Source organism: Bactrocera dorsalis, unplaced genomic scaffold, assembly GCF_023373825.1.
Source record: "Bactrocera dorsalis isolate Fly_Bdor unplaced genomic scaffold, ASM2337382v1 BdCtg030, whole genome shotgun sequence".
In the NCBI taxonomy this organism is placed as follows: domain Eukaryota; kingdom Metazoa; phylum Arthropoda; class Insecta; order Diptera; family Tephritidae; genus Bactrocera; species Bactrocera dorsalis.
In genome coordinates this window covers 1-142581 of record NW_026038081.1, presented here as the reverse complement: position 1 = coordinate 142581, position 142581 = coordinate 1, and the positions used below count along the sequence as shown (strand labels likewise).

Sequence of the window (142581 nt, the reverse complement as noted above, 5' to 3'; positions counted from 1 at the left end):
TGTCGAAATTTGCAAGTCACACTACGTGCCTCACGGCGTTCGCTAAAGATACTCGTCGATATTGGTCGTGCACGACAGGCTTGTGGCACGCTACTCAAAGTGGCCACTATGGCGCTACGTACAGCACAGCGTGAGGCGCGACGCAACAACACTGAGATATCAGAGTTGTTCTTCTGCGATCTGACGCAAGTGGCATGCGAATTTCTAACTGCCTTCGAAACACAACCGGCGTGTGTCGGCGGTGCGTACTTTACATGTGTTTAACTAGAAATCATAAATATTCTCACAATTTTTTTACAGCACTCGTGGTGTGGTGCAATGCTGAGCTGCAGTATTTTGCCAGTCAGCTGATAAAGCATTATCTTACCAAAGGCACGCACTTGGATGCTGTAGCGAAATGCATTGAGGGCATACGCAAGCCATGCGCTAAGGTGAGTGCAGCAGATTTTTTATTTTAAATATATATTTTTTTAATTTGCCTATTTCCACTGCCAGCTGACTGAAATCGGTTTAGACCTTTCATACCACCTTGAAGGTCTTTTACGCAGCACACTAGAGTCGCTTATCGAGGAATCACGTGTGCGTTTGCTGGAAACTGTTGGACGTAGCGAAGACACTTGGCAACCATATAACTTGCAAACCAAAAGCAATCTCAAACGCTTGCTATTAGAATTGGATGCGCTTGGCATCGATATGCGCACACATACCACCGGCGACACGTGGATCAATCTCACACAGTCCACTGTGTTGTTCACACGCCACTATCTGCAGTTGACGGCACAATGCGCACACTTGGCCAAAAGTGAGGTGCTGTGGCCTAGTTTAGAGCTGCTTTTACGTGATATGATGATGGCACAGCAAGCTGTAAAGCCGGTCACAGGCCTCAGTGTGGATGTAAGTTCCTTTTTTTTATTTTTTAATTTTTACATTTTATATTTATTTTTATTGATCTCACGCAGCCCAACTTCGTGTTGAAGAATAAACTATACCTGCTGGAGGAATTGCTGCCAATTGCTATGGCCAATTTCCGTAGCATAAGTGGTAGTGAACGTAAATGTGAAATGCTTTTGGATTTGCAGCGGCATTTGCGCAAACAGTTGGCGCCTGTGCCCAAGCAGCGTAGTGTCTATCAAACTGATGTCTTTTAAAAAAAACACAGCAATTTGAAAAGCACAAAAAATAGCAAAACTATTTTTAGGTTATAAAAACAAACTCATCGATATGCTTATTTTCGCATTACTTTGATTACACATATATTTTTTTCATTTTATTATCATTATCGTTATAATAATAATTATTATTAATTTAAATTTATATTATATAATAATTATGTACATAAATAACCACATGAATAAATTTCAATCGATTATTTGCTGCGTCTTGTTCGCAAACCGAAATTGCATATTGTGTGCAGCGTACGATTTTCTAGTATTTTAGCTGGTTGTTGTTGTTTGCTAACAAAATTCATTTCCTTATATTTGCAATTTTTATATTTGTTTTTTGTTTTTGTTTTTTATTCGAATTGGCTAACAAAACAATTGCCAACAATGCACACAAACTAGCCCACAAATAAATATGTAAACGCAGTGTTGCCTTCTAACGGTTCTTATATATGTAGGTATATGCAGTTTTTCACCTTTTCCTTTAACTACATTACAGTTATGTGTATTTAAAGCAGTGTTGTTGGTTTGGAGTAAAACGTTTAAGCGTTGCACTCTCAGTTTTTGCGTTAATTTTTTGTTTGTTTTTATTTTATCTTTTTTTAGCTTACGAATGTAAAATTATTTTTATATTTAGTTAATAAAAGTACACAGTGTTTATATGTATGTATGTTTATAACCTATATATTTTTATATATATATATCTATATATGTATATACTTCAAATATAATCTACATATAAATTAAAAGTAAAAATTAATTTAGTTTTTTCACGTTTTCGTCACTTTGCATTTTTCGACTTTATCGTTGTGTGAGTGCGTTCTTATGCGCATGCGCACATACACGGGTGCCTCTACAGGTGTGGGATTGTGGGTTTAAGTAGCTGTTGCAGCGAAGCTTAAGGTTAAATAAAACTCAAAAAACTAAAATTGATAACGGTTAATTCACCACAATGTGCAAAAATAATGGTTTACTATTTACATTTTTTTCTTTTCAAATTATTATATATTTTTATATATGTTTTCCAAAATAACTGGTAAAAATGTACTTTAACATTTGCTTCCTAATAATTTAAGTGGCAATGAAATGAATTTTATTATTTACATACATAAAAGAAAAATTACTCGAAAAATACCTTTTAAAAAGCCATAACTGCATATAGCGTTTGCAGGGAATACGATTATTGAAAATGTGACTCAGAATTTGCAAAAAAAAAAATAACCCAGCAAAAGTGAATTGAGCTTCAACTAAAAATTTTAAGTTTCCTTTAGAGAACTGAGTTAATTCGTTGTTGTTTCGGCAAAAATATAGATACGGCAAACAGTTTTAGAAACATTTAATGACACAATTTGGCCATATGAAAATTTTAAGCATGTTGATCTTTTTTCAAATGTCAACCACCACGAAGTTTACAATTGTGGATTCACTGATTCTTTACACTAAAACTGTTATCCCAACAACAAATACGGCATGTTTTGACGTCAAGTGTTTTCACTAATTCCCTCTTCGTTGTTAAACAATTGAGTGAAACAGTCGAAACAAGAAATTTTTAAAATTATTTATGAATTAGCACAGTTTTAGGCGTATTTAATATCTTCTGAATCCAAACCAGTAAAAAGCGTGAAGTTTTAAATGTTTTCTTCAAAAATTTATAAAAAAAAAAATTGGCAATTGTGACAAACATATGTATGCCACTTAAAACTCGAGTTTTAGAGTAACCATAGCCGTTATCTGCGATGTCAAATTGCCTTTCTAACACGACTTGGTCTAGATCTTTTGAAACCCTTTGCACCTACTAACAACTAAAATATGAATATAACGGTTATTATGTGACTTTTTTCAGTTATTTATATACTTTTTATTTATTGTATATTCAATTAAATTTACGCTTCGCACTCGCTGCTTTACATGTTCATTTTCTTTTATCATTTCATTTCATTTTCATTCCAAATTTATTTTCGTTACTTAATTACATAATGCATGTTTTGTTTGAATTTAAATTTAATTACTATATATAAGTATTTATATTTATATATATATGCATATATATACATATATTTACTTTTATATTTCCATGTGTATGCGCGTGGGCGTGTGTGTATATGTATACTTCATTGTTACCATTGTATATGCAAGTTTTTAAAAGTGATTGAGAAATAGCAAAGTTCAGGAAGTCTACAAAAGAGATAAAAAAAAAAACCGTATGGACTGTGTGGGGGAAAAAAAAACAAGGGATTTTATGTATAAAGAGTGAATGGTAGTAAAAAACAAAAAAAAAAAAACAAAGGTAGAAAGTCAAGCAACCATAACTGTGGGGACGAGGCGGGTATGCAGCCGAAGTAATGCTTGAGCTCGTTGGGTTAGACTTGCGATAATTGGCACACAGCTGCGCGCTGATCACGTCGAAAAGCTAATTATACTGCCAAGTCTTGTGGTTTGAGTGAAATTTACAATATTTTGTGCAGCAACGACATGCTTCTATAGTTATAGTAGAGCAACACTGTGGCAATTATTGACTTGAAAGCACTAAATTTATGCTTTCTAATGAAGCATCTTCGCTTTGTTGATTCGTTTGTCGTTGTTTTCACTTCTTTGTTGTTGTTTTGGATTAATGCTCTGCAAAAGCGCGCATTAAACGCATGTATATACTTAAGTGTTATTTACTTTTCCATTTTATAATGACGTTCCTTTACTATAATTTAATTAATTTAAATTTAAAGTTTTTCTTTTATTCATTTTTCCATACAGAATTATCGTACGCACTTAAACTACACAGAAATATATATATAACTTTATATATATGTAAGACAATTATTATTAAAAAATAAAATAAAATATCAATGCGCTTAAAATGGACAAAAATAAAATAAAATAAAATAATAATAGATCATTAACACTAGGTATTTAAGCGTTTACATACATACATGAAGAAATGACATTTGATTTTTTTATTTAAAAATATACAAGTAAAATGTTGCAAAAAAAATGAAAAATAAGAGCAAGAAGAAAACTCGTATATAACCAACAACAGAAAGCGTGAGGCGTGAGGAAGCTATTACGCAAAGTAGCCAAAGAAAGCGGTAGTTTCGGCGGAAGAAACAATACATACACAGGTATGCTTAGAAATTAGTTACTAAATTAAACGCGTAGAAATTACGAAAAGAAGAAAAGAAATGTGGCGATGAATGCTTGTTTGGTCTAGGGATAAGGCGACTCGACGCAGCGCAACTGCTGACACAAGCGGCGCGACGCATGCACACTTTTTGCAAGCCAAGACCAGCCGGGCCATATAAGAAATGACAGGCGACAACTTATGCTCCCCCTAAGCATTTACGCGGAAGTTGCGTAATAAATGTTCGTTAACAGTTCAATAAAATCCCTGAACATACAAGTTTTAATTGTAATTTTTCGTTTTTGTTTTTACAAATTTTTCTGTTTACTACATTTCTTTAGTCACTTGTATAAATATATAATGCAGTAAAATATAAGCTAAGAAAAAATTGTTTGTTATTGGATTTTTTCGCCCTTTCCATGCAGCAGCGTTTTTCGAGTTATTGGAGCGTACATACATATTATTAACCTTGGAAGTGGCATGCATGCGTACTGTTAATAGTTTACGAGCTATATCAGTTGTCAACAAGCCAGAAAACAAACAAATTCTGTTTACCCCATCCACATGGTTCACACGTTCGAGTAGTCCAGCACACTTTTTGTCAATTAATAAGCAAACGTTTTCTTTTTACTGCTTTACTGTGCCGCACATGTTTTGCAGTTATATATTTATTTTTCGTTTGCTTAAGTTACGATGTTTTTGTTGTATAGATTTTTTTTGTGTTTTTTAGGTTTTATAATATTTTAATAAGTTCTTGCATTCTTGCACTCCTGCTGCTCGTTTTCTTAGTTTTTAATTAATTTTTTGTTTTGTGTTCTTCTTCTTGTCTCTTTAACTTTACTTAAAATTACTTAAAACCTACAATTTGTTTATGTTATTATTTATAATTATATATTTTCAATTTTAATTCTTATTTATCGTTTCTTCTTTACCTTTTTCGTGTTTCTGGTTACTTTTCTCATTAAACATGATTTTCCATGTACGTCCGCTTATAAGAATATTCATTGTCCCTCCTAACCCAAACTATCTGCACACTCTTGTTTCTGCATTTTTCTTAATTTCTTGTGTTGTGTTTTTTGTTTTGTTTTGCTTAGCTTTTCGTGAGTCCTATCAAAAGCCACTACTACAAAGCGAACTATTCATTTTTCATTGCCCTGTCGGCACGACATTCGCGTTTGCGCGCTCATACATTTTACACATTTTCGCTTATTATTTGCCATTTTTCCTCGCCATTGTATATGTGTATGTGTGGGTATGTATGATCGCTGCTGTGTGGTAATATAATTGTTTTGCACATAAGAAAACTTAGTATTTCTTCTTATAGGTTTATAGCAAAATTAAACAAATTAGAACTTATTAGTAAATAACTTCGTAAACCGTTGCTTTTTTGTCGCCGGAGCCCGTCACAATGTATTTGTCATCGGTTGATATGTCGCAGCTAAGTACGGATGAAGTTTCTTTCGACTGCAAATCAGAATTAATAAAAAAATTTATATAAATATAAATGAGTTTGTGAAATTGTAGCACAAAGCGGACATACCTGGAATATGCTTGCACCGTATGGTGTTCGCCAGGCATTCAAAAGATTATCCTTGCCAGTGGAGACGAACCATTTGCCACAGGTGGCGAAACGTAACGAGAGTACACAGCTTTCGTGTAGATGCAGTTGATATTTGTCTGGCTTGGATGCGTGCAATACTTCGACATGTGAGTTCTCCATACCCACAGCGAGCCATTCGCCTGATGGAAAGAAAGAATAAAATAATTTATTATTAAAAAAGAAAAAAAATAAGAATATATAAATAAAATTAGAAAAAAATAAAATAAAAAAGAAAACAAAGAGAAAGGAAAGTTTGCAAAGTTTCTAGCAGGGTTGCACACAACGCATTCAAAATTTAATTGAATTAAGGTTTAAATAATTATATTTTATTTTATAAAATCAAAAATCTATTTGAAATAATTTTCAAAATTTCTAAACCCAGATACCAGATTCATAAGAAATTTAATCCCAAATACCGGCCCTATATATACAAACAAAGAGATCAATCCCAAGTATAATATGAAATAAAAAATGTTTTTCAAGCTACATTCTATCGCGCTTGGGTACTTCGTATTTGCGGTCGGCAAATTTATTTTTTAAATTTTTAATCCTAATTTTAATTTGATATTAATTAATAAATCTTCAATTTTGAATTAATAGTTAAGTGTGTTGTTGTACGAAACTTACCTGTCGGACAATAGCCCAGGGAGAATATTTGAGAACTGAAATCATGCTGTTGCAATTGGCGGCCTTCGCGTAAATCCCACGAACGTACCGTATTGTCAAGACCACCGGTCCACAATCGTGAACCATCCGGACTGATGTCGATGCATGAGGCGCCGTCAGTGTGTCCTTGGAATTGGCGCACCAATATCTCATTGTGCAAATCCCACACCGCGATATTTCCATCGCTACAACACGAGAAGCACACCTTTGAATCAGGACTAATAGCGAGCGCATAACAAGCCGGCGCTGCGGATGTCAATTCGGCTTTAATGCGTGGCGTCGGACTGGCCAAATCCCATATGGAGAGATTTGACGCCTCACCGCCCACAATCAACGTACGACCGTCAGGCAGTAATTTCACGGAGCGTATGTAGTTGTCACGTTGCAGACAGTCCAATTGGCTGACTGGATTTTTATTATTCGGCTGTGAGATGTCCCAAACTTTAACGCAACCCTTGCCACCTGTGTACACATACTTCGTGGGATTCGAAATAGTAACAGCGCACACTACCTCGCCGTGTGATAGGGTATTTATTTGTCGGGCGTGTCGTGGTATGCCAACACCAACCAGTGCGTCGGATGGGAACGGCACCGGTTGTAAGCTGCCTTCGCCGTTCATGTGGAACGAATATGCGCTACAAGAGAGAGAATGATGAAAATTTTGTGAAAAGCCGAAAATAAAAAAAAAACATAATAAATAAAATGTTTTGTTATTGCAACTTACGGCTTTCCACCAGTTAACGCTTGAGGATGTGGAATGCCATTTGTTCGTACGTGCGCATGCGGATCGTAAGGTAGTGGTGGCGGTCGTCCATATGCCGGATCGGATGGTGGCCTCTGATAGGGGTCAGCAGGTCGCTGATACGCTGAGGCTGGATAACCGGCAGGCGGCGGACCGCCTTGTGGCATCAGCTGTTTAGGATTTACGCCTGGAGCTGGTGCGGCAGCATTTGGGGTGGGAGTGCGTGCCTTGGCGCCCGGTGTGCCTGGCTTGTCCATCTACAATGTAAATTATGTATGTTATAAGTGAAACAGTTAGAAATAATTTCAGCATTAATTAAAAATATGTATATTTTTATAAAGAAAATTTTATTTGACAATAAATCGCAAAGTTTATGTTTAAGGTCTTTTTTATTTGTAATATATATAAATGTAAAAATAGATGTATTTTATTTGACCAACACGTTATTAGCTTATTTTGTAGGGAAGAAATAGAGATATTAACAGTTGCTTGTTTTTTCGTCCACAATAGATGGTCGTTTGCAAAAACAAAGTTTTTAGTAATAACTACAAACATTATTTTGACAGATGAAATTGTAAGCAAACCAAAACTACAGACTTTGAAGATAGAAATTACGTTAAAATTAAGACAATTAAAAGTTTTGTTTTCAGTTTTTAATATTTTTAACCTCATATAAACAAAATCGATTCATTTGTAAGCATTGCTAATAATCCGTTCACAAATTTAAATATTCAAATTAATTTCCAGTAATGTCAGACATTTTGAAATAAATGAAAATCAGCCGACTGTTCTCGCTCGCATTGGCAACACAATTTGTACTTGAGCAAAATGCGAAATAAGCTAAGTGCGTTTTATTTGTCGCCGATTTATTTTTTGAAGGTCAAATGAAACACGCCTAATAAAAATTTAAAAATTAAAAAAAAAAATAAGATTAAAAATTAAAAAAAAAAAAATAAGATTAAAAATTAAAAAAAAAAAAATAATATTAAAAATTAAAAAAAAAAAAATAAGATTAAAAATTAAAAAAAAAAAAATAAGATTAAAAATTAAAAAAAAAAATAAGATTAAAAATTAAAAAAAAAAAAAATAAGATTAAAAATTTAAAAATATTTTAAACAAACATTTGTATAATAGAATTATTAAAAAATGGTATGGATATGTAAAATACTAAAATAAAAACTACAATATTTAAAATAACGAAAAGTTCAATCAATTGAAATCGTGGTAAACTAACCCTATTTACTTACATCTTTAGTTTTTAGGCTGGGAGTTGAGCGCGACGAGCTGGAGCCGGAACGTGATGGAGGTCGTTCATTAGGCGGTTTGACACCGCTGCTGCCCGGTTTATCAAGACGTTCACCGTTCAGACTTTCACGATCACGCGCTTCCATCGACATGTGTTCGCCGTTCGGACGTGGCGAGTGGGATTCCTGTGACGAAACAAAAAGAAACATTACTATAAAAAAATCTAATACCAAGTTTTATGCCATAAATAAGGTATTTGGAAAAAATAATTAAAATACTAAAAAAATAAAAAAATATATATAAAAAAAAAAATAAAAAAAAAATAAAAAAAAAATAAAAAAAAAATAAAAAAAAAAGAAAATAAAAATAATAATAAAAGGTGAATAATGAGACATTTGGGATGATGCAAATGGGGAAAACACTGTGTTCATGTCAATGTATTTATACTTTTTTCTTAATACTGCTTTCTGCTGTACTTTGGGTTTGACAAACTCAACTCACCATTTCATTTGCAACATCTACGACTAAATCTTGATCGCTTTTCTCTCCTTCATCGTCCTGCAAAAATTTTGAAAAATAAAAAAACATTATCAACGCACGAACTATTTGTTGTTGTTGTTGTAAACTTTTGTAATTCTTTTTAACTAAACCAAATTAAAAAGGAATACTAAAGAAATATTTGCTACGAAATCAAAAGAAAAAAACAACAAAAAAATTAAATAAAAAACTAAAAAATGGAAGCGTAAAAAGAAAAGAAAACTAGCAATAGTAACAAAGTAACCGAAAATTTACGAAACATGTTGACGCGTACCAAACATACAACGTGTAAATAAAATGCAAAATCTTTTACGGAACTGTAATTTAAACTCAAGCACGTGTAGCAGCTTTAACTGAGCGTATAACAAAAAATATTTGAAACTGCTAAATTACTATAAAAACCAATCAATTATAATTTGTAAGCAACTGACAGTTGTCAACAAATAAGTACTATGTCCCGAAAGGCAAACCAAGCAAAAAAATAAATATAAAAAAGAAAGAAGTTATTACAGAAAAATATGGTATATGCCAAAAAAAAATTATAGGAAAAAAATAAAAAATCACTTTCGAAAAAAAAAAAACATTTGCGGACAGTGTATAAGAGAAAGAGAGAGAGAGGATTATTATAAATATCTACAAAATAAAAGTCACTACTACAAACCAGCTAAAACTTATTTATGCAGGAAATTAAATTAAAGCTAAAGCTAAACTATATTCAGCTACATTTTTAATGGTTAACAAAACTAATTGAAATTTTAAAAAGGTACTAAATTAACTGACGTGCACGGTGCAGCGCCGTCCTGCTGTTACTCTCTTTTATTTTTAAAGTGAGTTGCTTTTCCAAACTGTTTTATTTTTTGTTTGTTTTATCGAAACAAAATATGGTGAGTTGAGTTTTACAATTTTCCCATAATAAGATTTGGCAACAAGTTTTTGAATATTTTTCGTTTTGTACAGCATTTATTTTGTAGATCTATATTCGACTACATTTATGTATATACTAAAAATCGTTTTTTTTTTAATACATGATTTTTAACAATATTATGGTACACAATGTAATTTTCCAATAAATGCCAACGTAAGAACAATATTTACACAAGTTTTTTTATCAAATTGCTATAGTAGAAGTATAGCTCATTTAACCAAAACCAAAGTAAAAGCTTTTTACCTATATATACTATCATTCAAATTTTAATTCAAACTTTGTCTGGGCGAGCAGGACAGTGTTGATGAAGATGTTGGTGATGGAGGTAGAGGTAGTATAAGTAAAATGCGTAAAGTGGAATTTTGATATATATTATTATTGTACTATATAATTATATAACTAGGTTTTTGATTAATTTAATTTATTCATACATAATAATACAAATAAAGTAGAATTACTACTATGATTCTTCTTCTAAAACACATCGTGCTTTCGTTCGGCATTGCGTTAGAAAAATACTCACTTGTAGTTTCTCGTCTTTTCGACGCTTCGAATCATTTTCAATATCCAATGGTGAACGTGTGCGATATTTCTCACGATCAGCTGGGGACACTGAATTCCGCTGCAATATAATAAATAAAAGCAATAGTTAAATATTATATTTTATTTTATTAATGAATTTCACACTTACTAGACGCTCTTCAGCGCCGGCCGGCCCATCGAGACCTGTTGGTTTGATATCGGGTCGATGATGATCTGTTGGTGCCTTAAGCAGGCCCTGTGGTGCATGTGGTAGACCCATTGACGCGCCCAGTGCGCCAAATGGGCCAGCTAGTGGCGCTAAACCGGCCATTGGCTGCGGTGGTCCACCGGGCACTTGCTGTGCGTGTATTTGCTGCTGCATATGCAAATGAAAGAGATACAAAGAAAGGATGGCATATGTTATTAGTTATTTAACAAAATTTTATTATTTTTATACGATATTTTTGAAACAATAGTTTATTTATTTAGGTTAAGCATAGAATAGTTGGAAATTGAAATAAATTCATTAAAATCTTTTAGCAAAACGCACATTCACAAAGTCAACAAACAGGAAAGCCAGGGTCTGAACAAGAGTGACGAACTAAATTATTTTCAAATTTTCATGATAATTTATTTTTAACAAAATTATTTCGTAGGGAAAGGGTAAGTGTTTGTCTTTCAAAGCAATAATGTTTATAAACTTAAAATTATTTGCAAAGCAATAACAAGCTCTAATTTACAATGAAACTAACCTAACCTCAGCAAATTTCCGCAGAAAATTTTTGAAACAAACGGATAAACAGCTGAACGAATTGTAGACAAGATATGAGAAAAAATATTCATTGATAAAAGTAAAAACAATAATTCAAAATATCGTAAAATAATTGTAATTTTAAAATAAATTGTAATGGTCGAAAAATTTAAATTTTTAAATATTATTAACATAATTGAAATATAAAAAAAATACTTTTACGATAATCCCATTTATTTTAAAATAAAATATGAGGAAATGTAAGTCTATTATTTCATCTACTGTATTATATTGTTTTATTATTATTTTTAAAATATATTTTGGATATTTTTTACAATTCTATTATATTAATAAAAATTTAAAAGCAAAAATTTTTAGTTTTTGAGGTTTTTTAGACTTCTATGAATTAAAAATTAAAAAAAAAAAACCGGTTTGAATGTTATAACAAATAATAAAATAAATTAATTAAATTGTATTTGAATTAATAAAATAAACTTATATTTATAATTAAAACTAAAATGTAACAATATAATTGTTGTATGCATGTAATTTTTGGCGCTTAATTAAAAACTATAAAATAAAATTTTATCAAAACAGCTGTTGTTAAAAAACTTTATAGCGAATTCTCTTCAAAATTAATATTTAAAGCGCAAATATATTTGCTTTCTTTAACTCTGGTACTAAAATAATTGATTTGACAGCTGAATATTTAAAGGGTATATACTAAAAAAAATTGTGAAGAACTATAAATAAATTAGAGCGCACATAATGAAGAATTGCAGATCAAATAGCTCACTTTACAGATTAAAAAATGCAACAAAGTGTAAAAATGTAGCAAAGCTCTGAAAAAATAATTAGAGATAAAATACTACATATTTAACAAGTAAAAATTAAATAGTAACAGTAGTTTAACTATTATTAGTTAAGTCCGTTGGTCAAATATGCTTGGCGGGTGCAAAAGAATGTTCATCGAAAAAAAAACTTTTAAAAAGTTCAAAATTTATATTTGTTTTACAGCAAGTAAGTGAAATTTGCTTATTTTCCGACTTCTATTAATAATGAAAAAAAAAGAAATTGTGGGCTTTAAGCACATATAAGTCTGTAAGGGTTCGTGTCTCATCTATTTTGTTGTACTTCAGTCCTTATAGCACTAGAATTAATCAAAACGCTCAAAAATACAACCTCGAAACTTGAGAAGTGAAATCGTAGCATAATTGCAATTAAATTATTTCACAAATTTGCCATTATAAAATGTAGATAAAGCAATCAAACCTATCATCTACAGTTATGCTTGTAAAAAAAATTATTTATACAGTTATTAATCGTATTAATCCAATTGTGAGCAACTTGCAACAATATGCTAGCGAACAGGCACACACACATTAAAAACAGGTAATTTATAAGAAACAAATATTTAAATGCATTTTAACAATAAGCAAACTATAATTAATTGAATTTCGCACCGAATATGGGCAAGTCTTTCTTTTATTTTATTTTATGTGTATATTATTTTATATATTAACAATTTCATTTTGCAATAAACGAAAGCCAACAGGCACAGAATGCACACAACTGACAAATTTTAACCGTTATGCATATGAAATATTATTGTTTTATAAAAATGCTCTCAACAAACAAGTATTCTTGCGCTTATGCTTGTATGTAGTATGTGTATGTATATTTAATTTATTGATAAACTTGTAATTGTTAGACAAAAAAAATTAGAATAAAGTAAGCGAAACAAGTACATAACTGAGCGTTAGAAGTATAAAACTAGTGGTAGAGAAATAGCAGTAATAAACGTATTGAGAAAGTGGAAAAGGAACTTACTAGAAGTTGTTGAATTCCCTGATGCTGATGCTGCGCGTTGCAACATCAAGAAATTTGATGTGTGTGTTAAGGGTATACATTTGTTTTATTAAACGATTTTTTGTTGCATTTTTTTTGGAATGAAAGTGAGCATAAAATAAAATGAAAAAAGAAATTAAAGTATTAGAATATGATTATTAATCAAAGTGTCAACACAAATAACTGAGAAATCGCAACAAATTTCTATCATATGCATAGGCAGAATTTTTTATATATCAATGCTGAATGAATCTAAACAATTACTTTGTTAAAGAATATAAAAAAAAATATGTATTTATAATACATTGTTTTATTTAGTTTTATTGGAAAAAACGAGCTATATTCAAAGGGCATGTAGAAGAAATTAAATCAATTCTATACGCTGCCTTTTAAAATATGTACATATATTCACATTTGCATATTTTAACTTACTGACGGCATATTAGAAAAAAGATAATATCAATAAAAATAAAAATTTAAAAAAGTTACAAAAGAATGTCATCAGCTGTCAAACCAATTATTTTTATTATTTTAACTCTTTGCAATCATATGTACATACATACATACAACAACAACAAATTATTTATACCAACAATAAAGATGAAAAAAGAAAGCTTGATATCTCAAAACTATTACCTAACAGAATTCTTTGACTGAGACATAGTAGCTTAAGTACAAATAATGTACGTCTGCTAGGCTATGATTAAAGGCATAAGATGATGCAAGGTAGCGATTTGAAAGCATTTTTATTACTATTTTACGCTGTTAAAAATATAATACAAAGGTTCTACACAAGCGGTACTCAACCGGTGTTTTGTGCGGCCAAAAACAGTAAACACGGCAGTATTTTCAAAATATAATTAGGGAATGTTTTATGCCAGATTTGTATGCCCAGAACTGGAAGAAGGAAACAGCGAATAACCTATAACATTATGTACATGGTTATAAATGATCAGCTTGACGAGCTGAGTCGGTTTAGACATGTCCGTCTGTTTATATGCATATACGAAACGAAAATTAGTCCCTCAATCGTTGAAGTATAGGTTTAAAATTTTGTACACGTTCTTTTTCACCTTTTCTCATTTGTCGGAATGAGCGATAGCAAACCACTACAGTCGATAGTTGTCAAACAAATTAAACGATCAAAGTCAGGATCTTGTATGAAAAACTATTTAATTTGACATTTGCAAGGCAAGATTGGAGCACTAGAGATGTCATGCGAACTGAACTATCAAAAATAAGTTATTGTAAATAAGATTAGATATCTTCATGAAATTTCGCATGAACTATTGCCCAAGCAGTGCTAAGATTTATCTTAATAATCTTTCGCAGTGCTGCTATATCGGATTAAATTTTACGAATCGAACCACCATGGCTTATAGCTGCCATAGACACTAAACGATTATAATTAAAATAAAGATCTGCTATTACACATCGTCTATTAGCATAACTGTGAGTGAATATGTGTGTATATTTATTCTAGCAAAAATTAAAAAAAAAAAACGAAAAGGAATTTATGCACATTATTGCAGAATACTTATTATTTGTTGTAGTAGTAACAGTCGAAACGAATAAGCGATGAAGATTTGTTTTATTGTACAATTGTAAAGGAAATTAGTATAAATAAAACTTACCCCGATGATCAGATTTAATTCCTGCATCGTAACTTGTTTCGCGCGCTCCACTGCATTTAAGACCTGCTGCTGATGATCGGCTTGTAGAAATGGTAGCAGCTGATTTATCAAGGTATTTAAACGTTTGGCGATTTCCGTCTGCACACGCAAGCATAAGAAAAGATGAAGAGCAGAGGATGGTTGCGCAAACACATCACGTTCGTTGATGAAGCAGTGTACGTTGCAGTTGATATATTTGTTTTTGTTTTATTTTTTTGTTCAAGCGGAAGCGCACAATGTAAAGAAAATAAATAGAAAAAGAATTAGAACAAACTGTCAGACGAAAAACGAACAAAATACATTGTAGGTGTGTTTATATGTCAAGCTGTGTGAGTAGATGCGTTTGCAGCTAAAAAAATGTGTGTAGTTGTGTGTTTAATTTCAAGCGCCGACAGGAGGCACTCGTGTTGCCTGATACAATCGACAACTTGTCCGCTATGCCGACTTTGGCAACTGTGTTTGTTAGTGGTGAGGGACATGTTTATTGAATGAGTTATGCGTATTTGTTGTTTTTGTAATCAATGTTTTATTTTTCATTCGTATTTGTATAAAAAGAAATTACCTGTTTGTGCATTTCAACATTAAGACCATATGACATTTCGTAGTACTGAAAGAAGAGTTGCAGAAAATATTAAAATTAATAAACAAAATGATAATAGTGAATTAGATATAGCTAGAAAATTACCATAACATAATGACGCTGCATTTCTGTTTTTTCATTGGCAAGTTTTTCGCACTCCAGTTTTAATCTGAAATTAAAGATACGTAAAAGCGAATTAGTATTCACGTCAGGAGTAATAAGTAGAAGGCAGTCAAATACATATCAAGCCGCATCTAAAAAAATCGTTCGAATTATAGAGCAAAAGATTAATTAAGGCAATTAATTACCGTCAAAGCAAGTGGTATAATTAAAGCGCCGAAGCATATTCAAAGAAGCAATACAAAAGACTCAAAGTAAGCTGGGGTTCAAACGTAAGGGAAAACTTCTATGAAAGGAAGAAGACGACCGAAAGGATAAAATCAAATAACCGAAGTAGCTTCGCAGCAAAAACATGCGCCAAAAAAGATTAAACTTAATAATATAACAAGAAAAAACTTTAACCCTTCAATAAAAATTTCCAAAGACTGAATTTTGATCGGCCAGATTGTGTATTGTGATTGTGTCCGGTCTAAACAATTTCCTTCACGATTGTAGTGTTTACTATTTAAAAAGCGTTAAAAAGTTAATATGATTATCAATTCCGCGGTCATGACCATGACCGCTTTTGATTACAAACAGTTCTTAGTGTGACAATAATTAACCGGCTAAAGAAAAGTGTCGTTTCGCTTTTTAATAACCTTTGTAATCAGTAAGCACCAGATTATTAAAATATTTACATATAAACTCCAAAAAAATGTATATCAAAACAAAAGACTAGTTCGAAGTTAGCTGGATACTGAAATCCTAAAGGTTAAGATAACACGAAATCATTTAATCCCTTTCAAATCAAAGAAGGTAGCTGGTACCTGAGTGGTAGGATCGATTTCAAAACAAAGACGATTTTTACATCACAGACACGGAACAACCTACACCATTCTAAAGCCTAATTACATGTTCCTCTCAGCTTGCACTTTTTTTGCATCCAACTGCTCAATATATTATTTTTCTTGGCAATTCCCCTGGCGATGATTTTGTGCAAACGCACGCAATGGCAAAAAACACACCTTTACACTCATATACGCATGCCTAACTATGCACTACCAAAAAAAATACAATTATAACAATCGACAGCGTGTAGCGCAGCAGCAGTCCTAAAACCTTATTCGGTTACCTCGAGAAAATATCCGATCAAGTAGGGTAGATGTTTATCCTACACACAAACATATATTTACATATACACATTTATACACATCCTACTACACATACAAACAAATCGAACTCACGAGCAGCATCCAGCTTGTCAGTCACTTGGCCAAACCATTTCTTATGTACCTACAACAAACATATGTACATATGTAGGTATTCAGCCATCCAAATATTTGTCCGTCCATTTGTTGTATTTAACAACAAGAGCAAAATATCGAGTGTGAATAACAACAGAAGTATTAAAAAAAACGTTAAGCAGAACACGAGGGGAACCGGTTTTCAGATGCTGACTATGCTACTGTCTATCAGTCAGGTCTGGTCTACCTCGTACTTGTCCGCTTGACTGCCTACCTCTGAGTTCGTTTTGTTTGCCTATACTTCGCGTGAAGCGGCCGCACACAAAAACCAAAACATAAAAAGAAAATAAACACAGAATACAAACATACAAATGTACATGAGTATGTAGATATGTGAATATAAAACTGCTAAATGCAACAACAATAAGAAAAACAATGACACGAGTGTCGAATATGGAGTGAAGTATAGTTGTTGTTGCCGCAGTTGTTTGTTATGGTTGTTCTTGCCTTACTGCTACTGCCGTGCTATTTTGGAGGAGCAACGTGCGCAAAAGCGTGAAGTGAACGTTTTTCGGTGCTTGCTAAAGCGATTAAGGAGTAAATTGAAAGGGGGTGAAGTAGGGGGTGTTGTGCCAAACAGTGAGACAAACTCGAAAATAAATAGAATTAAAAAGTTTGATATTAAAAGTATTTTTTTGTGGATATAAAAAATAGAAGGTAAATATATGTATGTATAAAAAGTAAAATGAAAATTACACAACGTACAAAATATACAAAAAAATTAAAAAAAAAAAAAATATATAAAAATTAAAAAATATAAAAATTAAAAAAAAATATTAAAATTAAAAAAAATATATAAAAATTAAAAAAAAATATATAAAAATTAAAAAAAAAATATAAAAATTAAAAAAAATATATAAAAATTAAAAAAAAATATATAAAAATTTAAAAAAAATATAAAAATAATAATAATAAATATATAAAAATGAAATATTAAATATATACACTTATATTTTTTTACATAAAAATATTTTTATAAAAAATTTATGTAAAAAAATTTACAAAAAGTTAATATTTTTTTTTAGTAATAGAGGTTAAAAAATATGTATAAAAATATGAAATTAAAAAAAAATTATCCGAAAAGAATAACAATAAAACACGGTGACACAACAGCTATACTTATGTATTCTTTTAGAATAAAAATCTAAACTTTTTTAGAGCAAGCAGGATGACAATCCGGACCCAGATTTGTAGCCAAAGATTGCCAATCCGGGACCATTTTTCGAAGTTACTTCAGATAGTTTTCTACTGCTGCAACAACAACAACCATACTATGTTTCTAAATAATGTTTTATCGTATTTAATATTATTTCTGTAGTAATTTCACCATCCCTTAAATACTTTCATTCATCAAAACAATTGAACAATTAGATGAACTACTACTCTCATCCATATCGTAAATGTTGTTGTGGTAGCGATATAAATTATACATAGCTGAAATAATTCTTAGAGCCTACCGAGTTGACAGTCTTTAGTCGGATAAAAATCCAGGTTCTCTTTGGTTACAGAGATCCAGGTTCTCTTTGGTTAGAGAGGCCCGTTTTAATATATGGCTCTCGAGACCCACTGTTAAATACTGCATTGTACATATGTGCACATGTACATAGGCATGAGCGTTTATCTAAACGTTATAGCTTTTTATTAATACAACAATACCAACAACATAATCATACTACTCATGTTTTCATGAACCAAAGATTAAGTGTTGAGTAAAAAAAGGCGGGAGTGGGCTAAGAATTTGCAGTTTCCAACAATTTTGACAGCTTGATATTTTTACCGCAAAATTATGATTTGAAATTGTTAAAATAAAAAAATGAACACTTCTACAACTTGAGCCTAAAAACTCAACAGTCACTTCCCGCCGATACAACAACCCGTTCAAGCAGTTAACCGCCAAAAATGTGCAATATTATCTTGTATCTACTTTTCAATATTTTACCTATGAACATGAAAATATAGATTGTATACACAAGCATTCATATGGATATATGTATTTCAAGTAAACCTGACACAGAACGAACTCTTTAGTTCAGAGTTAGGTTCGACTTTATGGTAAATTATAGCAAAAATCAGCTAAAACGGGAACTGCGGTTGCACCAAAGCTAAAATACCCTTCGCAAATAAAAAAGTTACCATACAATAATTTGATTTGACCGGTTAGTTTGTATGTCAACTATACTGGTCTGATATAAAGAATTTTGGTACATATTTGGACAATAATCCATGCCAAATTTCGTGAAGATAGCTGTTAAATTAACAAGTTTTCTATAAATTGCATATTGGAGTGGCTTTAACATCATATAAATATGAATTTATATGCAAATGGATTATTGCGACAGCCAAAATATTTAATTCAACATAAATCGTTACTGGAATAAACTTTATACATAGAAGTTCAACTTACTAAAAGATAAGATTACGCTAAGACATAAAATTCATTCAGTTTTTAATTTTTTTCGAGATACATATATACACATATACGTATAAACATTTGAAGATAAGATTTATTTTAAAATTTAGCTGATTAACCAGATGTTTACGTATGAAAAATTATGCTTAAGTTTATACAAACAAATGTGTATATGAATTTCGAAAAACATGCATGTCAAACTAGTAAATGAAGAATCTTAGAGAAAAGTTTAAGTAAAAGAGAATACTTTGATAAATTCGGCAACGATGGAATATGCTCTCAATGTGTAATTACTAAACAAAAAGATATGGCATATCAGTTGGATTAAAAAAATTTATAATGGAATTAAAGTTCTAGTAGATTAGTATTTGGTAGTTTTTCGCACAGAAAACTTTACAAAATATTTTAAAAATACTTACGTATGATATTGTGCCTGCAGAAAGTTGAACTCCTCCTTAATTCGTTCTAGTGTGTCAACGATTGTAAATTTTAGTGGACCCTGAGGTGGTGGTCCCTATGTATCGTTTAAATTTTAATAATTTACACATACGTTGTTACAATTGTGTTTTTGTGGATACATGAAAAATAAAATATGTTTAAATTAGTATTATTTTTAATAATGGTATTATAAAATTTAAAATAAATAGTGCCGTAATGCACTTGTGCACTTACCCCCGCCGAGGGATGACGCACCGGTGCAGGATACATTTTGCGCACTACACCACACAACTGCTGCTGTTACTTTTGCTCTACAGTTGTGGCTTTTGCGGTAGAGAACAGATTTCCCGCTTACCAAAAACTTCGAAATGCAGACTTATAATATATTGTTAAATTATTATTATGTTGAACGGCTGCTAATCACTTGTCGGTTTCTAGCTAATGTATGACTTTACTCCGTTTAGTATATTGAATAAACTTTAAAGCCGGATGCACACACCTTACACCACTACCACTGTTGATTAACTATGGTTTGAATCGGAGACTCCGCCACTTTTTCACCGATTTAACCATTTAATTTCATATAAAATTGTTTATTCCGACAGTAATTGAATCACAAGTGTTGGAACCTATATAATATAATCGTTCGTCCAGCAAGTTGGACTTATAGGCTTCTTTACGCTTTCTAGCCCTGAAGCACCCTGCGCCTTCCTTCTTTCCTTTTGCCGTCTTGTCTTGCACACTTTCTTGCACTATGGGGTGCTTGCGCTTCCTTACTGAGAAAACTTTATTTGCTCAGTTTTTTCATTGAGATTTTTTAAGTATTTTAGCGCGAGTTTATAATAAAATTTATTTAGTTACGTTCCATGGGACCTTTAAGAACAATATGCAATAATTTTTATTAATTTTGTAACAATTTCTTTATATTTAAAAGAATTTTTATTATTTTGCACAACTTTTTCTACTTTTGCTCGCTCGCTCGTTGGTTTTTTCCGTATTTTCTTTTACATGTCTTTTCGATACGTAGAATTATGCACACAAGGCGACATACACGTAACCACTATGTAGCACAGCCACAGCCAGTCAAGGCGCCCGCGACGGTGTTATGCGTGTGGTGGGAACCGACGAGTAGCGAGCAGATTGTTGTAGGTAACGAGTCGCAGCGCCACCACAAGCAAACACATACACCCGCACGAAACCATCAACCACAGTCGGAAACGCAAACCGCACATACACTAACCAAACAAACCAACAAAAAAAAAAAACGCTCAACCCGCAGTAGGGTTGCATTGGCTTTAAACTAGTACACTTTACATACTCTTCAAACAGATATGTAATTTTTGATTTCTATTAAAAGTTTTCGAATACAATTTATCTGACAATCGTTGAAATTTTATTATTTATGTTTAAAACTAGCTATTACATATGTAGCGCGAATATAAGAAGTCCATCTCAGTATTCCTAACGCAAATAATAAATGCAAAAATATATTAGGTATGGAAAAAATTAATGCTTTGTTAACAAATATTTAAAAAACGAACAAATGAGTTTGATAAGTTAAATATAATCAAAAAATTATAAGTTATTTTAAACTATATTTATTTATTCAATGTCATCGAAAACACTTTGGAAATTATAATAAATAAATTTGGTCTACCCTACTTTAATACAGCACTGTCATACCACCAAACATACCACTAAAAATCCCAACGTACAAAACCGACGTAACCAAAACGTAACCGACACGATCGACCAACAAGCGACCGAAAGAGCCCGACCACACAAAACTGAATCCACAAAAAAAAAGATATAAACAAAAGCAATTAAAAAATACCATTTTCCACCGAATCGAATTACTTTGTCATTTTTATCAAATCGGTTGTATTATTCATTTTACATTCACTTCAATTGTATAAAAATCTTTCTTTTCACAAAACTGTAGGTAAATTAAATATTCATTTGTCAAATATTCCGTGCACTTTTCTCCATTCTTCCATGCTCTTCCATCTACTCGCTATTTCACCGTCACTGATGCCGTGAATTTTGTACGCATTCTTCGTTCCCGCAAGCGCACACACACTATTTCGAAAGCACCGAGTGACCGACCCAAAGCACGTATTTGCTAATCCAAAGAACTCTCACTCGCCACTCGTTCATTCATAGTAGACAAACAGTATTGCCAAAATTTAGCAAAACTTTAACTACGTTACATTTTTTATGCGAGCGTGCAGCAATTAATAGAATTGTTTTTCATTTTATTCAGTTGTGCAAAATTTTCTTTAAAAAATTTTAATTTTTAAAGCAATTTCATTTTTATACCTTTACGTTCCAAAACATACTAATCATACAACACTTGTGGTGTTGGCAACTCTAGAAAAGCGGCACTAATGGCGTTTTGCTGTGGTGGTAATTTTTTGCATTTATATTTTTCGCGAAATTTTTACCTGCACATTTCTTGCACATATTATAAATGTTTAGCCTTGCACTAAAGCAAACAAATTTATAGTTATACACTTATGATGTGTATATTATTTTAATGTTCACGAATTAAAATATATGTATGTGAAGCAAACGCCTATCCTTCACTCAAGCCATCGCAAATTAAAGCGTTCAATTTTTCTTAATCACGCCATATTCTAGGAAATCAAACCATCATCTCACATTTACTTAATACTGTCGCAAATTCGCAAACACTGTATAATAATTTATTTAATTTGAATCAAAACAACGTAAATTTAGACGCACGAGGCACTCAATGAAGTTCACTACAGAATGATTGCTCTCAGAAAATGCGCACTCGTTTGTGAACATACTCGCTACTTTTCGTTTTGTACTTTGTGCTTCGTTAACCAGCGTTTCGCTCGTTACCATCAGTTAAAAAGGAATAGAATAAATGCAGCCATGAATATTTGTAATTAGTTCATATGCGCAAAAGGGAGATGCTTGTCTGAATAAGTGGTACTCACTAGCTGTCCCGTTTTTTTTAGCTTCTGCAATTTTATAGTTAACCCTTGTATGACTCCTCAAAGAATAATAGAAATAATGAAAAATGGATTTACATAATTGTTTACATTAAACACTAGATAGAAATTAGTAGTTTCTACAAGCTACAACATTAAAGATTATGCTAATATATGTATATTATCCATACTATAAAATGTTGAACTCTATTGTGAATCTACAATATGATTGTAATTTTTTCGGTTTAATTTTGGTTTTCTGCTTTCCAAATGCAAAGGATTATTTTAACAAAAAACCGTATAGATAATAATTTATAAAATCTATATCATAACCCAAAAAAAAAATCCAAAGCATTATGTTACTTGCTTAGTTTTTGGAAAATATTTCAGTGCATTATCAAGGAGAAAATGAATTTCCGGGAAAAAATTTTCAAATTTATATTTCGATATTAGCTACTTGGTAGCACTTCTTTCTTTGGGATTGGGAACTTAAATATGTATAATATATAACTGAAATTGTGTTGTTTTTAAAGATCAGAACACAATATAGTCATTATTCGATGTTGAATAGGGTATATTAAATTTGCCACATAGTTTGTAGCACCCAGAATAAATGTCGGAGACTATAAAATGTATACATACATATATGAACAGTTTGACTAGTTTAGTCCTTGAGTCGTTTTTGGGATTTCGATCAGGAATTCTGAACATGTGTTCTCATGAAGTTACTCATTTGTCAGAACCAACGAAATCAGACCACAATAGCATATCCTTTCCCATCACAGTCGGGTCTAAGTAACTTGTACGGACACGAATTTTTACCAGGATAAGGATTGCCAATTTGGCACCATTGCTCGAAATTTCTTCACTATATAAAATTTAGGTGCCACATAAATTCAACACTGAAATGCATGTTCACGGCACGATTTCTGTGGAAATTATATAGATCGGTTTACCATAGTATATAGCTGCCATACAAACTGACCTCTGAAGAGTATTACAGCTTCGGTGTTAACAACAATAAAAATACCAAAGTTTAGAATTAGCGTATTTATTTTTAATAGTACTTTCAACATTGAACTCGTAATCGATTTCTATAAAGTTAATTACTTGTAGATAAACTTACGAGTACTTTTTTTCTGTAACTATCTACTGTACGCAAAAAAAGTTGTACACGGTCAGAGTAGTAATTGCAGTTTTTTGCCTGTTGTGCATGCTCCAGGCGTTTTTGTCGTTTAAATGCTTCTAAACGTATACTTGCCCGTTGGTATGCAAATATACCACTTAGAAAATTCCAAAGCGTTATTTCTGGCCAAAAAATATTTGTGAAGTAAATAACTGTCGTCGAAAGCTAAAGAAATATATATATACATATATATATATAGTTACATATATGCTAAAACCAAGACCTCGTAAATCAAAAATTAGCCTACCTGCCACATCATAAAATCGCTTATACGCGTTTCGCCCGATGTTCGAAAAAGCAAATCTGGTGGTGGAGAATGTCTTGTATACAAACATTCTTCAATTAGGCGCTCGTTGATATCTTCTGGTTGTAGTTCGTCACCCAGTTTGAGTATAGTTTCAACAGACTGTGTCATTTCATCTCTCGACGTGTATGAGAAGGCTATATTAAGGAATAGTTTATCATTGTGCTCAGTAATTGTCATAGCTTTTGCAATTAACTTCTGCAAATCCTCAGGCAACAAATTGAGATTTCCGATTACCAATATACGTACTCCATGTTCATTCAATTTTGCTTCATCGTTTATTATATTTAGGAATTTTTCTCTCGCCAAATCCAACAAATCTTTCACTTCTTCCTCAGATCTTTTGAAGTTTTCGATGCTAAATGCAAAAGTGGTTACTTCCTTTATTCCTATATCCAAGCACCAACGTAAACATTTTGACAACTTATCAAATCCATGCGAATGTCCTTCTATGTTGCGCAAATGTTGAGATTTTGCATATCGGCGATTACCGTCCATTACAAATGCAATGTGTCGTGGTATATAACCACCGGAGCGCATAATTTTCATGGCTAGTATTTCGTGCCATTTGTACTTATAGTCTGAAATCCACATTATCTCAATTAGTTTTCTTTTATTCCTTGTCCTATAACACAACTTTAATAACACGCATTCCTAACAACAATAATAAGAAATATAGCTGAAAACTTATGTGTAACCCGCCCTGTCATACTCAACCAATTATATCAGCTTATGAATGACAGAAACAATACTGTGACATGTGACGTCATAAAGCGAGAAAGAGCCAATGTAGAAAGTGTCAAACTTGCAAGAACATTTTAAATAAAAAAACGAAAACACTTTTGTAAATTCGTGAAATAAACTTATTATAATTAATTATAATCAAAGGGTTTCAGAGAGAGATTAGAAGATTGTTTGGGAAAAATAATTGGATCATCTTTTGGTTACTACATATCTCTAGTGTATCGGCAAAATAATTATAAATTAGGTGATGCGATTGCAAGGCTTCCAGCAGCAGTTGGTTTTATTTGTCATTAAATATGTTCATATATTTATGATAGTCGTGACATATATGTATAAGTGAAGTTAACGCTAAAATTAAAGAAATTTAATTGATGTTATTATTTTATTGTTATTCTTAATCTCAAACTGTCAAACCGATACCAAATAAAATAACGAAGAGAAATTGTCGTAAGGTATATTTCTATCATTCTTGATGTCAGCTGACATACATGGTAAAACCAGATATGTTTTTTTAACAATCAAATATTCCAGCTAAATACATATATTATAGTATCGCTTTTATAAACTTAAACAAAATATAACTGTATTTAATATTTTGTAATGAGACAATTTTCACATGATAAAAAATTAATTCCTATATTTAACAATATAATTCAAATTACAATGATTTAAAAGGCAGTTGTCTCTTTCGTTCGTCTTGAAAATTTGTCAAAGCGGATTCTACAATTTCACCACTCGACCAGGCAAACGAGCGAGGCACGAATCACCGTTGAAAAAGACAGACGACAAGAATATGAGGCGACGAAGATTGCTGCAGCAGAAGAAGAAATTTTTCATTCGCTTGAACGTATTGACTGAGGAAATTATTTCTATTTATGCAAAAAAAATAACTATAAAAGTAAATCAATGTGGCATTAATTAAATAAATGTTTAAAAATGGAAAATAACAATCAACTGGTAGCGGAGAGAATTGTAACTCCAGGTAAGTTATGTCAATTTTACGTGAAAAAATTGCAGACCAATAAATGTATTGGCCGACGGTGTTAAAGAACAGTGGAACAAGGAAGAGATTGTCATCCACTATGTAAATTGAAATTAATAAATATATTTTTTAAACAACTTTATATATAGTAAAAATCATAATTTTGTTAATAATTAAACTATTTTCTTCTTACAGAGCTATACTTTCTCATATCCAAGTTCTTGGCTTCGGGTCCGCTCCGTGAAACTGCTGAGGTAAGAGTTGATTGGAAACGAATTATATGCAATATAATTTATAATAAAGCATAAATTTAATTTAATTTTTTTTTAATGTAATCTTCAGGTTCTAGTGCGTGAGTTGGAACAGAAGAAAGTAAGTATGTTTATTTGCAATTATAAAAAATTTATAAAAGAGATGCAGTGGACATAGTAGTAAAAACAGAAGCATTTTATTTGTAAACAAACTTACTTGCTTCTACGTTTACATTTTTTTTGGAAGTCATAACGCCGCTCTTTCCTGGAATACTTGTACTTATTGCCATTTGTACTACGGCTATTTTGAATCTTAATTAGTGAATAGTTTAGTCAAAAACCTTAATAAGAAAATTACACTATTTCAAAGATGTACTTGCGCATACTGGCTATATCCAGTGCAGGTGATTTTGAGTAAATGCACGTGCTTATGCCTTTCTTGCCGAATACATATGTATGTATATACAGGGAAATATAAATGAAATCCTTGGATCGCTCCATTACAATATTTTTGTATTGCGATGGGAGTAAATAAAATAAATTTGTCAAATATTAATTTTTTAGAAGATTAATTATAGTTCTTTACAATTTGGATATTTTAACCAAATTCTCTTTACCTTTTGAGCGAATATCATTGTTTATGTTTTCGTTTTTGTTTTGTTCTTTAATTTCTCACTATTTACCAATTTTCGGTGCAACTAATATGCGGCTTTCTTAGAAAGGCTGAAAAAATTGTATAAGTAAAAAAAAAATTAATTAATTATAATTATGGTAAGAAATGCCTAACAAATATTTTATTTTTTTTTTTAATTTTCAAGGTTTTACCAAGACGGACGGATTGGCTAGGTCATGAACACGAGCAAAGCTTTGCGGAATTGGTGAGTGTAAAATATACCATACGTACATTTTATTTTTTATAAACAAAGAAATTTGAGAACAGTGGGCCGAATAGTTCAAAGTTTACAATTGCGATTCAATTTTTCAAATTTCAAAAAAAAAAAATTAATTAACACTTTAGAACCAAAATTTAATTTTAAATTGTTTACAGTTCTATATTTATTTAATAATTAAAAAATATATATTAAACAAAACTAAAATTGTAATTGTATTATATGCAATTTGTCCCACTGTACGTGTCTTCCACTTAAAATAAGCTTTGTTCTCGAGATGAAACTTCCATTGAGTTATATCGAAGTTATTTATTTCAAAAAAAGGAGTGTTAAATCTTAAATAATGGTTGAACATTATTTTTTGAATAAAATACAGATGTAGTAACAATGACTACCATTGTTGGCATGCTGCTCCGCCATGTTGTTTCGTACGTTAATGGGGTTGAAAATGTTTATTGATTGTTTTGATAAGCTACAAAACTTAAAAATCTAAATAATTAAAGTTCTTGGGACTAAATAATGTGAATTTATTTAAATAAAATTAAAATTTTAATTTTTAAATAATTTTCGACATTTCACTATTTCAACGAGAAGTTGTCTAATTAAGTAGAATTTTTGATTCCGTTTAAAATTTTAAATAAATTATCATAATTTTATTAATAATAGCAACTAAAAGTATTCGAAATTGAAAAATATAATACCAAGAAACATGTAGATATGTATAGCTAAACATCTTTTACTCAGCATTCGTTGCTGCATACGATGTTGGCAGACATTTTGACTATAGCTTTGACGGTTGTCTCTTTTACTCACATCTTCTTTAGTGATGATTTTTACATAAAAAGAGAAAACAGTATATAATCCGTATACGCAGTTAAACATATTGCTTAAAAAGAGATAACAGTTCTATCGGAGCCGTGGTGGATATTGCGCTTTTCATCTCCTTTTATGCTTTAACCGTCTTCGTATTTATTTATTTATTTTTTTTTTTATTTTGACGTTTTGACAAGCTTAATATATTTTGTGATTTAAAATATAAATATATATTTTAGGAGCAAAAATATGCACATGTTGGACCAAGTCATCTTTTAGAAATATGTTGTCGCATAGGACCAATACTAGACAAAGATCTACCTCCTGCAGTATTGGGTATCGTATCCTTACTTGGTACAGGTCGTCAGAGTTTACTAAGGACCGAAGAGAGCATATATCGGTCCCGGTCCTTGCTAGATTATTGCACACGTTTACATGGTGTATCACTGCCAGATTCGTCGGTAACAAAACCTATACACAATTTGCGTAAGTAAAAGAAAAAATATATGAGTGAACTTATATTATGTATCGTTTTTTCATTAATTTAGAGAAAGTACTAATTGGACGCGAGTATGGAGGACCAGTGCGTCGGAAACTTTTGGTACCCATCAGTTTATATGGCAAAACCAAATTACTTAAACGGACCGTGGGTCATTTGTCATCCGTCTATTGTGTGCTCTTTGATCGCACTGGACGTTATATTATAACGGTAACTACAAAAAACACAAAACGTGATCTATAAATAATATGCTTTTATTCTATTTAGGGTGCTGATGATTTACTTATAAAAATATGGTCAGCAATGGATGGTCGTTTGTTAGCTACGTTGCGTGGGGCTTCTGCAGAAATAACAGACATTGCTATTAACCTTGATAATACAATGTTGGCAGCTGGTTCATTGGATCGTATATTGCGTGTTTGGGACATGCAAACTACTTCGCCTATAGCCGTACTTTCGGGTCACACTGGCATGATAACATCCGTAAATTTTTGCCCCTCACCGCGTGGTGATTTAAAATATCTAGTGACCACAAGTACAGATGGTTCAATTGCATTCTGGCAATATTCGACTCCGCGCGGTCAGAAAATTACATTTGCACCCAAACCAATACAATATCACGAAAAGCTACGACCCGGACAAGCACAAATGATGTGTACTACCTTTTCGCCAGGTGGCATTTTCCTTGCAGCTGGTTCAGCAGATCATCACGTAAGGGTATATATAATGTCGGAAGATGGACCCAAACGTATCCTCGAGTCGGAGGCTTACACTGATGCCGTAGATTCGGTTCAATGGTCGCATCGTGGTTTACGCTTCATATCCGGCAGTAAAGATGGTACGGCACATATTTGGAATTTCGAATCACAGCAGTGGAAGAGCACAAAACTTTGTATGACTGAGCGATTGCCGAGGTGAGTAAATAATTATACTGAAAGTTTCTTATTGATAAAATGTAAAAACCCAAATGTAGCTGCCCTCCACCGGAGGAAGGAAAGAAATTAAAAGTTACTATGGTTGCTTGGGATTGCTCAGATAAATATGTCATTACTGCCGTTAACGACTTTACAGTGAGTTAAATGAAATTGCTTGCATATAAGCCATATATAACAATGCATTTTAATATTTAAAGATAAAAATTTGGCATTCTAAAACTGGTAAATTGCACCGGGTATTGCGCGGCCACAAGGATGAACTATACGTACTGGAATCAAATCCGAAAGATGAGCATGTGCTGCTTTCCGCAGGACATGACGGGCAGGTGTTTCTATGGGATGTTGAAAACGGCATTTCTATAGCCGAGTTTATGAACGATATAGACGGGCAGGGTCATGGTGGCGTATTCGATGCAAAATGGTCGCCAGATGGCACAATGTTTGCGGCTACTGATTCGCATGGTCATCTACTTATATATGGTCTTGGAATTGGCCCAGATAAATACAAAATAGTACGTATAATACATATAATAATTTATTTAATATGCAAAAAAAAAAAATAACTAAATTTTCATTTTTCTTTCAAATTTAGCTTCCAAATGAACTATTTTTTCATACGGACTATCGCCCTTTAATGCGTGACGCTTCTCAATATGTGGTTGATGAACAAACACAAGTAATGCCACATCTGATGCCGCCACCTTTTCTCGTGAATTCGGAAGGTAACCCCTATCCCGTACAGTATCAACGTTTTGTACCTGGCCGTGAAAATTGTACCCGCGAGCAATTGAGACAAATATTAACAGTTGGTGATGATGGTACCGTTATTGTTCCCAATATCAATGGTACTGCTGGCAACTTCTTACACATTGATCGTCTAATTGCCGTATTGGCTAATCGCCAAGGTACTGCTCCAGTACCGCCTGCAATGGCAGTTGGAAACAATCTACCAGCCAATCACTCACAACTGGATCGCCTTATAGAGGCACTTGCAAATCGGCAAGGACAAGATCAGGCACCCGATTCCAACAACCGCCCATCAAGTAATCGCTCTGCAGCTGGTGCTGTTGGAAATTCACGTTACAGTTTCGATGATATGCCAGGACGTCAACTTGATACGAATAACACTACTCGACAGAGAACTAATAGCGTTCGAACATCAGGTGAACATCAATTGGTACCGACCGTTGATCAGCCCGCACAGCCATCACAGATTAAATACTTTCGTCGCATCTATGTACGTCCTATGAAATACCAACAACTGCAAAATCTAAAGCAAACTGTATATGCGGCAGGACAGTTTGAGCTGCAGGAGTATAAACGTGAGATGCGCAGGCGACCAATAATGATTAACACTGGGAACGTAGCAAGCGCACAATCCAGTACCAATCGGCAACGTAATACACGCGGAAATAACGGTGCAGGCAGTGCAGTTCGTTCACGCCGTCGCCAAGGACAAAGTGGTCAATCACAGCCGGCTTATCGTACGCGCGCTGTGCGCGATCAAGAAGAACTAGATGCGCCACCGCCTCCAGAAGAGGAAGAGGAGGATGAGGAGAGCAATTCATCATCGGGCGATACCAGCTACTCAAATGTAGAAGAAAACCTAGAAGAATCATCGGACGATTCGGACACCGAAAGTTCTGATTATTCCGATTGGGTAGCCGATACTCCTGGTCCGAATTTGGAGCCACCAAAACGTTCAAAACGCAAACCATTGTCAAGAAGACGTACATTTAGCGACGATAGTAGTGACGAGACAACAGAGCAAGCCACGACATCTGCCGGTGCAGCGGCAAAATCTTCTAGGCGAAACAAACGTGTTGTTATACCACCGCCAACACCGAATGGTGAAATACCTGAATTGTATAGACCAGCTGAGTGGTTGTCCGAAGTGATACCGCGTAAAGCACCTTACTATCCGCAAATGGGTGATGAAGTGGTGTATTTTCGTCAAGGGCATCAACGTTATCTGGAAGCAGTACGTCTCAAAAAAGTATACAAGTTGACTCACAGCTCGGAGCCGTGGAATTTCCGAACCCTACGCGACCGCGAATACGTACGTGTAATAGGTATCAAATATGAAATACGCCCACCACGTTTGTGCTGTCTCAAATTGGCAATGATTGATGATGATGGCAATATGACAGGCACATCTTTCAAGATCAAATACCATGACATGCCGGACGTCCTCGACTTTTTGGTCTTGCGTCAAACTTTTGATTTGGCAGTGCAGCGTAATTGGAGTGTTGGCGATCGCTTTCGTTGTATGATTGGTGATGGCTGGTGGATGGGGCAAATTGAATCACGTTATGCACTTTCAACAGACTTTCCCGATTCGTATTTTATGTGTTTCCGCGTGCGTTGGGATAATGGCGAGTACGAGTACATGAGCCCATGGGATATGGAACCAATTGATGAGAATCGTCTACCCGATGAAGTGGGTGGGGCGGTGCCCGTATTGCAAGAAGAGATACGTGCCACATTGTATCAACCGAAATCGGAAGAATGGCATCGTGGTGATCGTGACGGTTCTTGTAGGCGCATCATAAACGGCTTAGAACAGGTGAGGAAAAAACCATGCAGCAAATTGAAAAAAAAAAATAATAAATATGTAAACGAAATTTTTAGGTTATGCGCCTATCGATAGCCGAACATTTTTTGGCACCGGTTGATTTGAATGTATATCCTGATTACTCCTATCTGATTGAGTATCCAATTGACTTGACAACGATAAAGTCACGTTTCGAAAATCACTTCTACCGGCGCATTACTTCAGCTCAATTCGATGTACGCTACCTTGCTACAAATGCAGAGAAGTACAATCGTTCACATACTAATATTGTGAAACATGCCCGCATTATAACGGATCTTTGTTTGCGTGTAATAAGGTGAGTAATCGAAAAGTTTAAAAAATATTTTATGCTTTTGATTTTTTTTTATATTTAATGAATAATTTTTTATGCCTTTAAACATTTCAGGGAGCCCAACGATATAGATGTTGCAGCTGTTTATCATCAATTAGTAGACGTTTATCACTCATCAGAAACTGAAAACGATAATGAGTCGGATGTGGTGCCTTCGACAAGCACTGGCCCTTCAACATCGGCTGCAGCACGTCAAAAGATATCAGCAACACGCAGGTATGTACACGCCATTGCACTTCTTAGCACTGATTTGTATAATACGAGTTTTATATATTAACAGGTCCAGTCGCATACGTTCAGATGGTGATTGGCGTACGGAATGTCGACAATTATTGGATTTAATGTGGCAGCGCAATGACTCGGTGCCCTTCCGTGAGCCCGTAGATACACTTGAATTCCCCGATTATTTAGAAATCATTGCCTCACCAATGGATTTGCGTACTGTTAAAGAGGATTTACTCGGTGGCAATTACGAAGATCCTTTGGATTTTGCAAAGGATGTCCGTTTGATATTTCAGAATTCGCGCAATTATAACACCAATAAGCGTTCACAAGTGAGTAATGAAATATGCCTGTACATACTTTGGTAATCTAGAGGCTTTGCTTTTGGCTTTTGTGCGTTTTCGGTCCTATTTTTGTATTTTATTGCTAGTGCTTGCATTCCATTTATTTTTTTCTTTAAAACAAAGCGGAGTACATATTCTCAGGTTATTTCTTATTAATTATTCAGTTTTTGTTTCTTTTTGCCACCAAAACTTTTACACTTCTTTTATCTCAATGGTGGTATCATTTAAATTACCATAATATGTTAAAATATTACTTATTCTTACTGTAAACGTTTAGCAAATGCTGTAAAAATATGTATTTATTTTCTATTTTAATTTTCATCTTCGTTCATAACCTTAATTTATTTCATTCAAAACATCCTTTCCTACAGCAACATCGTATCTATTATTTTTTTATTATAGTGGGTTTATCTACTTCCAACTTTATTTATTAATTGGCCTTTAAAATTATTCATTTTTTATGGTTATTATCTTCTATTGAATATCATGTACCCCTTTCAAAACCAACTTTGTTGTTGACACTCCTTGACCGGGTTGGTTCCGGTTACGTGGCTAATCTTCTGTAGCTTTGTTTGTAAGCCACTGCTAAGTTGTTTTTGCTTCGTGTGCTAGAGCATAATTTTGCTAGAAGTTCCAATGCTCTCAAACGTAGAGGATTGTTGTTTTTGTTGCAGAAGAAGATTTCTGTCGAGTTGTCAGCCCGAGGCCGGGTAAAAATCTGTGTCGGTTCCGGTTACGTAGACCCGACTGTCGTAGTACCGGCAGTATTGCTTAATTGCTTTATAATACTTTTTAAAACATTGTGCTGATACACTTTTCTCCCAGTTTTAACACTTTTATTATAGAAGTGAAGAGGTGTAACGCCTTTACAGGAGAATTATCACCAAACCATTACGGCAACTAGCTTGTTATCACGTTAAACTCTTAGAATAACATATTTTGAGTTTTTGCGGGCTTTTGCTTAGATTCTGTGGTTTTGCTTATTAAAAAGTCTCTGTGAAAACAGTGAACATATTTTCGTAAGTATATTCCCCATACGAGTAAAATATTATAATTCAATAATTTTTTTATAAGGCTAGATGGATAATTATTTTTGTGGATTTCAATGTAAGATATTCAATTGATTCTTTGTTTACCTACGATGTAACGAAAATTAGTTTGTAGTAATTTCTTATGTAAAAATCTGCTTTGGTTGTTTGTTAAGTTTTTGCGTCGTTTTGCGACATGTTTTTTTTGAAAAAAAAAAGTGAATAATTATACAAAATATAATTTCCTTCCTATGTTCCTAGCTGTTTTACTGATTTCACTACTTTTTTCTGTTTTTCGTTCATTTGATGGAATTTCATTAATAGCATTAAACAAAATTTTATAAAAAAAAAATCATGTTCCTATTGTTAATTCATTTTTCTTCATTCCCACCATGCTTCCATATATCAATCAAACAATCAATAAATCAATCAATCATGTAAACAATATCATTGCAATGAATGACGATCTCATTGTAGGAAAGTTTAGCGGTAAGGTTGCAATTCACTTGAAACACCAACATAAATCACATTAGCAATTGTACTTATCCTCTTCCCGTCCTCTTTAAAACTTCTTCATCTTTGTGCTGCTTGTGCCGTCTGTCTGCAACGCAACATACGGCCGCCATAACCTTACTTTTACTTTTACCCAACCACACTATTGTCTTTGTATATCAATAAATACTCTTTGTTTTAGATCTATGCCATGACGCTTCGTCTGAGTGCGCTCTTCGAATCGCAAATAAAGAGAGTGATAAGTAATTGGAAGGCGGCGCGTCGGCGTGCGAATAAGACTTCAGGAAGCGGTGGACGCGGCTCAAGTAGCAGTCCTGTCAAGCGACAACCATCGCAAGCAGCGAAGCGTGCCCGTACACACCGATCTACGCGGCAATTGCATAGCTCAGACGATGATGATGATGATGACGACGACGACGACGATGACGAAGCACCAAGTAGTAGAGGTCACATGAATGCTCAGTCACGTGCGGGGCAACGTCGTGTCGGCGGTGCAACTACGAACGGTAGAAACGGACTACATCGTGACACTGTATCGGCAGCAGCGAGCACATCAGCCGGTTCGAACCGCGTCAGCTCATCCTCCTCATTACAGCGGCGCAGCGGCGAACCGACACAAGCAACGCGCAGCTCACGTCGTAAGGCGGCCAGTCAAGAGTTGGATGATGATGATGATGACGAAGATGAAGAAGAGGACGCTGAAATACATGTAACGGATGAGCATAGCACTGCCTCGAGTTCCACCTCAGAAGATGATAGTGACAGCGATGATAGTTCAGAGGTTGGTTTAAATGATAGCAACGAAGGGTCCGATAAAGAAATGGGGCGGGGCAAGCGTGTCGCAGCAAGGCGACGTAAGCGACGTAGCGATGCGGATGATTCAGAGGACAGCTATAAGCCGGACAATGATAGACGCGGTAGTAGGCGAAGTAGTGGCCGGACGCGGGCACGAAAAAATAAAGCAGCAAAGAAGACAAGTCGAAAACAACAAGATAAACGGCAGCAAGCCACGCGCAAACGTCGCAGTCGCATTGAAGACGATGGCGACGAGGACTATATGGAACACAGTAGTAAGAGAAGTACCACAGCTATGACGAATGGTGGGACGCGACATAACGCCGTTGCGAATGGCAATGTACGCAGAGGCAATCGACGACGTTTACAGTCGTCGGAGGACGAGCACACCGATATGATGGTACATCATACGAGTTCCCAGCCAGATGAGAGCACACAAGATACGATTACCGGGCATACGGCGGCAGGAATGTCAACGCCTAAGAAGCGTGCCGCCACATCGGGCCGATCGCAACGTGGTAACCAAACAAGTAACGCTGTAGGTGAAAATGATGCCTCGACCAGCGCCAGTGCATTACTGCAACAGAGTCCCTCACGTAATACGCGCATGCAAACGAGCTCATCACATTCAAGTGGTCTAGGTACGCTGAGCAATAGGCGTAGCGCCACAGAAATTGATCACAGTTATCATTTGCCGGTGCGCAACGGACGCATTGCCGACTCTGATACAGACTCGCGCGAAGTGGCGGCGAATGCGCGTCCAACCAGGTCGAGCTTTAAGCGTGCAATCTTGGAGTGGGCGCGCACCAGTGACGTGGAGGACGCAGAACAGGAAGCGGTGGACGAGGAGGACAGCGAAGATGCAGAGGAGGTGCGTGAATACGATATTTTAATATGATTAGAATTTTGTAATTTATATATGACCTATTTACAGATTCTGCCTACACCGACGCCCACAAAGTTAACACCTTCTAAGGCCAACAATGCCAGTAATAGTAATCCATTAAATGGCCCTTCGACCAGTCGAGCTGCTCATGGTGGCGCTGTTGTACCGGTAGCTGTGGGACAAGTGCGTCAGCTGCGCACCAATCGCAATACGGTCGTTGAACCGCTGGACGAGGACGAAGACTCAGATGATGGAGATGGTAGTGAAAATGAACCACTCGTTTCGAGTCAAGGTGCCGGCGCTGCCATTAATGGGCGCATACCTCGTAAGTAAATAGACAAGAAAAATATATAAGAAATTTTTAAATTGAATGTTTTTTTTAATAAAATTTCGATTTTCATTACAGCTGTCAACTATCCACCAACCCGCAGCACAACTAACACTGCCACGCCGCGGTTGCAAGCGCATGCCGCCGCCATGAGCAACGCGCACATGACCCGCTCACACGCCACATCAACAACGTCTTCGTCAAACGTAACTACCTCCACATTATCAGCGCACGATCACAATTATTTGGGCGCGGAAACTTTAGGTCCGTCCACATCGGCAGCTGCCGGACGCAGCAATACACGTCGTGTATTATCGCGTCATCAGCGTAACGCCGATGAATTAGATAGTAGCGCTGATCCACTAGAGAACATAAGCCTGTTAATGCAAAATCAACGTCTACGCCGAACGTTACCAACATCGACGTCGCAGAGTGCAACCAACGGCGGAGCAGTAGCAGCAACGGCGACTACACATGCGCCTGCGCCGCAGCGCACAGTACGGCGTGGACGTTCACGTTATAGTCAGGAAAATTCGCAAACTGCCGAAGATGACGATGACGATGATAACGAAGCCGACGGAAGTGGTGGGGAAAACGCCAGCGGTGCATCCGACGAAGGTACCGATGGTGGCTCGAGTACGCATGATGATGTCGATGACGCCACCGATGATTCGGAAGACAATCAACCGTTAACCTCGTACGTACCATCTGGGCGGCGGACACGTAATCATGGCAAACCGGCGCGTCGCACCAATCGGCGGCGTCGTTCGGACGACTCATTCGTATGCGACGATGATGATGAAGACTACGAAGTCGAACATCAGCGTCGACGACAACAGGCAAGACCACGTTCACGACGACACAGCGAACGCGATCGTAATGGTGCACAGCGTGACAGTCGCCAACAGCGCGGTTCGCGCAATCTAAAACGGCCGCGTTACAATGAACAGAGCGACGATGAAGGCTCCCACGATTACAATGGCGGACGAAAGCGACGTCGTGATGCAGATGGAGGTGGCGTTGGTGTTGGTGAAGTGGTCGGTAGCTCATCACAGCGCTCAGCGGCTCCGCGACCGTCACGCAATGTCGAATATATGGACAGTTCGGAGGAAGATGACGACGAACAGTTGGTGAGCGTTAGTAGTCGTGGACGCGTACGTAAGATTTCAGCCAAAGCGCGTGGTATCTTCAAAGATTAAAGCCTCTCGTGTATTACCGACTGAGTGATGGCAGTACCGACGCTACAAATTTAATATTTAAAAGCCATTCACGCATATACACACACACTCACTCACTCACACTAATGCATATAGTTAAATGGATGTGAAAAAAGAGAAAGAAAAGCTTGATAGATGTGAACCAAGCAGTTTTGAAGATCTTGCTTCTGAATTTGTAATTATTATTAATATTATTATTATTTCTATATTTTTATATAATACTTAGCTCGTTTTAGCCGCGCGCTTTCCCTTTCTAATACATGTAGTTACATAAATTACTCTCCAAGAAAAATTCGCTATTGTTTGAGTTTGAAAACGCTTTGCAGATTGTCAAGTGCGCGGCGAATTAGTTATTTAAGATTTAGTTAAAATTTATGCTTTAAATATATTTGTACATGTTGGCGGTTCGTAGGAACTTGGAAGCTGATAGAGCCCATAAAAAGCGCATAACGGAAAGCGCCAATGAATATATAACTTATTTTGTTAGAAATTTCACATTTACTTTAAATGATAACATCGAAGAAGACCAAACCATTTGCGCTTCTTCTTTAATTATTTGAAAATATGAATTGTTAACTTCCCTGCGTAATTTACATACATTAATTATAATTTCTCTTTTATCTGAGTATTTAGAAGCTTTAAATTCAAACTTCACTTAGACCTCGAAAGAAATATTTATAGTGCTCTCATGCTTCCAATTACCTATTATACATATATTATTAGACCAAATTATTGATTTATATTTAATTTGAAATATTTCATGTATGTCTCAGTTCATTTTCATTATTTGCTGAATTACCGCAGATAGATATATGTAAACACACATAAACATACATACGTACATAATTATATACATTATAGTATACCTTCATTTCATACAAAGTAACACGGCCCATCGGTATTGCCTCTCATCATCACCATACATAATTTTCGTTTTGTTTTTTTTTCTTCAGACTACTAATAGTCATAACTTATTTCAATGTAAAATTATAATTACTACTACACTTAGAACAGATAAGAAGATCAAATACAAAATAGAAATTTCAAAATTCGATTGCCTTATTATTATCCCCACCGCATGCACAAAAGTTCGTGTTGTTGTTGTAGCGACTTTCGAATGGGCGAATACTTGGTAAGAGGAGCGGGTAATTCTCCGAAACTTTGAAGTTGATTCGGCAAATAGTTTTCTTGATTTGAGTGTATTTGTAAAAATAGTTCAACTCTTTTGCATTTCTTGACTCGGCTAATTTCGCCCCTATGTGGGGCGTCCCTGGCTTCGTAGGGCAGGAGGAGAGTAATCGCTGAGTTGTTATTATTATTAATTTAAACTCTTTTTTTTCGAATTGCTGGTTTTAGTGTCGGCCTTACCGATCGGTTTGAAATTTTCACGCGACCTTCTCAGATATACATATTTTATAGGCAGGTAATGATCGAAGGAATACGATTTTAACAATAATTTAAATTTTTAAGCCAATCTGACCTCGCACAAAAACGAGTTCTTTTTTGGCAGCCGCCATTTAGTCAAAAATTAAAACTTAAATTAGTTTAATAATTACCTGTGTTCATTTACAGTAATAATACTTTTTTGGGTTTTGGATTTGAGATAATTTTTAGCAGAGAAGTCTTCCTCACCGCCAGACACCTTTTTTCAGTGGTCTTCTTATCTATAGGTTACGGGATCAAGGGAATTCAAATTTTACAGAATGAATCGCGGAGTACAATTAATTTTGTAATTGTATTTTTTTTATTATTGTATTTCTCTAAACTGCAAGTGGGTATATATCCCCTTTTCCAATGTGCTCAAGTGGTATAGAGTACGGCTTACTAGGTTCGCTGCCATGGTTCGGAAATTTATTGTTGTTTTTGGCAGAGGCAGAATTCTTCTGAGTTGCCAGTCTTTGGCCGGACGAAACACAAGATCCGTTCTGGTTACGTAGATCCGACTGTAGTGGGAATGACATGATATTTTGATGCCAGATGTTAGTTCTTAAGTTTTAAGACATCTTATTTACATCCACTCAAGACAAGATAGTTTAGTCGTGCCAAAGTGTTAGTAAAGTGAGGAGTTGTCGGAAATCCGGTCTCACTATTTATTCGTGTCTACTTGGCAACAACAAAAAGAGTGACTTCTTATTTCTTATTAATCTAAGAATAATCCAAAATTTAAAGTCGAAACTTATCCATTAGAACTTAGGTAACCACTTCTGTAGTGGTTAATTCGAATTATGAATACAATACACCGAATAAAATTATTTCGAAATCAATAATTTATAATAATAGGAGGTTAAAACGGAGTTTATAACCATTTTATGTATGCATTCAGGCGGTTATTTGTTACAACTTTAGAAGTAAAGCTTTTAATATACTAATATTTATATATTTTATTTATTTAAACTTATATGTAATAAACTAAATTATACATGTATTCACATATGAAAGAAATAAGTTTAAAGATGCGCGTTGCGTTTTACATATTCCTTCGCCAATTTCTTCACCTTCTCCACATCGGCTGCTGTGCCGAAGCGTTCTTCGAACTCTAAATATTTCTTAAAAATCGTGCGCATTTTCTTCATTGGTATCTTTTGTATGATGGCGCGCTCCAAAACGCTTCTACAGTAGAGAAATTATAATGCATTAACTAGAATGTATATAAACAGTAACTTAAATAGAATACGAACCGTGCAGAATCAATCATTTCCGATTTCACCAACATATCAATGTACTGGGCCCACACATCTACACGTTTCGGATATGAGGTGACCACTTGATCGAGCAGCGTTTGCGCCATTTCATTGTTGCCATATTTGTGATTTAAGTTGCCGAATGCAACAATTGTATTGACATCTAAACGGGGAAGAAGTGTTGGTATTAATATATGTATACATTTATTTTCGCTAAGACAATTCTTATAAAAAATTGCTCACCAAAATCTTTATAAATAATACTTACGCTCTCTTTCGGGCAAACAGGCTAGCGCTTTGTGCAGCAGTTGCTGCGCTCGCTCTTGCATTTCGATGCTAAAATAAGCATTTGCTGCCGCACGCCATATTTCCGGCTGTGCCTTGAATTTCTTGGTTACCAAGCTGATCATCTCAATCAGTTCCTGTGTCTTCTTGGCATCGCAAAGTATCTCCAAAGCGCGCAGATATACCTTGAGTGGATCATTGTAGGCGATCGCCTCTTTTAGCACCTCATCAAAAGCTTCTTTATTACCATAGCGCAGCTCTAAATTCAACAATGCCACCCAAATATTAATTTGCTCATTATTTTCACGATATGAAATGGCTTTGATGGCGCGACGTGCAACTGCCCGCGCCTTCTCAACCTCCGCCGATTGCAAGTGATAGACCATATAGTTAATCCAGTGTTTACTGTTATTCGGCTCGGAAAGCACTAAACGATCGAACTGATCAACACTCTCGGGCAGATGATTTGGATCGGCATATTTTGCTTCGATTTCACGCAAACGTGTTTCCTCTTCACGTTGCAATTTGAATTTCTCAGCGGCGGTTAGTTTTTTCTTCTTCTGTCCTGCTTTCGTGTTGGCATCTTCATCGTCCGTTTCGTCTTCATCACTGGATGCCAACGCTTTGTTGTCATTACTCAAACGGGAGAGATCTGCATTCCAAAAATCACCAATACCAGGTAGTTTTGGTACATCCTTTTTCTCTGGCGTTTTTTTCGGCAGCGCTTCTTCCTCATCCGAGTCTACGTTATTTTCAACAATAACTACTTGGTTCGGTGTTTTGTCCTCGTAAAAGAGTATATCATCGCTTTTGGCTTGCTTCTTTTTCTTTTTCTTGGCTGGCATGTCACTTTCGTCTGACACGGTTTGTTTTTTTTGTTTTTTTGCCGGCTTTTCCTGTTGCTTTTCAGCTATCTTTACTTCATTGGCTGTCGTCGTCGTCTCATCGGTTGCCGTAACAATTTTTGCTTTCTTCGCCTTTGGTTCATTGTCTAGTTCTATTTTTGTTTTACGCTTCTTCTTGATATCGTGCCACAATTTCCAGGTGTTATCCGGTACTGCAATAGGTAATTTATTATGTATAAAAGCAACCTTGCAGAAATCACCCTCCTTCAGAGTAGCACAAGCAGAATTTTCAAAATCGTTAAAATGCAGACGCAGTGGACAATAGATGAGTGGATTGGGTCCTTTTTTTAATGAGCACACGTAGAGCTGTTCGGTTTTTAGCAATACTTTAGCATTAATGCCGGTTTTGTCTACCAAATTGCTTGGTATGTGCTTTTCTCGGCTGACATGTGCAACATCCACTTGTTTATTGCTGATGTAAACTAATTCGCTTGAATAGTCAATCCATAACACCAGGCACTCCTGGCTAGCACCCACTTTGGGTGGCTTCGCTTTACCAACCAATGCCGATTTTGCCACAGCTAAAACTTTGGTTTTTTCCAACTCATATTGCCAATCATTAGTGTCAGCATCTACACCCAGGAAGCGTGCCGACACTTTGTCGCCCACTTTATGTTGCGCTATCTTGAGTCCCAACTTTTTATGAGCTTTACGCACTTCCGTTACTTCATTTAAATAGCTGCACAAGAAATATATAATAAATCTTAGAAACTACATTTTTTATACAATTATATACTCACTCTTCCAGATATCGCGCACTGCTCCTTAACTCCCCATCCCAAACGTCAGTTAATTTAGCTGTCACTGTTATTGTCCTCGTTGCTGGTTCTTTACCCAGCACTTTCACAAAGATCACTTGCTCGGGCGTAAGTTGCACATTCGCATTTTTATGCGCATTTACAAGCAGCATCTTTAAATGGACTTTCACTAATTTGCCATAATTACGTATGGGCACGAACAACTCTACAATATCTTCATGCACATTCTTCACGTATGCCTTCAAAATATCTCCTTGTTTTATGTTTTGCCAATTGTTGGTCAAATGTGTTAGAAAATATGGCACATCACGCATACTGAATATATTCTTCACAATACAAACGGCTTGCGTTTCGGTGTCAGGTGTGTGTGTGCGTAATTTTGCATATACTAAATCGGGATAGTCTGAGAGTAAACGTAATGGCACTAGACCTTTCACTTCGATGGCATTCGCTTCGGGATCCGCTTCGTCGAATTCATAGTCACCTTCTGGATGGTAAGTGATTTTTATTTCTAAGCCCGATTCCAATGTGTGCAAAACTGTAACCGGACATATTTCACCCAAACCGAATGTGTCATCGGCCAGTGTTAGTGTGATTTGTTCACCATTCTTGGATAATATGCGAAATGCCATTGTCTGGCCCTCATAGAATGTGTACATATCACTACCAAGCACTGAATTCAAGCGTTGTTTATATAGCATGCCTTTGAGATTGTTGAAGAATTTAACCAGCAGATAGTTGTCGTTACATTTTACTATGGTACCCACATAAGTGGTATTTTGGCGTGCATTTGCCAGTGTGCTAAGTATCTTGCAGTGTTTTGCCAAATATTCGGGCCGATTAGTTAGATAAACTGTACGACGTTCTGTGTTCACAGCCAATATACGACAGCGTATTTTGGAGTTAACCTCTAGAGTTTTGGGTACGGGTGCAAGGTACAACTTTTCAATAATACCTGAAATAACAATAATATATGAAAATTAATATGTATACATGTTTAATATTTTTACATACCCTTAACGCGACCCACTTGCATCGTATAACCACCAACTTTAGCGTCACGTTCCTTCACAACGGCAGTTACAAATTCACCCGGTTTTAAATCATCCAAAGCAAATATCTTTTCGTTAACTGTATTTGCATCGTCTGTACATATATAAAGTAAATCCATTGGGTCGTAATCAAGCACGCGCACCTTATGCTTTGTTTTTTTAGCGTATTTGATCAAAATTTCATCTTGATCATAGTTCCCCTTAAAGTTTGCTTTAATTGATTTATATGATAATACACCTTTAAACTTGTTCTCGAGCACCAAAATTACGCCACCGGTGCCTAGGTGATGCACTTTCGCTGTTTCGATGATGTCGCCTCGCTTATAATGTTGTTCCTCAGTTTGTTCACTAGCCGACGTGCGTAAGTTTAAAGTCAGATATACAAGTTTAGTGAGTGGCATAACGTACAAAATACGTGCATTTAATGTAGAATTTATTTCATAGTCTTCTGGTAATGCCAAAGCTTCTGCCAATTGGTGTTCGTTTACGTACGCTGTCAATGCTTCGTTCATTATTGTGCCTTGCAGACCATCCTTCAGTTGTTTTGTTATTGAAAATTGGACAATAGTACCGGGCAAAATGTAATCTATGTTCGGTTCAGTTTGATTCTTTATTTTCATGTTCTCCGGCTTCAGTTCCTTACATGTGCATGTACTAACTGCTTTATCAGCTGTAATTTTTTCTACTTTAAGGAAAATTAATTCACCAACAACGTGATTGGGCTGTGCTTTTTCCAATGGCACAAATGTGCGTAGACCTTTAATACCCGTTTCAATAATATAACCATGTTCCTGCACTTCTTCTATAGCACCGTTAAACACAAAACCTTTTTTCACATTGGTGTGGGAAAGCTCTGAGTGCACCTCATTCGGTCGCAATGACATTAATATTTGCATACGACCATGTTCGTTTTGTTTAACTTCTTGTATGCGTCCATAAACAATTTGTCCAAGATGATAGAGGTCGGTCAGTGGTTTAAAATTGTTACTTGCCTCGGATTGCTCTAGAAATTCTCTGGTTGCTTTCGTGTAGGAGTCCGATATTTCTAACGCTGATACTCGCGCTGTCATGCGCCCGGGTAGGGAAATACTCAGATAAAGTGGATCTATAGCTTTTACTACACCCATTATGTTCATGCCATCTTGTATGGTATCGTAATTGAGCAGTTCTGCGGATACAGACTGGATTTGTTCATTTTCTTCTTCTGCACCGGCAATAAATTCATCATCCTTAGGTTTTTTCTTGGGTTTCTTGATTTTGGTTTGTAGTGCTCCAAAAATCTAATGAATATGTTATTTATTCGGTGTGTGCATGGATTTTGAAGTCTGATGTACTTACAATATTTTCTTTAATTTCATCTGGCTTATTTTCTTTTGGTGTGATTCCTCCTCGGGGAAAACTCTTCTCCACGATAACCATTTTTTTATTTTAGCAATAAATATTTTACAAAAATAAATCAAATTTGAAAATAATTGCACAATGAAGGAAGAATAAAATGCGTTAAATGTAATGAAAATGAAACACACGTGTGGCCGGAGAAAAGTGTTGTTTCTTTATAACTAAGGGAATTTTCTTGTTCCCTAAAAACTGTTTCAATCACTAGTTCAGGATAAAAAATATAAAAATAAGCAAAAGTTTAGGTGCTGTTCAGTAAAATTATTAATACATATAATCGGTGAGCATGAAATAACAAATTTACACATTTACAATATTTGCAAGCTTTTATTCTATCCCAACTATATTAAAAAGGCCTTTAGTAGAGTTGTAGGGAGTAGACAATATTGCCCTCTAATAAACATATGTTTTTTTAATCAAGATTTGTTGTTTTTCCACATGTTTGCCGCGTTTGCCGCTTTCCTATTGTAAATTGGTTTTGAAAGATTTTTATTACTTAAAACAAAAGTTTTCTGCGGTTGCAAAATGCAGACAATACGTGAATTCACGCGAAAAACGAAGCGTGGCAACATTTTAAAGGTATGGAACATAATAATTAAAAATTAAAAATAAAAACTCATTTCATTTATTATTAGATCGTGCGGGAGCATTATCTGCGGGATGATTTGGGTTGTGGCGCTCAGATATGTGAGAACTGTGTGCAGGATGAAACATCTGTGGCCTTGTTGCCAGAGCGCAATGTGAAAAGCACCTTATTTACCTTTCCACATTATTTAGTCTTAGACACAAATGTAGTGCTTAACCAAATCGATGTACTGGAAGAGGATGCAATATCCAATGTGATTGTACTCTCGACAGTGCTGAGTGAAGTGAAACATAACAGTAGCGCTGTTTATAAGCGATTCCGGGAAGTTGTGCAGCATAAGCCACGCGGTTTCTACGTGTTTGTGAACGAGCATCACAAGTAATTTCGTATTATATATTGTTACACTTTCTTTAGAATAAGTGCATTTATTTATTTAAGGGATACATATGTGGAACGTGAGCCCGGTGAGAGTGCTAATGATCGTAATGATCGCGCTATTCGAAAAGCTACACTATGGTATGATCAACATCTAGAAGAGGCGCAAAATAGTCGTGCAATGAAAAAGTCGGGACGGCCGCGCACCAGAGTTGTTATGATCACTGATGATGTTGGCAATAGAGAACGTGCTGAAAAAGATGGTATATTGGTGGCTAGTGCTGAGGAATATGTAAAATCACTAACCGACTTTCCAATGTTAATTGATAAATATGCGCGCAAGAGTTTTGAAAGTGACAAAAAATCATTGCCTATATTCCCCACGCACTTAAGCGTTAACGAAATACATGATGGGATTAAAGCGAAAAAGCTTTTGCAGGGCTCATTTCAAGCGTCACGTGAAAATTACTTGGAGGGAGCTGTATCTGTTGAAGGTTATGAACATCCGGTAAGTTTTAATTCGGTCTTTAAATAATTTCTATAATATTTAACTGTTTGTCCAATTATAGGTACTCATACAAGGTCGTGAAGCGCTTAATCGTGCAGTTGATGGTGATATTGTCGCAATCGAACTCTTACCACAGGAAGAGTGGACGGCACCAAGTGAAATCGTATTAGAAGAGGGTGCCGATGAAGATCCTGGTGATAATGTGGAACGCACCGAAAAAGAACAATCTGTATTTCAGAAGAGCCTTACAAAATCTGATGAGGTACGACCCACCGGCAAAGTAGTTGGTATTATACGTCGCAAATGGCGTCAATATTGCGGAATTTTACAACCTAGTTTGTTGGAAAACGCATCACGCCATTTATTCGTACCGGCGGATCGTAAAATTCCACGCATACGTATAGAAACACGTCAGGCGGAACAATTACAAAATAAACGCATAATTGTCGCTATTGATTCCTGGCCACGTAACTCGCGTTATCCGCATGGTCACTTTGTACGCAGTCTTGGTCCCTTAGGTGATATGAATACCGAAAATGAGGTGATCTTGCTAGAACACGATGTGCCGCACAGCAAGTTCTCTGAGGAAGTATTGAGTTTTCTACCAAAAATGCCTTGGGTTATTACGGATGAAGTATGTTTATCGAAATATTTCTGTATTTAACTATTTTCGATTTAACGCTTTTATTGTTTGGCAGGACTATGCAAAGCGCGTCGATTTACGTGACTTATATATTTGCTCTGTGGATCCGCCCGGCTGCACAGATATTGATGATGCGCTTCATTGCCGCGAACTACCAAACGGTCGTTTAGAAGTAGGTGTACACATCGCTGATGTAAGTCACTTTATACGACCAGGGAACGCTTTGGACAAAGAGGCAGCAGCACGTGGTACCACTGTTTATTTGGTAGGCAAACGTATTGACATGGTGCCGGAACTTTTAAGTTCCAATTTGTGTTCCCTGGTAGGTGGCGTCGAACGTTTTGCATTCTCCTGTGTCTGGGAATTGGATAATGAGGCGAATATATTAGCTAAACGCTTTCACAAGAGTGTAATCAAATCGAAAGCGGCAATGACATACGAACAGGCACAAATCATTATCGATGATGCTACACAGCAAACGGAAATCGCTAAATCTCTGCGACACCTTAATAGATTAGCGAAGATACTGAAGAAGCGACGTATGGATAATGGGTAAATTTTTTAATAAAACATATTGTGCTTATTTATATATATTTTTTATATTCTCCAGCGCTTTGGTGTTAGCCTCACCTGAGATACGCTTCCAGGTGGATAGCGAAACGCATGAACCACTCGAAGTGGAAGCGAAACAAGTGCGTGAAACCAATTCCATGGTTGAGGAGTTTATGTTGCTGGCAAATTGCACAGTGGCCGAGCATATATGTGCAGAATTTCCCGAATGCGCTATGCTACGTCGGCACCCGCGTCCTGCACCGAGCAATTTTGAGCCGCTCATTAAAGCAGCGAGTCATCAAGGTTTTGAAATTAAAACCGATACGGGTTTGGAGTTGGCGAGCTCATTGGATGCTTGTGTGAAACCGGATAATGTATACTTTAATACGATGATACGTATTCTGACCACACGTTGCATGATGCAAGCAGTGTATTTTATCAGTGGCACACTGCAGCCGGAAGAATTCTTCCATTACGGTTTGGCCACACCTATTTATACGCATTTCACATCGCCTATTCGTAGGTGTGTATTGCGAAATATAAATTTATAACAACTCTTCAAACAGAAATAATTTCAGATACTCGGATATCATTGTACATCGTTTGTTAGCAGCTTCTATTGGCTCTGATAGCACATATGCCGATTTGTTGGATAAGAAGTTGAACGAAGAGTTATGTCATAACCTAAATTATCGTCACAAAATGGCGCAATATGCGGGACGCGCATCTGTAGCGCTGAATACGCATTTGTTCTTCCGTGGCAAAACACAGGATGAAGAAGGGTGAGCATACTTTGACATGCAGATCTGAATTTGAAACTAAAACTTTTGCATTTACAGTTATGTGTTGTTTGTACGTAAGAATGCATTGCAAGTGCTCATTCCCAAATTCGGTTTAGAGGGTACCGTTTATCTAAACTCCTTATCAGGAGACAAAAAGCCCACGCCAGGTGATGTAATATTCACGTTTAACGAAGAGGTGAGTTCAATTTCACTTTTATTTATTTCATTTTTAAATTTCGTAACTTTGTCTAAAGGACTACACACAACGTTGCGGTAATGTCGTTTTTCATGCGTTTGACCCAGTGACTGTACGCTTGAGTTTAGATTCGCGCAATGTTCAACATGAAAAACTCGTATTTCAATTGGTTAAACCATACATCAAAGGGTTCAGCGTTGAATTAACGGCAGAGCAGAGTGGCGACGTAGAAATGGTGGACGCAACGACGGCAAATGCAGCAGATGGTGTACCGCCACAAAAGAAGAGCAAAAAATCGCAGAAGAAAAAGAAATAATTCGTTGTAGAGTTGAATTAAGTGTTTTTTACTAATAAACAAAAGTTGCTCTGATGCTATTTCGGTTTTGTGTTTGCGCTATAATCAATCTAATTATGCTTTTATCATTGCCTACATGTATTATAATATACCGAGAACTAGTTTTAGAAAGAAACCTTTGTTGTTGTTGTAGCCGAAGAAAATGATTTGATCATTTAAAAGTTGGTTACTAGTGATGGTGTGTTCTGGTTACCTAGTGCCGCCTGTAGCGGGCACCAGATAATGAAAATATTTATATTCGCTTTTGTTTTTGAAACGTTCGTATTAAATATGGGTGTACTTATATAACACTATAGTGGGTATCTGTAGTATATTGTGCCTTCCCTTCTTCGCTAACATTTATTTAGTCCCAGCATTTCAGGATCGTGCTTGGGGTTAGAGAAGATTCTATGCTTGAAAAATGTGAATCGTACATTTTTGTGATCTTAAACATAAGGGTAGTTAATCTCATTAAAGCACATTGACCACGATAACAGTAAATCCAAGGGTCATTGACTTAAATTTATTGAGCTGTCTAAAAGTCATTGAACTCAGGAATGCCTGTTGATCTAGCTAAATGTAAATAAAAGGGTCATTGACCTCGCCAAAGGTCATTGACTTCGCAACGGATCATTTGGAGTCTGGCTCCACAATTAGACAATTAGACTTTCAAGGAAAGTCAAATGACACAATCACTCCAGTAAATACTGCAGTAGCACCAATCACGACTTACGGGTTTCATCTGCTTTAATTCATCTTTAATCGACGACTAGAGTGAAGGAAATAGTAATTTTTAGGAGCCGGCATGCGATATCTATTAAAAAAACTTAAACGGTAATTATGATTTTCTGCGTCTTGCCGGTTTCAATAGTACCCGAATTTCTTTATAGATGGGATAGTTTCCAGTAATGAATGCGAGATCTTATGTTAGATGGAGCTCAGGAAATTACGAATAAGAAACATCAACTTGAAGTTGGCATAATCGTACCGTACAACCGTTGTAAATAATCAATGAAATTAGTGTAGTATTTGAAGACCTAAAACCTCTTAACTCAGAAGATGAACTACATACATATAACCAGGGAAGTGCAGTTAAAATAGAAGCAGGGAGGCAGTAGATATTGTGACTGCCGGAAGACGGCTGCATACTGGGTTCTAGGTCACGAGAATATTCCGGGTGGCTAAATAGCTGATGGGATTGCCAAGCGTGCCATTCGCTTGATCACCGAACCAGTTCAGGAAATATGCAAGGCGTTAAGAACGATACATAACGAATTTTCCGAAAGAGCCTACAGATGTAACAGGGTAATAGGAATGCCTTACGGGCATGCAGTATCGCCAAGATCATGTGGAGCGATCAAGGGAGCGAAAGTAAACCAAGCAAGCTTTCCACTCACCCGATGTCGAAAAAATTGCAGCACGGTTGTTTTGCTAGTTACGAGTCAAAACTTACTTGCATCGCATGCGGGCATTATTAATGATGACACATGCAGAAAAAAGTTTCAGTAAGATATCGGAAGTCTTAATCACTTCCTACTGGATTTGATTTACAGATTAAAAAAAGCATTATAACAGTGTGTAATTAGTATAATAATTTGCTCAATCGAAAAGATTTTGAGACTTTGCTTTATTCATTATTATTAGCTTTACCGATCCCAAAGAGACATAAATTTGCACAGATATATAAAAATATGCATATACATATACTTGTACATATGTAATTAGGCATATGGACGAGCCTTTAGAAAATTGAATATTCTCTACAGAAAATCTCATATGTGCATATCCATATAAATATACATATGTACGTACCTATGTAAGTCACTAGTAGCAAATATATATTTTTTACAAATTCATAAAATACACACATACATACGTATATACATAAGTCGGTAAAAAAATGTTTTTATATGCAGTTTTATGCCTAATTAAAAACAATACTAAAGCAATAAGACTTCGCTCCAGTGAGACAACTCGTATTGAGTCAATGTAAATTTTATTTGTGTTTTTTATTCCAAAGTTAGCATAATTAATCACATAACCCTATTTCTTATATAAATGCGGCGTTGTATGAGTGTGTTTGTTAAAAATCACTTTTTCCGCAACGCTCTGCTTCTTCTTCTTCCATTTATACGTTGCTTAAGAATGCTTAAGTGTTTCAAAACTCGAATTCAGTTTGACTTGAGCAAGTCAAGACAACGGCTGTGTGTGGAATTGAGAACCGAGAAAGAAGGAACTTCGAGGGGCAAAGTGCCTTAGACAAAGTGAAAAAGGATCATTCAGGGATATTCATTAAAATTGAAGTGAATCAAAACATATTTAAGCAAAAGTTAGATTTCGCCGAACATTTAAATAACGGTTTTTTCAATTTAAAGCAAAGCAAATAAAATGGCTGGCGATAAAGCGCTCAAAAGTAACCTTAACACTTTGAAGGGTAAGTTCAATAAACGTACATGCACTGGAAGAACTTTATATCTCAACACATACATAATTATATTTAAATTATGCCTATAAAATATACAACAGTTTTAAATAACGGTGATTTAAGCCCATAACCATCTTATTGCCGGCAACGAGTAAGTGAAGAGTATGAAATGGCAAATGGCAGTAAAGCACATTAAGAGTGAAAATATCTGTTTAATTGTAATTTTAATAATTAAAAATTCTTTTTTAATTTTTTTTTGAAGTAGTAAGAACAGCTGTATAGGGGAAATGGGATACTCATCAAAAGAAATACTTAAGAGACTATACCAGTGTGACGCATGAAAAATTAGGCGATTATCGTGAATTTTTTTAAGAGAAAGTACGCTATTAAATTTTTTGAACTTCTTTGATCGTAATAAGGTTTATTTTCAGCTATAGTTAATTTTTTTTTTTACAAAAATGTTGAAAAATAACGGAGTTATGGGCCCCAACTACTGGCATGATAATTAACAATTTTCAACCAATCAAAAAGATCGTAGGTCATTGTATAGTAAATGTTTTCGACAATGCTCATTTTTAATTTGAATTTGATCGCTCAATTTCTCGTTGAGTTATGATATCAGCAATATAGACTATCGAAAAAGCAAATAAAAAAAAATTTTTTTTTGAAAGTGTCACACTGGTATAGCCCCTTAAGGAGTTACATGCGTTTCCTCGGGTAAAAACCGCATTTAAAACTTTTTTTATCATATAAAAAATTAATTATTTTATTAGAATTTTTTATTGTTACAAACATACATTATTAACATAGAAATTTTGAAATTTTGGAAAAAAAATGTGTTTCGGTCATTGCGTCGCCATTTTCGGTCACCCCTCGGAAAAAAGATGCGCCTGGGTTGGCAAGATAACTCCTTAAAGGATCATCTAAAGTGAAATAATACTTGTTTAAGTTGAACCCTTAACTTAGAACTTGGACGAAGAAAAAAACTGAAAATTGCATTTTTGGCAGACATTTTTACAAAAAATTAAAATTTCAGGGAAAGTTTCCCGACACAGTTTTTTTTTTCAAATAGTTGTAATCGAAAAAAAATCCTTCGTCCAAGTCTTTACGATTGTATCTCAAAGACCTGTGGAAAACTTCATGAAGATCAGTTGAGTAGTTCTCGAGAAATCTTGCCAACCGACTACAAAAACACAGTTTCAAGAAAAACGCGTTTAAAGACGGCGCACTCAGCCTAGCTAGCCTCGAGCGCACAAGTTCTCAAGACTGTATCTCCGAAAATATTACTAGTACTACTACTCTAGCGATATTGTAGAATTGAATAAGACAATAAAAAAGTTTGATTTTTTTAAACCCTTAACCCCATGTAACCCCTTAACGAAAACATTATATCTATATCTCAAGAAGGTCGATGTCTGAAGACAAAAGTTCAAAAGTTTAATTTTTTCAAAATTAACAACACAATTTTTGAGTGAAATTCTTTTAATAAGTCACATGTAATACTTTGGCAGGTTCTTCTATGACATTTTGCAATAATGCGGCAATCGTCCTCACTTAATTTCCATCCGTTTAAATAAAGAGTTAATAAAAACAGTGAAATGAAATCGGTCCTAAAATCACTTCCAAACATTAGGAGTCCAATTGCATACTCGATTTTCAGACGATTTTGGCCATAAGCTCGAGAAAATGGTTGAATAAGTGCAGGAAGCAAGAATAACTGAAAAGCCTGTTCGAGAATAATTATGTAGCCTTTTTAACAACAAAAGCAAATTTACGAATATCCTAGCTTTATGATAGAAGATCGAAATCCTGTTAACGAATATTTTATTAGTGGAAGATTTTGGTAAAAAAAGTGCAAGCCTTAAGAATGTGTCTCTTCAAAATTTGAACTAACTCCCGACGCAATGCGTGTTAATCGAACAAAGAATATAAAGTATTATTATAAGATTATAACCTCTCGGGATCATACAATCTAATCCAAGCTAAAATACACTAGCGTTATAGGAGTTTAGGACAGATCCGAAGCGATCTAAGCGATCTAGTGAGTTGGAGATGAATCTCTCTTATCTCATTTATTGTGTTCTTTTATGTTTTCCGATAAATGCAGAATATTGCAGCTTTGAGTCGTTTCCGATATAGGTTTGGTCTGATGGATGATCCAGAGATCGCACTTGGTCAATTAAATGCAGGCATTTGTGAAGCCATAAAAATAGAACTCCAGTAATTCGAATTTATAAGTAAGCAAAACGCCTTATTGTTGATACCAATTTGTTCGGACGTTAAATTTCTATTCCCACCAATTCGGTAGTATATACGTATCTGGTAGTAAAGTGTGAAAACACTTCAACAATCAAGAAGGAAGTGCTGTTATGTTTCCAACTTGTCTTCTTCCATACAGTCGTCTTCGTTTCCGTTATGATTCGTGTATTTTTTTCGCTGGAATGCCGGAACATATCGCTAGCTAGCTAGCTCGCTAACAAAAAAGTGAAATATATATGTATGTATGTATATTTTCCTAGCCACTCAAAAACAAGTATGCACTGCTGAACTTATTTGATTAACTGTTTATACTAAAATATGCAGTTAGTTTTATAACCTTAATTTTTAAACGAAATGTGAGTTTTTGTTTGATAATGTTGTTTTTGTTTAGAAAGGTTAAAGGTCTTTTAATTTAGAAACTAAAACTGTTTTTAGCTAAACAACAGGTGATCGTCTGTATATGTACATATGTATACTAGTGACTCTTGCTAAAAAAAATTACACATGCATGTAAGTGTGTTTGCATGATTTAGTAAGCTAATATTGTATAAAGGAATAATTAACCAAGAACTTAATTATTCAGACGTTTCACTTATATTTACTTATGTGGAATTTAAATGACTGACCTATGCACAGGCGTCACGCTGAAAGGTTTGCGTACACGCATGTATCGGAAGAAGTTGCGGATGCCAAAATAAACTGAAAACCCTATGCCTAAGAAATATATATTTCGGTAATTAATATTAAACTAATAAATTAACGAATGGTCAGCTGTAATTTTAGAAATGTTCCCATGTTTGAACCGCTTCATTATCTAACGGATTTTATGCTCCTCAAAAAATTTTAATTAATCTTTAATTCAAGATTCCTCTTTCTTTGATGCTAAATATTGTGGCAGTGAGATTCTTAGATTATAAAATATACATTATTAGGTGTGATCACAATCTTTATGAAGATCTTTTTAATTTTTTGGTGTATGAATCAGTTTTTGTTAAAACAACATAAACATTTTCATAACAGTTAACGGGAAGCATATGAACCTCTTACTTGGCCTTCACCCATATGGGAATACATTTTGGTATGCTCCGGTGATGAAGACCTAAACAAAATATTGAAGGTGGATAAATGAAATACGTCGTACCATTGGCCTTAGTTCTGACTAAAGTAAAACCTTTCTGATCAGTATCCAGTATCAGTCTACCATATCATGGATCGGAATCCATACCGAAGGATCGGAATCTAAGCAATTTTATATATAAATATACAATATATAACTTATAAACTGACCGATATATTCAGCATAAGGTTTGTTTGAAAAACGAAAATAATTATTTGTAGAGTATGGGAGTTGGGGTAGTATCAACCCGATTTTATATATTTTTGCCAATGCTACATATATAAACGTTCTATAGATCTTAATTTTGTGCTTAATGGCCCATCTACGAACTTTTTTTTTCTACTAAGGAACGTGCTTATCAAGTTTCATCAGGGTATCGCATTTTTTACTCAAGTTACGGACGGGCGGACAGACAGAAAGTCACCCGGATTTTAACTCGTCTCATCATCCTGATCATTTATATATATACAAGTATATAACCCTATCTATTTCGAGTAATTTTAGGTGATGCGTACAATCGTTAGGTGAACAAAACTAGTATACTCTGTAGCAACATTATTATTAGCGACGGCATATTTTAACTTCTCAGTAAACTCAACTTTTACATAAAGGATTATTTTTTAGACGTGGGGTTTTCAAGAAAAATAAAACGCATATAATTTAATGTTCTTCTTCTTCTTTACTGGCGTAGACACCGCTTATGCGATTATAGCCGAGTTAACAAAAACGCTCCAGTCGTTTCTTCTTTTCGCTACGTGGAGCCAATTGGATATTCCAAGCGAAGCCAGGTCCTTCTCCACTTGGTCCTTCTAACGGAGTAGAGGTCTTCCTCTTCCTCTGCTTCTCCCGGCGGGTACTGCGTCGAATACTTTCAGAGCTGAAATGTTTTCATCTATCCGGACGACATGACCTAGCCAGCGTAGCCGCTGTCTTTTAATTCGCTAAACTATATCAATGTCGTCGTATGTCTCGTACAGCTCATCGTTCCATCGAATGCGATATTCGCCGTTGCCAATGCGGAAAGTCCCATAAATCTTTCCCAGAACCTTTATTTCGAAAACTCGTAACGTCGACTCATCGGTTGTTGTCATCGTCCTAGCCTCTGCACTATATAGCAGGACGGGAGTTATGAGCGACTTATAGAGTTTGGCTTTTGTTCGTCGAGAGAAGACTTTACATTTCACTTGCCTACTGAGTCCGAAGGAGCACCTGTTGGCAAGAGCAATCCTGCGTTGGATTTCCAGGCTGACATTGTTGGTGGTGTTAATACTGATTCCTAACTAGACGAAATTATCTACAACTTCAAAATTATGACTGTCAACAATGACGTGAGTGCCAAGTCGCGAGTGCGACGACTGTTTGTTTGATGACAGGAGATATTTCGTCTTGCCGTCGTTTACTGCCAGACCCATTTGCTTTGCTTCCTTGTCCAGCCTGGAGAAAGCAGAACTAACGGCGCGGGTGTTGAGACCGATGATATCAATATAACATAATTTAATGTTATGACCAAGAATTGAGCTTTATTATAAAAATAAGGGTTTATCATTATTTATTAAAATGATTTCAAATCAAGAGGCGCAATTTTTGACCACTTTGTAGCAATTAGGGCTTTATGTTAACAACAACGCGCCGAATACTCTCCTACAAGGAATTAATTGGCTCGAGCTTATCTGCGTAGACAAGCGACTTCACATAAATAGTCCAGCGGCGTTAAGGCGTACAATCTTGGAGGCCACGGCACAAACCCACGCGAGATAATGCGCTCACTAAAAGTTTCCTTCAATAAATTGATGTTTCGTTGATGGTATGGTATGGTATGTAGCTCCGTCTTGTTAGAACCAAAAGCAGTCCACATCATCATGCTCCAATTTAGTAACGAATTAGTCATATATCAAAGCTCGTCCCATTGATTGCAACATTATAGCCGGCTTCATTTTTGAAGTAATGTGGAGCAATGATTCCCTTTCTCAACAATGGGTTGTGAACTATCACACTCCATATGCGACTATTTTGTTTATTAACGTATGTATTCAACCAAAAGTGAGTTTTATCGTTGAACAAAATTTTCCAATGAAAATCGAGATCGGTAGCCTCCCCTTTTAGGCCCATTCACCGGACGTGCGGCACGCAAGTTGGTCGCCCAGTTTCAATTCTTTCACGAGTTGGAGTTTGTAAACCCGGGTTAGGGTTCTTTTCGATCACTCTGCTTAAAGTAGGTTTCTTGAAACTGTTTACTTTTAAAGTAAATCTTATCTTTAAAAACGGTTTGATAGAAACAAGGTGTATTATGCGAAAAACATTATGTGTTGCCGGTAAGCATTTTAGGATGGCTTAAAATCCAATTCAAAAATTATATAATATTTCTTTCAAGGCGCTCAACCACGACTTGAGAACTTCAAACATTGTCTATGAAATATTAAAATCATATGTACCTATATTTGATAAAAAGAAAATTGCATATCGTCGTCTGCGATTTATGTATAATATTCGTTTCTATAAATAGAACTGTAGAGATATAAATCTTCTTTTTTCGCTTTTAAGAAAAAGAAAATCATTATGTAATATTAGTATATTGTAAATTCAATTTAATACTCCAAAGTGCACTAACCATTCGACATATTTCTCTTCCGTCATTTGAATTAAAATAAAACTCGTATAATGCGAAGAACCGGGGCATAAAGGAGTATATTTCATTAGCTCTTAAACGAATACATAATTTGTTTTGGATCACCTTTCTATTCAATAAGCGAATTCATTTAGAAATGGCTAATGAACTCACGAACCCGTAATTGAATTGAATTCTGATATCTTACTATAAACCGCAAATGATGTTCCTCACACTTTATACGAACGCCTTATCTTTATTTACATTTTGCCACAAATAGTGGAACTTACTACTGCTATAACAGCGGCAAAAAACATTCTACAAGTTTTGAGCAATGCTGTCAAGTTGACGGTCTATGGTCGCATAAAAATCGGTATCCGTTCCAGTTATGTTAAACGTTGTTGTGTGAACGGAAACTTACTCCTCTATAAGCCTATTGGTGGAAGAGAGTAAATACTCGTATTTAAATATTATTTTGATTTAAAAAAGTTGCATTGATTATTTTTCAGGTGAACTAGTAAGTGACGCACACGATCCAGTGTACATGGATGCCTATAACCGGTCCATTTCGAATCCTGAAGAATTTTGGGGTGATCTTGGACGCTTAATCGATTGGCACAAGCCATGGGAGCGTGTTATGGACAATAGGAATCCACCATTTACGAAGTGGTATTGTGGTGGTTATGTGAATGCTTGCTATAATGCTGTGGATCGACATGTACTTAATGGCAATGGCAATAAAGTGGCGCTTATATACGATAGTCCATTGACGAATACTATACGTCATGTCACATACCAAGAGCTTTATGATGAGGTACTTTACACGGTTCTTTCTATTACTATTAATTAGTATTATGTGCTTTAATCTATTTTTGATACTCTTAGGTCTCAGTTTTTGCCGGAGGTCTCGCAAATTTGGGACTGCAGAAGGGCGATCGCGTCGTTATCTACATGCCACTGATACCAGAAGCAATTGTCGCTATGTTGGCCACGGTGCGACTCGGTGCTGTGCACTCTGTGGTATTCGGTGGCTTCGCAGCCAGTGAGCTTTGTATGCGTATTGAGCACGCTGAACCGAAATTTATACTTGCGGCGAATTGTGGTGTCGAACCTCGTAAGGTTGTACCCTATTTAGACATATTACATGAGGCTGTCGAAATGTCAAAATGGAAACCAATTTGTAATATCGTATATATACGCGAAAATATTTTGCGTAGCGGTAATATGAATTGGAAAACCGATATGTTGTGGGAAACGGTGCAACATTTGGGTGGACCAGTCGATTGTGTACCCGTCGAGGCTAATGATCCGCTCTACATACTCTACACCTCGGGTACTACGGACAAACCGAAAGGTGTGCAGCGACCAACGGGTGGGCATTTGGTGACATTGATGTATACGATTCAAAAGATTTACGGCCTCAATCCGTCTGATGTGTGGTGGGCTGCCTCGGACTTGGGTTGGGTTGTTGGACATTCCTATATGTGCTATGGTCCACTATTACTTGGTGCAACAAGCGTGATGTATGAGGGTAAACCAGATCGTACACCCGATCCGGGTCAGTACTTCAGGTGCGCTTGATTAAAAAATAGTATAATGTGGACATTGTAGTCGCAATAATTTTGCTAATAAATCGTTCTTTTTTCAGAATTATAGAACAACATCGCGTCAATGCGCTCTTTTCTGTGCCAACTTCTTTCCGTGTTATACGTCGTGTTGATCCTGATGTTATACATGGACAAAAGTATTCTCTTAAATCTCTGCGTAACATATTCATTGCTGGTGAACACTGCGATATCGAGACAAAAAGTTGGATAGAACGTATTTTTAAAGTTCCGGTATTAAATCATTGGTGGCAAACCGAGTCCGGCTCGCCAGTTACTGCGACATGTATCGGTTTTAAACACAGCTTGAACCCGCCTAAATACACAACTGGTTTGCCAGTCCTTGGCTATAATAGTAAGAAAAAAATAATAGTTCTTCTTTTCCATAGTAACTCACCTGTTATCTTCCAGTTAAGGTCCTAAAACCCGACGGTGAAGAATGTGAGACAGCGAAGTTGGGTCGTATCGCTTTGAAATTGCCACTTCCGCCTGGATTCATGGCGACACTGTATAAAAATGACGAACTCTTCAATAAAACTTATTTCCAGAAATATCCGGTAAGACAATGTTGAAAAAAATATTTATTAATAAATCTAACTTTCATAAAAACTAAGCTTGAGAACAATAGAATAATGTTAGATATTAAACTAAAAAATTTCTTAAATTTTGAGGAATTATGTTTTTGTTATTTTTTCGTTTCTACTTCGATCTCAGGGCTACTACGACACAATGGATGCTGGTTATAAGGATGAGAATGATTATATCTTTGTGACGGCACGTGATGATGATGTCATCAATGTGGCTGGCCATCGTATTTCAACATCAAGTTTAGAAGATGCGGTTTTACGTCATCCCGACATAGTTGACGCCGCTGTATTTGGTGTCCCTGAAGCGACCAAAGGACAGGTACCACTTTGCCTTTATATACCAAAGGATAACAGTAAGAGGACTGGTGCGAAACTCTCGTTAGAAATCGTTAAAATTATACGTGATGTTGTTGGACCTATCGCCGCTTTTCGCTTAGTAGCGCCCGTGGAGGCATTACCACGTACGCGATCGGGCAAAACGATGCGTCGAGTAATGGCAGATTTTGCAAAGAATCAGTTGGTAGAAATACCGTCTACGATTGAAGATCCGACAGTGTTTGCTGGCTTGCGACGAGCATTACAAACTTTGGGCTACGCTATGAATGCGCCGGATCCGACGTTGACTACTAAAAGTAATTCTGAGAATTAAACGCATTTAGCGGTAATAAGAAATTAGGTCATGCATACGTTAGTAGCGTTATTTTAAAGGTTACTTTATATATTTATGTACATATATGGTAAAGATAAACAAATATAAAGCTGACTACGGAGTCGAATTCGTTTTGTTTTGTTTTCTTTTTAAAATATTTTTAATAGGGAGTTTTTAATATAAATGTATAGGTGAAAGGAGTTCTATAATTGTTCATTGCGTTTTGGGATTTTTCAATGAATGAAGACAAGATTATTATTGCGTAGGGACATAGTAAACAAAATCTCCAATACATTTGCTTAACACAGCGAAGATGAGGAGGTAGTCATTTACCGAACTATGTAAGTAACGGTTCTTTTCGGTGTTGAACTCGACATGTCGCGTATATGTCTTGTCTTTTATATTTCGGGATTTGACAATCCTTAGTCTTTACTCAGAACGTTTCCTGAGATCCATCTTGAATTCTGACTGGCAGTTTAGTTCTGACCGCAATATCGGTCGGTGATTTGAAACTTATTTTTTGAAGAAAAATTGGGCAGTGAAATGAAGGAACGCTTAGATACTCTATACCATCACTCTTCTCTTTCAATGGCGACTGTCAAAAATTGATTTAGCGATGTCAATGCGCTTGCACATCTGTATTTAATGAGCCACGTTCAGGTGCTCTAGAAAAGAAACACGCTACAAAAGTCAAAGATATCGATTGAGTACAGCAATTGCAACTGTGAATGTACTTCATGGCAGTTGTTCTACGTTGACGAGTCCTAAAATAAGCGAAGTCTGTCTTATTAAACAAAAGGATCTCATTCGCCATCTGCTCACATCACCGCCGTCGCTATTACCAAATTGGTCAAATAAGGCAACAAACTGCTGTCTTATCCATCGTGTTTTCCAGATTTTACTCCGTACAATTTTTTTTTTGAAAACATATTTTTCAGACGGGTTAAGTTTTAGAAATGCTAATACTATACTATATTGAGAAACTAACCTCTAATTTTCCAACTTTTTCAATATTCATTTGTAGGCTAAATATTTGTTGGAACACCCTCGTACATACGTTTGTATCATGTGTAAAGCGACAACAACCACCTCAGTAACGGAATTAATGTCTTCTGCTAACTTCGCCACCAACAAGTGTGACATATGCCGACTACATTCCCGAAGTGTTCGCGTCTGATGTACTAGGCACCACGTTGGAACTGCAGTTGATGTAGCGGCAAGAATTGCAATTTGTTTATGCAAATTTCATATACATTCCAATGGTTTTTGATTGATTTTCACGCGAATGCCTACTCACTTAAAAATTATATACATACATATACATATGTATGTACAATGTACATACATAACTAAATTTTGTATTTACATAAAATATGCCAATGACAGCGAATGGACAAACTTTAAACAATGAAACTATTATGACTTGGACACACACATCTTAGTAGTTGGTCGGTTACGATTAGTTTTTAGAATATTTTGTATGTGAATATATATGTATGTGTATGTACGTATAAATGTGTGTACACATATGTATGTCTAAATTATGGGCATACATTAAGAGCATTAAGAATGGTGTTAAAAGAAAATAATTATATATAACACAAGTAAGGAAGTCTGTCTGCTGGTATAACCGAATTTATGTATCATTTAGGGATTCAGTTAGTAATGGTTCGAAGGGGTACGAATTATTAAGCCTCTTCTTCTAGTAGAGATATGCGCATATAAAATGAAGTAACCTACTGGTAGAAGGTGCCGATCGTTCAGTTTGTATGGCAGCTATATAATATAGTGATCCGATCTGAACCATTTCTTCGGAGATTGTACCATTGCCTTAGGTAATAATCCACTCCAAATTTCTTTAATAGTTATATCACCTTAAATTAAAAAGCTTTCCATATAAGCACTTTGTGCCGATCGTTAAGTTTATATGATTATCGTTAATGGTCCGATATCGGCCGTTCTAACAAATGAACAGTCCTTTGATGAGAAAAGGGCGAGTGCAAAATTTAAGAATTTATTTCGAAAACTGAGGGAGTAGTTCGGATATATAAAGACGAACAGCGGACAGACAAACGGGCATGGCTAAATCGACTTTGGGTCTCTGACGTTTTCTTTGCGGTGTTACAAACATCGAGGCAAACTTAATATACCCAGTTATAATGATATATTATAAACCAGATCTTATATGTATAACAAAATAATATGTAACACAAAACCGCACGATTCTTCATGAGGATATAATGTAACGCCAAATTCAAAGTTGTTTATTCCGACATTTCATCACTTCTTCTTTACTAGCGTAGACACCGCTTTACGCGTTCCTTTTTTACGCAATGTAGCGCCAGTTTAAGGTACTATGTCCTTCTCCAGCATAGCCGCAGTCTCTGTTTTATCGAATGCGATATTCGCCGTTGCCAAAGCGCAAAGGATCACAAATCTTCCGCAGAACCTTACTCTCGAAAACTCGTAACATCGATTAATCAGATGTTGTCATCGTCCATGCCTCTGCACCATAAACAAGTACTTAACAGGACGGGAATAATGAGTGACTTATAGAGTATACGAGTATATATAGCTTCTGCAATGTGCGCGGGTATAACTGGTCTTAGAATCTTGGCAACTTTCTTCTTTGTAAGTATGTATGTACCTACATATGGTAGGTAGTTTGGAGCGCAGAGAATGTGAAATATTATATGCACACATTAGCGCAGGATAATGAGATTATACGCATATACGAAGCAAGCTGTCCCCAACATCTTAACATATCTTCAACAATTTGATTACGCTGATTGAATGAATGAATGGTGGACAATGTTGAAGTGCTGGTAACTCCCACCAGTTTTTGTTTAAATGCATTTACGTCATTCTGCTTCCCGTCATCGAAATGAACAATTTATGCTCTTTCCACAATACTCTTGTCCTTCACACAATTGTCCTGCAGTTTTTGCCATTATCTTAGCCAATATTCTTGAATTTTTCTAACACGTGGTAAGGGACGGAGCATATTCCGGACACGCTCTTTGTAAAATTAATTGCATTGTCTCAATGCAAATCCCAGAGTCATAAAGCACAGATTACGCGAAATTCCATCACACTCTTCTTTCATGAATGCTCTTCACTGTAACACTTTGCTCTTTCGCATTTTAGCGCATGAGTTTACACACCTACTTAGATGTACCTACTATTGTCCAATTCAATGTTAAAATAAGATGAATGTTAATGTAAATATACATATACATATGTATTGTATATATGTAAATTTACATGAGTATGAAGATAAACATACACAAATATTTAACGTAAAGATCCGAATGACGTGCGAAATTGATGAAGCCATTTTTCCTTTATGTCATGTACGTGATAACTCGGGGAAGGTCGCGACACCTCAATCAAAGCACTGTTGATATGCTTCAGTGTCTTAGGCTCATAATACAAATATATAAATGTGGTCGCCCACCCATTTTGAAGCGTAAAAAGTTAATCCAATATCAATAGTTTTCTCATTGATAGCTACTCGGAAAAATCGCCAAATCTTGGAAGAAAAGAATCGACAAAGAAATCAAGAAAAGAGAATCGACACTCACCACCTCTTCGTCGATTTCAAAGCTGCTTTTGAAAGCACGAAAAGAAGCTGCCTTTATGCTGCAATGTCTAAATTTTGTATCCCCGCAAAACTAATACGGCTGTGTAAGCTGACGTTGAGCAACACCAAAAGCTCCGTCAGTGTCGAGAAGAGCCTCTCCGAGCCGTTCGATACTAAACGAGGTTTCAGACAAGGCGACTCTCTTTTGTGTGACTTCTTCAACCTACTTCTGGAGAAAATAATTCGAGCTGCAGAACTAAACCGAGAAGGTACAATCTTCTATAAGAGTGTACAGCTGCTGGCGTATACTGATGATATTGATATCATTGGTCTTAACAACCGCGCCGTTTGCTTTGTCCAGAATGGATAGGTCATGTCGTCCGAATGGACGAAAACACACCAGCTCTGAAAGTATTCAACGCAGTACCCGCCGGGGGAAGCAGATGAAAAGCAAGACCTCCACTCCGTTGGAAGAACCAGGTGGAGAAAAACCTGGCTTCGCTTGGAATCTCCAATTGGCGCCACCTTGCGAAAAGAAGAAACGACTGGCGCTCTGTTGTTAACTCCGCTATAACCGCGTTAGCGGTTTCTCGGCAAGTAAAGAAGAAAAAGCTACGCGGGAAAGCTTTCATTGTACCAAACTTAATAAGACTGATCATGAAAATTGTTTGCATAGACCCCTTTTTTACCCTTTTAGGCTTGTCAGTTCGGGTCGGTTTGACACAGTATTCAGAAAACTGTCTACAACTAATTTTTAAAGAATGGCGGGGTGATTAAAGGTTACAGTCAAACAAATTAGGAAAGAATTCTCAAAAGGCCAACGAAGACAACTTACAACGCAAACAAAATTTGGCATATTTTCAGGAAATCAATGTTAAAAATGGACAGAGTCGAACCATTTCAACGCCCATGACATGACTTTACATGATATTACATAGCATATTACAATTGTATAACTTGTAGCCTTACCCACCTGAAATTCAGAAACTACATTTTACAGTAGTAAATTTAAATTACATCAGCCAACTTTATATTATTTTCCTAGTTTTATAGCTAGAAATAGGCAAGAACCTATAATAACACCCCCACGTGTGGCAATGCTCCTTAAAAATCATTCATTCATTGATTCGAATATCATATTTAAGGCTCACTTATTTGCCACGAAGTTACGTTGGTCTCCGACCATATAAACGTGAAGATCTGAGTCGAGTTATCCAAGTCCGTATGTATGTCCAAACCAATTCTACCATCTCCGAACAAATTTTTCAGATAGGACCATTTTAGTATACACTCGCAGCTGCCATTAAAACTGACCAATCAAAATTAAGGTAAAGATCTTGTTTCTTTAGGAAGTAATGCCTAAATTCGATTTGAAGCTGGTTTCAAAAAAACGTTTTCAAAATGGTCGTGAGGACAAGTACATTAGTTTCTATAAGAAATGCATCTGTGCGAGGTATTATAGCTTCAGTGCAGGAAAGTTAACTTTCTATCGAAACTTTGCGTGAATTACTCTAGAGTATAATAGTTTTGTTCACCTAACATACGTATCACCTATAACTAAGCGAGCGAGGCCAGAACGATAAAATTATCCTTCGAGATGGTATGAGAAAGCTTTATGAGAGCCGCGGTAAAAATTGAACGATGGTCGTGGCACCGCCCACTTTTTGGTGAAGTCACATATATCGGTGCCTCGTCCATCAGCTCCCATAGCTCTCTCATAGTTTGTGTGGTTTAGAAGATAAATATGTACCTGAACCAAATAGAAAGATGAGGTTACGCCTGCTTTTTCAAAATATTTTGCACACAGGTGCCCCTTGCTGCTGCGATCTCCTGTGCCAAACTACAGTTCTATGACTTAAGGAAATGCTATCGATTGATGGCATTTTGTTGGCGTGGTAGTGGTTAGATTACGCCTATCTACGAACTCCGCCTTACTTTTATGCCACACCGTCCACCAAGTTATAGTATATCAAGAAACGTAATTTTTACTGCAATTAAAGCTGCACGGAAGCAGACAGACAGACTATTTTGAATAAAATAAATTGATTTTTTCGAAAAAACCATTTGTTCTGTTTTTTATTTTTTTAAGTCCTGTTTACCTTGGGAAGCACATTGTACATATATATGTATTTATCGGTATAGATGATATTCTTCATATCATATCATTCATGTGTTCTTATATTGCGAGAAAATAAAAAAAACTGAGCATATGTCGCCCGTTTTTTATAGTCCAACAACTGTTGTTGCGCACTAACAATTTATATGAAAAGAACAAATAATTTTTTAACAACACAAAAATAGTTATAATCGTTATTTTAGTTGAGCTTCTATAATAAAACGATATTTACGGAGCTTATCCTGTGGTGACTCCACAAAAGAGGCGTATTCCACATGACATAAAGTTAAAAACATAAAAAGTGTATAAAAACTTATGATATAATAAATTAATTATGAGGAGAAAAGCTGTTGAATGCAACAGGCAAGTACCTGCACGTTAGAGATTATACGACGCACACACACAAATATGTGTGCACGCGTCAGCGATAGTTAATGATGAATGTTCATGAAAAAACTTAAATGTCTAAGATAAACTCAACAGTGTAACATTTTTTAAGCACATCACCACACAATCAAGCACAGATATATATACATACAAGTACATACACACACACAAGCGTATAAAACTGAGTTATTACTGTGACGCTTCGACACAAATGCACGCGCACTCACACTAACGTTCGCTTGTCAGCATGGTCGGCGAGGGCGTATGAGCAACATCCCACCCACAATGCCAAACAATCAAAATCGCCGCTGGAAATGTGAGCCAATGGCAACGCTGCTTATTTAATTCCAGCATCCAAAGCCGAGTTCGTTCGTTGCATATAAAAAGACGTATCCTGTTTGCGGTAAACATCATTCAAACAAGTGTGCTTCTACGATACAGTTGCAATAACCAAATAACTTCCACTACTTCTCTTATACGAGTCGAACACAAGTGACAGTTACTTTTGAATTCTTTCAGTGCGGCTCACAACTGTAAACACAAAAAGCAACAGGTGCGTAAAATACAAGTATATTGTATGGTTTCTAAGGTGTTAGCGGGTAAACGTGTGTGTATTTTTGAAGAGTTTAAAAATTTTGAAGAATAAATAAATGCTCGTTGGCACAATGTTTTGCTCATATTTTTGCGAATTATATGAAAAATTTGGAGACTTCACAATAAAAATGTTTTGCTTATAGAATAAAAGTGTAAATATTCACGTACAACTGATATTTAGCTAGTTAGGAGCGACTAAAAATATGTATCCAAACAAAGAGCGTAAATATAAATTATTTTGATTTGAAGTTTGTGAAGAAAGTTAATATAGATTGGAATAGAGTAATAAACTTATTTCAAAGAATTTTTAAATAATTCCAAACGTACATACATATTTATATACATACATATAATAGTAAAATGATCAAATAGATTTTGAAAAAAATTTAAAATTTTTAACAAGCAAATAATTTTTATAAACGAACTTTGTTTTCCAACAATTTACGCATATAGATACATATTTAAGTTAAAAAGTGTATTTACTGTATTAGTAAATTGGTTATAACCTTATTTTTATTCATGTTCCGATTTCTTGATTTCTGAGTTTTATATTTATATGCTTCAATGCAGAACGCTAAGGCTTTTTTCTTCTACAAGTGCCTGTTTCCTATTTTGTTTACTGATAAATTCTAATTTGAATTCAGTTCTAGAGAAACAAGTAAGCAAGAGTTAAATATGAGTACGAGTATATTGAAACTATGAAACAGTTATGAGTTGCAGGTCAGTTGCGAAAGTTTCATATTGTAATTAGCAGTTATCCCAGTGAAATTTTTCTGGATTGAAATTTGTATGTAAGAATTTTATGTATGCACATTTATCGGAATTGCCAATATGGGACTATATAGCTGCCATACAAACTGAACGATCGGAATCAAGTGATGGTATGGAGAACTTTTTCATTTGATTTTTATTAATTTTTGCTAAGGCAACAATGCAACCTCTTATGAAATTGTTAAGATCAAGTTACTATAATATAAAGCAAACATACAAACCGGCCGATCATAACAACTTTATTCTTGTAAGAAATATTTTGTGTGTTTTGAAGGGTATTACAGCTTAGTTGCAACCGATGTTAACATTTTTTCTTGTTTCTCACTAAAATTGGAATGAAGAAATTGAACTTATTATTGAAATAAGTATGAGCATTTTCATGCGAACACGAATAACTTTTAAGTTTTTTGCGTATTACATAGTTTATATCTTAGTTTTTATTGTTAAATAAAAAAAATATTTTTTGAAAATTGTTTGAATAATTTTTGGAATCTTTATATATCTAGTTTATATAAAAAATTAAATTTCGAAAAAAAAATTAATTTTTTCAAAATAAATTTTGAAAATTTTTAGACATTTTTTGTTTTTTTTTTGTTCAAAATTTATAGCGCGTAAATATTTAGCTAGTTTTTGAAAAAGTAGATGTTTTTGAATCTAAAATCGTTATTATTTTGAGATACCGTTAATGAAAAACATAGCAGAGGAAAATATGAATATTTTCGTTTCAAAATTATTTGAGAGTATTGTCAATTTAGCGAAATTTTCAGAGTTTTTGAAAGCATTTAATCATTGAATAAGATTTTAGAAAATTAAATTTTGAAAAAAAATAATAATAATCTGTCGAAAAAAATGTTGAATTATTATTATTTTTTTAATTTATAAAAAATTGTAATATACAAGTAGGTAATTTATAACCGTGTGGCGTGGTAGCGTGGTAGCGTGTTTTTATATGTATATGTTTTTTAATCTAAAATCCTTATTATTTTTGAGATATCGTTAATGAAAAACATAACAGAGGAAAATATGAATATTTTCGTTTAGCTTATCAACATTATTTGAGAGTAGGACGACATTGTTAATTTAGCGAAATTTTCAGATTTCCGTTGAAAGCAAGCACTTTATTATTGAGGAAGGACAATTATGTGCATACAAAACCTCATTGCTTACTGTTTTTGTCATTTGGTTGTGGTGGTATAAAATCAAAACAATAATTTAGTATACGATTTCGTTGAAAATTCTTTTAAATTTCTTTTCTCCAATACAAATGTAAATGCAAAATAACGTAAGAACATTTTCGGAAATTTTCAAAGGAAAGAATGAAACACGTAATAAAATGGAACATGAGTGAAACAAAATTTAAATATTGGTTAAAACTAGATTATATTTGATAGCAGAACCTTATAATATTGGATATATGTACTTATATGTACATATGTAAGTAATTTGAAGTAATGGATCGTATCAATGAAACATTCAATTTCGAATTCTTTGATCATACGTTATTTTGCATTTTAGGTGACGATATATGTAGCATAGAATTTTAGGCTTCTACTATCAGATATAACCAATATAGAACCGCTTTGTAACCAAAACTCAAATATTGTTTCAATATGTTTCTATTTTAACGTTTTTCCTTCACCTATGAACTTATGAAAAGTAATGTTACGTTATTTTGCATTTGAGGTGACGATATACTAAAAACAGCATATGTGTTTTGTTCGTTACTTCCTACGCTGTCACAGTTTAACAGAAATTACAACGTAAGCTTCGTTAAACAAGGATGCCCGCACAGCGGACGTAATTGTGTAAGGCACTCGAAACTACAACTACTACAGGAATTTATGCAGGTGCATGCATTGGTGCATATGTATATACAAATATCATATATTTGGTACAGCACAAACGGAATTTCATTCTAAACGTGACAAATGCCTACGAGGTGTCAATCAGCACTTCTGTCAATATGCTTCTAACCCTTTTTCGGGCAATTATAACACGCACCGAATCACGTGAGCACATAATTACATATGTGCGTATGCGAAAGTGATTAAAAGCCACGAAGCTGGTGGATTAAATACAACACAAGGATATTACTGGGGAAATTGGCTATAATTTTCATATGAATTGAAACATATTATGATAATAGAAATGTATATATTTGTAGCAGTATTTACCGCTAAAAATAATGCTATAATAAGTGATTTGGATTTTGAAGCACGAAATTAGCTCAATTGTATACTTTTTGGCTTTTCACTGCCACAAAATTCACTGAATTTCTGCCTCTGCCCTTGCTTTTTGACATTTACCACACATTTACAGTTAAAATTGCATTACAGAGAATTTTCAGTGGAACGCGGTAGTACTAATTCGAAATTAAAAAAAAAAACAAAAAAGAAAAAACGTTAAATCGGTACAGCTCAGTAGAGCGTTGCGATTTTTACAATGGATAAATATTGGTCTAAAATTTTGTATTTCTAATCAAATTTCGTGTCCAGAATCGTTGCGAATGTTAAAAAAGGCTTACGTGGATTCGGTTTTAACAAAAACCCAAGCTTACGCGTGGTACAAAGCCTTCAAACACGGTCGAGAGTTCGTTGAAGACATGCCTCGTTCTGGACGACCTTCGACCTCTTCATGATGAAAATATTTAAAAAGTCAGAAAGTGTTAGAGAGATGGCAAGAGAGCATGACATCTCTCGCGAGTCCGTTCGAATGATTTTGGTGGATATTTTGGGTATGAAACACTTTATTGCTTAACTCGTCCCGATAAAGATGGATATTTTCAATAAGAGTACGTTCAACAGGTTTCTTTGGACATGCTTGATTGTGCGAATTCCGATCCCACATTCACGGTGAGCATCATAATTGCCCATGCGACATGGGTTTCTGAGTTCGAAATGCAAACAAGTCAAAAATCATCGGAATGGTGGAAAAAAAATGAGCCGAAATCAAAAAAAAACCACGGCAAGCCGCTCAAAAATGAATGTGATGTTCAATGGTTTGTCAATATTCAGACGCTGAATAAGGAGTTCTATTTGGCGATATTGATGCTTTTGCGTAAGAACAGCCGTCGAAAACGACCGGAATTATAGAAGAACAATTCATGGATTTTACACGATGATAATGCACCATCGCATCGATCCACGATTGGGACCAAATTAAAGCCAAAAACGCAATTAATACTAAAGATCAACCACCATATTCACCAGATTTGGCTTAGTGTGATTTTTTCTTGTTCATCATTTTCCTTCGAATAACTGTTCAGTGTATAATTATTCCACAGTCATCGTAATAACGATGGAAACGCTTTAGTTGACCATATGACTGCCCAGTAGCATATCTAACATGAAGGTGATATTAATAATAATCCAACATTCACAAAATCAATTTAGATCTTGTAAGAAAGATCTACCATTTGTAGGCGACTTTGAGCGTGGTATGAAAAATACGACTATACATGTTGCATATGCATGACCGCCAAGTAAATACTATTATTATATACATATAAGTATATATTTTAATATGAAAGAAAAGGCAGTAATGAGATTACAGACAACCTTCACATTCGTGTTTCAATCATTTGCATGCCCTTCGGCCTTTTAAGCGACAGCTGTTCGTATTATACGCAAAGTAAATCAAATTGCTGGCATTAAATACGCATAATCTGCTCAAAGTATGCAACACAATGTTGGGAACGCTAAGCAACCGATAATGACACGCTAATGCGCCATAAAGTATGCAACACTTTCATCATTTCACACTATACCAAGCGCAAATCACGTGCCTGTGCCGGAAGCTGCGCTTAAGAGCGGCACTTTATTAAGATTATTGCAGAATTTAACTTCCAGTTTCTAACTTATTGTCATTAGCACTCGTCTTTCCTGTTGTTCGCCTTTGCGGCCGTTTTGCAACACCACCTGTACTGTGTAAACAGTAAACTGATAGCGTGCAAATTTCGCAAAATGCAATCGTGATGGTAATTTTTATCCATTATACTCTTAACCTACCGTCTTAGTGCCGTTAGAAGTTAGTGGCAAACGAACATTCGCACTCATATGTATTCGTTGTGCGTCGTATGTCATTTGCCAGCTGTCAACAACACACAACACAGTTGTTTGTCGGCAAGGAAACGCGTGCTGTACTTACGTGTACCTTGACTATGTGGATATTAGTCCTTGCGGGCAACTGAGCTGTAGTTTTTATTTTAGAAGTAAAGCATTTGCCGCAAATTTAAACTCGTTAGTCACTGGGGTTTAGAGATTTTATTTTTTTACTGAGTGTATAATGAAGCGAAGCTTTGCTGAGTATATGCTACATTTGGAGTGTCACTTCTTTTATTTTATTACAGGCCCTTTATTGGTACTAGGCGATTTTTAAGACACTAAAAGCCATTGTATCTTTACCATATTGTATATAGATTCAAAATAAAAATATAGTAAATTAATTTGCTAGCTATTTTTTGTACTGAAAGTTAATTTATGTATTCATTATAATTTCAAATACACACAATGCTTTACAATATATATGTACATATATGCAATGCGGCGAAATGCTTTTGTTTTGAACCAGGCAGTATCTAATACCTCTAACCTTGTTATTGGTTCATGAAAAATTTTCTACAAACTAAGAAAAAAGCGCATTAAATATTGTGGACCCGCGGAAAGTATAAACAGTGTCTCTCTATAAAACTACGCTAGAGTTTAGAAGTAGTAGGAAGCAGTAATGAAACTCAATAGGCGACGAAGTGAACGGAAAGTGTAATTTAACCACTGCCATTAGCGAGTTATTACATCAGCTAAAGCCTTACTTAGTAATACTGATAGCGTTACACTCTTTACTGTCAACGCAGAATATGATCTGTGGTTACTACAAAATGTTGCGGAATTGGTTCCATACTCTATACCATATGTATATATGTATGTGCACAACTAGCTTACACTTCCCTACCGGGTGTCTACTGAAAAGCGTGTATGCAACTGGTACTGTTTGTTGAAGCTCCAAACTGTTTTGAAAAAAGTCTAAGTCTAAGCATATTTATCAGCCTACAATTTGTAGCTTTGAGTGTAAATCCTTCTAAGCTGCACCATGTACATATGAATATGTGCAAATATACATATGCATGCCGTTGCGCACGTTCTCGCTAGTTGCTAGTTGCATTATCTGTATTTTCGTTCGGCATTTACCTGCATTGGTGTGGTAGATGCATATTCGCTCACATAGGTATGTAAGCATTGTATCAGCGCCAGCCTTGATTTGATGGATCATTTGCACTTGCCTGTGTTGGCATTTGCTCTATTGACAGTTAATCCAATGCAAGCATGAACAGGCCGGCATGTTACCCTGTAGGATTTTTATGACTTGAAGGAATAAGTTTATTTTTCTTAGCTAGATAATATTTAGACAGGTGAATATTATTAAGAAGAAACTGGTGTGGGTCATAAAAACCGCTAGTATACTCAAATAAAATTTTAAGGGAGCGCTCATAACTCATAAATGTATTCAAAAACAAGTTAAAGAGTCATGTGGTGGTAAAACTTTAGGATGTAAAATAAATCCAAACAAATTACGAGTATGCACAAAATTTAATGAGCATTGTCATATCATTTATCTTTGGTATGCTAATATAATAAAGAGGAAAGATTTGATTATTTGCTTGTTTGTAATGAATAGACTCCGAAACTACTTAATGGATTTGAAAATTTCTTTCAATGTTGAGAAGCTACGCTATCTCCGATGAACATAGGCTATATTACTACAATGAGTAAAAATTAGTAAGACTTTGTTCATAATTTTAATTTATTCTTCAAAATATATGTGGTCTCCCTCAAAGTAAACCCCCTTGGTCACAAAACACTTGTGTCAACGGTTTTTCCAATCCTCGAAATAGTTAAAGTAAATTTCCGGAATAGCCTTCAATGTGGAAGGCAGTCGTTTGAGTTTGCTGAATAGCCAGAAGGCACGCGGAGCTAAATTAGGCGAATTCGGTGGTTTCACGAAGAATCAATGCAGTATGCGATGGTGCATGATCCAAAAACCAAGAATTGTCGGCCCATAATTCCGTCCTCTTTTTAAGAAAAGCTTCGCGGAAACGACGTATAAGACTCAATTAGTATTCCGACAGTTTGGTCGGTCAGGGGAAATTCGGAGTGCACCACACTTCGATAATCGAAGATAATTGTTAACATAACCTTGATTTTTAGTTTTTTCGGCTTCGGCTCACTTTTGCCAAGATATTCGGTCGATTGATCGTCAGTTTCCGGGTTGTAAGCATTAATCAAAGACTCATCGTCAGTAATAACACGTTTTACGACATCCTGGCAGTCGGAAAGCATTGTTTCACAGATGTTAAAGCGCCGCTGTTTTTCGAAAAAATTTGTGATTTCGGAACCAATCGTGCTTTCACTTTTCTTAGACCCAAATGATCTTTCAAAATAGTTTTCACTGATCCCTCCGATATTCCAACGATGCCGGTAAGATCTCTGACTGTTAAACGATTCTCATGCACCAAAATGACAACAAATCACTTGTAGCTTTTTAGGAATGTAGCGTTATATACCTGTAACCTATATTAATCCTACATCGCTAGCATAGGATAGCAAATAAGCACACATAACCTCCTTCGTTACTATAGATTGTGCATCTTAAGTTAATATTCTTACCTATTCAAGAAATATAGTGACGTAAGATATTTTTTTTTGTCACCTAGTGCGAGATAACTTTAATTTCTGCCTTAAAAGCAACGATGAAAAAATCTGGAATCTCTTCGTTTTTGTATTAAAAAAAAACAGGTTCATTGTATTTGATTATAAATATATTTTGCCTAGCAGAAGTCGATATAGAAATATTACAACGTGCTCTACATTATTTTAAATCTTAAAATAGTTGCTATATATTATTTTAAATGTTTAAATAGTTCATTATTGCATGGGACTGTTGCCCTCTGCCTTTTGTATACCTGTATATGTATGAAGTGGTTTACACATTTATATTAGGCGTCTTCGATTCACCTCTTCTCTGTTCGTTATGTGTGAGCTCCGCACGCTCAAGCAACTAACTAATAACAACAATAGTTGTGGAGTCAAATTTAATAGAAGTGAAACGTGTAGAATTAAGCACCCTCGCTCACTCTCCATCGCTGTTTGATTATGCTAGCCTACATATTTCCAAGGAATGGCGAATCGAAGACAATAATTAACATTTCTGCATATTAGGCTCATGCAATTAATAGTCGAGTCTTTATGGAGATTAGATGATTTATTTATGGCATATAATCAAAGCTGCACTTGCAACCGACCCAGCGATGAATAGTGCTAATATATTCACATATATTCACATATTTAGTAGAAATTGAGCAACAAATTAATGTAAATACCATTTGATTGAAATGAAGAAAAAATTTAAAGAATTTAAATTGCACATACTTTCAAATATTAGAAAAAATGCAATTTTTTTGCGTAACTTTCTGAGAAGGGTGCTTACATACATAAATATATGTAATATCATTATTATCTTTTCATTTTAATTGCAAACTAAAACGAAGGGAAACATTTCTGAAAGTTCAAATTCTGGTGCAATTTATTCCCAGCAGGAAAACAAAGATAAATCGAAGGTTAGTTACAATAGCAAAGAAAGCTGCAACTCCCCCTCATTTTGCATTGAGGAAGCAAGAAAAACAATATCCTTGTTGCACCAAGAAAAGGAAACTTAAAGTATATTTATTGTGGTAGAATTGGTAGAACTAGCACAAAGTATGCAAATAATACCGCAAAACAGACAAAGGAAAAGTTTACTTAAATAGAAAAGGACGAAGGGGTGATGTTCATATTACATTACTGTTATTTTTGTTGATTTATGATTTGTTTATACATACACATATGCTGATAGTTTTCTCAGCATTGCCAACTGGAGGCAAAAACCATGACCTAACGCTTTCTATTAATAACGGTCACATCTTTTCTGCGAATACAATGGATTAAGTGGCTTTATACAATTAATTTAATGTCATAAATAGAAGGAGCTCTCGTTTTTTTTCGATGGACTGAAGGCATAAATTTGAAAGAGCGGGTCTAACATACATCATGAGTTCAAAGTATTTTTTAAGGCTCAATTGATTATTTTCTTAATGATAAAACCTACTGCATTCACCGTGCGCCAAATCTTGGAAAAGACCCATGAAAGGAAAATCGATACACACCACCGTCGATTCGTCGATTTTAAAGCTGCTTTTGATAGCATGAAAAGGAGCTGCCTCTGTGTCGCGATGTCTGAATTTGGTATCCCTGCAAAACTAACATGGACCTCAACAACCGCTCCGTTAGTTCTACTTTATCCAAACTGGATAAGGAAGCGAAACAAATGGGTCTGGTAGTGAAGGAAGGCAAGATCTCCTGTCATCAAACAAACAGTTGTCGCACTCGCGACTAGGCTTCCTCGTCACTGTTGACAGTCATAATTTCGAAGTCATAGATAACAGGAACAACAATGTCAACCTCGAAATCCAACTCAGAACAACTCTTTGCCAACAAGTGCTACTTCGGACTGAGAAGGCAATTGAAAATTAAAGTCCTCTCTCGACGAACAAAAGCCAAACTCTATAAGTCGCTCAAAATTCCCGTCCTGCTATATGGTGCAGAGGCTTGGACGATGACAACAACCGATGAGTCGACGTTGCGAGTTTTCGAGAGAAAAGTTCTGCGACAGATTTATGGTTCTTTGTGGGTTGGCCACGGCGAATATCGCATTCGATGGAACGATGAACTGTATGAGATATACGACGACATTGTCATAGTTTAGCGAATTAAAATAGAAAGACTACGCTGGCTAGGTCAATTCTCCTGCAGTTTTACGTTCGAAGTTCATCAATCATCGCTGGCTTGGTGGCATAGACTTGACGTAGCACCACAGGAAATAGTAGGCGTGAAATCGCACGATCACAGCGGCCATTAACTGGGCTATTTCATGATACAACACGTTCTCCAAACTTGGTTTTTAGTAAATCGATTGTGACATTCGCTATGTGGCGCCATCCTTATCATCCAATTCGGTCCAAAAATTTTCGGTTATCATTGAGCGGTAGCGATTCCCATTCACAGCAACGTGCCAGTCTGGATCATCACGGTAGAAGTACGGTTCAATGACGCCGCCGGCCCATAAATCGCACCAACCCGCAATTTTTTCGAGATGCAATGGAGACTCGTGGATTGCGTTTGGATTGCTGCCTGACCAGTAATGCATATTTAGCTTATTGAAGAAGCCATTCAGCCAGAAATGATCCTCATCGCTGAGGATGAATTTTCGCTGAAATTCCGGATAATTTTCAAGTTGTTGCTCGGTCCAATTCACGAACATACGACAATTTCGGCTTCAGTTCTTGCGTCAATTCGATCTTGTAAGGATGTAGGCCACTAGACGCTCAATTGCTGATCTGACAGGATGATTTAAAGTTAAGGCCACTGACTCCGAATTTCAGTAGTAAATTTTAATAATTGAAAACCCCGTTACATAAAATATTATTCGCTCTTGCGAAAAAAAACTTTTTATATAACAAAAATAACAGTATACATATTTAAAAAAATATTTAGAACTACAAGTATGTTAGTTAACACAAAAGATATTGCTGGGAAGATATGTATTACTCAAAAAAATATATCTTTTTTATATGCTTTCAGCATGTCAAGCCAAATGTTTGTATTCGTTTGCTTCGCCACCCTTTTGATCGCCGCTGCGCAATCCATCAACGCTATGGCTGTTCCACCATTCTGTCAATCGGGCATGGTTGAGGATATGCCACCACACATCCAAAAAGTCTGCTCGGCACTCAACAATTCGGAACAATTGGCTACAGCGTTGAAATCGTACTTGAATAGCGAGGCGGCAGGTAAAATACTTAAATTTGAGATTTTTGAAAATTTCTTAATATACTTATGCGCTAAATGTATGCTCTCACACATTAGCTCTGCTGACCGATCAGGCGCCCTTGAAGCGTTCCGATGTTGATCACGTTTTCTTGCGTTTCGGTAAAAGGCGTTAAATTTCCAGCGCCGATAATGTTGCCACCGCCACCAATACATCTTAACCAACAGTTGACCGTTGATGGACGCTATGATTTGTAACACAAACACACACACACTCAAGCACGACCGCCATGTGAATAACCAACAATAACAAACGACCAATTATTGCAAATGAAAATTAAAGAAATTCGCTTTAATTTAATCAATATTATTTAACCATAAAATAAATTAAAAATTATAGCAGAATTTTATGGCAAAATAAAAAAATGCAAGCAGTAAATTTGCAAACAAAAATATTTTTAAAAGAAAAAAAAAATTAAATATATTAAATTAATTATTAAACTAAACAAATATTTTGTATGTATGTATAATACAAATTCTTAAGTTGATCTCTTTATAATGAATAACAATTTTCTGTACTTGTGCATCTGGAATATATGCTTATATATAATATATGCGTATACACATAAGAAATGTTGGGAGCTTGTAAAAATCGAAAAAAAATTATAAAACAATTTTTAAAACTAATTGTTGTTTTTATTGTTTATTGTTTATTGTGTTAGGCAAATAAAAACACAAATAAAGCGTCGCATATTGGAAAACAGAATTAAAAAGAAAAAAAAAGAAAACAAAAATAAATTAAAAATATATAAAATAGCACGAGGGAGCGGAGACCGCAGATATTTATAAATAAGCAAAAACATATATACATGTATATATATCAACGTTTGTACTCACTATTAAAAGGCATCATTGAACCCAAAAAATTTTACATTTAACATTTTTGGCGCATATAATAAATATTTATGTAGTTATAAGTTATCGGAAGTAATAATGCAGACCCGCAGATAAAGATGTATTTTGCAACAACTAAATATAAACATATGTATATAAATGTAATAAAGCTATTATTTTCAATAAAGTGAATTGTTTCCTCTCAAATATGTATTACAAACAAAACAAACGATTTTTATTTTGGTCACTAGATGAATCGATAGAAACTCACAGGCCGACAGTTTATCTGACAAGGGAAAACTTTACAAAAAAAACATTCGTTCTTCTTCTTCTTTATTGACGTAGTCACCGCTTAAGCGGTTATAGCCGAGTTTACAACAGCGCGCCAGTCTTGCAGATTTCAATTGTAGCCATATCCTTCTTCATCTGGTCTTTTTAATGTAGTGGAGGTCTTCCTCTTCCTCTGCTCCCACCGGCGAATACTGTCGCGAATATTTTCAGAGCTGGAGTGTTTCTATCCATTCGGACGACTTGGCCTAGCCAGCCCAGCTGTCTTTTAATTCACTAAACTATGTCAATGTCGTCGTATATCTCATACAGCTCATCGTTCCATCGAATGCGATATTCGTCGTGGCCAACCCACAAAGAACCATAAATCTGTCGCAGAACTTTTATCTTGAAAACTCGTAACGTCGACTCATCAGTTGTTGTCATCGTCCAAGCCTCTGCACCATATAGCAGGACGGGATTAATCAGTGACTCATAGAGTTTGGTCTTAGTTCGTCGAGAGAGGACTTTACTTTTCAATTGCTTATTCAGTCCGAAGTAGCACCTGTTGGCAAAAGTTATTCTGAGTTGGATTTCGAGGCTGACATCGTTGTCACTGTTAATACTCGTTCCAAGATTAACGAAATTATTTACGACATCAAAGTTATGACTTTCAACAGTGTCGTGAGAGCCCAGTCGCGAGTGCTCCGACTGTTCTTTTGATGACAGGAGATATTTCGTCTTGTCCTCGTTCACTACCAGATCCATTTGCTTCGCTTCCTTATGCATTCTGTAGAGAGCAGAACTAATGGCACGGTTTTTGAGGCCAATTATATCAATATCATCGGCGTACGCCAGCAGCTGTACACTCTTATTGAAAATATACTAAATAATGCGCCAGAAGCTCCGGGAGCTCGGATGGGAAGTTCTTTTGCATCCACCGTATAGTCCGGATCTTGCACCAAGTGATTACCACCTGTTTCTGTCCATGGCGAACGCGCTTGGTAGTCTGAAGTTGACCACAAGAGAGTCCTGTGAAAATTGGCTCTCCGAGTTTTTTGCCAATAGGGAAGCGAGCTTCTATGAGAGGGGCATTATGAAGTTGGCATCTCGTTGGGAACGCGTCATCGAACAAAACGGCGCATATTTGACTTGAATCGCATTATTGTAACCAATTTTATGAACAATTGAAAATTCAATAAAAATACCGCAAGACTTTTTTAACAACCTAATATCTATTTAGTCCTTCAGCTCGAATTATTTTCTCCAAGAGTAGAAGAAGTCACACGAAAGGGGGTCGTTTGCTATCGACGGAGCTTCTGGTATTGCTCAACGTCAGTTTACACAGCCGTATTGGTTTTGCAGGGATACCAAGTTCAGACATCGCGTGCTATCAAAAGCAGCTCTGAAATCGACGAAGAGGTAGTGGGAGTCGATTCTCTTTTCACTGGTCTTTTACAAGATTTGGTGCATTGTGAATGCCTGGTCAGTTTTTGATTTTCCAGACACTAAGCCACACTGATAAGGCCCAAACAGTATGTTGCCGGTGGGCTATAATCTTTCACACGGTATGCTTGCTAGAAGCTTATATGCATTGTTAAGGAGGTTTATCGTACGGTAGCAGGCGCAGATTGTGGGGTCTCCATTTTTGTGGATTAGGTTGAACACACTTAAATCCCAATCATCGGGCAGGCTTTCGTTCTACCATATTCTACAAAGAAGCTGATATATGCTCCTTAATAGTTTTTCGCCGTCATGTTTGAAAAGATCGGCCGCCAATCCATCGACCCAGGCCGATCGATGGAAACTCACAGGCCGATAGCATATCTGACAACGAAAAACTCCCAAAAAACCATTCGTACGGCGACAGTACTATCTAACTCATAACATCGAGACAAATGCATGGAAAATAACGAAAAGCAAGGTTTAGAGTTTTTGCCAAAATGCTTGAAAAAAAATTTAGGCGTATGTACTGTCTACTTTGTTGTAGTATTAAAATAAGAGAAAAAAACCTTATCTCTGCTCATCGAAGCTAGAATACTCTTCAGAAATAAGAAAGTTTCCATACAAGAACTTGAATTTGATCAGTCAGTTCGTATGCAAGCTAAATGGTATAGTGATCTGATCTGAAAAAAATCGAAAGTTGTAACACTGGCTGCGATAATGTTCTAGCCAAATTTCGTGAAGATATCTCGTCATACATATAAAAAAGTTTTTAGTTATGATCACTGAATCTTTATCTATAATTCATGAAATTGCTTATAATTAAACACTTCGAATATAAGATTTTTTTAATTCAGCTAAATACGAAAAATATAATATTAACAAGAAAATTGTTTCCTTTTTGTATATATAATAGATCGACATTAATTATACAGCTAGACATGAATAATATATGGATAACAATACTTTTACAATACATACATATCTAAAAAAAACTTTATTTACGGTTGTTTCAAATATTGTCATAAGTTTTTAGGATTAACACTAGTAAATATGAAATATCTGGCTACATATTCATGTGATAAGTAGATATTAAGAATAATAGTTTTAATTTGGAGACGATGACATCAACACAAACATAACCCAAAAGTGCAAAAGGCCAACATACATGAGCACAAATATGCGCATGAGCGGATAACGTCGCAGGAAGGCGCCCAAACGTATACCAGCAGAATCAAGTGAAGAGTAGACACGTTTAACACGACGAGCCACACGATTGTCGAAGGGATTCTCACGCATCAGAAGTGGAAACTGTGCTTTGACTACAAATATAAATGAAGTGTAAGATAATAATGTGCAAATCTATGTAAATATAGGTGTACATGCAGGTACTTACTGTCATCAGTTGTATTGGAGAGCAATGAATTACGCGAAACTGGCTTATTGTTATATGCATATTGCTGTTGCAGTTGATCTTGCATTTTCTCCAGTTGAATGCGTAAAGCATTCCGTTCGGATGTGATGCGTTCCACAGTTTGTTGTTTATCCACCAATGTTTGTGTGAGCACCTTAATGCGTTCATCAAAAGTATCTACCGCTGCACCATCTGCGACATGCATTGTTGCGTTGCGCCGTTGTACCTCAGCACGTAGCTTTTCTAATTGTGCATCCTTTTCTTGAAGCCGTGTCGCAGCTGCAGCCATTTGATTACTGAGCTGCTGTCGTAGTTTTGCCAACTCTTGTGCTTGTATACGTTGTTCGGATTCAGTTGCGAGTAAACGTTCACGTTCTGTACGCAATTCTTTTCTTAAGGTTTCTTCTGCGGCGCGTGTACTTGCAATATATGTGGTGTGTTGTTCATTAACCATTTGCCAGTCACGTCGTAATTCTTCTAATTGCATACGCAATGTACGACTTTCGTCTACGTTTTGCTGATGCTCATGCTTTAAGGCGTCCAGCTCCATTTGTACCAAACGCAAGTCATTTTCATCTTCGCTTTTTGTTGTTGAGCCAGCCGACACGCCATTTGCCTTTAGCTCGGCTATAAGATTGTCCTTCATTTGCAGTGAGTGCTGCGCTTTATGCCTGTATTCTTGCAGTTCTTTTCGGAGCTGCTCTGTTTCCATCATTTGCATTTGTAATTTATGCGCCGTCTCCAAGTACTCTTGTTGCAGTTTAGCTAAATTAGTTTCGAGCTCTGAAATGGTGTGGGCATATGCATTGTTAGCACCCTGTGCTTTGCTCAGTTCATATTGTGCTTGATCACGCTCTTCAGTTAAACGTTGTAATAGTGTCTCCAAACCTTGTATTTTTGTTAGAAATGCGGTTTTTTCATTATCACGGTTTATTTTTGTCAAACGTACCTTTAAGTCGTCACGTTCGTTAGTAATTTCGTTTAATGCAATTTTAAATGCCATCAACTCTTGACTTTCATGCGTTCCAGTTAGAAGAGTTCCTTCAGTAGCCACCTTTTTCAGTAAGCCATGTTGCGGACTTGTTTCCTCCACTTCAATCGCCACAGCATCGGGGCGTGAATTAATGGAACTGCGTCGTGAAGAGACAGCAGAGTTTATGTGCCATTCAACTTTATCACTTGCTTCTACTGGTTCAGGCAATGCAGTGCGATATGAAGCATTTAATACATCTGTATCACCTTCTACTGATCCACTCATATTGGCATTAAGATTGCTTTTTGTTTTGATTGGGGAAAATGCTGTTTTCAATGACAATTTACTATTGGATAAGTTGCGTCGCATCGTTTCCAAAGCACTGCCTTCGCTACTATCACCATCGCCACCTGAAGTAGCTGCTACTTGCAATGCTGTAGCGGCATTTTGATCTAACTTGTTTAAAATGTTTTCGGCTTTATCTGCTAAGCCCGATATCCAAGCCATTTTTGTGTTGTCGTGGCGTTAATTAGCGAATTTTTGTTTTTAGTTGAAAGTAAACAAAATATATTTTCAGTTTGACACTATCAAATTGTTTTTTTTTTTTTTTATTGCGGGTGTCAAAAGGGGTATTTAGGAGAATCAGCTGATTTTGGGAAATATTTATACTTGTATACTAATAGTGCAGTTAGACTCAACGTATACGCAACAGACGTAGTAGAATGAGCAGAAGTTAGTCCAGCACTTCATTATACAGTGGTTGCCATATTACTTGCTTAGCTTTTATTTTTATGATGACCAGGTCTATTTAGTGATTGCTGTTATACCACACACCTTAATTGAAATGTTCATAATATTTTCCTTATTTGGCGTTATGAGTCGAAAAGGTAACTTATGGTGGGCAAACAGCTTGAACGAAAGAAGCTGAGGCTTTTTTATTGAAAATGGGGCTTAAGATTTTATTGAATCTATTCAACTCATTTTTCACATACTATTATTAGAAAAGTACTCTTTAATTTAATTGGTGCTATATTTGTCTACTGTAATTTTTAGGCAATTGAGAAGTAAAGTCCTCTCTCGAGAACAAAGACCAAACTCTACATGTCCCTCATCATTCTCGTCCTGCTATATGGTACGGAGGCATGGATAATAGCATCATCTAGTGAATCAGCCTTAGAAGAGATAAGTTTCGCCGAAGGTTTATGATCCTTTGCGCATTGACAACGGCGAGTACCGAAGTCGATGGAACGATGTGCTGTAGGAGATATACGACAACATTGACAAAATTCAGCGAAACAAGAGAAGATGAAAGAGAACAATGCAGCTTTGAAAGTTTTCAGTTCAGTGCCCGCCGGTGGAAGCTGAGGAAGAGGAAGACCTCCACTTCGTTGAAAAGTAAAGACGGAGAAGGACCAGGCGGCACTTGGTATCTCGCACTAACGCCAATAATTGACAAAAAGTTGTTAACTAGGTTGTAACCAAGTAAGCGGTGTCTACGCTATTAAAGAAAAAGAGAAGGAATATGAAGGAATCATATGTAAATTAAAATTTTGTTATATGGGAAGAAAGCGTGCGTGTAGTCCGATTTCCTCTATTTAGACTGTAACATATTAATTACAGAAAAATTTGGTTGAAATCGGTCGAACAGGTTCCGACATATGGGATTTCACCTAAAAGTGGAGCCATGCCCATTGTCCAAAATTGATACTGGCTCTTATAAAGCCTTCTCACACCAACTCGAAGTATACAAATTAACGTCTCTAGCGCAGTTATTTATTGATTTATCACTGTCAGCGGTTGCATTTTGGCATTTTGTGGGCGTGACTGCGGTCCGATTACGTCCATCTACGAACTCGTCCTTATATTTTTGCCAAAGAACATGTGTACCAAGTTTTATTAAGATATCTTGATTTTACTCAAGTTACAGCATGCACGGACGACAGAAGGACCGACAGATAGTCAACCGGATTTCCGTTTGTCCTGCCATTCTAATCATTTATATATTCTATATATCGTCACCTAAAATGCAAAAAAAAATCGAAATTGAGTGTCTTATTGATTACGCTTCACTACTTCATATTACATATGTTTGTTGAACATTTTCAGGTTCTGCGGTCAGATATGAACCAGTTTTCACCAATATTAAAACTTTGTTTCACTCATGTTCCATTTTATTTCATGTTTCATTCATGCCACTGTAAATTTCCGAAAATGGTGTTACGTTATTTTGCATTTCAGGTGACGATATATAACCTTATATCTGATTCATTTAGTTTTAGGTGATACAAACAACCCTGGCACACCATTTGCTTTCATCGTTTCATTATTTCAGCATGAACTGTCATGTAAAACGATGAAAGTTGTATGTGAATGGACCTTTAGTTTGTCAACCAGTGATCTAGCATCTAAAAAATGTTAATTTCAAAATAATTTATTTTTTAATTCTTTATTATATGTATTCTTGGGATTAAACTTTTGTTTTCAAACCGGTATGTGTGAATAAAAATTTTTAAATCTGATTTGTGGGAATAAATTTTTTTCAATCCGTATTTGGGATTAACATTTATTTTTAGTTAAGATTTTTGGGATTACAAATTAAAAAAAAAATTAAATTCAAATGCTCATTCAATAATTTTTTAAGCATTATTTGATACTCTGTTATGAAAATATGGTCATGTACAAATGCTTACCTTATTACGTTAGTAGTTGCGAGCAATATGTTTATTTTAAAATGTATAGATTAATTTAATTTTTATAAACGTTATTAAAACCACGAAATTGTTTAAAAAATATGTTTATTGAGTCATCTGCAGTACAGGTGTTATTTAATTTTTTTTACACATAAACGAAAAATATTAAAAAAGGAATAAAATTAAACAAATCGACTCAGAACAAACACAATTTAAACAAAGAAAATAAAATAACTTTCGTTAGAAAAAATAAAGCAATAAATTCGTTTCAATCAGTAATTTTAAGTTTGTGTCTTGAATCTTTAGTATTTTAATTATTTTATTTCAATTTATAATTATTTAATATAAATGTAAATATAAATCAGTCTTCAGAATGGCTTGTATGTATTACTGGAGTGCAGTTGCTTTCGATCATTTGAAATAAACTTTCACATAAGTATATTTTTGGTAAGAAATTTTTGGTGAGAAGTTTAGTCAACTAATTTTTTTATGAAAAAAGCGATATTATTCAATCGAGTAAACTTTACAAAATGTTCTGCTTTTCCACTCAAGTTTTTTCTCTATTTTTGCACATCTTTGTTTTATGCCATCGGGTTTTTAAGCAGGCGCTTTAAGAATATTTGTACTATATGTAATATTTCCTAAGAACTCTTTCTAATAAAGCAATTGTTGGCAATTACAGCATTTATTGCGTTTTAAACGTTTATTAAAATGTGTGTTTTCTATTCTTTTTTTGTTTCTTTGTCAGTTTTAGTAGAAACTTTGCGCTTTATTATTATTACTTTTTTTGTACTTCTTCATTAGAAAAATTTGTTGTTTTCATATTTCAATATTAAAATCAGTCTTTCACTATATACTTAGTTGATATTTTCTTTTTTTGAGCTTATTCGCCAAAACATTTTTCGCAGAGAATGTTTGTCAGACATTCAGTATTTATTGCAGCCGAAATTAGTTGATTCGTTTCTTATATCTTCTTAGTTAAAATTTTGCTTGTAATAGCAAGTGTGTTGCAGAAATGTCTTTTCAGATTTTATATTCAGACAATCATTACTTTTGAGTTGTTTTGTTATGAATATTTTTAGTAACAATAGCACGCTGTTATTATTTCTCATATGTATATTTTCGTTTCTTAATTTTTTATTTAATTCATACTGTTTATCTATTGCACTTATCTAATGTCTTGGTTATTTTTTTGATCAAAATCAAAAAATCATAAATTTGTAATAATAAATCAATGAGATACAAACAGAAACAGTTGTAAACTTATATATTGGTATAATTTTAACAAAAATTAAACAATTTCAACAAAACACATAAATATGTATGTATGTAATTCAAAGGAATTTAAAATTTACCATTCCTTGGTTTATCCATTTTTGAATTCTTTCTTGCATCCGGGTTGAGCAAATCTTTTATTTTTTGTTTTTAATTTTTTTCTTTGTTTCGTTTATGGCAAAACTTTTTTATATCACTTATAACGCCTTTTCAGCCTGTAAAGCAGAGAACTAAACTAAGAAGTTATTTTTCTTATATGTATGTATGTATGTAGGGAGCAGTGACTTTAAGCATTGCGCACTTCAATTAATCACATTAATATCACAGTTTGTTATTTGCACTTACCATTCTTCACTTTCTATTAGTTAAGTAGATTTCTTTAATATACATATGTATATTCCATAATTTCCGTTCAAAAAAATATATGTATAACTCGTTACAGAACGAGTAAAAGTTTCGTGAATTATTAACAGTTAAAAAATAAATACGTTTGGTGCGCTGTATTTCAAGATAATTTTCTCAGATCGTGTTCTGATATTTTCAAAAATTCAATTACTTCATTAATAAATTTGGGTTTTTAAATTAAATTAACCCTTCGCTTCATATTTTAAATGGTACAGTACATTTTTATGTATGCCCATTTTTGATTTCAACAAATGAAAAAATGTCTAATTCAATAGAGATTTTGCAATTTTACGATTTTAACACGAAAAGTTCTGAGACAACATGTTACAAGTAGTTTAAGTCGACTTAGACTAAGGTAAATTTTTTTGATCTCTAATAAAAATTGAGCATTTTCAATACATATATTTTTACATAATACGTAGCTTTCAACTTCGAGTCGCGAATTAAATGAATTGGAATAACTTTAATTTCCGCCATTACATACAGCCGACTTAGGCTACTTTAAACTACTGTTATTGATTTAATCAATATTGGTACATGTAGGTTTTTCTCTCGGGGTATACTTTTCCACTTTTTCAAATGGATTGTCTTTGATTCTTTTTTTTTTTATTTTTAACACATGTTTTCAGTTGAGTTCAGGCTCTATTCGCATATTTGGCTACCATGAAATTTCCAACAGCAATTAATATTCGCAAAACATCAAGGTTATCACTGAAACATGTTTTTTGTGATACATATTAACGTTGAAACACACTGTTTCTAAGTGTTTCGAGTATTTATAAAATACATATTTTAACAAATTCGATTAAGGTGTTTAATACTGAATTTATATAATTTCATGTTCTTCATAATATGTTTTTAAATTTAATTGACTTTAGAGAACTTTTTTCGAAATGTTTTTGTAGGTTATGTATTACTCATGAAAACTTCCAATTTGAAAATATTGAATGTTTCTTCATTTTTTATCATGCTCCTTTGTCATATCTTGTTATGGCAACGTAATAATTATATCATTAGATGTTTAATAACCCCAAGATAAGAAATTAAATTTAAATAAAAATAATATAAAAAATAAATATGTTTGGACGACCAGATAATTAGACTCGATGATGCCTTAAATTCTACTGTAAAACAGTTTTTCTTTGAGCAATTTGAGGGTTAAGAGGTTTAGCTGGTGTATAACAGTGGTGGCTTGATTTTTGTCATCACTTGTATAAAAGTTTTCTTTTGTTGTTCCAAGGATTGTAATTTTACAAAGCTTTTTTTGATTAGTCTAGATCAGGATTGCAAATCTTTTACCTCAAAATTGTTAATCACAAAATCGAACATCTTCCAAGATGTGATTTGAAAAAAATTTTATTTTAAATTTTTATAAAAAAATTTTAAATTGAATATTTTATTTTGAATCCAAGATGTTTGGGATTAAAAATGTAATTTTTTAAATTTAATAGTGAAAATTATAAATCTTACTTTTAATAATTAAATCAGAATTAAGTTTTGGTTAAATTATTTTGTTTTAATTATAAGCTTGAGATTATAATTTTTTTTTTCATTTTTAATTACAAGCTTGGTATTTTGCATTTTTTTCTTATTTTATAACTCTGTATTTGAATATAATATTAATTTTTTCGATTAAATTTTTTTTAATTTCATATTTCCGGTATTTGGTAAAAGAAATTTAAAAATCACTCTTAATTTAGATTTTGTAGATTACAAAAATATATTTAATTCAAATGTCAAAACAATTGTTTTTTTATTATTTGCAACCCTGGTCTAAATCCGACTTTATGTAAAATTGTTTATTAAATTAAGCGGGATCGCTAATGTAATTGTAGCCAGCTTTTTAAGCGTTATGCTGACTTTTTTTCAAAATTAAACTATTTTGTGTAATTTTATCACAGAATTGTTGCACTCAAAGCATTTCAATTACTTATTCTAAAAGTTAGCATTATAAAATTAATAAAACAAAACTGACATAAATGTAAAACATAAAAGTTTGTGAAACTTTGTTTTCACACTTTTTTTGTTATGCCAAAGCGAATCGTTGCCACTGTATTCACAAACATATTTGCATATATTGATTGCTTAATGTAGGCGCTGTTATTTGCGCAGTTATTATCGTTTGTTGGTTTTTGTAACTATTTTTTTGTTTTTTTTTTCAGATGGCTGTAATTTGGAGTAAAATTAATGAGTTACAACAATTTGGGTACTACTAGCTTTTTATTGAGTTTTAGCATATAGTTTCTGTGTTTTTCGTAGTTAATATTTGAAGTTCTAACTTGCAGCATTTCTAACATACACGTTGTCCGACTTGGAGTAAAATAATTGCTAAAATGTTCTAGAATGCGTTTATGTTTTGAAATGTGCTTGCTGTATATTTTCTCATATAATATATACGTTTTTAGAGTTACACATATGCATATTTTGTTTAACAATGTGTTATCAATTATTTTTAATGTGTGAAAAATTAAATGAATATTTTAAGTTTTTATACAAAAATGTATGTATGTATATTGTTAAGCCATTAAACAAAAATAAAACATAGTAAATTTGTCAAATTCTCGTAAAACATACAATTTTCTGACAATTTCCGCGCAAGAAAATATCAATTTTTGCTTAAAACTAAATACCTATAGCAATTTTGAGGTCACTACAGTTATTAACTAGTATATTAGTTTAATACATTCGATCATGCTTTCGGCGAAAGTTGCTTAAATAATTTTGTTTTTTCTTTAGATCGCCTGCACTGAATTATAAAAACAATAATAGTATATTATTTACTCCTGCAAATTAAAAATAATGAGTTTAGGTGCAATTCATGTGTTGTTTATTGCATAGTTATTCAATAAATTGTATTCTAGTCAAAATTTTAAAATATATATCGAAAATCAATTGTCAAAAGTTAGCCTTAAATATAAGCTAAAATAATTCATGAGAATTATCTGGTTATTTGCATAGCAAGTTACTTCTTTTGTCCGTTTAGTTTTTGCTTTTTTTACCGGGTTTTGTTAGAGGGTTGTATGGTTGATTGGGACGCTAATGGAGGGAGGAGTACGGGACAAAATTCGCTTTTATTATGTTGTAAGTTATGACAAAAAAAAACTTGATTACTTTTCTTTCTTAACATTAAACATCTAGTAGATCAAATGGATTATACATTATGTTGCTAGAAATTGCATATGATATCTTAATGCACATACACACATATGGATATATTTAGGTTTTTCATTAACACAAGAACTTTTAATTCTTGTATGCTTCACCAACAATTTCTATCGACGCACTATTGTATAATCACCCATATACATATAGTTTTTTAATTGTTTCAATTTTACTTAAATCTAAACGTTAAATAATGAAGTTAATTTATATGCTCATCATATTTGGCATAAACTCTTACGTGTTTTCACTTTCACATTCTATTCACACAACAATTGCAACAGTTACCGATTCCTTCCTGCAAGTATGTGTAATTTGGAAGTCTTTTTACGCACAGCGTTGAATTGTGTTTCATCGTCAAAACGGTTTAGATTTTTGTTTTAATAATAGCCAGCTGCATTTGAATAACCTTGCTGATACTGTGAATCTGTTTTTAGACGAATTGGAAAAAATTGTCAATAGAATTAGAAATCTTCAAAAATTAACACTAACTAAATAAGATTCTTCACAATTATATTATTTTTACGAAACTTCATTTAATTGAAACTTATGTAACTGAAACTTACCATAACCAGCGTAAGCACGCTCGTCATATGCTTGCTGTCCATGCTGCGAGTAGTCTGCCTGTGGTGCTGTATTATAATCAACAGCTGGCGCACCATATTGCTGGGTATAATCTTGGCCGTACGTCTGATAACGCGTATCTTGTTGCGTACCATAACTACTAGAACTGCATAAATAACCAAAAATATATACACAATATTTTAACTGCAGTATTTATATAATTCATACCTATAAGTCTGATATTGGCTTTGATCGTATTCGGTGCCTTGTGTGGAATAAGCACTACTGGCCTGTGGTGCCGCCTGTGCATGTGTAACATACCCACTTTGTCCATAGCCATTATAAGATGATTGTGCGGCTGGCGCAGCATACGATTGAGCATACGGATCGACTGCTTGGGACTGATCATGTGTGGCATAACTATGATGGCTATATAAAAACACATGAACAAAATATCTCCTATAAGTTTTATAAAGGTATAATTTTAATAATGTATACCTTTGTTGTTGTTGATGGTGACTAGGTGGAGCACCATAACTAGATGGTGGAGCCATTGGAGCTGCATGTTGCATTGGTTGATGATACTTCGGCACCATTGGACGTTGTGAATATGGACCACCTTCATAACGACCACGCTTTGGTCCAGGGGGGCCACCTGGTGCACCACGTTTCAATGATGGTACCGGTGCAATTTGTGTATTAGCGCTATGCGGTTGAGAGTGCATAGGGGCACGTGAAATCGATTGACCATAGCCACCACGCCCACGTGGTGGGCCTCCGCGTCTCATCGGCATTTGACCATGTTCTCCACCAGGACCCATGCCATGCATGCCACCATTTATGTGTGAATTATATCCCCCACGTCCCCGAGAGAAGGATCCGCGTCCTCGAGGTGGTCCTCGAGATGGCATACTGCTTACACTACCATTAGAACTAACTGCAACTGGGGCTGCAGCAATGACTTCAGGTGCTGAAGCGGTCCCATTATTTGTTTCTGCCAATTCTGGAGCTGCGCCGTCAGCTGCTGGGGCTGGAGTGGCTGAGCTTGCTGTTGGTACAGGTGAAACTGTTTTATTGTTTTCTGCACCCGTATGTTGCTTTGCTATTGTGTGTGTATTGTGAATGATTTCATTGATATAAACAAAAATCTAATATATACTGTTATACTTACGTTGAGCATAAATGGGAGGTCGGCCACCACGCATTGGTGGTCCACCCCCGCGTGGCATATAACTTCCACGACCCTGATAACCTGAACCTCTTGGCGCACGCATACCACGTCCACCCGGGCCCATACCTTGAGGTGGAGGTCCACCACCTCCCATCATACCACCACGACCCATATAATGGCCCCTACCCATGCCTCTACCGCGACCGCGTTCAAAGCTTCCTCGCATTGGTCCACCTCTGCCGCGATAACCACCACCACGTGGAGCTGGTGGACCAGAGGGCGCGACCATACCTGCTGGGGGTGCTTCCATTTTTATTTCACTTCAAATTTTAACTAATAAAACCTCTAAACTGCTTTTTATAACACAATTATTTTCTTTTATGTGTACTTTTATGCATACAATCGACCCGGCAGTTGTTCTGAGTGAAAAATTTCTTATGCAATTATATCCTTATTGAATTAATTTGTTGCGCACTTCTTACTTATTATGCTAAGGTATACACTTATTGATACTTTTATTATAATTTAATGTAATTTTCTGCACTTTATTCCACAAAATTAAGAGATTTATTGGCAGAAAAAATTGCAGCACTTAAAAACTTTGTGAAAAAATATGGCGTCGCACTTGATATCGATTTTTGCTTAACAGGGATGTATTTAATGCATAAAGACCGCCTCTCCTATAAGGTTGCCATTGCCATGCATCGAGGTTAAAAATTCATTTATATTTTTTATTTTATTTAAAAATTAAACACATATTTTGAAAAAGGAGAGAATGCATTTTATGTTTGTTTATACATATGCATATTATATTTTGCTAATATTATGAAAACATAGGTAAAATTGTATTTTTTAACAACTTTTAGACGTAAGATCAATTTTGAAAAATATTTGGAAACTACGTATGCTTGAATTAATTTCCTACATGGCTCTTTTCACTGATCCCACTTTTGACAGCTTTTATTAAATATTTTGAGAACAGTATGCATAGATTTTCCTCACAATAAATTTCCGTGTTAAAAGGAGGTGCGGTTTTCTTTTAATTTCCAAAAATTTGTGCTAATTACTGTTAAGTATTTGACCATATTTCATTCCAGGAAACCGGGGGTTTTCTTACTTTCATAAGGCAATTGTTGTAGTCGGCATACATCGCTGCAAGAAAAGGAATTGCTTTGAGGACTGCTAGCAACGTGTGTTATATCGTTCGCCAAAAATTCAGAGCCATTTGTGTCTGTATGTGTGTGTAAAATAAATTTAAATCAGTCAGGAGGCGGGGGAGCACCAGCAGTGATAGTCAGCAGCTGTTAAAATGCCAGGCAAAGTCGGTGTGAAAATTAAAGCTGGGCGCAATTTGCCCGTAATGGATAGAAGTAGTGACACCACCGATGCTTATGTGGAAATAAAATTGGGCAATGTTACGCACAAAACGGATGTCTGCCGTAAAAGTTTAAATCCACAGTGGAATACTGATTGGTAAGTGGAAAGTGCGATAGTGAATTTGCTTCTTTGTTAACACATCAAATTTAAAGTATGTTGCAATCTGATCAAATTTAATAACTTGACAAGATAAGGTAGTCTAAGCGCAGAGATAGTTATAATATCGATACTGTTATTGTTTTTATTTTTATTTTTTTTTTTAAATTTTTTTTAAATTCAAAATTTCTTCATATTTTATTATGTATTCGTTATAAGTTTAGGAAAATGTTTATACCATAAACAACATAGTATATTAAGTTTGACACACAGAAGGGAACATGTAATAGATGATATAGTCATGTCGCCATACAAACTGAACGCTCAGAAGCAAGGTCTTGCCTTATCTTGACACGGATTATTTTATATGGTTTACTATAGCATATAGCTGTCATACAAACTGACCGATCGAGAGCAAGTTCTTGTATAGAAAGCTTTTTTGTTTGTGAAGGTTATTGCTACTTCGGTGCAACCGAAGTTAAAATTTTTTCTTGTACTAATTAATTCTATACATAGGTTTCGCTTCGAAGTGGACGATGCTGAATTACAAGACGAACCGTTGCAGATACGATTGATGGATTATGACACATACTCAGCGAACGATGCCATTGGAAAAGTGAATATAAGTTTAAATCCCTTATGCTTGGAAATGTCGGGACCAACGACACACGGAAAGGGTACTGTATTATCTGGCTGGATACCAGTTTTCGATACCATGCATGGCATACGTGGCGAAGTTAATGTGATAGTCAAAGTAGATTTATTTTCTGATTTAAATAAATTTCGGCAGAGTTCATGCGGTATTCCATTTTTTCACTGTAAGTTACATTTTACCAAATGTGTTTCTGACATTAAAGGTTTATTTACATTACAGCACAATGTATACCCTATGGGTATCGCGCACAGATGATACATGGTTTTGTCGAAGAGCTGGTCGTCAACGATGATCCTGAATATCAATGGATAGATAAAATACGTACGCCGCGCGCTTCCAATGAGGCAAGACAAGTGGTGTTTCTGAAATTATCGGGACAAGTATGTGTAAAACAAAATACCGCTGAATTTTTAAATACTATATGAGTTTTTCTTATATGTGACTACGTATTTTACTCTCCTAAAGGTGCAACGAAAAATGGGTCTAAAAGCTATTAATATGGGTGCAAATGCCGTTATTGGCTATACGCAATGTTTCGACTTGGAGGGCGATGTAGGTGTGGTGGCGCGTGGAATTGGCACTGCAGTGACCTTGATTAAAGATACAAGCAGCAGCCAACCAGCGGCAGGCACAGCTGATAATACGCTAATTGAAGAGTGAGTATTTCCTTTATATAGCTCTCGTCTGTGTACTTTAATAGAAATAAGTTTTATGTGCCTTTATTCGTACGTATGTGTTTCATATATGTTTTTCCACATACCTATGTTCACTAGGTGTGTATATTGATATTTATGCGCGTGTGGGTATATGTCCCGTTTGTTGCGTATGTAGCAGCATAAAGCGTTTTTTAAAAATTGCCGCTGTCATCACTGCTGATGATACAAGTTTATGAGCAAACAAATGTGTACGCACACAGCCGCATACAAGCACATTCAGATGCTTATGCAGTTATTTTTGCCACAATTGCACGGACATAGGTTTACACATATTTACAAACATGCTAAAATAAGGCCAAGGACATGCATATACAGATGTATCTCATTAAAGTCGATAGTAAAAAACTATGGCAATATGAGAATAAAAAAGTGGAGTAAAGAAAAGTGTAATGATTTGATCTATGTACCTTATTTATTCACGTTTATATGTACATATGAATGTATGTATAACAAGTTACATATGGCGCTTGAATCGCGTCGAAATAATTTCCACCACGTCGTATAAGTAACATGATTAACTAAAATGTTTATATATTTTGCGATTTGTAGTGTTTTAATCTTTATTTTTTTCTTAATTATTTACTTACTCAGTGCAACGATGTTGTTATAAAATAATGAAAATTGTTTGCATAATTTCAACTTTTTAACTTCATTAGAGATTTAACGGTGATAAAATTTAAATAATTTTTAGGAAGAGTTTATTTCGTATTAAGGATGTAACCGATTTTAATTAAAAAATAGTATTCTGAAACTAGAAAAAGCGTTAACATAGGCTCCACTGAAGCTATAATACCCTTCACAAATGCAATAGATTCTAACAAAGACTGGATTTTGTCGATTAATTTTGATCTAAATAATTTCTTCAAAGATTCTACCATTGTCATAATTCTTGTCAAACTTAATGGAGAAAACTCGTCAAAAAAAAACTTTCAATGCGAGAACTTGATTTTTTCTCTTCAGTTTGTATGATAGCTATATGCTGTCGTGATCCGTTATCGACAACTCCGACATATGAGCAGGTTATTGATGAGAAAAGGACCTATGTAAATTTGCGGATGGATATCTAAAAAAACACAGGGGCTAGTTCGCATATATAAAGACAGGCGGACAGATGGACATCGCTAAATGGATTAAGCTTGACCCGCTCATCATTTATACCATATATACGTATATACTATATAGACTTTCCGACGTTTCTTCTTCTATTCGATGTCCAGGATGTAATAAATTAAATGTGCAAAAAAAAAAACTATAATTAAACGAAATATGAAATTATGTCCTTAATATTTATAAACATTTATTTATAAATTCTTATTTCGGCATACCAAAACAAAAATTTATCCAATTTCAATTTTCGTCCAACTACCACCAAGTTATTTTAGCATGAAAAATCGTCAATTTATGATAGTTATCAGCCTGAATTTTCTGCAGTGTTGTATGTTTTTATATATGTATGTGTGTGTGTCCATCAAATTTTATACTATGTATTTATTAATATGTTTTCAAACACAAGCATAATATAAAATTTATAATATCTTTTCCCTCTCCTTTAAAACCACCAAAAACCAAATCAAAATCTTCTCACCCCCAATCATTTTGTGCGCTGCTAATACAATATCTTTAACGATGTATGTATGTAAATAAATTCAAATTATATAATTCTATTTATGAACTGTCCATATATTAAACTCGAATAACTTTCATCAATGTACAAATAAAACGCGTAAAATTGCTTGAAACAACTTGTTTATAACATCAAATTGAATTTTGTTTTATGAAAATGAAAAATTTATTTGTTGTTCTGTATTGTAAATCCCTAATGGCTCGTATACTCGCCACTGCGTTCGCATAACCTATGGGTTTATGTGCTTGCGTACATCATATGTACATACTCGTATGAATCATTTAACCTGCTCGTACTGTGTTCTTTTCTCGTTACCGTTATGCTCAATAACAAAAATTACCCCCTCTCCTTACCCCTTCTATTGACTGATATTTCCATCAATTTGCATTTGAAATGCCAACGTTGTTGTTGTTGGCTTCAGGCGTACAAAGAAGTACATAGAATTTCTGACAGGTTCGCACATCAATCTGGCCGAACAGCCGCCGCCTTGTGAACTGCAAATTCGCAAATCACATTCATCGATACTCTTCGATCTGCAGCATGCCAATACGGGCGCAATGGAAGATAATGAAATTATGCACGATCTAATGCGGCAGGAGGATGAGCGCGGTGAGAAGCCGGCGAAAAAGTTACGCCATCATATGAAACGATTTACACACTCTTCACGAAATATACTCAACGAAAAGTATAATGCATTCATGCGTAAATTCGGTGAGAGCGTCGAGTCCAAGTCGCCGAGCAGCACTTCACGTTCGTTAAGCAGCCTCTGCGCCAGCGGCGGTCTGATAAAAGATGACGCAACTACCTCAGGCTCATCAGGTCGCAGTTCCACTGGCACCGCTTACGATCTGCGCCGGCGTCCCAGCTTCAAGGCTAAACATAAGATGTTTGGCGTTGGTGTTGGCGGTGTCACGACCAAACCGTTCTTGCAACGTCAATCGACGGTGAAGCGTAGTAGTGGCAGCGGCAGTACAGGTGGTAGCGCTACCTCCAATCCGCATGCCATTTTGCGCTCGGTGAGTGCCGAATATAATTCGGCGAACAAGACAGGCTCACCGATAATTGCGTCGATATCTGAGTATTCGGATAGTACACGCTCCTCGCCAAATATTTGCGGTGACGGTCACGATGATATCGATTACGATGAAGAGCAGTTAGCGGCAATGCTTGGTAAACAAACACAGTTCTATTGTAATAAAAATTACGATTATAAAACACCATCGCTGGCGAGCGGTAGCTGTGATCGTAGCGATAGTAGCAGCTGTGTTGATGTGGTGGCCGCTATTGGCGGCTATCATCCATTTGGTGAATTCTCGCAACACGAGCCGCATCATCTACAGCTGAGCGTACACGACACAGCCACGATTCATTCGTGCTCGCCGAATACGTTTTCCCTAAGCAATTCAGACAGTTCTGGCTCGGAGGCAGAGTTGGCGCGTGAATTGGCGCGCGGCGAGGCGGTGGAACATGTGAAAATGCAGAAATATTTGAAAATATGCAAGGATACCGAAGAAGTTGATGCCAAGTGGATACAGCCGAGCGAGTTGGAGAGTTTCGATGACAGTTTAACCGATTTGACACCACGGCGCTCATTGCTGCGCGACCTGAAAACATTGTCGCAACATGTGCAGGTGCAGTTATGGACGAGTAGACAGTGAAACTATATTTCCCAAAAGCTTTAAGTAGCCAAATCATTATGTAATGATAAATACTTTATTGGTTAGACATGTGTTTAAAATATTATTGACAAAGCTTATACTTGTAATACTTTTCAGTAAATTTAATTGCCTACAATTAGGCGTTGCAGTAAAGAATCCAAATTAATTGATTCGTATTCCAAATTTATTTGTTAAAAAATATTTTAAAGTAAAGTTATAATCTGGTTACTAAAAGTTTTTGAGAAATATTTTTGGAAATATTCACAGTCTTCGTGTAGTCTAACGGATTCCACGAAATCTCTTATAAGTACGTCCATTCAAAGCCAACTGCTTACCTGCCTTGCTGCTTATTTTTCAGGATTTTATACATTCAAAGCCAAAGAAAGTGGAACAATCAGCTACGCCATCACCACAACAACAACGTCGCGCTGCAGCGCCATCTCAGGAAAAGAATACTTTGCTCCTACAACCCCCGTCAGAGGAGAGTAAAGCATATTATTCTTCACAACCGGAGATTTGTCTAAACTGGGATGGCGATATATGCGCACCACCACCAACCACACATATTTCCCATTCACGTTCGCTAATCAATCTTAGACGCAGCGGCGCCAATTCGCCAACAACAACACTTAACAATGCTAATGCGCCAGAGCTTGACTTAACCACCACCAAAGATGATATGTACGCTACTAATGCCTATGGCTTTGGTTACGTTTCGGATTCAGATTCCAGCTCGGCTTATCTGCCAGTCACTGTTAAATCATTTGCTAGTAATGCCAAATGTCCTGTATTTAAAATTTGTCCCTCAACCCCCTCACCTTCGGAGACTGATTTGAAGATACCCTTTATAGAAGACGATGCATCGACTGTGTTGGATGACAGCGCTTCAGAGACCACCGAGATACCCACACCGATCTTAGGCAACAGTACACTTAGCATAGCTACCGTTAGCGCTGTGCCGCCGCTAGACTCCATTGATGTTATTGCTAATTCCCCTGTAACTAGCAGAAAGTACGTAGTAGGCAATACATCTAGTAGTAGTATTAGTAGTCCACAGCGCTCCCCTAGTACTCCTAGTGTTCCCAATCCATATTATTCAAATGCAATTAAAAACTCTACTAATCATAATAGTAATAATATTGTAAATTCACACTTGCTTGCACCACCGCCATTGCCATTGCCATTACCATTGCCGTCATCGCCCACGCTATCATCATCGCGCTCGCTATCGTCAACGCAATTGTTCGTAAACGCGCCCGTGCCTACTTCATCGCCATGTACACCGCTACTTTGCACCAAAAATCGTCAACACCGTTCGCGCGAACCTCAATCGCCACATCATAGGTCATTGAATGAGGTGAACGCCGCAGCAGTAGCTTCCAACAATGCCTTAGTGGCAGCAGCGGCTGCCGCGTCGTCCGGCATCACAGACAGTCCCAGTTTGAAACGTTTCGCATCACCAGCACAGGCCGCTGTAGTGGCAGCAGCTGCCGCCATGCCCAGCGCTAATACATTAGCCAGCGCGCCGTCGTCAGCATCACTTGTGCCGGGGTCCAGCAACAACGGTGGACGTGCCAAACTAAGCGCAAGTCCGTCGAAGCTGGCATTGAATTCAGTATGCGCGACAAGCGCAAGCAATACAACTACAACAACTGCGGGCACTGCACTTAACACGAGTGTTTCATCAACGGCCTCGACCACAGATGGTGGCGCAACAAACTCAATACCAGCGCCGTCGAAGGATTCGATGCCGACGGAAATGTGTCGACGCTCATCCGACTCAGACTTGAGTATAACGCCAAAAGGTAAGACTGATTTTCTTGTTAGCATTTATACCTTAACTGATTACAACAATTAGAGCTTTGTAGTGTGTGGTTTAAACGAGTGTAGTATGCCTGAAAGTGTGCTATCTTTTTATATAAATACATATTATAGGAAAAATCGCAATATATTATACAAGTATCGAGAACCGCAAAGCATAAAGTTTAAAAAAATATGCAGTATACAGTTTTCCTCCAAAAAAATTTTTTTTTGAGTTAGTTGAACGTGTTCTCACATTTTTTCCTCTCCTGGCACTAATGTGTTGTATTCCGCCTGTTCCGTATATTTTTTTAATCAACATCCATTTCTTCGAGTCGTCTTATCGTCCCTACTTTTGCAAAAAAGCTTAAAGAAAGCTAAATGAGATGTGTGTATCATTTATTACTAAAGCTCTGGCTTTCATTTTTCTTTTTGAAACATTATTGCTAAAGCTTTGTTGGAATTAGTAAGTCAAAAGACATCACTACCATCGAAATCACGCGAGTGCGGTCCGTAAATGCTTTTTACAAAATGGTGTTGTATTTCCCGACATTTGGCTGGACACAAATTTTGCAGAACATCTTTAATGTGGCACCACCTCGAAATCGTATTTGATCAATTAGGTCGCGCTGAAGGCGGAGCTGAAAGAGCTTTTTCGTTCGTCAAATGACACCTTTTTCCGGCATTTCTGGGCAAATCGAAATACATCAGCGGAGTAGAGCTCCGTGACCGTTTTGTCTATTTCCAAATACTCGGTGTAGATCACACTTTGTGATCCCCAGAAAAGGGTGACTAATACCTTTCCATCTTCGTCTTCTTCGGATCAGTTTGCATTTGCCAAATATTTCATGGCAGATATGACCCACATGGTCTTTTGAGATCCCCACGGTCTCAACTATTTCGCGTATCTTCAATCAGCGGAGTAGAGCTCCGTAACCGTTTTGTCTATTTCCAAATACTTGGTGTAGATCACACTATGTGAACCCCAGAAAAGGGTGACTATTACCTTTCCATCTTCGTCTTCTTCGGATCAGTTTGCATTTGCCAAATATTTCATGGCAGATATGACCCGCACGGTCTTTTGAGATCCCCACGGTCTCAACTACATATTTCGCATATCTTCAATCGGCAGTCTGTCACTATCAGATCGTGAACTTTTACCACGTGATTCTCCGTGCTAATTGTTTATGAGCATTTGAGTGACGTGCGTACACGCTGAAACTCGTTAAATCAATTTTTGACGGTCGCCATCAAAGGCGTTGAGTCACCGTATTAAGCGCCTAAGGATCACCCTAGTATTTCCTACCCAGGCTTATTTTTTAAGACCTATCGTTAATTTAAAAAAATAAATATAAAAACAAAACTTTTTTCTTAAATGAGTTAGTATGACTGAAACTTTTATAGAGTGCTGCCAGCAAACCAAAAGTCGAATTATGTCGATGTATTTATAAAAAGATACTGACACAAAGAGAAAAATATTGAAGTGTTAAAAAAAATCAGGAATAATAAAATAAACCATAAAGTTAAGACAGCAGTATGATTCTGAAATATAATTTCTTGGTCAATTCAATCTTAATCACTTTGACAATTTTTATGGATATTGCCAGAATGAATTAAATTTTTCTTCTCGATTCCGAAATCCAAAATATATTATTATGATAAATCGTTCTATATTTTCTTGAATAACCACTGATAACTGACCATTTTATCAGCGGTTTTAATGAATATACTCCTCGTACTCTTACTGAAATAACACCCACAATTTGTTCTCTCCTCATGCTATCCGTAAAAAACCAAACAATTGTCAAAATAAATACAGTTTTACATCGCAAAAGTAAGTAAAAAAATATGGTCTTGTGTCTGTTTTATTTTGTCTCTCTGTCTTTACGCTCGCTCTATTTAACCCGTAATTAATATTGATGTAGTGTGTTGCTGTACTGAAATACAACAATCGTAATTCTTGTCTAAGCCTAAGCGCATAGTAGACCGACGAGGTGCATGAGCAATTCACTTAAATTGCAGTGAAGCTCGTCAACAGCTCATCTATTGTTTGTCAAAAAAATTTTGATTGTTACACTCAAAATCAAATTTGATTGAACTGCGCGCCCAAACCGAATTGCTAAACATTTTTTCATAAATAAAAAATAAATATTTTTTATGTTCGTGTGAAGTTTGATCTCCATACTACTGTGAGCAAAAAATAACAAGACTTTTTAATTTAAATTTATGAATGTCAGTGACATCTGTGCCAAATGTCATATCCAAATAATCAGTAGTGTGTATAGGCTTGTCTTTCTGAAGTACATAAAGTGCATTCGAAGTTTGTGATGAAATTTTTTTGCGGAATCAGGTTTTTGGTGCCGAAACGTTTAGAATGTTGGAAAAGGGCTTTGGTGATAATTGTCGCGAGTAAGGATTTTTGATTGGTACAAATTATTCAAAGAGGGTAGAGATCGCGTTGTCGACGAAGCACGTAAAGGACGGCTATCAATATCAACTGATGAAATTTGTGCTTGATAATCGACGATTAACAGTCAGAGATCTTACTGACATCGTTGGAATATTGGAAGGATAAGTGAAAATCATTATGAAAGATCATTTGGGCCTGAGTGAAGTGAAAGCACGATAGGTTCCAATATCACTAGCTTCGTGTGACTTCTGGCTATTCAGCAAACTCAAACGACCGCTCCAGGGAAACTGTTTTGAGTCAATTAAAGACATTAAATGTGAATCGCTAAGCATATTGATGGCTATTCCGGAAACTGACTTTAACAATAGTTTTGACGTTCGGAAAAGACGTTGCCACAAATGTGATTACTTTCGAGTGGGACGACATAGATTTTGAAGAATAAGTTAAGAATTTTAAAATTATGAACAGAGTTTTACTATTTTTTGCTCATAGTATAAATTTATAAAAAAAAAAGGTTTTACCAATATAAGAAAAAAAGTTAAAGTACCAGTCCGGGTCAAATATGATCTTGATATATTTTACCCAATATTTTTTTTAAATCGTCATTGTATAACTTCAATATTATATTTAATATCATTTTATTATATTTAAATGTAAATCTTTAAGTTATTTTTTTCCTCTCGCTCTACTATAGCTTGTGCTTTACTCCAATAAATATCGATTTTGGAAACATTGTACGATAAAAAGTAGATGTTTACATTTTTCATATTCGATGTTCTTTTTGAATGTTGTTCGATGTATTATATACTATATACACTCAAACTGAGTCTAGAAACGAGGATGACATACAGTTTCTACCCAAAAAAATCGTATAATGTCTTGAACCAATCTTATTATTTAAAGCTAACTTCACCTTAAATATTGGGCTAATTCTCTAATTTTCGATATCTGTAGTCTTCCCTAAAATGTAAGTCGACCAGCTGGTTGTTGGTGTAGATAGATTTTTCTTTAATGCTACCTGATCCGCCTTGCCCATTCTTGAAATGCTGAATTCGTGCTTATAAAAATCGAAATTTATTATAAGTACATTAAAGAACAGATTTCTTGTAAAATATTAGCAAAGCAAATTTTTATAGCTGGAAATAAAACTAAATCTTCAATATTCGAGAGGCGTTATAATGAATTTACATTTTTGTGTGCCTCATGTCATGATATTCCCTTTCATAACACATACCCAAAAATTCTTCAAATATTAAATTTTTCACGATTATTATTATAATAAATTATTGAATTAACTTCGATACCTATGAGTGGCAAGATTATTTATAACAATTTTTAAGCTTACATTCACCAGTGGGAATTGGGAAAATGAGAAAATTTTATCTACTTATCTTTGCTAGTAAGGGGTATATGTTTAATATTGTATTTGGTATGAATGTGGCATGTTGATTATTTTATATGCATACATAATTATAACTCCTCAGAGCATGCGCATATTTTTCTTTTAAATACATTCAATTAACATCCAAATAACTGTCCATACCATGTCTTTTACAACATACAAATGCATACATACTATTTGTATTCTTTATATAAAAAAAAATAATTATTGTTAAACATTCTTTCTTGCTCATGACATTCGAATAACATTTACATACCTACATATTAACTTCGGGATTTAGATACGAGTAAATTTTTAGTTATCAGAATGAAGTAATTTGTAATATCAAAACCAACAATTTCTAGTTCTTTTAACTCACCGTAGTGTTCTTTCAATAAATTCATTCGTTGATGCAATGTATGGGAAGTTGCGCCGTCTTGTTTAAACCAAATGTCACCGGGAGCATGAGCTTCAATTTCAGGCATCAACTAGTCGGTTATCACGGCCGCCATTGACGGTTATGTTTTCACCGGCATAATTTTTGAAGAAATATGTACCGATGATTTCACCGGCCCACAAACAACACCAAAACGTTGTTTTTTTCTGAATGGAACGGCAGCTCTTGAATCTCTTCAGGTTGCTCTTCGTCCCAAATCCGGAAATTTTGCTTGTTTACATACGTATTGAGGCAGAAAAAGACCTCATCGCTGAACGAAGTTTGACTCAAAAACGTCAGATTTTTCCGGAAATTTTCAAGAGCCCATGGAGCGAAGCGGCGCTGCTTGGAAAAGTCGAGTGGCTTCAGTTCTTGCACAAGCTGTATTTTGTACGCTTTCAATTTAAGATCTCGACGTAAGATGCGCCAAGTCGTTCCATACGTCAGTCCGAGTTGCTACGAACCGCGCCGAATCGACTCTCCGCGGTCTTTGTGTTCACTATGTGCTGGACGTAGTCTATTCGGTCGAATATATCCAGTAATGAATGCTCGATCTCAAGATGGGTGATGGATGGTATTGCGAATAGTACGCTCGGTAGGCCGATTATGTTGACCATAAGTTGAGCCAAGCGCGCGAAACACATTCTTTACAGAAGGTGAAGAAAGGCCAAGGTCTGGACTACACCCTCCGTATAGTGATCTTCTAACTTTTCGTATTTCTATTACGGTTCAAAAAAGTTCTCGGAATTTCCAATTCGGGTCCAAGTAACCGAATTTTTTCCGGTCAAGAAGTGTGAACTCGGCAATATTCCTCCAATTTTATTTCGCTGTTCACACACTTTTCGAATTTACGAAATCTTCGGATTTAAGTAACCGGCCTTTTTTTAAGGCTATCTTCAAGCAAAATATTGTAAGCCTTGTTTCATGTCATTCCATCAAAAAACTGTAGATTTCAGTAATATTTATCCGTATATATGTATGTGTGTATGTATGTAAGTCGGTGGTGTACTTTACATCTCAACCAATCTGTTGTATTCCTCAATGTAAACCATTATTTCTGCATACAAACACACACAGTCACGCCCACACAGAGTCCTACAATATCTGGTACATGTTGATGAATGTTTTTTTATAAAATTTGTGCATTATTTACCAAAAAAATATTAATAATTTTGCCTTCCTTTTGTGTAGGAAATTCATTGTGTGTGGCCAGTGAACGTCTAGTAGCCGCTACAGCGTTGATGCGTCTCAATCAACCGTTAGGCGCTAAAAATGCTAACACCGACGGCATGGATGGCCTGTTGGAGTATCCTTTCCTAACCATGACAAGATATCCTCCAGGTTTCATATTGCATCTGGGTGCCACAGTAGCTGCACGTTCGGTGAAATTATTGGAACGTGTTCCCAATCCCGATGAGCCCGAGGTGCGTGACTCTTGGTGGACCGAATTGCGTATGGAAATACGTTCGCATGCGCGTGCACTGGGTTGCAATGTGGTGCTGGGTTACTCCGAAGCGACGACCATTTCGTAAGTGACAATTCTAAAGTTTCTAAAGCTAATTAATAACTTGGATCTATTTGGAATTTGAAATATTGTTTTTCCCATCTTACAATTTCTATTTTTCCAGTGACGATGTTTGCGTGCTATCTGCGACGGGCACAGCCGCTGTTATTAATATGGCGTACAACCGCTCTGTCTCCCAAACTGATATGCTCAACGCAGCTGTAAAGCCCGTAGGCATTGGTTTCGGCGTGGGCAGTACAGGTGGCACCATGTCTGCATCGCTCGAAGAACGCGAAACGCTCAAAGATATGCGTAACGGTATTGCAAATGAAACAATTTCCTCGCTGACGAAGGATACAACAATGTCCTCATCACTTGGCACCACAATACACGGTTCAGTGGGTAAGAAGAATGCAATACCGGCCAGCATGGGTGTCGTAAAAAGTTCGGCGTGTAGCGTCTGTCATGTACCCTACAATTTGGCGTCGGTGCCGTTCAATGTGAAAATGAAGAAATGTGCCATCTGTCGGAAGGGACGCGTGCCAGATGTGCTGTTGGCGACACTCGAGGTGCCTGAACGTCTTCATGTCACCGGACGCGGTTGCTTCATGCAAGCGCAAGTGGTACGCGCTAAAAAAGATTTACGTTCAGAGCTGAATGCTAAAGAGATATCGGATGGTTTGCCATTTCTGGAGTACGAATTACATCGTGTGCTAATCAATAAGTTGAAGGCGAAAGGTATGAATGCCATATTTGGTTTGAGAGCACAAGTAGCCATTGGTGAGCGAATGATTGCCCTGATAGCGACGGGCACAGCACTGTTTCTGAGTGCGCTACCAGTGCCACAGGTGCCGAAAATAGTGGCTGGGAATTCGTGGACGGACAAGCAGAAATTGAATGAATTGCAAAAGAAATTGCAGGAGACATTCGAACGCAATCAGGAAATTTATCAGCTTAAATGTATAGATCCGGATTTAATAGGTAGCGGTGTGGCAACGCTCGACAAACAATCCGATACCGATGAGTCGGACGATGAAGTGATCGAGATCGATTTGAATTGTGGCAATAAGGACACCTGTGTTCTGGAAGTAGACGACATTGAAGATTTGGAAATTATTTCTTTGCTCATGGAAACATATCCGCCAGAAGGTTTCCACGTTGTCAACACACAAAGTGTGCCCGGTATGCTGGAAATGGAGGCGGTAAAAAATCTGCAGATGTTCACGCAAGTATGGCGCGCCAAATTGGATGTCAGCCAAAATATTAGTGGATTCCCCAAACATTTTCAGCGGTAAGTATGCCTATTGCTCATATGGATCAATGAAATATTATATCGAAATTATATTTTCAGAATTTTGCAGACCATTTACTTTAAACTGCGCACAATGATACCCTGTGCCATTTGCGATCTGCGATTCCGACTCGATCTGCCAGAGAGTGTAGGTATTTGAATGTGGTTACTACCTCTATCTTCATACTTACTTTTTATTTAAACCCTGAATAATTTATTTAACAACTTTGCAAACCTATAGGATCAGATACAGCTGCTGGTCACTGGCATGGCACTGGGTTTGGATGATGCTAATAAATTTAAATATCGTCGCAAAGCGGCTGCAACCAATTTTACGAATGGCACAGCAAACGATGCGCCCGATGCGAATGGTTTGAGTGCAGGCAATAAGCGTACGCTACAGGAGGAAGATTACATTTTCCCCCTAGACGAAGATCAAATGGTGGAGACGCCAACACCGACTTCAAACCTTCCGCCTTACGGTATGAATAGTTTCAAAATGGCGAAAACATCTCCATCACGACAACAGAGCAAGAAAGGCACTCTTACTAATCGCAACAATTACGTAAGTTTTTACACGTTATAAAACAATATTTGGTTAAACATGCAATACACTGTTTATTTTTATCAGTTCCCATTACGCGATCGCTATGGTGTTGATATTACACCACTTAGTTTTGTGCCAGGCGGGCGCATTGACAAATATCTCGGTAATTTGAACTTCTTTTTCATTCGTGAGACCACTTCAATACGAGAGAATGGCGGCATTAGCGGTTTTGTGCATTCGTTTATAACGGAGGTAAGTAACACAGTGCTTCTTGCATGGAAAACTTTTTTTCATTCAATAAGATAACTTCCCGAAATGTCCTATGGATATTTGCTCAAGTGGCAAAACTCTCAGCTCCGACCACTATAGTACATATGTAGCTGCCATACAAACAGAACGAGTCAAGTTCTTGTATGGAACTTTTTTTGTGCAGGGTATGCTTGTTTTTTTTATTGTTAAATTTTATACCAAGCATAGTTCTTTTCTAATAACCTAAAAAATATAATCCTTAATAATTATACTTTGGCATCACATAACCTAAAAATTATTAAATCTATATTATATAATAACATAATCCTTAATAATTATAAGATATGTATTACCTTTCAGTTACTAGCGGTGGTTCGTGCACACATATCAGCACTCGGCGGCAATGCTATGGTGTCATTCTATATGAGTGAATTGATTTTAGTCGATAACCAGCATAAAAATCAAGTAAGTACCACACATTCAGAATCCGTTTTTGTACCACAATAATTTTTACTATTTACTATTCTACAGGGACAATGTTTGATTAGCATTGGTGGTGATGCTGTCTACGTTTCCTATCACGCCGATGACTGATACACGCGCTTAAAAGGCATATAGCGCTTATTTTTCACCACTCGCCCGAAAAGCCTATACTATTAGGCGAATCTGGTCTGGGAGAAAATGATGAAAGCTCAATAGCAACTTAAATACATTTCAAATGTTATGAAATTGCTAATCAAAACAAACTATAAAAAATGCCAAAACTATACTTTTTAACCGAATGCTTTATGCACGCTTGTCAAGAGTGTGTATACTAATTTTAAAACTTTAGTTTACCCAACATTTGTTTCTTTGTATACAACGAATTATGAAGCTTTTGTTCGCAGTTGGTAAAAGGTTTAAAAAATATTATTGGCCCGATTTTAAAAGAAAACAAAATCAAAAACAGTATGAAGTGCAAACATTTATATAAAAAAGTAAGCCTAAAATATATATGAATGCAATCCAATGGAAACGCCTGCTCTCTCCAAAAATAAAGTGAAATTGTAAAGTAATAGAGATAGAATAAAAACTGTTATGAATTTGCATGCTGTTTGTTTGCCTGCTTTGTTGCTATTATTGTACTTAAATTGTCAAATGCAAGCATATAACTGTTAATTTTGAAAATTACATAAAAAAACTGTAGTCAATGCAAAAAATATTTACATAGTTTTTTTAGTTAGCCAAACAGAAATGAAACATTTCCAATGTTCACTGACAAAAAATAAATGCTTTAAAAACGAGCTACTATAAAAAATTTCAAAGAAGAAAAAATTAAAAATAGAAAAATTAAATACAACCTTTAGGAATTAAATTAGGAAATGCTCATATTTGCAATCAACTTATACTCACCACATGGTGTGTAAAACAAAATGAATAAAAATCAATAATAAATAACGCTAAAACGATATTATAATATACTTAGATATGCTCGTATAAATTATTCGGAACGATATACTATTAATGATGAATTTGTTTTCATTGACATGTACTATGTAACTGTTTATTGATTTGTTTACATTTTATGAAAGACATTTTTTCATACCCCATTTATTTTATGCAATAAAGGAAGTAATTAAATTAAAAAAAAAACTACTCATATGTAGTTAGTTTTTCCAATATAGTTGTTGTTGTCCAAAATTATATGAATTTAAAAAGAAACAATATTTTTTTAGTTTTCTTATAACTTCTAACAAACTTTTTAAAGCCATATTATTGTGGTTTAAATATTGTAAATTTTTAGCTTAACTGTTAAATATAAAATAGTTTCTTTAAAATAACTTATCAGCTAAGAACAAACACATCATTTTACTCAAAATAAGATTAGGAAAATCTAGTAGGCTAAATTAGAAAACTCTAAAAAGGTGGCCTTTAAAAACCGCTATCAAGACATATTCTAGGCTACTAATCAACGTGTTTAACGTTGTCATTCTATTTACCTATACAAAAATCTTTGAAAACCACATCCAGAATGTCATCCGAACTCACATGTCCCGTTATACGTTCAATACATTTGAGCGCATTTCGAAGTTTTTGAGCCGAAATTGCAATATCTGGAAAAATATCGGGCGCATATTCATTTAGAAAAATATGTATGTGTTCAATGCAGCGTTCTAACTGTTGGCGATAACGCGCATGCGTAATGCGTGGATGTTCGGCTGTTGGTTCACCGCAGCTTTGAGGTATGGAAAAAAATAAATCATTTACTGAATTATAAAATATTTACAACAAACATACAGTTCACAAAGGAGTTTTTCGAAGTGTCGTAAAAATGGTTGCACAATATCGGTAGCTGCTTGTTTACAAGTAATTTTCAGTACACTATCAATTTGCGCCAACTTTTGCAGATCCGTCGTTGAAAGCAAATCAATTTTGTTCGCTATTAGTTGTATACGCTTTCCAATTAATTTATTCGCATCCAAGTCTAATTGCTGTAAGTAGTCAGTCTGATAATCTTGAGCTGATTGTTTGTTGGTGGTAATATTTCGAAGTAATTCCCGGGCGTCTGTTAGTAGTAGTATTAAATCGGCATTCTGTAAGCATTCCTTTGCTCTGCTTATACCTTCCAATTCAACAACATCCTTTGTGTGCTTACGCAAACCGGCGGTGTCTGCAAAAACGACGGGGTAGCCACCAAAATTATGTGTACTCTCTATGATGTCACGAGTTGTGCCAGCTATTGGCGTTACAATGGCGATTTCTCGCTGACAAATCATATTTAGAAAACTACTTTTACCAACATTTGGTGCGCCCACAATCGCAGTACGCACACCATTCCTCAGCATTTCACCCTGACGTTGGTCATTCAAATGATCTCGTATTTCAGTTATGATAAGACGTAACTCTTTGGTTAACTGTAAAACAACATCATCCTCAATATTTTCTTCTTCGGCGAAATCAATATAAGCCTCTAAATGTGCAGCGCAGCGTATGAGTCGTTTGCGCCAATTGTCGTAAACTCGTGAAAGTGCACCTGTACTTTGGAGCATAGCCTGTTAAAGTTTGTTGATGTGTTACTATCTGTGGATATACAATGATAAATATTTACTCGACAACCTGTTTTCGTTGCGCTTCCGTTTCAGCATGTATTAAGTCCGCTAATCCTTCCACCTCAGTTAAATCAATCTTACCACCAAAAAATGCACGTTTAGTAAACTCACCAGCTTTTGCTGGCCGTAGACCTGGTACTTTGCCTAAAGCGTCTAACAATGCCGCTATTACCGCCAATGAGCCATGTACTTGAAATTCACATGAATCTTCACCGGTAAAAGAAGCTGGGGCTGGAAACCATAGGACTAAACCCTTATCAATTATTTCATTTGTGTCAGGATGATAGATAGACCTAAGATAGGCATAACGAGCTTTTAGTTCATGTCGATTGCCGACTAGTGTTTGTAGGGCATGCCTGGTTTGCGGTCCAGAAACGCGAATTACAGAGACCCCGCACTTGCCATAGCCTAAATTAAAAGATTTTTGGTAACCAATAATTTTCGCACGATGACTCCTCCAACTAACCTGAACTCAAGCTAAATATAGTGCAATCCGCTGCAGCATTTGTTAAATTACGCGAACATCGACTGGGGTATTTAAAAGATTTTGCCATTTTATAGACGTGATTCATTTTAAGGTACTTGGTTTAATTGAAACAAATAGAAATATTTTTCGTTCCGGGATGTAAACAATGAAAGATAATTTTACAAGTATACATATGTATGCACAGCTGATTGGTGTAAAGTGTTGAGAAATGCTCTTTATCGATATATATATATATATTATATAATTTTTCGATTTGTATTCACAATTGTGTAAAAGCCAAGAATGCGAATATTGTTGAAATGATTTATTATAAATTTGTGCCATTCCAAAATTATAATAATAATAATGCACTTTATGAAGTATATGCGTCATATTTTGCCTTATTTATTTATTTGACACTTTATAAAAATATCTTCCACTTTTATCATTGTAAGCATCTTGTGTGGGCAACTCCAAAAAGAAATATGTAATCAAATAAACCGTTATTTCTAAATATTTGAGGAGTTTTATTAGGGTCATATTATTTTTGGGATTATTAAAATCTTTATCAAAAATTTCCGGATAAAATCAACAAAGTAGTTGCCATATGACTGCGATATATATAAGAATATCTCTCTATCTTTAAATATCTTTAAATACTTCATTTATTTTCTCTTAATGGAGGAAAATTATTTTAACTTTTTATATGGAGGAATTTCGATTTTTGTCCGGAGTTTGTTATAAAAAAAAGAATTAATATATGTATGTATTGATGTTATAAATATATTATGCTTAAGACATCATAAAATTAATTGTGTATAATATAATTTTAAGATAAATATTGAATATAACTCAATAAAACTTTGTTTTCTTATAGTTATAAAAATTCTTAAAAATTTTGTGTAGTTTTCATTAAATATATGGCAGCACAATTTGCTCAATTCCCTTTTACTCCAATTAGCCTTTCGAAAGTTACTGTCAGACGGTGTGTATGCGTAAGCAGTCCTACAGAAATATTCGCGGCGTGGAGAAAAATAAATTTTAACACTTAAAGAGGTGAAAAACGCAGTGTGTTTTGAAAATTATGTAAAAAGTTGTACGTGAAACGGGTGTCTGTGTTATATGATATCAACTTGTGTGAAATTAATATGCATTTAGTGGAAATCAATTTCCACAATGCATTGAATCGGTGACCTACGATAGTGTTGGTCTAAAATGGCGTCGAACTTCATGGAAAGTTAAATGGCGTCCCATTAAAAAGAACGGAAAAGTACACATTGTATAAAGAAAGAAAGAAAATTCTAATACATAATTTCCACGTTTTTGTGTATTATATTTTGATTTAGTAAAAAGAAAAAGAAAGTTTTTATGGTATTTCAGAATATGGTGCAATATTTGTAAGCAAAAGGTTTAAAAAAGGAAGAGTGAGGAAGGAAGGTGTTACGAGAATTGTAAAAATCAAATGACTCGTCGTAATCACAATCGTTGGCTTCGTCGCAATCGCCACAGTTTATGTATGTGTGTCTCGTACGTTTTTGAAAAACGATGCTTGTAGTAAAAGTGAACAAAAAAGAACAGCGAAAATAAGCTAAGTAATAAGTGAATAACTAAAACGTACATATAAAAGTAGAAAAGGCGACTTGTTAACGTCATCGTGTCATACTGGTAATTGAAATTTCATATTAAAAACATATTTATGCACATTTATGTTTATATGTGACCGGATGGCAAATTAGTTGTGGTTATCAAAGGCCAGTTAGAATTTTATTTTCCTAAATAGGGTAATCATAATGACAACCTTGGGAGTTTTGTTCGATGTTCATGCTGCCAGATCAAATATTACTACCGAAAATATTTTTAAAAACTACCGAAAGTCCTTACAGGGAAATGTATTAGGGGTATTCTCTTGCTCTTGCAAGATTGCAGATTGCAAAAATACTACACCGAAATATACAAGGGCACGAGAGCACCCATTGCAGAATCTAGTGATATATGAGCGACTGATTCAGTCAATTTATTGTAGATGACTATTGTGCATGGCTATTGTGAATTGGCGCACCTTCTGCATGCATTTTTAACAAAAAAACTGTAAAAAAACTTTATAATTTAAATAGAAATTATAAAATCTAATTAAAATTTACCTTTCTCAACAGTTTAACGACGTAATATGTCTTTATGTAAAATGGCAACTACAACAGGGTTGCAATTTTATTTTTGCGTGACATTGCACGCTAATATACACGGGTTTAGGTCTGACATATTTCACAGCCCTTGCAAATATTTTTCTGCGTGTGTTTGTTGTTGTGCCGTTGTAAATTTGCAATGCTTGCACCGTGCACCGGGGTTTGCAAGAGCAAGAGAATACCCCTATAGTGAAATTAGATGGTTGAAATTGGATACGACCAATGTCTGGTTAGCAGTAATCTGCTGCTGCTAACAAAACATAGAAAAACGGCTTTAAATTTGGTTGTGTGAAAATCTCGCGAGATTTCCGTTTATACAAAACTGAAAAACAAAAATTGTTTACTTTACATTTAGACGTAACCTGGCAGCACTCTTTTATTTTTTCCATTATTATTATTATTTAATCATGCATCGTAATTTATAAGACTTTTTTTTAACCTACACTAATTTCATTTGTTTTAAAGGTATGTGTGAATGTGTGCATGTTAATGTCGTCTGTTCTCTGTCTGGTGTTTGTTGGTGTTTATCATATTGGTTCGTGCGACCATTCCCACGACTGTCTATGTGTGCCTTTGATTTTTCTTATTTTTTCCTATTTGCCAATTTTTGTACATAGCATATAATTGTTGTTACGAACGCAACAGAAATTTCGAATTTGGTGCGGTGCGGTGTGGTATGTGGGGTGCGGTCGTCAGTAGAGGACAACTTCACAGGTAGACGATGGTTTATTAAGCAAGGAAAACATTGCAAAATCAGAGAGAAGGGTACGAGGAACCATGTATTGTGACGCCTGAATTTGTATTAAAAATAAAAGGAGGTTTGTGTTGTGTCGACACCACAGTCGCCGGTATTTTCTATTGCATTTACTTAATTGAATTTATTTGTTCGAAAATCTAACTAATTGTTTGATTTTTTTTGTGTTTCGGTATTTGTTAGAATGGATGTCTGTTAAATACTGTAGATTGTTGTTCGAAAGCGAATTTTCATATATTTTTACACATGTTCAATATATGCAAAGATTTTTCTTAAAATACATAATATTTTTGTACAAATCTTTAGAAGCGATAGAAACGCGCGCTGAAAAGAAATTTCTGATGAAGTACATTAAGAATTTGAAGCTAATAAATATACATTTGTATGATGCCGCAATATGAAGAAACAATAAAATATGCAGGCAGTCTAGACTGCAATATAAAATTTTGTACACTAAACTTCTATGTCTGCAAATTTATATTTGGACATGCCAATTTAATACAAACACATTTTTATATTACTAATACTAATAAATAAAAACTTAAAAAATCAAAGTTAAAATAAGAAACAAGTAGAAGAAATGTAAACTTCGGTTGCATGGAAGCTTAAAAATCCCTCCCATTTTTATTTTTCTTAGTATAAAAGATTTTATATTGATCTTGATCGGCCAGCTTGTATGACAGCTATATAACATACATATGTACATAAGTATGTAGTTGTCCGACCCGAACAATTTGTTCCCTGATTGTAGCGAAAGCTTGGATAATAATCTGTACCAAATGTCGTAAAGTTACTTCTCAAATAAAAACGGTTTACTTAAAGGACTTGAGTTTCATCGGTCAGTAATATATATCCGCGTTGAGTATCTTCTTGGAGAGAAAAAAATATGTGCAAATTTCAGGTCAATATCTCAAACTGATGGAGTAGTTCATGATAGACAGATTGACAGACAGATGGACATAGCATTACTTGTTGTGTAAATCTGTCGAAAAAAACAATTAAACGGAGTAAAGATGTGAATCGGGATTTTCTCGTAGACTAAATAGTCTTATTAATGAGTTTGGTTTGATTCCTTAAAAAGGTAGGAATATGTCAATGTTTATAAATTTAAAAATGGCTAATTTTAATTAAGTTTAGTAAACACACTATATTTTTGCAACTAAATTGAATATTTCTGTGATTTGCTATTCACATTTTGCGCTGATTGTTGTTTTCTTGCTTTTCTGCTTTTAATTTGTCCCATTTTTTATTTTTAAAATTTAGTGGCGCGTTATTCATTTGACCTGCAGACGCCCCAGTAGCAAAAAAAAAGTTGTCAAAAATAAAAAAGTAAAAATATCACAACGAATTCCAAACGTATACAACAATGCTGAATGTATTGTACATACAAACCATGTTGCAATGTTGTGGCGAGCAGCACTTGTGTGTGTTTTTTTCCTATTGCGGCGCCAATAATACATCTCGCGGTCCGTTTTAGTGCACTTCAATGACTATGTCTATGTCTGTGCATTTGGCGCTCTTTTTTATTTTCATTATATTTATTTTCTGCAGTCTGTGAAAGTCGAAATTGCTTGACTTGGCCTGGCTGCTTGCTGAATGTTTGGATGATTCGTTCTTTGTTAATGTTAATGGGGGAGCGTCTCGTAAAAATAAGACAAGACATTTTCCTTACTTACCTCCACCACCTCCCAAACTATTTAAGGTCTATCTTTGGTGGTTCCTTCTTTTAATTTGAGTATATAAATTGGTATTTTAAAAGTGGGTTTCTCCCCTATGACTGGCTAGCTGGCAGTCGGACTGGCTTATTGGATGACTGGCTACGCACGGTGTGTCTCATTCGATTGTGCCAGCGCATGGTGAATTGCTAAAAGCACCTCAAAGAATCATGAAGAGTCGCCGCTTTGCGTTTTTGGGTGTTCGCGTGCTATTGTGGCTTTTTGAATTGCTGCAAAAAGTCAACCGCCACATGTGCATATATACTTATATGTAGCTTTACACATGCATACAGTAGTGGCCTTATAATTAGAAACGATAAGCTAGAAAAAATCAAATCACTATACTTTTTTTTAAGAAGCGCACTGTAAATTTTATGCCCCGTTATTCGTAGTGTAGACTATGAACGTTATTGTTAAATAAAGACGTGATTATTTCCTTCTTGGTTATTGAAAAATTAAAATTATTTCCCGGTTTGTGTTAATGGCTGGCCAAGTAATTAGAATCGCGCAGTTCTTTCTTTCGATTCTCGGATTTTTTTGAACTTAGAGATAAATTGGGTATACTTCAAATAAACGAGGTTCAATTTAAAACGTTTTAACTATTAGAATGGGCAAAAAAATCATGTATGTACTCCCAAAATGAGAGAGTTAATTGGAAAAAACAAAGAAGGAAGGCCAGACCTCGATAAAGCCACTCCAGCAGAAGACCGCATAATTTATAGGACGAGCAAAAACAACTCTTTCATGACTTCACGTAAAATAAAGGCTGAAGATCGGGATGATAAGAAAGTGTTTACAGGAGGCGGGACTTCGTGGGAACAAAAATAACCGCTTGTATCAAAAAAAAATATTTATAAGCGGTTGCGATTTGCAAAGGAAATGCTGAAGAAAAATCCTCAATTCAATTTATTCCAGTCCGACGGAAAATCGTATGTAAGACATCCTCCCAACATGGGTAACAGTAAAACCAGACCTGTTATGGTTTGAGGCGCTTTTCCTCTCGTGGTCAAAGTTAACAGCGAAGGCTAGACAATGTTGTTAAAAATAAGGGGTATCCAACAAAATAGTAAAAAATGTAATCCATTTTTTTTCAATTTTATATAAATATTTATAAGTTTTTACTGTCGTTATAAATTATTTTTTTTTTATGTAAAACTCAAATAAAATGTGTTACTTTGTTGATTCTAATTTATAGTTTTAATGTGTCAATTTAAATTACTATATGCAACAAAGCCGGTTCTAATTATAAGACCACTACTGTATATGGTGAGCAAGTTGCATCCATTGATGCAAATTTACGCTTTGTCAGTCTTTTTATGTTTCGCTTTGACCAGCTCTGCTTTCATTTGCTCTGTCTGGTCCGATCTATTCTTGTAGGCATCTTAGTTTGCCGGTGTCTGCAACACCATATCTTATATATTAAGCGCAGAAAAATTGCAGTAAAATAAAAAAAAAAATATGCAGAAGTACACAAATAAACAACGAAAAGGCCGCAAAGTATTTCTCATTTACGTTTAATGATTTGTTTTTGTTTTTTATATTTGAGTACTGTTGATTGCAAATTTCAGAATTTTACGATGTTTTGACGCGATGCTGAAATACCGGCCGTAGCAAAAAATGAAAACCAAATGCGTTTGTAACTAACTTTTCGATTTATTTACGTTTAGTGTTTTAAGTCAACCAATAACAACTGATTCGTTGTGTATTGACTACTCAAGCAGCGGCGGCAGCTGCTGTGTATGTCCTTCTTTAAAATTTCAGAAAATAGCATTTTTTATTTGCAATAAATATTAACGGGTTTATGTTTGTACTTGCTTTGACGGCATATCCGGAGACTTAACGTATCTCAATAAAGTTGCCAGACCGAAAAATTTTAGAATTTTTTCAATAATGAGTCGAATAAAATTGTTTAAGGAAAATGTACGAATTGCTTAGAAAGAAAGGTTATTGTAAAAATAAAGTTTCACATGATAGTGGGAAGGCAAAGAACGTTGTAACCTTTCTCAAGAAAGGCCCCTGCATAATGGGGGACGAAACTTTTAGTGGAGTTTTCTCAGCTACCTGGAAAGGAATTTCATACAGCCGATTCTCGAAGAAATGTTGCTGAAAAATGCAAAGCCAAAGAAAGGTGACCAAATTTCCTAAGAAATCTCTTATGTGGCAGGTAATTTGTAGTTGTGGCAAAAGAAACAGCATTAAACCGGGTATATAATTTTCGATTAAAAAAAAAAAAAAACAAATAAAATATTTTAGTTTATAAAAAACGAAATACTGGTTTATGAGCTTTTATCATTTTTGTAAGGGATAATTTTATCTGAAGCAGTCCCTAGTCGTGATGGTCATGATGGCATCGCTAGGTTTGAAGTGTTGCTCGCAACATCGACGCTTTTGTTGACGCATTGTTGTTTTGGCTTATGCTGTCAAAACTGCCGTTGCCCTCCACAGTTGAGGCTTTGTTTATGTTTCTGTTTACTTCGCTCAAGCAATATTTATGACTAATGTGGTACTCATTTCTTTAGACCGGTAAGGGTACTATAAACTTTGAAACAGGTCGAATTCGTTGAAAGTGTTAATGGCCACATTGACGACCATAACTACTAGAAGGCTTGGAATCTACAGATTTATGCTCATTTTCAGAAAACAGAAAGACAGCATCTGGCGCATTCCCCTTTCTTTCCCTTTTTCGGCTCTTGCTTCTTATTCTTTGTTTACATCGAATATTGTAAATAGACATGGCTTACCTGTCTGGGGTTTAGGGCGAAAATTTCAGCCTAGAGTATTGTTACTTGAGGAAAGATACTCTTTGCAGCTAAGCACATTAAGGGCAGCCATTGAATTTTGCACCTGAAATCAGTCCTTTATTGTAACTTTTTAAATAACTGGTTCTAATTTGTTTTGGATTTCAAGTAAATTGTGTCGAATTGATTGTTATTCACACATTATTAAAATTTGTTGCTATTCAAGTTTTATTTGGCATGCAGAAATGCATATTTGTACATAGATATATTATGTCTGAGGAACATGATAATGATGATGATGCTGTGTCTGATGTGCCAACGGCTGCGTTGTTTGCAAAGGAGAGTTTGATTAGCTTTTAATTAGTCGCAGTGGTCCCATGTTGTTGTAATGGAGTGGAGGCTGCGTGGCTTAGTCGCTTATTAATTGACATTTCTTTGTTGAACTCTTTGTTTTCACACATGGAGTGAAGAAAGTCTTTATATGTGCAACATAAGCTTCGTAGGAGGCACTAAAGTAATTTATCGATGCTATAATTTAATCTAATAATTATCAATTTAACTCACCGTGTGTTATTTTAGTATTGGCCGTACCAATAATTAATGTTAGGAATCTATAAATTGGTTAATGATTAACTTTAAAACCCCCACTGAGCTGTAGTAATAGCCCAGCTACGACGGCAACAACAACATGCAGTAATTGCAGCGAAGTGATTATTCACAGCAATGTGGTTTCACCCGTGTGTGTCAGGCCACATTTTCAAAAATATTATCAGTAGAATAATTGGCGTTTTGAAAGGTTCGTCTGGTGCCCACATTTGTGTACATATGTACATAAGTCGAAATTTCGCTCAGGAATACGACATTTTCTTAAATAATCAATAATAACTAACGAAGTATTTTTAAATCCAGTTATGCAGAATCGACTGTGTGGGAACCCATTTTCTAAATAATTATTTTTTCGTTAAAATATTTTTAAATATAGTTTAGATTGTTAAACTGTCTGCATTGTGTAGCATTTTCATGTTGTTGTTGGAGGATACGGAGTTTTGTGCTATTGATGACAGTGTTAAAATGTTACCGATCTTAACAGGGTTAGATCGTCGAAATGACAGTCCTAGACCGAATAAAATCCGGGTCAATTTCGATATCGTAGAATGCATATCGCCTGTCTGCAGCTGACCTACTTGCTTTACCGAATCACACTTTTCATGGTCCGTTTTTCGGTCCAAAATTTCGCTATTTAACAATTTTACACCGACTTACGGAAATATCTATCCAAATTAAATGAATCAAATTGGCTAATAACAATTCAAATACGATAATTACACGATGAAATTATAAATTTTGTAATCCTAAATTGAAAAATCTCGTTAACCCATATTTTCCTCTTTGGTTTTTGTGAGCTGGCATTACTCAATTGCGTTCAAGTGCAAAATATCAACATTTGATGGACAAATCGGCTGGCGCGTCGATCAAACACAAGCCAGTACACTTAGCTACACATAAATGTACATATACATACATATATAAGTATGTAGATATGTAAATCCGTACACGGCCGTTGTCGTCAGGGCGTTCTACTTTTGCTTTTGAAAATGCCCCCTCCACTTCACCAAACCTACATATCGCATTGCATTTGTTGTTGTTTTTCTGTACTGTCATCACCTACATTCGAATTACTCGCTGATGACAATTCGCACAACAATGCAATGCAATTCAGGTGCAATCGAAAGCGATTTTCGCGTACGCTTTGCCTCGTGCCACATATTTAACGTGTTTTTGTAATAAACAAAAACAATGACAATTGCTTTGTGCAATGCAGTAACAAAACAACAAACGGCGCGAATTGAAAAGCGATAAATTAAAACAACAAAAATCGCGCGTAGTTTTTTCATAAAAAAAAAACTGCACCCGCGCTCACCGAGCGGTTCACCGACTCAACGACTCACCGGCACCAGCGTAAAATGCGGTTGTTGTAAACAAAGTGATTCGACTATAGTACATACATTTCGTTGATAAGCAGCGGCACGACGGTGCTGATGTCGAGACAACTGCCGAAAGTTCACATATCAAATACATATGTATATAGACAGTCAGGTGCACCACTGGAAACCAAATGAATAATTACTGAGCTTATGAATTTTCTTATACATATGTACATCTGTACTTATAAGTATGTACATACATATATCGTTTACATTTATTTGCACTTTTTCGTTACGATACGCTTTAGGGTTGATAAACTATCCTCTATTTATTGTGAAATTGTATACGTTAACGTAGCCAACGCCAACGCCAACACCAACTGTTATGCCAACAAAAATAACAATTTATAATAAAAATAAAACTATTAAGTGTTGACAGTGACGATTTTAGCCATATTTGCAATTATATTTGTTAATTTAATATTTTGTGCTTTGCTGATAGTGACGATAAAGACGAAGCGACGAGAACAACCGATCATTTTACTGTCTGCTATGTACATATGTACATACATACATACCTTAATATACACGTGTGCACATATTTACTGTAAGAGAACCGGGGCGCCATTAAGGGGTGTACTGTTTCTTGTTGCTGTTTTATTGTGATATACACTTTGCTTTTGTGATGAATGCTTGTTTTCAAGTTGAGCAAGAAAAGTGCTTTCAGAACCTAATTTAGTGGATATTTGATTATTATTTATTTTGTTATAATATTTTTTTACTGAGATCATTTACTTCATTCATTTTCACTCGTTATCAGGTTCACATAAGGACATAAGCACCGACTGAGTACACTGCAGTACGTCATTTCGGCAGGCATTATTTTCTAGGGTTAAGAACAACAGCCAGGTATAAGGAAATGAACTCGGTTTTTTTATTCGGTCATGGGCTGACAACTCGACAATATTCAATAAAATAAGCTGAGAAATGTTTGGTTCCATTACTATAAAAAATTAAAGAGATTTTCTTTCTCAACAAAAATACACACATCTGAAACAAGTTTTCATTTCAAAGCTTAATAAAAAAAAACTGAATATGAGAAACCAAAAACTTTTTGAAATTACTTTTACCTTAAAATCGAAAGAGTTAAACTTGCATTGTCTAACTACTTCCTAAAAGTGCATTCTCGTATGATCAATTCTGCGCACTGTTTACGACACAGGTATACAACAGAAAGCCGTATATTCTTCCATACATATTGGTTGATACGCATTTAATTTGAGTATGATGACAACAACACACTCACGCTTGTTTTGAATTAACAATTTGCTCTAAAACTAAACGAATAAAACGAATAAATAAAAAACAGTTACATACGTGTGGAAATTGTCGTTTTATTCGCTGTCAACGTAACGAGAGCTAATGACGGGCTGCACGCGCATGAAATGCATAAGAGTACATACATACTATATACATACATATATCTACACATTAATATGCGTCGCTCAATATCGGTGCATTTGCATCAGTATGCACTTTTTAATTGTGCCCATATGCGACAGGTGTTTTATAGGAATTCAAACTATGAATTTTTCTGTGATAGCGTTTCTGCAAAGCCATACAATAATAACTTTAATTGAATATGTAATGTGTGTCTCTCATAATATAGTTCGGAGAAGACGTTATGAAGGTGTAAATGGTGTCAAGTGGTCACTTTCACTATAAATGTATGAAATAAAAAATTAATTTTTATAAATGTTACATAGTTTTCATTCAGGGAAAACGATAAGCATAAATAAACAATATATCGAAATGCTGCGACTTCTTAAACAATTATAATTTGAAGTACCCTGTTTACATTGAACATGCTCAAATTTTGTGTTTCCTTAACGATTAAAACAAAACTCGCTCTGTATGTACAAAAGAAATTAACTCTTTCTAAAAACTGTTCCATGAATCAGATCTGATACAGTTTTACCTAAAACTAATCCCATAGAACACAAATTATTTGCATTGTGCAAAAATTACTGGTTGTGTGTGTAGAAAATTTGTCACTAGCTCTCTTTCTTTGAAGGTCGCTAGCCACTGGACAGAAACGAAGGATACCATAAATTGGTTTACATTTAACTACACTAACTATTTTTGTCGACTTTCCTCGCATGAAAGGATGTCTTTGCAAATTCGTAGAACAATAACTCGTCGCGGGTGGTGTAGCATGTTGAATGGGGAAAAGGCTAAATTTATACCGAAGCCAAGGCTTGCTCTGCATTATACTTTGTATTTGTTTAGAATATAGAGTTAGACTTTCTAGCTTGTGGGCGGGTTTGCTTTAATTGTATATTTCATTTTAGATCTATATTTAATTCTATATTCAATCCACACAATCATCACATCAAATTAACATCCAAATAGTTTACGGCCTAAACCGAAAGCCACCCCATGAAAAGACGATTCTCATAGTGTTGGACTTGTCAAAAAAGCTGTTGACATAGTCACCAAGTAACGCTACCTCGACTGTTGAATGGCCGGCAATCATTCGTACTGCTTCGAGGTCAAAACTTCAACTAAGAAAAATTAAACAAAGGGCTTGTTGTTGTTGTTTTAGGACAGAAAATATTCCTGAAGTAATTTCGAGGAAAGGTGTCGAATTGACAGCCATTATACGAGTACCCTTTTTGCTATAAAAAATTGAGCTGTGAAGGGTATTTTAGCTTCGATGCAGCCTAAGTTAATGTTTTTTCTGATTTTATTTTAATTTTGTATACTCTGAAAATTACAAGGAATAAATACAACTAAGCCAAACTAAAATAAAAAATGTGGAATAAAATTAATCAAAATATTCTGTGGTTTTTACAATGAAAATACATAAGCGATAAAACCGATATCGTTTTGCGGTTGCATTCAATGCTCACCGAAGCAAAGGGCGGGCAATATAGCGATGATGAAATTGTTATTGCGCGAATGGGGTGTTAGGTGCAGATGTGGCACCACGGTCGCCAGTAATCGCATCCGATCAGCGGCGTTTTATGACTCTTCTCGACGCATAGTGACTTTATGGCGGCTGACTTTTGGCGACTGGTGGTGACGGCCATTTGGTGTTCTGTTTGTTTGACTGCTGATGCATATACATACGAGTATATGTACATATGGATCAGGTATTAGTGGTGGCGTGCGGGGGCACTCTTGCTACGACGAGTTATTTTGCGCCATGAATCATTTGCGACATTTTAGACTTTACGCGTTGCGCATGGTAATGTGTGTGTGCTTGACTTATGAGCCGTTTTAAAATTGTTCTTGTTGCTGTTGTAGTTCACTGTTTGCCATTGTGATGTGCGCGGGGTAGGCAGGTATACACGTAAGTGTGTTCGAACATACTCGTACACGCTCACGTTTTAAGCGACAACGGTATTAGTGTTTGTTTGTTTGTTGTTGTTGGTATTTGCTGACTTTTCTGTAGTATGTAATTTAATTTTGTTTACCTTTTTGGTAGCGTGACAGACTCTTCAACTAATAATGTTTCTTCACTTCCATTTCAGAGACCGAAGTGCACTGAACGAACAAACGCACGGGCGCTTCATATGACTCGCCTAGTGGTTGGCGTACATATATAACTACATGCATATTTGCATTTTTATAATTGTTTTGGAAGAATACTAATTCTGAAGAAGTGTAACATAAATAAAAATTAAATCAAGAAAATAAAACAACACTGAGACTAGGAACGGGATTGTTGCGAGCAAGTTGGCAAAAAGACAAGTCCCAGCAATTGAACAGTATCTGTGGAAAATCTCTACGCATCTATTGTTGTTGTGATAATAAAGCACAAATAAGTCAGTGAGTGAGGTCAGAGCGCGTTTACAAGCTGTGCTTGTTTACATTGCGGTGTCGGTGTCGTTGTCTTCGCTAAAGTTTTCGCCACTTTTACATTCACCGCATCGTCGTATCAACGCTGTTTGTCGTTATTCTGCGTTTTTTTTTTTTTACATTTTTCTTCTTTTTTTGTATTGCATTCCGTTTTGTTCCATTGTCGCTTTGGATGCCAACATAATCATTTGTGTGATAAGTCAACGCGTTGTTATCAATTTTGTTTTTTTGTGATTTGTGTTTATTGGAAAAGGCCTCACCACGAATTACCTGACGTTCTCTTCGTCGCGGCGGTCAACTGTAGTCGCAACAAGTGGTGGTAAAACACCAGCCGCCAGCACTACAGCGCTCGCCACTTCAGCAGGATCTGTTTCTGCTTCATCGAGTGTCTCGTCGTCCTCGTCAGCGCTTGGATTGCTGAGTTCGAGTTTCGTCGCCACATTCTCAAATCCTTTCAGCAGCAGTAGTAGTAGTAATAACAGTAATAACAATAGTAATAGTAACAACACTGCCGCCTACGCGAACATAGAAGACCCGGCATTAATAAGAGGAGCAGCAAACTCTGCTCTGCCGCCAACATCGTACTACACAAAACCGCAACAGCAACAACAACAACAAAGTTATCAGCAGCAAACACAAAATCGTTCGTCAACTGCTACAACAACGAGTACTTATTTTCAGCACACGCCAAACAGTAGTGGCAGCATACAACGTGCAACAATGGCTGCTAGTGGCACAGCTGCACCGAATAGCAGCAGCAGTACAGCTGCGATTGGCCTAGCGCCCACATATGAGCCGCTTGGCGGTGGTCCACACGCTACCATCGTTAAGGAGGGTTGGTTACAGAAGCGAGGCGAACACATAAAAACCTGGCGTTCACGGTATTTTATACTGCGCGATGACGGCACCTTGATGGGCTATAAAAGTCCGCCGGTGAATAATGCACCCGCTGATCCATTAAATAATTTCACAGTACGCGGTTGTCAAATTATGACAGTCGATCGACCCAAACCGTTCACTTTTATTATACGCGGTCTACAATGGACCAATGTTATCGAGCGTACATTTTGTGTGGAAAGAGAGATCGAACGGCAACAGTGGACCGATGCCATCAGGTGAGTTCAGCAACTCGATTGCTATCTATACTTATAATGTCTAATATTTATTATTTACTTATTCCTATCTACAGAAATGTAGCGAGTCGCTTGAGTGAGCTGGGCGAAACGGCCATGTCACCCTCGACCTCAACAGACATGTCTGATGTGGATATGGCATCTATTGCCGAAGTGGAACTGCGTAACAGTTTTTCAGTGCAGGGCACAACGAAACGCAGTAGTGGCGGCGTTAAAAAAGTCGTAAGTATTACAAAACTATACATACACATATTTGTTTAAAATGGCGTAAATGATATGACATGACATCAGTAAAAAGGCTGTGTGCTTTAGTAATTTATTTTGCAAAAACTAAATTGGAAATATACGCATAGGTATTATTGGGGCTTAAATTATTTTGATATAACCTTAAATTTTGAAAATGAATATTTCAAACACTGCATTTTGCTAGACCCTCAGGTGTTGCGAAATCTATCTGAGGCTGTTCATTTGGCGGAAGCGCCGATATCGGATCACTACAGAATACATACAACATATCGACCAATCAAAATCAAGCGTTTTTATTTATCAAGATGTTTTTTTCACGAAATTTTGCTCGATTTATTTTCCAAGCTACAATCTCCAAACTAAGTGTTAAAGCCGGTCCACTGCGGTATATGTATATCTCTTATGCAAACTATCAAATCAAAATCACCTCTCGCTCTTGCATGGAAAACATTTTTTATCTGGGAAGGGTATTAATGTTTCGATGCAACTCAAGTTAACGGATGTTCTTGTTCTAGTTGCGAAATTATTTCTGGTAAAAATTGCAATCGCAAGCATTTTTTGTTTACTGTTTTCACGATGTTCGGGACTAGTCTGTGCCATAATTACTTTTTATTATTTTCACGATATAGTGTCGAGTCAGTAGAAAAGTTTTGCGTCATTGTTTTCACGATATTAAGTCGAGTCAGGAGAAATGTTTTGCGTCATGAACGTTTTACCTTCAACTCGTTACGACGTTGTTGCTTTTATTGTTATCGACATAAGCTGATTATTTTAGTAAAATACATTCTTTGTTGTAAAATAAAATAATGAAAATAGTTATTTGTTTATAATGCAGTTTAAAAAGTTAATTAAATCTTTTACAATTTAGCTTCATATTTAGTTGCAAACATAACCTCAATGAAACGTATTTTAATATGAAACGCAACACTATAAAATTCCGATTACGAATGTAACATATTACAATATGCTATGATTTATGCTTTTCTACACTTTTCGGCTGAACTGTGTGTCACAATCTCGAGTTGGTTGAATTTTTCGGTTACAAAAACAAATAATTTGATAAATTTTGGGAACCAAATTGTGTGTATATACATAAGTAAGGTAAGACAAACCATTGGAAAGGTTTACATTAAAATTGGTTACTTTTTATGTCTAAAATCAACTGAATATACGCTCTTTGAGCTTGCTAAATATCATAGTTGTGATGGTTGTGATGGTTTGTCTTTATATACGTACAGCTTTTCTATTTTTTTTTTATTTTTACATACAATATCTAAAAACCCAATCCATTTTCTTTGCTTTCTTGCAGACGCTTGAAAATTTCGAGTTTATAAAAGTGTTAGGCAAAGGCACATTTGGCAAAGTAATTCTGTGTCGTGAGAAGGCCACTGCAAAGCTGTATGCAATTAAAATTCTCAAAAAAGAAGTTATCATACAAAAAGATGAGATCGCGCACACCATCACTGAGAGTCGTGTGCTGCAAACTACGAATCACCCCTTCCTAATTGTAAGTTGGCACGACACACCCGAGTTATTACAAATAAGAAAATTTTAATGTAATCAATTACATTTTCTGCTACTTCTTCCATTAATTTTTTGCAGTCACTTAAATATTCATTTCAAACAAACGATCGTCTGTGTTTTGTGATGCAATACGTAAATGGCGGTGAATTATTCTTTCACTTGAGCCGTGAACGTATTTTCAGCGAGGATCGCACTCGATTCTATGGTGCTGAAATAATTTCCGCCTTGGGTTACCTACACTCGCAAGGCATTATATATCGTGATTTAAAGCTGGAAAACTTATTGCTGGACAAAGATGGACACATTAAGATCGCTGACTTTGGGCTGTGTAAAGAGGATATTACGTATGGTCGTACAACGAAAACGTTTTGCGGTACACCCGAATATCTGGCGCCTGAAGTATTAGAGGACAACGATTACGGGCATGCAGTCGATTGGTGGGGCACCGGTGTCGTCATGTATGAGATGGTACGCATATTTGTCGGCATACAATTTTTACACTTGCAATTTTATATTTTTTGTTTTAAATTTTCAAATTTTGTATAATTTAAAAATCTATTTTATCCAAATCCTAACTTTTATATTATTTGTTTTTGTACAGATATGTGGACGTCTTCCTTTCTTTAATCAAGATCATGATGTACTCTTCACACTTATCTTAATGGAGGAGGTGAGATTCCCCCGCACAATTTCTGATGAGGCGCGTAGTTTACTTGCCGGACTTTTGGCTAAGGATCCACGTCAACGTTTAGGCGGTGGACAAGATGATGTCAAAGAGATACAAGCACATCCCTTCTTTGCGAGTATTAATTGGACGGATTTAGTGAATAAGAGGGTATGTTGTTGTGGCGTTGCACATTTTTTTTACCCAGGAATGTATATTAATTGTATTTTGTCCAATTTCTTGCAGATAACACCGCCTTTTAAACCACAAGTAGTGTCCGATACAGATACACGTTACTTCGATACAGAGTTCACGGGTGAAAGTGTGGAATTGACGCCGCCAGATCCTGCTGGTACATTGGGTTCCATAGCAGAAGAGCCACTTTTCGCGCAGGTGAGTTGTAGACAAAGTGAAATATTAGACATTTTCGTGAATGCAACTTAAAAATTGGTATTGAAATCGTTATCTTGCATTAAAGTAGTTTCGGTTAGTTTCTCAAATGTTTAAGGTGTTTTAAGACTAGGTAGGTAAATTAAACAATTCGTAAATAAATTACTTATACCCTAAGCATGGCGATCTTCACTGCACTACCCATTCCTACGGACGTAATCGTGTCAGATGGAAGAAAACGCCTGGTTCGACGGGTGTAAATTATACCAGAAAGAGTGGTACGTCTTCTCGTCCGATAACGCCCTTTCTCCAGTAGAAAGACACTTGAGACTTTGCTACTCCGACGTTCATTGACCACCTGAGTTTAGCAGACCGCCAGAAAGGCTTCCGCAAAGTGCACAGTACCACCACAGCTCTAAGCATCAAAAGGTCTATAGAGCCCTCTCCTAAGTCACAATTCTCACTATTGAGGCGATATGGTTCCTATTTGCAGACTTTTGAGCATTCAATTAGCATGTGTGTCGCAGAACTGGTAATTTGCACTAAAAGCTAGCCCATGTTATCAGCGGTGTGGGGGTTGAAATCAAAAGTATACAGTCGGGTTTAAGTAAACGGAAAGGACACGGATTTTTATCCAACCACAGAATATCTCCTCTGCACCATGCCTTGAAATTACTTTAGGAATGTTTTTTGCCGCCCGCTGCAACAACAACGCTATAATCTCCGAACAATTTTTTCTGATACGATCGCTATAGCTGATAGCTGCCATACAAACCCACCGATCAAAATCAAGTTTTCGTACAGAAATTTCTTGCATTAGTTAAGGACAATCCCGTTACCCCGTCAAACGTTTTTTCTTTTTCGTGTTTTAAAAAAACAACTCGTACATAACCAAATTTTATTCATTTATGTATATTATATACTTAATTAAATAAATATCTCTCATATTTTCCACACCAACAGTTCAGCTACCAGGACATGGCATCCACATTAGGTAATTCATCGCACATCAGCAGCTCGGCTGGTCTTGCATCGATGCAATAGAATCGAATAAAATGCGTATGACGTTATAATCGCCAACGTCGTTACCAATTTGTTGATCGTCCTTATGATCATTACTGCCATCATTGTCATCAGCATCACCGTCATCCATATTTTGAGAAGCAACATCAGCAACAGCAACAAAAACAATACCAATTGCAAAATAGCAAAGAAACAAGCAAAGCAAGTGAAGCAGCCACAATTGCTGTTGAAAGCAAATTCCGTAACGTCGATGCTGCCGCAAGCCAAGTCACCGCCACAGCGCGCACACCAACACCACATGAAGGACAAAGACAATATTGTTTTGGTCTTATCAAAACTGTAGCGCTCGCCTAGTTTGCGCGCTGCAGCATCTCTTCTACTACTAAGGCAACATGAAATAGTTGCATGATAACGGACAACAGCACCGCGATGTGTATATGCACTTGTCAAATGCGTCTGAGCGTCCACCGACCGGTGATTCATGGGTCGCATTTTCATTGTACTGAAACCTTGTGTATTTTTATATGTTTCTCACTGGCGCTGCGTAGTTGCGGCGGTGACTGCAGCAGTTCTTGAGACACTCACTGTGACAGCAACAACAACAACAACAACAACAAAACAAAGTAAACAAAGAAAAAATATATAGCAATGGCAGTAGTGGACGTAATGGCGCGCACAGCCGCATCAGCGAAATGAACAGCAAAAACAACATGATAAAGAACAGTTTATATAATTATAATACAATTTAAAAGTAAAAGTAATAAATAAAAAGTTTAAACCGCTAAAATACATATACATACATCATATATTATATACATATATAAATATAATTATAATAATAATGAAACGGCAACAATTACTGCTACAACTACCAATATTAGTACATATTGCAACTACAACTACTACTATTAAATACAAAATAAATAAAAGTAATACCACTAAAGCAAAAAATACAAACCAATAAATAAACATAATTTATTTTTTACACTACAGTTACGATTGCAACTACAATAATAATAACTGAAAATAAAATTACAAGCAAAAAACACAAGAAACATCAAGCGATAATATAATAAGTGCATACATACTACAATTTATTATTATATACATATATACAAGAAATAAAAAATAAAAATAAAACTAAAAAGGTAATAAATTAAAAAAAAAAATAAAATTGATAACTGCGAAAATGGTTAAAGTTAGTTATAAACAAATTATATATACATACATACATACTACTATTATAAAAATATAAATGAAACAATTTAAATAAAATAACTAGTTAATTTAAAGACTCCTTCTGTGCTGCACTGCTATTATTTCTGTTTTCTCAAAATAATTATGCAACTAATGTACAAAACCCAAAACAGCAACAACCACAAAATTTAACTAAACACACATACATACATATATACCTAAATGCGCGCATACTTTTGTAAACACTGCAATTTTTTGTTTGTTTTGATTGTCGCAAAAACTTTTTTGTTTATACTTTTACATTAAAAACCGTTAAACCGTTGTGCTGTGCGCTTTAAATTAATGATTTGTAGACGATTTTTATGTTTCTTACACAACATTTTTCCATATTCAGTTACTATGTAACATTTATGTGAGGTTACTTACACACATACACAAACAATAAAATAAGCAAAACAACCAAACAAAAACAAAAAGCAAAAGCAGTTATCTATAAAGTTGCCAAGGCAGTAGAAAAAAGAAACGAAAAGTTAATAATAAAGGATGCTACTACAAAAATATGTAAATTATTTCAAAATTTGCTAAAAATTTTTGTAATGTTTCAAGCAACACAACAAAAAAAAAACACTCGAAATGGCCGACACCAAAAACAATGCTGGAACATCGATTTTTTGCAGCGTTGCAACGTGATATTTTAAAAGCTGAATGCGTTCCAATGCCTGCTTCGGATGAGCAACTTTCTTTGCATTTGACGCCGAATTCAGTTTAGCGCGGCAATGAGTGGATATTACAGCGCTGCTGTGGTCGTGGGCCATTGCAAGGCAAGCATATACCGTTAGCACGATAGAATGATACAAAAACAAAGAAAAGAAAAAAAAAACATTTTTTAGCAAACGTAATGTACAAACAGCGAAAATATATAATTTAACTGCGACCATGCCACAAGCATAGTTAAATATCAACTAGCGTAAATAGGTTATCAATTGTGTAATTTGTTTGATTCAAGAAAAGAAAATACAATAATAAAATGTGAAAAAACTCCCGAACAACACAAATGTTGAAACGTTCACCAGTTGTAAATGTTATTTGTTTGTTTTCCTCATGCTCATTTCACCATATAACCATATACACAGTACAACCATATATACATACATACATATAATTTACCGACAGTTTTCGTTATTAGTTTCAAAAATATCACATTTTGTTTGGAATTCGAAAATATTTGTTACTGTGTTGTTGTGCTCTCTACAACAAACATTTAAAATAAAACAAAAAAAAATTAATTAAACATTTTTATATGTCTGAAGAAAATAAACTCAAAACCACGCCAAACAATTCGAAAATTTTAAGCAGTTTTGAGTAGCATTGATATAAACCTTCTTTTGTTTATTTCTGATTTTAAATAGCCAAAAAGTTGATTGAGGTTATGTTAAACCTAAATGCTGCAACCTAACCTTACTTTCGACGTAGACGGTGTTGTGCTTTGCACAATTTTAAATACATTTCGTACGAAGCTTTCGCAACTAAGTATTTTTGAAAAACTATACGTTTAGAATTGCTTTTTTACATACATACATTTATAATAAATTGCGAAATAGAAAAACAAAACACTTTTCGAAATATTGTAAATAATTTTACACTGAAATATTTATTATTTTAAATGTTTGTTGAAACAGATTGATAATTATTTTTTATTTTAAAAATTGTTTTCGAAAAGTATTTAACCGTTTATTTTACAATTTACTGAAATCTTCACTTTATATTTAGCATATTTTGGAGTCCATAAATAATTTTGTTTATTTTTTTTACCATGTTTCAGAAAACTTTTTTTTCAGGTTAGATTGAAAAGATTTTAAACTGCAATTTTAAGTTTAAAAAAAAATAAAAATTTAAGTTATAGCTCGAAAGGCGCTAAAAACAAGAAGCAATTAGTGAATTGAATATAACTAAAAATTATTACTAATTAAAGAAGAAACTGTAAATGTTATGGCGTCAAAACTAACCTCAAAATACATATGTCCGAATCACTGACATTACGAAATAGGCATGCAATAAATTATTACAAAAATTCACGTGTGCTGGTTTTCTCAATACTATAAATAATAAATAGAGTACCGTTACTTTGTTGAAAAATAGAAAAAAACTGCAAATCAAAGTGACTGAACAAGCGATGGCAGTTGAGAGCACTGTTTCACAAAACATATAGTCTTCGTCGAATAAGGAAAGAAAATAAATAAATAAAAATTAGCTTGAAATCATGCGCAGAGAAACGAAATGTAATAAAAAAAATTTATATGAAATTCAAAACATAAATAAGAAGCAACTTTTTTGATATTTTTATACACGCAATGAATTAAAAAAAGTGAATTATAGATGAACCAAAAAAGAAAAAGAAAAACAAAAATAAATTAAGTGAAGAAAATTTTTGATGAACAAAAAGGATTTGAAGCAGCGTTCAAGAGAGCGGAAGAGTGGCTGGCAGAAGGTTTTTCAAAAAATCGGGCATAAATTAATATTAAAATGCTTGCTGGTGAAGCAAAAAAACTAAAAAAAAATAATCATATTTAAATCATAAATTATTTAATAATTGAAAATGTTTAATGCTGAGTAATAGTGTAGAAATTGCAGCATGAAAAAATTAAAGAAAACTACATTTTGGCTTAAAGTTTAAGATCAACAAAAAAATTAAACAATTTTGGCATTGCGCATAGCGTAAATGAAGTAAGGTTTGGCAGAAAAAAATGCGAAGACACTGCAAATAAAACGCGCAAAATATTTATACGAACTAGTAAAGGCAAACAAAAATTTAAATACAAAAGATGAAATGCTTTAAAAAGGACTTGAGATGCGTTAAATATACGAGAAAGTATAATTTTCAAAAGTCGAACACAGTAGTATACAAAATTTTTCGAAAATAAGTAAACTAAAAATTATGATATATTGCTTTGTGCAAAAAAATATAAATATCTATATATTTTTTTGGAATAAGTGTGGTAAATTAAAATAAAAGTAAGAACAATTTTCGGAACTAGTAGTAACTGTAATTAATGTAATGCTTTCAACTAAAATTTTGTTAATTTCAATTTTTTTCAAAGTAAATGCGTTAAGTGTGCGTAATAATATTTTCTTTAAAAATCGAACACAGTTGTAAACACATTTTTTGCAATTGCGATAAACAATTTGGTAGCAATACATTAACTTATACAACTTTTTTTCGTTTAATGTGAAAATATGCTTTAGTATATTCCAAAAAAAAGTTTCGATAAAAAAAAAACTTAATATAAATTCACGATTTTCGAAAATTAATTTTTTGTCTTTTTTTCATTTAATGGAAAAATATACTATAGTATTTGCTAAAAAATGTAATTTTCATAAAAAGAAACAATTATGATTTTCGAAAATTGATTTTTGGTGGGCATTGATAACAGAAATGAAAAGTGTAAACTTTTTTGTTTTTGTTTTTAAGTAATTGTTACTACATACATTGAAATTTCTTTTTCGTTGCTTGCACAGTTGTAGGGAACACTTTTCGAAAATGATTTTGTAAAACAATGTAATACCATAAACTAAAACTGTTTTTAGAAGTTTTTAGCTATTTATTTTTGTTTGGGTCAAATACAAGTTTGAAATACAAATGTGAGCAGTCGATCTGCAAAAATATTTTTTTAGTAGAGGCAAATTGGAAAAAAATAGAGTAATAATACAAAAGTGCGTAGTCGTTTCTCAAAAACAATTTTTTCGAAGAGGTAAATTAAAAAAAAAAAATAAAATATATACAAATTTGCAATTTACAGCAGTTGCCACCCGTTTACTCTTTAAAAAAGTAACAAAGATAGATTTAGATTAATTTCGAATTTTCTTCGACATCAAGTTTCACATGCGACTACTCACTTTTAGCTCTGTTATAATGAATATAAAGTCGTAAGCAGATTGCTGGATGCCATGTATTTTTATTGTTTAACACTATCCCCTCCTAAACAATTTAACCCTTATACACTATATACAAATTTCGAACATCTTGCGACAAGTTGAAGAAGCGCTTAGTTCAGTAAGTTTTACTTGTTTATAATTTTGAAAATATTTCTTTTAAGTAATGTAAAAAAAAAACAAATGCATTAACAAAAACAAATTGTGTACAATTGCAAATTTTGGAATACAGATCAAATAAAAAGCGAAGTTCGAAGTTCGAAAAATTTTATAAGTGAAAGTATATAAATGAGATTGCAATAACAACAATGCAATGCATTTAGAAAATGTATTGTAATATTTGCTATTTCAACTGAAATTTAAGAGCGAGCAAGTAGCGTAAATAGAAGCGTATGCCGAGAGTGTGTGGGTAATAAATTATCTGCATATTTATTTATACATAATAACAATTATACATGTATACATATGTATATGTATATATAAGATAATTATGACAATTAAATATATATTATACAACAATAACGTAAAACAACGGAAAGAGAAATGAAACGTATATATATAGAAGTGAATCTTAACAAACAAGAAAAAACCAATAAATTAAAGAAATCGCGTAAAAACATAAATAAAAATTGTAATAAAAACAACAACGCGGTTTTTTATGTTGAATGTGGGGTTTGGAAACTGTTTGGTAGATTTTACCGTTGAGTGTTCAATTTCGAAAAATCAATTTCACAGGCTAGAAGGAATTTGCAGAAAAATAAATAAACAAAAGTTTTGGCAACTTTTAGTGAGGTGTGTGGCCGTCATAACTTCAAAACTACCGTAAGGATGTATTTGAGATTTTGAACGCTCAGCGCTCTTTTTTCGAGACACGTTCGAGCAGTTGCTGCCATTACATATTTTTTAATATGCTTCGAATGTCATACTTCAATTTTGCATTGGTTTTAATAAATAGATTTTAACTGTGTTGTCACAAAACTTTACAAAAACTCGTGAATTTCTTGCACAAATTAACCCCAATTTCCTTAGCAGATTGAATTTCATTATTTTAAAATCACTTTTCATTTGTATTATAGCTTAAAGCTTTCGATTTTATTTCAATCTTATTGAATTCGTAAACATTACATCAATTTAGAATTTTCTTTAGCAGTCTTACGCCAAGAGCATACCTTTGGCTACTTCTTTGGCTTTATCAGCGCCAGCCAATACCTCAGCTAGTTTTAAACCGAAATCAAAAGCTGTACCAGGACCACGGCTCGTAATTAAATTACCATCCTGCACTACTTTCTGATCGTCAACGTATCTACACAATATAATAATATATTTAAATATTTATTTCTTGATTTACATGTTCGAACAGTGTACATACTTGTATGTGTCTACCAATTTGTCCTTAACCGACGGATATGAAGTCAAGTTTTTGCCACTGCCAATGCCATGTGCTAAGAGCGCTGTTGGTGCCGCACATATCGCCGCCACAATGCGTCCTGCCGCTTCTTGCTCTTTGAGCAGTGCACCAAGTTCGGCACTTTCAGACATTGCCTTGGCGCCACCTAGACCACCGGGTAAAACAATAGCATCGTAAAGGCCGCCCTTAGCTATATCAAGCGATGTGTCTGGTACAATACAGACATCGCGTGAGCATTGTACTGCATCAACACCAGCCAAGCCGGCAACGGTGACCTTAACCTTTATGTAGTTGTGTTTCGCTGGTGTTTAAAAATAACCCAATATATTACTTTAGAAGTGGTTTCACTTACCCCGGCGCGTCGCAAAACATCTGCAGCTATAACGAATTCCATCTCTTCGGAGCCGGGTGCTAGTATAACCAATGCTGTCTTAGACATGTTGCAAGTAGTGCTGTAGCTGAGATTCCAATGAGTTTTACTTGAAAATACACCGAATTTAGTTTTTGTTGTTGTACTGTTTGTGCTTGCAAACTGTGTATAAATTTTGTTTAGTTCGCGATTATTAAATAATGACCTTCTCAAGGCGACAAACATTTGTTTTTATTAGACAGAAAATATTTAGACCAGTGTCAAATTGGCATAATCAACTTATTTTGGGATATTTTTATTAGACGTTGCCAGATACAAATAATAAACACAAACGTTTAGGCCGAGAACGTATATCATATACGATATTTCATATACGATATGATGTACGTTCTCTGGTGTGGCTGCAATTTGTTGGCGCAATATTAGGCATTGTTTAGAAACATTGAATCTGAAACATGTTCACCAGCAATGTGATTCTAACCAATTAGTTAAGGGAGGAAAGGCTTAGTTCGTGTAAGACAAGTTCAATTTTATGCTTTTTTTATTGAGACATTATAGTATGAAGTTTGAAGAATATTTTGTAAAGTCGAAGTGGACCGGAAAGCGTTGAATTGCGGTGCTCCCCTTAAGTTGTTGTTGAATCATATGAATTAAAAATATTAAAAGAATTTCTTAAAAAAAAGAAAAAAATACAATATATAGAAAAAAGTTAACCCTGCTTCCCCTTTAAAATTCCTTTTACCCACATACATATGTATGTACCTTTTTTACTCTGCCTAATATTCAACATAACCTCAAACTAGTTTACGATTTTTTAACTCATCAGTCAAATTGATTTCTGTGAGATTTTTATGAGTGTAAATATTGACATAATGGCATTTAAGTCTCATTAATTTATTTTCCAGCCCATTTTTCTTCTTATCAGCCTTTAAGACTTTCACGTTATTGGTCACCAACTGCGTGTCTGCAGAGTGTCTTGGGTTAATGCGCCATACACCATTGACATTTTGATTGATACAATGATTGATTGATCGTTAGATGCAGCAATTGATATGCTGTAGGAAGTTAGACTATTCTTTTCCAACAATATTATAGTTTTTACTTGAAATTGATATTAGATAAATGAAAGCTTTTGAGTTGTTTCTTCAATGAAATGTTGGCAAAAGCGTGTGATAGGATAAATAATAAGAAGTGGATCTTACCCTGAAGCCCATAAATAACATTTGTTCAACCCTTAAACTCTGTTTTGAAAGAAAGATTCGAACTAATTCGAATTTGCGATTGCTTTGTCACGTCTGCCAAATGTGGATTAGGTTAGGTTAGGTCGTGAGGTTGATCCAAAGTGGATAAATCTCACTTGTAACCTACAAACTTCTAAAAGTGCATCGCCATCTTCCATGCAGCTTTTGCAAAGAGCATCCGACAGAATGTTTGGACGTACTTCATGTAACCCTATTAAACAGTGGCCAGTCAGAACACTTATAATTGCGGAGAGATTGACTTTTCTAAGATCCAGTAGTTCGAAAGAGCTCTTTCGGTACACTCTGGGACAAAAGAGTCTCGTTATTGACCAGCGCTTGTTGAGCTCACTCGAGCTCCAAGGGACCAACATCAGAGCGCAAGCAGACATCGGAAAACCGATTCGCTTTAAATTGGATGAAATTTTGGAAAGCGTGCTCTCCCCAGCAACTTCATCAGCGATTTCGCTGGAACATGGTACCCATACAAGTTTAATACGGAATAAGCCTGAAGCCATTGCTAATGAGATCACGCGTTCCTCGACTCTAAACCTTATGATTGAAAAGCAATAACAGAAAAAGTGAGGTTATACTTATTATTGCACAGTGAGTTCTTCCAACGCGTCCATTAGCTGCTCGCTGCATGAGTCACATGATTGCTTTGATTGATTGATCGCATACTGTTATGCCTTTGACACATCGTGTGCGCCGCAGTGCGTTCGGTGACAACTGTTGCAAGCGATAGTTGCGCTAGATTGGGTTACTTGGTCACTGGCTGACTTAAGCGATTGTCAACCTACCGATGCGCATAGGTGTGGCTAAAATGTGAGTTAAACGTTGCTTTGAGAAGCACAACAAATGGAAATGCAATCCGCGGTGAAAAGGAATATTCAAGCGAGGCTAATAATCAAGTAAACTGCTGTGTGAACGCGCTGTACAACTGCTTCGGGAATAGAGCAATTAATTAGGCAAGAAAAAGTAAACAGTTCGCCTCCTTCCTAATATGTAGGAACGGGGCAATACACATGCGCCTTGGCAGCAATTGTGGAAAATTGTATACAATTGCGGCATTAAGCGCTAATTAAGGTAACAATCGCTCGAGGGAAGAAGCGTCAAAACGTGTACAGGCAATAATAAAAGCAATAAAAATAATAAAAGAGAAAAACACTCGCACTGCGTCGAGTACATGGGCTGCATTGCAGTCCTGCTGCATACGTAAACTCAATGCCGCACAAAAAAATTAAGATAAATCAAAAATATGGGAAGCCGAAACTTGTGTGAGGACTTGCACAGGTTGCATATACTAAATTTCGGCCACTAATTGGCCATAATATTATGTTGTCAGTGCTTGGGTCGAGATAACTTGACATGACAGCGATAGGTGGAGCATAAGCGGCAGTAGGCTGGAATGCGTGGTTAACCCTATCGGGCGGCTAAATTGGCGTGGCTCGAAAAGCAATAAAATGTGCTGAAAAAATACCAGCAACAACAACAACAATGAGAACACAGCCACAAGAAGAACGCAAACAAAAACTGCAGAAATAATCAGCAGAAGAATCAAAGAAATCAACACAGCACGCAGCAAGAATTTTTTCATTGGAACTTAATCAACAGCCGCATCAGTAGTCAGTGCGGCGAAAGTCCGAAATGCCGAAATCGTACCAAAATGGGCCGAAAAGTGCGCGCCACGGCAGAGAGCAGCGTAAAAGTGTCCAAGGCAATTGCCAAAAATGCATGTAAACCTGCCATAAAAGCAGCGAAAAACAAGAAAAAGAAAGAAATGTGGTGAAAAAGTAAGCAACGATGAAGTTCGCGCGGAGTCGAACAGGCAATACTTCTGAAAATTTTAAGTTATGTACATAAGTGTGTGCAACATTTCAAGATGTCTGCAAATAATTGTCATCAAAGAGAGAAGAGTTTCTGCATAGTCTCGGGATCGTCGGCGAAACATTCTATACGTCAAAGATCCATAGACAGTTGAAACAGAGAACTTAACGCAGTGAACTTGTTCTAAAAAGGCGAAGACTGTTTTAACTGTCAGAAAAAGTGATGTTCATCACTTTCTAAGGGTCACAAGGTAGGATTTCGGGTAGGGGAAAGGTAACCCGGGTCGAATGTAAAAGTTATTTGAAACGTCTCTTTGAAGTTTACCCAAAAATTAAAAAAAAAGAAGATAAACACTCAACACGCTTAGATGGAGACTTTGTGGTGTCTTTGTAGTTGGTGTTGTGTTAGTTCTCACCGAAAAATTCCATCAAACCAAACGTCAAAGGGAAATCGGTTGTCATCGCCCTGCTTGATATAGTTGGGACAATCGAAAGTTCCTTAGAAAGACGAGAATTCACTTTAGCGGCATTCATTGACGTGGAAGATGCATTCAACAACGCTAGCACGGCTGAACTATTACCGGCCATCGCTCCTTTTGACATTAATCAGAACCTGTATGCTTGGTTAAGTCATTTACCAAGTAATAGGCAAGCAGATCACTTGTGGCTCTCCGCAAGGAGACATCCCTCCCTTCTTTAGTTTACTTGGACGATGAATTATTATCTCTCCTCGACTGGGAAAACTTCAAGATCGTGTACTACGTGGATTCCAAGAAAACTCTTGGTGTCCTTCGTTGAAGATTGAATCTTAATCGCCTATCCCGGCGCATAGAAAGGGCCCTTGAGATTTTCGTCAAATGGCCGGAGGATAGGTTTATGGATTAACTGTTAATCCGGAGAAAACAGAAAACAATCTCTTTAAAAGAAGGACGAAAACTTCGCAATATTCCTATTGAAGTGGAACTATTGTGTTCTCGAGTTCTGTGACATATCACAGAGTTATCCTGGATTCCGCGGAATGCAGAGCATCTTTTTTGGCGGATGTCCAGCCTTCAGCCGTATGAAAAGGACATATTCCACGTCTCCCAATGTTTCAACAAAGAGACATTGGAGAACAAAAGGACTAATGATGTCCTAAGTGCGCCTCCCTTTTCAAGCAATCAGCCAACCAAGGCTACCGTTGGCGTTGACATGCTTAGACAACGTTTTTAATGATCTGAAAATGTCGACATTAGTCGTAGAATATTTGTCAGTCGTTTTAAGAAACACCGTTATGTGGTGCATCCGCACAAACAAGACTGACAGTTGATCATCCAAATCGTTGCGTCTGATTATTCTGATCATTTTGATTAGCTTAACTCTGTACCCCTTCAAACAACCGTTATGTGAATAATGCAGTTACACATTGTGCAACATGTTGCGTGTGTATAAAAAACAGCTAAACATGCATGCGAAAACAATCAAAGACGTCCATTAAAGGTGCTGGATAATGTGTGTGTGTGTGCATTGATTGCCGCTTGCTGTGGCGAGTTCTTGTTGCTGCTGCCGCAAGTTGTTCATTTCAAAAATGATGACTGTGATTATGCAACTAACAAATGCACTGTGTCTTCACAAACATATGCGTTGCACGATAAGCGTCCAACTTTCGCGTACGCATGTGGGCTGAGACTGAAAAGTCTGCCTTTGCTTGGCTTCCAGTGCCTTGGGCTACTTTCGGTGGGCCCTTGGGGAATTTTTGGCGAATTAACAGAATTGTTATCGAACACTGAAAAACTGAAACAATGTTTAATGAGTTGAAAGCTGTGCACACAGTTTTCGTACTCGTCATATAATATGCCTGATTTACATAGATTAAATTACAATGAGAGGTGTGGTGGTGGTGGCGTATATTCTACTCGTATCTGAGATATATTACGAAAGCTTCTTTCGGTGTAAAGAAAAATTCTTATATTGAAATTGTACTTTACTTTGACATAACTTACCATGAACAGGTTTGTTTCCTGGTGGTCAGCCTTAGTGGATAAGCGCAGTGAAGCGGATTGTCGCGTTATGAACTGGTTTGTCGCAGCCAGTTTTCTCTTTAGTCCAGCCACGGTGGATGCACTATCTACCTGCCTTACTCTACTTATATTTAGCCCTAGAGTTTCCCTAAAGACGCCCAGTTCGTGTTTCTAGTGATGAGAACAGGCGATCGGTCCCTGATCTTCATCTTCAGTGCAAATCGTATGATCATGTGATCTGACATTGAGCGTTCACCACACATTCTCGATGCTTACATTGCTATTTATTATAAATTCAAGAAGAAACCCCCCTCTCGGGGGCTTATGTAACGAACTTATGAAGTGAGTAGAAATCGAAAGTAAAATTCTCTGTCGGAGAATATGTGAAAAGACATACATTTTGGGTCAGAGGGAGGGATACATGTTGGCTTCTGTACACATGTATCATGAAAATGAAAATTTTCTTTTTGCATGCTCTTTACCCTTGTGCATGTACATATTTCAGCAAAATCATTGTTGTTAATTTTTCAATTTTCTCCTCTTTCTATTTCTTTTTACTATTATATTTTCGTTTTTTCCGCCTTTGCAACAGAGCAATGACTTATGTGGCAAGTTTGACTTTTATAGCTTTGTTGCAAAAATTTTAAAATAAACAAAGGCGAAGAAGAAGCAGACAAATTGTGGTCTTACAGATTCTTGCAAAAACAAATGATGAATGAAGGGTATTGACGGAAAAAGTGATAGATTGCTACTTAGTTTGATGGCGGTGCAAACTTACAACTTTTTACTTGCCTACAAATCAACCACGGCTATTTTGTTATAACAGTTATGCATAGTGAGAGTTCGTCGTTCAATGACAATGGAGGAAAAACTTCAATGCATGAATATGCTTTTTTGCTTGTTTTTGTTGTTAGGCAACTGTGGAAATGAGGCTATTAAAACTGAAAGGGAAAATGTTGAGTTCATAATTGCCAATATTTGATGGAAATTTACAACCGTATGCTTTTGTTAGAAGGGAAATGTGGAAAGGTGTGGCTTAATATGTAAAATATTGTGTTGTTGAGGAGAATGGAAGAGAGTTTGGGTATTTGGACGAAGGATGTTATGGCACCAATATGGTTGCAGATGAACCGTTCTCAAGGCACTAGTGTCTACGTAATCGAAACGGCTCTAAGTTAATATTTGATACTTCATTTTAGCTGAAAAAGGGACTACTTGAATGCAAGGCACTGGTAGCTTGGGTGAATGGTTTAGCGATTTAGAAATATTCGTGCTAAAATAGCAAACTACAATATGAAATAAGGTAAAACGTTAACTTCGCCTGCACCGAAGCTATAATACTCGTCACAGGTCCATCGATTAGTTTCTATGGCAGCTATATTCTTAGTTAATCCATATCGACAGTTCCGATAAATGAACTGCTTCTTAAGGAAAAAAGGACTTGGCCTGAGTCAAACACTTTTGTTTCGAGCTCATTAACACTTCATGGATTCTGGCGTTTTTTCTTTCAAAAAAATGTCTATTTTTAGTCAGGCATTTTATGAATCTCGTAAGGACATTCTGTTCTCTATATATGGATCTATGCTGCTGCTCTGGATTTGAACGTAAACTCAGAACGTTTTCACATAGGAACGCTATATCGAACAAAAAATTAAATTAACAATTTTGGCGATAAAGCTCCATCAAGGACCAGTATTTAGCGATAAGGACAGTCAAGAAGGAAGTGTCGAGTTGTTTCCCTCCCTTCTTTTTCCATAGAGAGTTCGGTTTGATAACTGAATGATTTTAGAAATTGTACGCCGCCCTATGAACGCTGTTGTGTTTCTTTGCAAGTGTGGTCTTTTCTAGAGACTGCATAGA

General features: G+C 35.4%; 14 protein-coding genes across 32 annotated transcripts in view; 7 read left to right on the top strand and 7 right to left on the bottom strand.

Annotated features, from left to right (window-relative positions):
* The window catches only part of LOC105227098 (exocyst complex component 8), a 3395-nt gene extending 1479 nt beyond the window's left edge, over window positions 1-1916 (top strand). The window contains exons 5-8 of the mRNA XM_011206281.4: window positions 1-241; window positions 301-431; window positions 496-894; window positions 960-1916. The exon at window positions 1-241 is cut by the window's left edge and continues 408 nt beyond it. Coding sequence (XP_011204583.1) covers window positions 1-241; window positions 301-431; window positions 496-894; window positions 960-1148 — 960 coding nt within the window. The 3' untranslated portion in view covers window positions 1149-1916. The remainder of the gene's footprint in view (window positions 242-300; window positions 432-495; window positions 895-959) is intronic.
* Window positions 1917-1936: 20 nt separating this feature from the next.
* LOC105227097 (protein groucho) lies at window positions 1937-22414 on the bottom strand. 12 transcript variants are annotated; one of them, XM_049461407.1, is made up of 15 exons: window positions 21932-22413; window positions 19847-20485; window positions 19594-19688; window positions 15467-15530; window positions 15344-15388; window positions 14743-14880; window positions 13091-13120; window positions 10679-10885; window positions 10511-10609; window positions 9027-9083; window positions 8528-8710; window positions 7263-7537; window positions 6500-7173; window positions 5813-6012; window positions 1937-5736 (listed from the first exon to the last, which is right to left on the bottom strand). In XM_049461407.1, exons 2-15 carry the CDS (start codon window positions 19880-19882, stop codon window positions 5629-5631), a joined length of 2211 nt encoding a protein of 736 aa, XP_049317364.1. In that variant the 5' UTR covers window positions 19883-20485; window positions 21932-22413; the 3' UTR covers window positions 1937-5628. The 12 variants fall into 12 exon arrangements, with proteins under 12 accessions (XP_049317364.1, XP_049317366.1, XP_049317369.1 ...); XM_049461409.1 differs by having other exon boundaries at window positions 22057-22413; XM_049461412.1 differs by having other exon boundaries at window positions 22274-22393.
* Window positions 22415-23607: 1193 nt separating this feature from the next.
* On the bottom strand, window positions 23608-24787 carry LOC105227096 (dehydrodolichyl diphosphate synthase complex subunit DHDDS). The gene is made up of 2 exons (XM_011206279.4): window positions 24006-24787; window positions 23608-23923 (listed from the first exon to the last, which is right to left on the bottom strand). The coding sequence occupies exons 1-2, from the start codon at window positions 24654-24656 to the stop codon at window positions 23675-23677; spliced, it is 900 nt and encodes a 299-aa protein (XP_011204581.2). The 5' UTR covers window positions 24657-24787; the 3' UTR covers window positions 23608-23674.
* A 734-nt stretch (window positions 24788-25521) lies between these two features.
* On the top strand, window positions 25522-38485 carry LOC105227095 (bromodomain and WD repeat-containing protein 3). The gene is made up of 16 exons (XM_011206278.4): window positions 25522-25788; window positions 25984-26042; window positions 26131-26160; window positions 26858-26917; window positions 27982-28228; window positions 28291-28451; window positions 28509-29155; window positions 29215-29311; window positions 29374-29688; window positions 29769-31742; window positions 31808-32067; window positions 32158-32319; window positions 32384-32657; window positions 34392-35876; window positions 35940-36216; window positions 36298-38485. Exons 1-16 carry the CDS (start codon window positions 25743-25745, stop codon window positions 37416-37418), a joined length of 7215 nt encoding a protein of 2404 aa, XP_011204580.2. The 5' UTR covers window positions 25522-25742; the 3' UTR covers window positions 37419-38485.
* Window positions 38486-39799: 1314 nt separating this feature from the next.
* Window positions 39800-44648, bottom strand: LOC105227094 (protein RRP5 homolog). The gene is made up of 6 exons (XM_011206276.4): window positions 44456-44648; window positions 43080-44397; window positions 42048-43020; window positions 40386-41986; window positions 40115-40280; window positions 39800-40046 (listed from the first exon to the last, which is right to left on the bottom strand). Exons 1-6 carry the CDS (start codon window positions 44534-44536, stop codon window positions 39884-39886), a joined length of 4302 nt encoding a protein of 1433 aa, XP_011204578.2. The 5' UTR covers window positions 44537-44648; the 3' UTR covers window positions 39800-39883.
* Window positions 44649-44930: 282 nt separating this feature from the next.
* On the top strand, window positions 44931-48558 carry LOC105227093 (exosome complex exonuclease RRP44). Its single transcript, XM_011206275.3, has 9 exons — window positions 44931-45091; window positions 45148-45476; window positions 45537-45981; window positions 46043-46615; window positions 46680-47176; window positions 47235-47699; window positions 47755-47958; window positions 48016-48154; window positions 48213-48558. The coding sequence occupies exons 1-9, from the start codon at window positions 45038-45040 to the stop codon at window positions 48468-48470; spliced, it is 2964 nt and encodes a 987-aa protein (XP_011204577.2). The 5' UTR covers window positions 44931-45037; the 3' UTR covers window positions 48471-48558.
* A 2094-nt stretch (window positions 48559-50652) lies between these two features.
* Window positions 50653-59861, top strand: LOC105227092 (acyl-CoA synthetase short-chain family member 3, mitochondrial). The gene is made up of 6 exons (XM_011206274.4): window positions 50653-50922; window positions 57404-57708; window positions 57780-58465; window positions 58543-58853; window positions 58910-59055; window positions 59213-59861. Exons 1-6 carry the CDS (start codon window positions 50877-50879, stop codon window positions 59732-59734), a joined length of 2016 nt encoding a protein of 671 aa, XP_011204576.1. The 5' UTR covers window positions 50653-50876; the 3' UTR covers window positions 59735-59861.
* A 6352-nt stretch (window positions 59862-66213) lies between these two features.
* Window positions 66214-77782, top strand: LOC105227091 (dromyosuppressin). The gene is made up of 3 exons (XM_011206273.4): window positions 66214-66373; window positions 76854-77062; window positions 77139-77782. Exons 2-3 carry the CDS (start codon window positions 76855-76857, stop codon window positions 77213-77215), a joined length of 285 nt encoding a protein of 94 aa, XP_011204575.2. The 5' UTR covers window positions 66214-66373; window position 76854; the 3' UTR covers window positions 77216-77782.
* A 2630-nt stretch (window positions 77783-80412) lies between these two features.
* On the bottom strand, window positions 80413-82640 carry LOC105227090 (golgin-84). Its single transcript, XM_011206272.4, has 2 exons — window positions 81040-82640; window positions 80413-80965 (listed from the first exon to the last, which is right to left on the bottom strand). The coding sequence occupies exons 1-2, from the start codon at window positions 82535-82537 to the stop codon at window positions 80751-80753; spliced, it is 1713 nt and encodes a 570-aa protein (XP_011204574.2). The 5' UTR covers window positions 82538-82640; the 3' UTR covers window positions 80413-80750.
* Window positions 82641-85796: 3156 nt separating this feature from the next.
* Window positions 85797-91939, bottom strand: LOC105227089 (hornerin). 3 transcript variants are annotated; one of them, XM_029550556.2, is made up of 5 exons: window positions 91295-91939; window positions 90622-91225; window positions 90352-90552; window positions 90126-90280; window positions 85797-89986 (listed from the first exon to the last, which is right to left on the bottom strand). In XM_029550556.2, the coding sequence occupies exons 1-5, from the start codon at window positions 91602-91604 to the stop codon at window positions 89940-89942; spliced, it is 1317 nt and encodes a 438-aa protein (XP_029406416.1). In that variant the 5' UTR covers window positions 91605-91939; the 3' UTR covers window positions 85797-89939. The 3 variants fall into 3 exon arrangements, with proteins under 3 accessions (XP_029406416.1, XP_011204573.1, XP_011204572.1); XM_011206271.4 differs by having other exon boundaries at window positions 90126-90289; window positions 90622-91171; window positions 91295-91938; XM_011206270.4 differs by having other exon boundaries at window positions 90126-90289; window positions 91295-91936.
* A 265-nt stretch (window positions 91940-92204) lies between these two features.
* Window positions 92205-108673, top strand: LOC105227088 (uncharacterized). The gene is made up of 14 exons (XM_019990609.3): window positions 92205-92320; window positions 92392-92767; window positions 93284-93585; window positions 93642-93802; window positions 93888-94078; window positions 96184-97393; window positions 97779-99225; window positions 104639-104975; window positions 105076-106242; window positions 106303-106390; window positions 106484-106807; window positions 106874-107041; window positions 107399-107503; window positions 107570-108673. The coding sequence occupies exons 2-14, from the start codon at window positions 92604-92606 to the stop codon at window positions 107630-107632; spliced, it is 5727 nt and encodes a 1908-aa protein (XP_019846168.2). The 5' UTR covers window positions 92205-92320; window positions 92392-92603; the 3' UTR covers window positions 107633-108673.
* On the bottom strand, window positions 108550-110794 carry LOC105227087 (tRNA modification GTPase GTPBP3, mitochondrial). The gene is made up of 4 exons (XM_011206268.4): window positions 110594-110794; window positions 110135-110535; window positions 109316-110070; window positions 108550-109253 (listed from the first exon to the last, which is right to left on the bottom strand). The coding sequence occupies exons 1-4, from the start codon at window positions 110697-110699 to the stop codon at window positions 109010-109012; spliced, it is 1506 nt and encodes a 501-aa protein (XP_011204570.2). The 5' UTR covers window positions 110700-110794; the 3' UTR covers window positions 108550-109009.
* A 713-nt stretch (window positions 110795-111507) lies between these two features.
* On the top strand, window positions 111508-134063 carry Akt1 (v-akt murine thymoma viral oncogene homolog 1). 6 transcript variants are annotated; one of them, XM_011206266.4, is made up of 9 exons: window positions 111508-111649; window positions 111974-112258; window positions 123445-124887; window positions 124962-125127; window positions 126461-126658; window positions 126754-127143; window positions 127277-127510; window positions 127586-127732; window positions 128693-134063. In XM_011206266.4, the coding sequence occupies exons 3-9, from the start codon at window positions 124493-124495 to the stop codon at window positions 128771-128773; spliced, it is 1611 nt and encodes a 536-aa protein (XP_011204568.2). In that variant the 5' UTR covers window positions 111508-111649; window positions 111974-112258; window positions 123445-124492; the 3' UTR covers window positions 128774-134063.
* An 870-nt stretch (window positions 134064-134933) lies between these two features.
* LOC105227085 (protein dj-1beta) lies at window positions 134934-135909 on the bottom strand. The gene is made up of 3 exons (XM_011206260.3): window positions 135640-135909; window positions 135249-135568; window positions 134934-135182 (listed from the first exon to the last, which is right to left on the bottom strand). Exons 1-3 carry the CDS (start codon window positions 135880-135882, stop codon window positions 135032-135034), a joined length of 714 nt encoding a protein of 237 aa, XP_011204562.2. The 5' UTR covers window positions 135883-135909; the 3' UTR covers window positions 134934-135031.
* Between the last annotated feature and the right edge of the window lie 6672 nt (window positions 135910-142581).

Bases quoted from the DNA above. Each gene is read 5' to 3' on its own strand.
- LOC105227097 (XM_049461407.1), bottom strand. From the start codon at position 19,882: ATGTATCCTGCACCGGTGCGTCATCCCTCGGCGGGG. The intron at 13,121-14,742 runs GTAAGTTTTATT...TGCAACGCGCAG, and splicing joins AATTAAATCTGATCATCGGG to CATCAGCATCAGGGAATTCA. The intron at 10,886-13,090 runs GTAAGTTCCTTT...TTGCATATGCAG, and splicing joins AGGGAATTCAACAACTTCTA to CAGCAAATACACGCACAGCA.
- LOC105227096 (XM_011206279.4), bottom strand. From the start codon at position 24,656: ATGTGGATTTCAGACTATAAGTACAAATGGCACGAAATACTAGCCATG. The intron at 23,924-24,005 runs GTAGGCTAATTT...ATATTTCTTTAG, and splicing joins GCGATTTTATGATGTGGCAG to CTTTCGACGACAGTTATTTA.
- LOC105227095 (XM_011206278.4), top strand. From the start codon at position 25,743: ATGGAAAATAACAATCAACTGGTAGCGGAGAGAATTGTAACTCCAG. The intron at 32,658-34,391 runs GTGAGTAATGAA...TCTTTGTTTTAG, and splicing joins ACACCAATAAGCGTTCACAA to ATCTATGCCATGACGCTTCG. The intron at 35,877-35,939 runs GTGCGTGAATAC...ACCTATTTACAG, and splicing joins ACAGCGAAGATGCAGAGGAG to ATTCTGCCTACACCGACGCC.
- LOC105227094 (XM_011206276.4), bottom strand. From the start codon at position 44,536: ATGGTTATCGTGGAGAAGAGTTTTCCCCGAGGAGGAATCACACCAAAA. The intron at 44,398-44,455 runs GTAAGTACATCA...CATATTCATTAG, and splicing joins ATGAAATTAAAGAAAATATT to ATTTTTGGAGCACTACAAAC. The intron at 40,047-40,114 runs GTTCGTATTCTA...TCTCTACTGTAG, and splicing joins GAAATGATTGATTCTGCACG to AAGCGTTTTGGAGCGCGCCA.
- LOC105227093 (XM_011206275.3), top strand. From the start codon at position 45,038: ATGCAGACAATACGTGAATTCACGCGAAAAACGAAGCGTGGCAACATT. The intron at 46,616-46,679 runs GTATGTTTATCG...ATTGTTTGGCAG, and splicing joins CTTGGGTTATTACGGATGAA to GACTATGCAAAGCGCGTCGA. The intron at 47,700-47,754 runs GTGTGTATTGCG...AAATAATTTCAG, and splicing joins TTCACATCGCCTATTCGTAG to ATACTCGGATATCATTGTAC.
- LOC105227092 (XM_011206274.4), top strand. From the start codon at position 50,877: ATGGCTGGCGATAAAGCGCTCAAAAGTAACCTTAACACTTTGAAGG. The intron at 58,466-58,542 runs GTGCGCTTGATT...TTCTTTTTTCAG, and splicing joins GATCCGGGTCAGTACTTCAG to AATTATAGAACAACATCGCG. The intron at 58,854-58,909 runs GTAAGAAAAAAA...GTTATCTTCCAG, and splicing joins GCCAGTCCTTGGCTATAATA to TTAAGGTCCTAAAACCCGAC.
- LOC105227091 (XM_011206273.4), top strand. From the start codon at position 76,855: ATGTCAAGCCAAATGTTTGTATTCGTTTGCTTCGCCACCCTTTTGATC. The intron at 77,063-77,138 runs GTAAAATACTTA...CTCACACATTAG, and splicing joins CTTGAATAGCGAGGCGGCAG to CTCTGCTGACCGATCAGGCG.
- LOC105227090 (XM_011206272.4), bottom strand. From the start codon at position 82,537: ATGGCTTGGATATCGGGCTTAGCAGATAAAGCCGAAAACATTTTAAAC. The intron at 80,966-81,039 runs GTAAGTACCTGC...TTATATTTGTAG, and splicing joins CTCCAATACAACTGATGACA to TCAAAGCACAGTTTCCACTT.
- LOC105227089 (XM_011206270.4), bottom strand. From the start codon at position 91,604: ATGGAAGCACCCCCAGCAGGTATGGTCGCGCCCTCTGGTCCACCAGCT. The intron at 91,226-91,294 runs GTAAGTATAACA...CACACACAATAG, and splicing joins ACCTCCCATTTATGCTCAAC to CAAAGCAACATACGGGTGCA. The intron at 89,987-90,125 runs GTAAGTTTCAGT...GTCTAAAAACAG, and splicing joins GCGTGCTTACGCTGGTTATG to ATTCACAGTATCAGCAAGGT.
- LOC105227088 (XM_019990609.3), top strand. From the start codon at position 92,604: ATGCCAGGCAAAGTCGGTGTGAAAATTAAAGCTGGGCGCAATTTGCCC. The intron at 104,976-105,075 runs GTAAGTGACAAT...CTATTTTTCCAG, and splicing joins TCCGAAGCGACGACCATTTC to TGACGATGTTTGCGTGCTAT. The intron at 106,391-106,483 runs GTAGGTATTTGA...GCAAACCTATAG, and splicing joins GACTCGATCTGCCAGAGAGT to GATCAGATACAGCTGCTGGT.
- LOC105227087 (XM_011206268.4), bottom strand. From the start codon at position 110,699: ATGAATCACGTCTATAAAATGGCAAAATCTTTTAAATACCCCAGTCGA. The intron at 110,536-110,593 runs GTTAGTTGGAGG...CTTTTAATTTAG, and splicing joins TATATTTAGCTTGAGTTCAG to GCTATGGCAAGTGCGGGGTC. The intron at 110,071-110,134 runs GTTGTCGAGTAA...AAACTTTAACAG, and splicing joins CGGAAGCGCAACGAAAACAG to GCTATGCTCCAAAGTACAGG.
- Akt1 (XM_011206266.4), top strand. From the start codon at position 124,493: ATGGCTGCTAGTGGCACAGCTGCACCGAATAGCAGCAGCAGTACAGCT. The intron at 127,144-127,276 runs GTACGCATATTT...GTTTTTGTACAG, and splicing joins GTGTCGTCATGTATGAGATG to ATATGTGGACGTCTTCCTTT. The intron at 127,733-128,692 runs GTGAGTTGTAGA...CCACACCAACAG, and splicing joins AAGAGCCACTTTTCGCGCAG to TTCAGCTACCAGGACATGGC.
- LOC105227085 (XM_011206260.3), bottom strand. From the start codon at position 135,882: ATGTTTGTCGCCTTGAGAAGGTCATTATTTAATAATCGCGAACTAAAC. The intron at 135,569-135,639 runs GTAAGTGAAACC...AACTACATAAAG, and splicing joins ATGTTTTGCGACGCGCCGGG to GTTAAGGTCACCGTTGCCGG. The intron at 135,183-135,248 runs GTATGTACACTG...TATATTGTGTAG, and splicing joins AAATTGGTAGACACATACAA to ATACGTTGACGATCAGAAAG.